General features: G+C 37.8%; 2 protein-coding genes across 2 annotated transcripts; both read right to left on the reverse strand.

Moving 5' to 3' along the window:
• Positions 1-245: 245 nt before the first annotated feature.
• LOC149179775 (serine carboxypeptidase-like 27) lies at positions 246-70067 on the reverse strand. The gene is made up of 10 exons (XM_089415809.1): positions 69696-70067; positions 69440-69547; positions 68555-68650; positions 68367-68459; positions 2635-2720; positions 2198-2461; positions 1394-1527; positions 1182-1277; positions 933-1038; positions 246-712 (listed from the first exon to the last, which is right to left on the reverse strand). The coding sequence occupies exons 1-10, from the start codon at positions 69985-69987 to the stop codon at positions 548-550; spliced, it is 1440 nt and encodes a 479-aa protein (XP_089271935.1). The 5' UTR covers positions 69988-70067; the 3' UTR covers positions 246-547.
• Positions 70068-103603: 33536 nt separating this feature from the next.
• On the reverse strand, positions 103604-109312 carry LOC149179776 (serine carboxypeptidase-like 27). The gene is made up of 10 exons (XM_089415808.1): positions 108806-109312; positions 108556-108663; positions 108316-108411; positions 108122-108214; positions 105716-105801; positions 105268-105531; positions 104566-104699; positions 104353-104448; positions 104115-104220; positions 103604-103901 (listed from the first exon to the last, which is right to left on the reverse strand). Exons 1-10 carry the CDS (start codon positions 109131-109133, stop codon positions 103737-103739), a joined length of 1476 nt encoding a protein of 491 aa, XP_089271934.1. The 5' UTR covers positions 109134-109312; the 3' UTR covers positions 103604-103736.
• Positions 109313-144179: the final 34867 nt, after the last annotated feature.

Consider the following 144179-nt stretch of genomic DNA (forward strand, 5'->3'; position numbering starts at 1 on the left):
GGATTGCAAGTTTTGATAATATTCTAGAATTTGATGGACCAGAGTAAGATTAAATAATTGACTTCGCTCCTGTTCATCAAATTCTGAAATATTCTCTGAAAGTTCACCACTTAATCATAAATAGTTATACTTCAGCTAGATCAACTATATCATATAATATTTCTTTTCAACTAGCCCTTAGATTACAGAAATGAAAAAACTTAGTCATCAAGACTATGTTATGTCATTGAATGTATTAAGCCCTTGTAGTACATATGAAGTTTACAAATGTATGATCTTGCTTGCACTGAATGTTCCATATAATATCAGTAATTCCTTTATGTCAATCTCAAAACGGTAAGTAATAATTAAAAAAGATACGAAAGCATTCCTGGACTTCTTCATTATGCACACTCCATGATTGCATGATATAATCACTGTTGAATTGTTGTTGTTGTACAACCAGCTTGAATTTAGAACTCTCTTCTAGTAATAAATGAAGAAGCTTAATTTTAGAGATTATAAGTAGATGAGTTAGCACTAGGATCTTCTCTGGCTTTAACAATGGCTACAAAGTATCTACAAGCTCTGTGGATACCGGCATCGGTTTTCCTTCTAAGAATGACTTGAAGAGTATGAAGGCCTTTCTAGGTTCATGCCGTGGAACCTCGTGACCTGCTCCTCTGATTGTTACAAATGTCAGCCCTTCGTATACTTGAGTCCATCCTCCCACCTGACAATCATAGGCAACTATGAACATTCATACTTATACTAGCACAGGTCCTGTTGAAAATTCGGGACTCATCTCTGCCACCATTGCACAACGGCAATTTTGTTTCTCTATCCTATGAGAAATAGAACAAAGGTAGGCATCATAACAAATGTATTGAAATTTGATCTACAGCTACCCATGGCATTTTCATGCTTTTATAAACAAGAGAAAGATGACTCGCCTGCTCATTGTCATACCAAGGATGCCAGTGAGTAACCGTGGGAAGTTTAAGAGCATTTATAGAATTTCTGGTCGATGTTACTGGAATCACAGCATCTGTATCTCCACTGCATGTCAACGAACATCAATATCAGTTTTTCTACAGAGGACTTATGATAAAAGACAAAAGCAAAAGACCAACAAGAAATATTGTATCTGTTTCCTATGCGATCTTCTGACTAAAGAAATGACGTGCGTGGTGAGTTGTGACCTGAACATCCAAATGCGTAGTCCAGCTCTTATGAGCTCTCGGTAAATTGACAGCATCGATCTGGGAGAGTCTCCCCAGTGATCACCAACTGCTTCACTGTAGATAGGAATGCAAATAGCCAAATTAGTGAATGAACGTTGTTTTACAGATAATGGAAAAGCAGCAGCACAAGGTCGAAAACATGTTACCATTTTAATAATAAGACCACAAACCTGCAAGTCGTCCACCTATAAGGAATTCCTGTAACATTGGCGTGAAGAGCCTTTTGTACCTCAGGTAGATTGAAGTAAATCTCGGAATATCTTTGAGTGCAAGGATCATACTCCCCAAACAAATGCCTCCATGGCTGCCAACAAATGACTGTGAGAGAGAGTATTTGACCTTCTAGTAGTTGTGGGTGTTTGTCAACCAGAGATTACGAGTTAAAATACAACTCACTTTAAATCACAATGCAACAAATTGTGTTGGGGTAGTTTGGTTAAATTTGATTGGGTTATAGAATCAATTTACCATTGGCGGTTTTTGGGGTTCCCATTTTAATAACCCATATTTTTTGCTCATGGTATTCTTACGTAATATAATTTATTTAAAGGCATAAAGACTCCATTTTAATGGGCCTAAGTTGAGCAGAGGGTTCAATTGGCTGGGCCGGGACATTGGCCAGCTTGGCTGCTTTTAAGTGAAGGCGGTTGGTTTTAAGCCATTAGAGAATAATAGATTTATTGTTGGCTGGTTTTTCACCACCATGTGCCCAAAATCACCATTGTGAACCTAATAACTTTGACTCGTTCACCAAGTTTACCCTAACATTGTGGACCTCAATGCCAGGGAAAAGAAAAGATGTTTAATTTGAAGAATCAAGGCATCAATCATTGAGTCCAATCTTATTTTTACTGTGTCAAATGAGAAAAATACTAACAAATGGTCAAACGGTAAAAATACAGGGTTGGACTTTCCGCATGCCCGTAAGCTAATCTGCTAGAACATAAAATGCTTAATATATCTAATATACTTACTTTCCCTTTTCTTTGTTCGTTTCCATATGTTCCATTATCGTTTGAGCAAGGAGGGGTATAGATGCTATATGGATCGATTTTCCCCATTTCCGCATTAGCATAATCTAATGCCATATCACATAAAGCTGACGGATGCAAAAGAGATGAAAAATCACACAGAATATTGAGCAGTCGGTAGGTGTTGTCAGATATCAAACCATGAGACCACAGATATTCAAAAATCCCTACAGAATCATGGAAATCATCTGCAACTGCATTGCCCACCTGCAAGAACCATGTTTTTCCTTTTGTTAATAACAAGATAAGAATATAACAAACCCTTTTCCTCCTTTTTGACCCTACTTAAGACCAAATGAATTATGGTTTTCCATTTGTCCTCCAATTTATTTTGACATTAACATGGACATTTTATCCATAATCACAACAGAGGATCTTACCATATATCCCTTCAGATTAATGACTGGATTTGCAAGGCTCTTGTTGCGTTTATAGATGACTTGAGCTAACTGAGGAACATAATGCCCTGGGAGAAAACCATATTGAAAAGAACCGATTCTAGTTAATTTAGCTCTGTGTTATGACATAGATCCACAATTATGCTGGTGACAAAGAAAATCCCTCTAAACTCTAAACTCAAGATCATGATACCTTTCAGATGAGGAAAAGCTTGATATCCTTAAGTCAATAGTTTCTTTATCAAAAACTGAAGACCTAGTAACTGATAAAACTTGCAACATTTGAAGTCAAAGTCCATTGTATTAGTAGGCAGGTAGAACCTCAATATATAGTGTAACTATTTCCGTCCAGCACTATCGAGCAAGATATCTTGGCTAAAACTTTGATGCAAGATAATACCCTTCATTCTTAGTGAATAAATGTGCTATTTTGTGAAAAGTTGAAAATCATTATTAAACACTTGATTTTTATCAAGTAGATATTGATAAGAAGTTAATATTAGAAAATCTAGTTTCCACTTAGAGACAAAAATCTTTGCTTCAATGCACTAGTAGATTGATATAGAGCAGAGTTATTTACCTGGTGGTTTGGACTTTTCGTTGCAGCAAACATAGACAAAGTGGGAGAAAGAAACTAATAAAGAGGAATATTGTAAATGTTGTTTGTGTGCATCGTGGACAATTTTTTTGAAGTTTGCATTAAGTGGTATCGATGATCATGTCTTGGGCTTGAGAGACTTTCTTATGGCTTGGAGAGAAGAAATTTGAATTTTTACAAGGAATTTCTCCACGGTGCAACAAGATGCCACTGAAGATTACAAAACGGAAATTGTCTGGGCCCATCAGAAACTGGAGGAAGTACTCCAAGTAGTAAAGGAAGAACTTCATCCATCTTAAATCCATCATCTAGAGGAATTGGGAATATGTTAAAACATAGGAAGGATGTACACAGATATGATGGTAACCTTGAGGCTGAAACTAAGGCCCTACATAGCGAAACTTAAGCTGTAGAGAAGTTATCTAATATTTCTGATTTCATTAATCAAGAGAATATGCAGTTTCTTATCATAAAGTTTGAAGTCAAAGCAGTCATGTGATGGAAGAGTTACAATACTGTATGAAGAGAATAAGGCATTAATCATCCTACAACAGAGGGATCTTTTCTAAAGGTAATGAAGGAGGAACATTGGCTTCAAGACGATGAGCAACCTTTGTTCAAATAATTTAAAACCATAAGAAAGATGCCAAATAGTAGTTTACACTGGAGCGAAATTATCCAAGGGACTTCATATATTAGCTAGCAATTTGCAAACAGTTTTGAGATCCCCTATCCAGACAGAAAATAAGATGAGGCTTATGACCTGTCACATATGGAGGAAGTTCTTAAGATGGAACAAAAAGCTGAACTTCCAAAGTGTTATAAGATAAGAGACAACTGAAACAAGTAAAAGGATGAGTTTGCTTCAACTTCAACCGAAGTTAGGAGGGAAGGAATTTAAACAAGTTCACCAAACTAATTATGAAGAAAAAATGAATGGTTATTGTTACCGCTCAAAGTAGCAGGGGATCCCTAAAGGGAAAATGCTAGACCAGGGGCAACAAATGGAGACTTAGCCCACTGTCACTTCAGCTAAGGCTCCCTACTCTTTACAGACTTTCACCGATGGGAGGAGACCCGGTATATTATGGAGTCACCAATGAAGGATAAATCAATAAGTGGATGTGGAGTGACCCAAATAATTCCTCTCTAGAAGAGTTTGAAGGATAGAGCTCGCTTGCTTTCTAAGCAAGGTACAATGTCTTCTAGGAGAGGAATGGGAGGATTTGAGAGTTAGGTTTAGGGGGTATGACTTGCAAAAGAGTTTCCCAATCCCTAAAATCCTTATTGAAATTGGTATCCTGGATGGTTCTTGAAGAATTGTCTTTTCAAAGGAACGGGACCACACGGGACCAAGTGGACCCAGCCTAGGTTAGGAGGTAAGAGTTTAGCAACCAATGATGTTCTTAACCCAGACAAGGAGGGGGAAATGATCAAAGAAAGGATTTCCCTTAAAGGTGTTGATTTGATCCTATGAGGCACTAGCCTTGGGGATACTAGGGCAAAGTTTGATCTCGGAGCTAGGGCTTGGCTTTTCTCACAACTCCACCATCGGAATCACTTCAAAATTGGAAGAGGCCTTGAGGAGACATCGGTGTAGGGGGGCTAGGAGATCGAACTTTTTGGAGAGCTATTTTTTGGGGAAAATGATGCCCTAGGTGACCCAACCTGGCTAGACCTAGGAAAATGTGAAAAAGGATTGATTTTCGGTGACCAACTCTTAGTAGATCAGTGCCTTAGTCTTGGGAGAATGGATTCTATGATAAATATGAATGAGGACCTTTGGTTCTTAGTCAAAGAGGCCCCAGACCAGTTCACTAGCCTTCTAGGTCAAAGAGAAGCAATCTCACAACTTTTATACTTCGATGTGCAAAAGATGATGGCTTATCAAGGTGAATTCATTGATAGAATTACCCCTAGGATATTTCATTCAAATTACATGGCCCATTCATGAGAGATGTTATATAGAGACAAAATTCCACAATTTAGGCACTAAATGCATGCAACAATTAACCCTAAAATAGAGAAAATCCTAGTACAATGTATATGACAAAGTAAAACAAGAATAGCATTAAAATCATGTACTTACATGTAATAGAGTATATCCAACCATCCACAATTTGACAATAGAGAAGCTCCAAGATAACATAAACCAAATCCAGACATCAAAATTCATACACAAAACTCCAATTCATCCTCTAAGAAAAAGTGTGAAATTCTCAAGAGAGAGAAGAGATCCAATCCAAAGTGATGATGAGCAAATGAACTCATCTCACTTGTATTTATACACTAATGAGGAGTTCGAATTAGTCTTGTTGGCCTACATAAGCCCCAAAAATAAAATAATGTGCTAATAATCTAACTCTTGGTGACAAGCCCACCAAACTAGTTCACAAATGAAAGAATAAGCCTCTTAAGAGGTCAGATGATGAATAATACATGTCGTAGGGCCCTCCAAGAGGCTTGATGAGGTCCATAAGTGCCATAGTGAAGAATAGGACCTTCAAAAGTGATGGACAAAGTGTTGACCCCTTGTTTTCCAAATAATAAACCTGTGGTGCTCCCAGTAGGTGGGGGGCACAATAATAAACCCATGGGTCTCCAAATGCGTCAAAGATGTGTGTAGATCATCTACAAGGTCTCTGATGATGGTGTAGGTGATTCCACATCATCCTACAAGTCCTGGGTCAGTTTCCAAGTGTATGGTACATCTGTGGGGCCAGTTGGGCAAAGGTGAACCAAGTGTATCTTCCTCGTCCAATAGGTGAATCTTGAGAAATCTCTGAACATCCTCAAGGATCCATGGAGTAATGTCTACTGTTGTGGAGGCCCATGGCTCTCAACACACACCTTAAATGTCCCAACATAGCTCTCTAAAGGATTAGGACCCCATATAGGGAGACCAAACCCAAGATGGAAACCATCTGCAATCTTGCATAAAATCCAATGTGTCCCCTAGCCTTCCAATACAACTAGTCATTAGAGAAATTGAGTAAATGAGTTTACCAACGATGGACCATACGTGGGGACTTCATAATGGCCTGCCCTTCCATAATGGGCTTCAGGATGTGCCAAGGTCTCCTAAACTCCAAATGGGGTTAACCAAGTATCATATTAGGTGGTTTCTACATCTAAAAGGGATAATATGTTCAAGGTACATCATTCAAAAAGTGGTGGCATGTGACAGATAGGTGAATGAAGTAGAGGATGAGAAGGGGCATCCCTGGGCCACATGCTGGGGTGCAAGGGTAGCTAATAAAAGGAAAGCCCACATTTGGGTTTATAATGTATTGGAGAGAGAAATCGTGGTACATGAGGTGCCCCAGCCTTCATTTTTCCACCCTTCTTATATGCCTTTTGCCTTTTTATGATTTTTCTTAAATTAACTGCTCGGGGCTCAAGTGGTAAGAGCATGATGCATAAGATATAGCAGTGAATACCCCCTTTTAAGGTAGGCCAATTCATTGCCCACTATGGGTTGGGACAATCATGGCTTCTTATATGATGAAGGAGGCTCATAGGACCTATAGGAACTAGGGTGATGGCCATGATGATGGAATAGAGCTTATGTATTGGCTTTTGCCCACATGCTAAATGTGTTTGTCTCGGACATCTTTTGCATTTTGAGGTACATTTTCCTATTGACTATGGCCAAATATGCTTTTATCTTTCTTTTTAGTTACATCAACTTCCAGGGCATCATTCCAGGCCTAACCCAAGGTGTGGGCAAGGGGAAGGGGTGAGCTAACCCTATGTGGATCTAGTGGAGGAATGTGGACCCAAGTGGGAGAAATAATGAATGGGGTAATATATGTGGATAAGGGAGTAGGACCACGCAACAAAAATCAGGGTTTCCCGTGAAATACCATCCCTAAAGCCAAATGCTCAGTAAAAGAGATCCCAAGGGACTAGAATCCAAGGTTAATATTCCAAAAGGAGTCTAGAGGACAAGAGCACAGACCTATCCCATTCTTTCTGCCAAATCCCCCAATTAATCCATGCCCAAATGTGTCCATGATAAGCAAATTGTAATACTCAATTACCAAATGGCAAGGCTTACCTTTAGGTTCAGGAGGCCCACCTTCAAACATACGATCATGGCAAATGGGTGAGGGACCACATGGCTGGCTCAGGTGGCAAAGAAATGGCACATTGAGCTCGCTGGTGGTTGCAAGGGGCTATTGGCTGCTGGCTGAGGACCATCTTGGAGAAAAAAAAAATCTCCTAGGGATATCACCCACAAAATGGTGGGTAATAGTTATCAAAACTAGAAACATCAAAAGAAGAATGGTTGAATATGGCAAGAGGGAGTTCCAATCAGTAGTCATGAATGTAGAGTTGATGATGGTCATAAATTTGTCATCAAAACTAGAAACATCAGAAGAGAAATAATTGAACATGACAGGATGTAGTTCCAATCAGAAGTCATGATTGTGGAGTTGATGATGGTCATAAATGTGTTGTGTACCTAGATAATTTAAGGACCAATAGAAGACTAGAGGGAGCAAGAGAAAATACATACTAGTGGGACATTAGGAATAAAACTAAACAAAAGGAAGAGGATTCTCCACCTATATATGCAGAAATTTTGATATATTGATCAGTCTATTGCATTGAAAAAGAGAAGGAACCAGAACCACAGTTGTCAAAGAGCACCCTTCATACAAACTGCAAGGTAGAAAATTGGATGTATTAGATTAGTCTATTGCATTGAAGAAGGAAAGGAACTAGAACCACAAATGCAAAAAAAATGCCTCTCGTATCAACTGTAATGTACAAGATAAAGTATGTGACTTTGTCATATAATTCAGTACCAATGAATATTTTGGAAGATTCTATGCAATTTTTTGTTTAAATATGTCGAAGAAGTTGTTACCACTCAAACTAGAAGGGGTCCTAAAAGGGGATCCTTGAAGGGCTACTACTAGGCTAAGGGAAAAAAATGGAGCAATAGCCCATTGTCACCTCAGCTAAGGCTCCCTACTCTTTACGAACTTTCACCGATGGGAGGAGACCCATTATGATGAGGATCACTAAATGGATAGACCAATGATAGGGTGAGGGGTGATCCTAGAAGCCTATTCACAAGAGAGGCTCAAATATGTGGCTTGCTTGCTTTGGAGGCAAGGTTTAAAGCTCTCAAGGAAGGGCTTAAGGGGAATTTCAAGGTTTAGGTTTAGGGTATGTATCTTATAATGGAGGTTCCTAGGCCTTGAAATTCTTGTGAAAGCTTGGATTCCTAGTGATCCTTGAAGAATTACCCTTAATAGTGTATGGGACCACACGGGACCAAGTGGACCCGGGGGTAGGTCAAGGGGGTAGGGTTTAGCAACCAATGATATGCTTGACCTATTTCGAAGGGGGAAAGGGACCAAAGAAAGAATTTTTAATGCAAGACAATGTGAGGGTCCCAATGAGGCTTCTAGCCTAAGGAAACCAAGGGCAAGATTCAATCTCGAGGCTAGGGCTTGAGATATCTCAAAATCCCATCGTCGGAATTTCTTCAAAATTGGAGGGCACCTAGGAGACACACCAGCGCAGTAGGGGCCAAGAGATCGAACCTTTTTGATGGGTGGTTTGCAAGATAAATGATGCCCTAGGAGACCTAATGGGATAGGCCTAGAAAAGGAGAGGGAGTTGGATGAGAAAGGTTTAAGATGATCACCTTTGGGTGGACCAATGCCTAATCCTTTGGGGAGAAATGGAGTCAGGTAGAATTATGACTATGGACCTTCGAATTTTCTAGGTCAAGGAGGCCTCAAAGACAACTTTGCTTGGCACTAGGGCAACAACAAAAGCAGCTTCAAAGACTTTATACTTCGTTTTGCAAGATAAATGACTTATCAAGATGAATTTCAATAATGAAACATCCCTAGGGACATTCATTCATTATACATGAAGCATTCACTATCCAGAAATAAAATTTCCACAACTTCGCACAAGAGATGCAACAAATAAGCCCAAGTATAGCGAAATCCCAGCAACAATGTACGTGACAAAATTAGAAAGAAATAATAACATTAAAACATACTTACATGTATAAGAATATATCCAACCATCCAAAAATTTTCCATCAAGAAGCTCCAAGACATGAAAATTATCCAAACATCAAAATTCATTCCATTCTCCAAAAATTCATCCACCAAGAAGGAATAGCGAAAATATCTAAAGAGATACAAGTCTAAACCAAGTGATCATCACTTCTATTCATACACTTCTAGTGAGTTCGATTTAGCTACTTGGGCCTACATTAGCACCTAAAATAAAATAATGTGCAAAACAACTAACTTTTAGTGACAAGCCCACCAAACTAGCTCATAAACAAAAGAATAAGCCTCTCAAGAGGTTGAATGATCAATAATACATGTCGTTGGGCCTATGAAGAACCCTGATGAAGTCCATAAGTGCCACAATGATGAATAAGACTCCCAAAAGTAGTGGACAAAGTATTGGCCCCTTGTTCTCCAAATAATAAACTTGTGGTGTCCCAATGGGTGTGAGGGCGCACAAGTAACCTCATGGGCCTCCAAGTAGGTCGAAGATTCCTATAGACCATTTGTAAGGGCTCAAATGATGGTGTATGTGATGCCACATCAGCATACAAGTCCTGGGTCATCTACCAAGTGTATGGTACAACATAAGTCACTAGGTTCGTGTTTGTGTTCGAGTTCGGCGACCTTGAAATTCGAATAAAGTTCAGCATCTAAAATTTTGCCGATAAAGTTCGACATAAAATTCGACATAGAAATTTGAAAGTCAAATTCAAATTCCATAATGTAAATTGCAAACACATAAGATTATTGCTCAAACATTTAAATCATTTCCACATAATTTTATAAACCATGAAAGCGAGTGCCAATAAAGAACCAACTTCCATACATGTAACATAGTAAACAAGGTGAGAAATTCATCATAGACATTCGCACCCATATCAAATTCAACAAAACCATGGGCCATATCAGATTTCATATATTGAAAAACAATCTGATAAAAAAGTATTCAAAATATATAAACTCGAAAGTTTAAAGTAGCTTGGCAGTTTTAGAAAATTGTTCATGCAAAAAGTAAACTAGAAATCTAAAACAGGAACACAAGTTTTATTCTTGATGTTCATGTGGCCCACTTGTTATATCAAAAAGTTCTATATCATTAAGAGCAGTGGGACTTGTGAATCCGCTAGATGCTTCAGCATCAGATTCATCACTCAATTCCCTGTTAATGTCACTATCAATGTACAAATCAGCTTCATCCATTGATGCATTTGGAACATGATCAGTCCACAGAGTAGAGGAATTGGATGACTCTTTAGCCACATTTTTCAAAGCCAACTGCAAATTACTACGAACATAAACAAGATCTTCTAATCTTCCAGATAACAATATATTTCTTTTCTTGGAATGAATGTGGTCAAAGAAACTCCAATTCCCTTCACATGCTGATGCACTTGATCCCTGGCTTAAGATACGAATTGGAAAATTTTTGCAATTCTAGTGCCCTTGAACCATAAAATTCCCACCATACTACTAGATCACTTCTGCTCCTATCATACTTTTTTTATTGTGTTCCAAATAACCCTTCTTCTAACCTGTATGCCCTCAACTGACTTCTAACCAAACCTGCAGTTTCTGGATTTGGATTTAGCTTCTCCAGTGTTGCGGGGGAGTGCCACCCCCCCCCCCCCCGATCCCACTCCCAATCCGCGCTCTAGGAGGGAGCAACTCGAGAGCGGGTCGGGAGTGCACTCCCGAAAAGAGAGCGATTTCGGGAGCACGCTCCCTAAAAAAATTTCGCTCCCTACCTTTTCGGGAGTGTTTTCAGGAGCATTTAGCCTTTTTTGCAAAAAAGAATTTGCAGTAATGTTCGAAATGCAATTTTTTTTCAAAGAAACAAATAAGTTTTGAGTGGGGTAGCTTAATGATCAAGCCTATGGCCCTTAATCAAGCCTATGGATCCTTAATCTTCATTTTCATCCTTTTACTTAAATTTTTAACATTACCATGAAATGACTCAAGATGTTTGAGAGTGGTTCCGACTTCATTGGATTTCATATGGAGAAAGTAGAATTTTAGATTTCATTCAAAATCCAGCAAACTTATCAATTTTTCAGGATTTCAGGATTGGGGGATTGCAATGTTTCCATTGAACTTTGTCATGTATTAGGGTATGGAAGTCGTATTTAATCAAGAGCACCAATCCCTCTATGTACCTTGATGTTAGTGACATTGGTTGTCGAACTCCTCTATCACAACCCTCCTAAAAATGTACGCATCACTCAAACAAAATCTTGACTTGGCATGCTATGCTTTTTCTATCTTATGTTAATGCTTAGAGGGTGATATTAATGGCAAAGATCCCGATTTTCCAACAAGACTACAAAATTAGACATTTCTCGTGGTGGCAAGAGGCCCAAGCATAAGAAATAGATAATAGATTTACTTGTCTTTTCTAGTTTCTAGTAGTTTTTATATCTATTGACTCACTCTTATTTATTATGATATTTTTTTAAACAATATATGACAATTTAAGTTTGAAGTTGGCAATTATAACTCATTAGTAATGAATTATGAATATGATGCTTCATGAAAGTTGAAAGTTGTTTCATTTCATTTCATTTCATGTTAGATATTATTTGTTGTAATGGTTACACTTCGCTTACAAGTACAACTTTGGTGATCAATGATGATAAATGTTATATATTGAATTTTGAAAGCTTGAAACTTTAAGATTGATGAATCATGAGAGTCAATATGTTGTATGTTACTATGTTACTAACTTGTGGACGTGGTTGATGAAGATTATAACTTCTAGATGATTGTTGTTATATGGTTCAATCTATGTTTTTTTTTTTTATGTTTTTTATATCTAATTCATCATTCTACATGTTTTTGTTTATATGTATCAAAATAAAAATAAAAAAATAATATATATTATATATTATATATAAAAAACACTATGGGATTCGCTCCCAAACAGGGAGCTTCCGAAAATGTCGCTCCCGCACCAGTTTTCGCTCCTGCTCCCAAGTAACATTGAGCTTCTCAATCGCCTAGATAGTCCATTCATGAATGGTTAGCAACACACAAGGCAACAACACTTAACATAGCAACAACATCAACAACAACAGAGTTGCGCGAGACAAAGGCAAGAGGAAGATTGTCGACAGCGCAGAGGCGGAGCAAAGCTACAAGTTCAAGGAAGATCCACTTGTATAAAGAGCAGCTTTGGAGATTGAAGCAAAGAGGCGACAACACAACAAAAGGATTGCACAAAGATAGAGAGAGAAGCAGAGACTAGAGGGGGCAGAGAAGAAGTTGCAAGAGGTTGAGCAACAACTAAGGGAAGAACGAGAGTTGTGTATAATGGAGAAGGAAGCACAATAGGAACACGAACAGCAGGAAGCACAGTATTCACACATTGAGGAAACTACACAGATACAGGTTAATGAATCAGAACAACTGGCAGATAGCAAACAGGGTGAGCAGTTGTAGGAGCAGGACTTTGCTCAGGAGATTGAACAGATATTGGAACAAATGGAAACAGATGTGGTTCAACTGGAGCAGGATCAGGATACAGACCTCATGCCCAAGGAACCAGAGGTCACTCCATAGGTTTCACCAGATCCAGGAGCAGAGCAAGTCCCAAGTGATCAAGGAGATACTGAAATCCTTGAGGACAATCTGGAAGCAGATGCGCACAACATATCCTTTGATGAGTCACAACACAGAGTTGTGCAATTGTGTAGAGTGCCCACTCCGGATGTCCATGCATCTCCTGCGCATTTTCAAGAATGAGTGATCGTGTCTGATGTGCGCAGACATCCAGCTGCATTGGCCGATGCTACAAAGGCATATGTCGAAGCCACCAGCTCAAGTGTGAGATTCTTGATAGTTGAGAATGAGCGCATGGCTAAGGAATTGCAAGCGACCAAGTAGAGAGAAGAGCAAGCTACAGCATCCGCTAGAGTAGAGTGGAAGAAAGCAATACTCGATGAAGTATCGTCTCTCGAGATAGTCATGCAGAAGTTGTACTTCAGGTTCATCATCGTGCATAAGTCAGTTGTCCATCTTAATGGTTGACAGCAATGATGTGCTAGGAGAGCACACATCTTGACAGACATACAAACTGTTGTCGATTAGATGCAGATATGGACAATGAGGTACAAGGGAGCCTTGTTGTACTTGCCAAAGATGATGAAGCCAAAGTTAGTGGAGTTGAAAGCACGCATCCGAAGTCAGATCCGGAACTATGAGGAACTCCTTCTGCTTTCCATTTTGTGATGTCTTTCAGCTCGCGTGTTCCCTTTCAGGCTACGTACTATTAGAGGCTTCTAAGGGACACACTCCTCTTCCCTTTTGTGTGTTAGAGCCTCTTCATGCATCTCCCTTGACTTGCTACAAGGCCACACCCTTGCTTCCAACAAAGACATCTTGCTTACCTCTGCGCGTGATCGTAGTCAAGGCGATACCGTACTACCCACTACTGGGACTCCTACTCTAAAAAGTCTAAGGTCTAGTTGGGATTTCTTACAAGGGAGATCCCCTAACATGTTGGCGGGTTCAACACCATCAACAACTAGGTATGGTGCTTAGAGGGATATAGATTTTAAAAGTTTGCTAGTAGGGGAGAAGAAAGATCCATTGGGCATGGAGTCATGTTAAGTTGATGATTTTCTAGTGAGAAGATGAAGAGATGAGGGATCTTTCTACAGGGGCAAGGTAGGCAGTTCTTCTGGTGTTTTTGTTTAAATTCGTTGTAGAAGGGTGAGCAGAAGAATGATGAAAAATGACATATAAAGCATCTAACTGGAAGGATGAATTTTAAATGTCATTAAAGAGGAAAAACATTGATTGTTTAGCAAACTATAACAGAGCACTTTGACAATGTATTCTGAGATAAATCCTTGCTTGGATAAACAAGAAGACATACATTCAAAGCATGATAATAACAAAGAGAAAACTTACAATACAAAGAAGCACATCACCATTAGTAGCTGACACAAGAATCCCTGTAAATCAGACCTTTGTCTTTTCATTCATTGGAAAAATATATCAGAAAAATGCAGCACATGGTGCCTTTTCTTCTAAAACCTGACCAACCCTTGCTTCATCAAGATTACATCAAAAATAGATCAAAGAGGATCAGTTCCCACCTCTAGGAACCAAATTCCCTAAAAGGAGTTATGTTTCTACCTAATGTAGCGAATATAGAATTGCTTTTCTAAAATCTAGGAATTGTTTGACCAAGGCCTTTTCAAGCAAATTTACATTAAATACGGAGTCTGAATTGAGTTTCAAGGCCCTTAAACACCTCAAAACATTAACCATGACCATAAAAACAAATTACATAAATTTTAGACATGAACTCTACAATCAAAAGGCTCACTGTGTGGAAACGTAGCACAAAAGCGCAACAAATTGATGGTTCATATAGCTCTGGTCACTTTCTAAACTGCTCAATGACTGATGCACATGTGAAATAGCCTAGACATCATCAACTTCCCCTTGAGAAACCTCATTTCATTCTACAGAGCTTCCATTTCTCAAAAACTCCACCTACAGTAAAAGCACAGCGCCTGAGCACAACAACTAAAATTTTTCAAATATCTCCTAAACAATGAACCGAATTGAGCTGATTTTTTGTCAGCGGGCTAATATAATTATAATGCTTCTCCACAAAAAATTGAGCTAAATCTAAGTCACGAATTTCGAGAAAATCCAAAAATGGTTGTAAATGACAGTGGCTCATTTCTCAAAAACCATGAAGCATTTTGACTTAAAATTAAGTGAGTTTACTCATCTCATCTGATGCATCTCCTGTACAAATTTTATGGCAAACGCGTATAGTGTTTAAGAGATATGGTGAAAATACGTTTGCAGTGTTAGCGCAACGCATGAGGGAAAAGGCTTCTTGATACTCTAAGGCAGCAGCAACAAGGTTTGTGAAACTCCAGACCATTTATAAGGAATTGTCAAACTCCAAGATATAAGTTGCAAGCAAAGTTTAAACGTTTTACACAAGCCAAAAGAGAAAATGCAGTCGCTGTCTCTAAGCACAACGCCTCCCCTATAGACTTTGCGTAGCGAACCCCAAGCGATGTCTAGCAAGCTTTCGATGGAAGAATGAATGGCTCTCTGGTATTTTTGGATGTTAAACAAGCCTTTGAACTCCCATGGTGACAAAACTCGACTTTCAAGGGCAATGATTGTGATTTTGAACCTTAATCATGAAAGCGCAGTATCTGTCAGAAGTGCAACACATGTCTCGTAACCGTTGTACTAGTGATGATGTCATGGCACAATATAATTTGACACCCTAACTGACCATACTGACCCTACAAATCTGTGCCAATGATGAGAAGACAAGACACACTATGACCTCACTCATGATTTTTTATGAGACATAACCCTAGAATCACTTAATTCAACCTTTAGGCAATCATAAACTATCTTTACATCAATCTTTCACACACTGACATATTTACATCATAAATAAAATCTTTCATTCTTTACTCAGACCAATAGCTTGATCTCTAACAGATCATAGCCCAACCTTTACACATTTGCCAAAATAAATTTAAAAGACAAAACTTGTTTTTTGACTACTATAATATAGGACACTAAGATAACATAGGAATCAGCTCGACGAGAAGAGTCTAGTGATAATGATATTGAGATCAATTCCCCTGCTCTTCATCTTCAAAAACCACGAAGAATGTGGGGCTACTAGGGTTTCCATCCATCCGTCGATTGGAGCTTCCAACTGATTCAATCCAGACAAATATTAAGAGCGTTCATTAATGGATGTTGACATCAATGACAACTCCATTCAACAGAGACTTCCTTTTGCGTTCAATTCGGCCTTAAGCTCTATCCTGCGTTTAGACTACTCGTGGCAGTGTTTCAACTTTTTAATGGCATCATTTAATGTCTAAGGCTTATGGATATCAATTCAATCTCTGAAGGATAGAGGCAACCCACTAATGAACCTTTGAACTTTTTCCTTCTCATCTTTAAGATATGGCACATATCTCAGCAATTCTAGAAACTTAGTGGTGTATTCTTCATCCGACATTGGTCCCATTCTGAGCTCATAAAATTCTTTTTCCTTGTTGTCATAATAGTTGTTTGATAAATATTTTTCTCTAAAGAGCCTTTCAAATTCATTCCAATTCAAGCCCTCTTCAGTTATGCCCTTGACATTCTTCAAATCTTCCCACCATATGTTTGTTTTTCCCTTCAAACTATAGGTGGCTACCTTTGCTTTCATGTTCTCAGAATAGTTATGGATTCTAAAGAAATTATTCATTCCAAACAACCAAGCTTCTGCATCTTCAGATTTCTTCATCTCTCCATCAAATGTGGGTGGTTTGGCATTCTTAAATTCCTCTAGCATATGATCCCTTTCTCTCCCTCTCTGATGGTTATGATGCCTCCTTATAGTAGAACTAGAATTTCTACCAGAGTGATGCCCATAAGTGCTAGATCTTCTCTCTAGGATACTCAATGGTGCATTCCCTCTCACAGTGTCTTCACTTTCCCATCTATGCCTTTTCCTAGACATGTTACCATCTTCCCCATTTCTTCTCTCTTCTTGCTCTAAGGGACTCTTCCTGTCCCTACGACTAGCTCCCAATTCGTGTTGTCTTTGCCTTTGTAAGTCTGTAAGACTCTATAATAGGACTACATTCACCTCTGCTTGCCTCTCTTGGGATTTAACAAATCTCTCATTGCAGCTTTATAGCTTCTTATTTTTTCCTTTAGGCTTCTCAGTGTGTCCATCCAATCAGGAGCTTTTCCATTCTTCGTTGATAAACTGATCTTTCCTCCTCATCCATTCTTGCTTCTTCATATCCATGTTGTGATTGGTCAGAGCTATATTGCGCCATTCTTGTCTTCATCACTTTAATCCTTAGTGTCTTCGTCTCTTATGTGTTGTCACACACACACACACACATAACTATTAGATTTAACAAAATTCAAATACATAATAGTTGTCATCACCTTGACTGGTTCTCGAAATTTTGTTGGTGCAAAGCTAGTTGAACAATAGATCACAAGTTAGCACATCCATAACAATAAAATCATTTCAATCGTTAGTGCCATGATACATAATTAATCACAAGGTAAGCATGTCAACCCTGCATGCAATCAATCAAATATAGACTGAATTTTAACACCTAAACCTTAGTTTAGTTCATTTTCTAAAAATCATTATGAGACCCCCTTTGCAGGACTTTGTTGTTACTTGCCCATGATAGATCCCATCTAGTCCAAGTGTTGAACCTGGATGCTCTAACATATCATACCACTTTGTAACACACCCCCTCCTAATCTCAAGCCCAAAACATAGGTTAGAAGGTGGTTACTACGATGACCCACGATCTAAGGTAGCGTTATGCAAACGAGGCTAATTTTTTTATATCTTTTTCAGCTTCCTCAAAACTTCAACTGGATGACACTGTTGTGTTCGTCTCGTCGAGACGATTTCGACGATACAAATTTTGTCCAATTTGGACTCCAAAATTTCAAATTATGATGCTTTGAAGCTTCATTAGTTTAAATGAGTCACCTTTCTCTTTCTGCCACGTGGTGCCTACGTGGCATGTCACGTGTGGTCATGTTGTCCATATATATATATATATATATATATATATGGCACACACACATTAAACATTTCACATATAAATATTTATACATATTTATGGTCATCGCCATCCAATGGCCCACGATGAACCAAATGATCCAACTGTTAGTGGAACCACTTCTTTCCCTTGCTAGCGTCGTGAGGGGAAAACCCCACCTCCATCCTGTTTGTTCATTCTCCACGACCCTATCGAAGGTGGTGATTAAAACAGGTGTTCCCCATCCCCTTGCTGATGACACCAAGGAGAGGCCCCGCTAACGTATTGGTCGTCAATCTCACAATTAGATCTCAATCATCCATTTGAACCTACACAAGGTCTAACAAGTAAACAGGTGTGGGCCCATTGAAGCCATGTCATCTTGGAGGTATACGTCTCAGAAGAAACTCCAACCTCGGAGGAAACTATTTTTGGCGAGAACACCATCTCAGAGAAAATCTCAACCTTGAAGAAGACTAAACCTCAGAGGAAAATTCCAATGTTCCACCAAGACTCCGGTGCGGGGAGATGCGGGTGCGGGGAGACGCATAGGGGGGACGTGTGGGAGTACCCTCAAATTTTAGGGAAATTTCGGGGGTGCGGGGAGTCGTCGAGGTGTGTGTATATATATATATATAGATATAGATATAGATATAGATATAGATATAGATATAGATATAGATATAGATATATATATATATATATATATATATATATATATATATATATAGATATAGATATAGATATATATATATAATTCAAGTTCATATTCATTGTTCACTGTTCAATAATGAAAGCATAAAAATATTAAATAGACAATTGAAATTTGAATCATTGATCCATCCTCATCATTCATTTTGATACATACATCATTCATATGACATACTCAAGTGACAAGTCTCATTATTGAATTAATTATTATTCATACATACCATGAGATTCGAAAAACAAAAATAAAAATCAATAATAAAATATTCAAATAATGCTCATGTTGTAATCAACGATTTTACACTTGTAGGCTTGCAGCTTGTTGTGTCACTGTTTTAATTTATTTTGCAATTTTTTTATTTTTTTTGCCCTGCAGGAAGAGTTTAAACAAAAAAAATTCATCATATAAATTAAAATTTACAGTGCAAATATAGTAGAATTAAATTTAAATTATTAAAATTTAAAAACAAAAAGATAAACAAAAACTAAAAATTAAATTCAAGTGACTGTGTTTTGAAGCATTTTGAAGTTTTCATTAAAATTTATATTTAAAAACTATTAAAATTTAAAACATTATAATTATAGTTTAAATAAATGATATCGAATTTAAAAAAATAAAAATATATATATTTAAAAATTATAGCAGGGCTGCAGGTTGTATGTTCACTGTTACAACATTTTTTTTTAAACTACAACATTAAAACAATTCAGATTTCAAGCTTTAATGTCTACCTGGAGGTGGAGCCGCACAACGTCAAGGACAGAGGGTTGACGACAAAGGACTCAAGAGGTCCGAGGATGCTAGGCTGTAGCTGAAACTTGAAAGTCGTGGTCAAAATTTTAAACAGCAGCAGCTAGAGCAACTGCCAACAGCAAGCCTGCAAGGGGACGCAGCACGGTGTCTCGGCTCAGCGTCTCTCAATGGCAATGACTCGGCTCACCGTCTCTCAATGGCAATGACTCGGCTCACCGTCCCTCAGCTTAGACTTTTAAGTTTTAGTTATTTAGTTTTAATTTTAGCTTAAAAAAAAAATTAATGGTTTTGATTTTTGAATTTTTGATTTTTAATTTTTAAGTCTTATTAGACAAATTTAAACGGGGACGCCCAGGCGCACCCTTTTTGGGGAGTCTAGACTCCCACACTGAAGGGGGATGCCTAGAAGCACCCTTTTTGGGGAGTCTTGGGGAGTCTAGACTCCCACACTAGGGAAACACACCCCCAAGAGACTCCCCATCCCAGGTGCGTGGGGTGCGAGGGGTGCGCGCACCTGACCCTGGGGGACGCGTCCCCGTGGAACACTGGAAAATTCTTCTCGGGAGAAAACCCTTCTTGGAGATAACCGATCTCGGAAGTTACTCTGACCTCAGAGGTGTTGATTTCTGGTAGCATCAGATGTGCTCTAAGCCTCAAAATTTGCAGGGAGGCTTGGACACATGTATTCCACAATACCCAGAAATCGTTTTGGGAAATTCCACCCGAAATCAGTTTTATTAAAATAATTAATTATTTTTAATGGGTGCCTAAGTCTAAACTTAGGAAATTAAAATAATTAAAGGGTATTAATCTAACTATGGGTGAAACTTCTAGAAGAAGACGAGGATCAAGCCAAAATGATCTGAGCCATTGATTAGGATCTAATCTGGGTCGTTGGTTCTCAACAGAAGGATTATAAGAGGAGGCTTGATGGGCATTTGGAAGACACATTGAGTGGAGATCAAAAGATTGAATTTCTGAAGCATAGTAGTTGCTAGAAGAGGAATTCGAAGTGATATTTTGCAGTGAGGGGCAGGGATAGTATCCGGAGGGAAGTTTTCCTGGGCCGGAGAGTACAAGGCAGAGAGGGCAGAACGACATCCAGAGAGGTTGACGTTGGGCCACGCAGAGCTATGCTATGGCAACGCAAAGCCTGAGAGGGAGATCGAATTCTTACTGAGGAAATCGAGTTTCAGAAGCCAAGAGACGGGGTGTGATACCGGGATGCTGAGATCTGAAATTTCCAGCTAGCAGAGGATTAGGAGGGGCAACGCAGTTCCAACAGAGGTGACGTAGAGACTATGTGGGGTTGACGCAGTTCTGTGTAGAGGCTGACGCAAAAGGGACGCAGAGGCTCATTTCCAGCTAGACCAGAGCTGGTTCTTCCAGTGACAGGGTGAGATCATCTCACTAGTTGTTTTGCCTAGTTTCTCTCTGTATCGGATAGCTAGTTGGGCATCCAACGAATTGTACTCAAAATTACTACTACTTAGTAATAAAAACCCTCAATTGTTGCACCGATTTTCCCACATTGGGTTTTTCGAGGACATTTGTCCAAAAATAACGCTGTAATGTGTTGTGTATTTCTTTCTTGCTCAATTTCTTGTTTCCATTTATGATTTAATTGGTGAAGACTACATTGTATTAGTTTCAGTGTTTACCATAGGAAACAATAAATAATTTGTTCAGTAATTAACAAATAGAAGGAACTTAATCAATTTCTACAGTGGTGATTCAGGGTTTCTCGAATTTTCACATGGTATCAGAGCACAGATCATGAGTAGAAGAGCTCAGAAGCAGAAAGGAAGAGGAGTTTGAAATTACTGCAGAGGCAGCGATTCGAAACCCCAAAGGCAGCGCAGTTCGTAGGCCAAGGAGGTCAAAGTTTTGAGGAGAATTTGATTTCTCTAAGTGAGTCGACAGAGAAATTCAATCTCCAAATCGAAGCTTTCCAGAGGTAGAAGGGAGTAGTGTATTTTTCCTTGCAGAGCAGATCTTCAGCTAGGATGCAAACATTTTGCAACAGTTGCTGGTAGAATAACGTTAGTGGGAGAGAGAGAGACACTTGAGGGAATTTCTTCCTCAGAGAATTCCTAGCCAGGGAATTCGAATTCTCATTTGCTGAGTAGCAGCAAGGGGCAACAGATCTATTGACTCCACCAGGGAGTGCATAAGCTAGCCTAGCAGTAGCACTGAGGAGATTGGAGGTCATTCGAATTTTTCGATTGGCAGAGATGGCAACTAGTGGATTGCGAGATCAGGATCGGTTGGATGGTGCATCCAACTATGTGATCTAGAAGGCAAGGATGTCATGCCTTCTGGATGAACATTTTCTCAAGATCTACGTCGACAGTGTGGTAGTTGAGCCTGCGGATCCAGATCCACTCAAGAAGTACAAGGGAGAGATGGCAAATTCCAAGCGGATGATCCTCGATGGAGTAAAGGATCATGTAGTATGTCACATCTCAGGCAAAGGGATTGCCAAGGAGATGTGGGATGCCTTGTCCACGCTATATCAGGGATCTTTCGAGTAGCGGAAGATGTACTTGGAGTAGAAGATGAGATCCATGCAGATGCAGAAGGGGGAACGCATTGATATGTTCCTTGCAAAGCTTCAGGAGACCCAAGACGAGTTGGCAGTTGTGGGGTCAACACCTTAGCCTACCGAGATGGTGAGGCTGGCTCTAAATTCAGTCTCAGAAGAATGGCAAGTATTTTTCCAGAGCATCTTGGGCAGAGAGAGTTGCCAGATTGGGAAGGGATGTGGGCCACTCTTCAGCAAGAAGAGATGAGGAGAGACTTAGTCAAGTGCAAACTTGATAGTAGCTACAGCAGTAGTCAGACGAATCCCAAGGAGGAGGATGAGAATGCAATCCTTACATCTAAGGGACAACAGGAGCAGTGGAAGCGGAAGGACGTTTCGAAGATCAAGTGCTTCCGGTGTGGTGAACTTGGTCACTACGCTACATAATGTCCTCTCAAGAAGAAGGACAAAGATGAGAAGCATGATCCAAACCCTGCATCCGCATAGATCGAGGAGGAGGAGTTTGCCATGATCACCCAAAGGTGGGGTGATATAGAACTGTAGTTCGAAATATCTGCAGATAGGCAGGATCCTTGAGGAGTCCACCTCTTGGATCAATACCTTGCTACGGGTGCCCAGTGGAGAAGTAGCAGGATTGAGCAGTGTCAATTGGTGCAGAGGAATGTCGGAGTGACAGTTGTAGTGGCTAAGAGCACCAAAGATTAAGCAATGTAAAGCTAGAGTTGGCAGCAGTGCACTTGGCACAGAGTAGAGTTAGTAGCAGTGCAAAGGCTTCAAAGTGTCAGCGCAGAGACTAGAAATAGTTAGAACTCCAGCAACATATGCATCATGTTGAACACCTGTTCAGAAATTTTGGATGCTTTTCCGTTGCTAATGCAGTAGCAACAACAGTTGGAGAAGGTTGCAGTACAAATGCAATGTTGGCAGTGGTGGTGTCAGCAGCAGTACAGATGCAGCATTTGCACAGTAGTTGGTGGGAAGCAATGTCAGACATCAGTAGCGCAGAGGGAGATGTTATAGAAAAGGGTCATGCTTCAGTAGGTTGCACTACTAGAGCACATTCCTCGCTAAGAGGGAGTGTTGATTTCTGGTAGCATCGGATGTGCTCTAAGCCTCAAAATTTGCAGAGAGGCTTAGACACATGTATTCCACAATACCCAGAATCGTTTTGGGAAATTCCACCCGGAATCAGTTTTATTAAAATAATTAATTATTTTTAATGGGTGCCTAAGTGTAAACTTAGGAAATTAAAATAATTAAAGGGTATTAATTAGGAAATTAAAATAATTAAAGGGTATTAATCTCACCATGGGTGAAACTTCTAGAAGAAGATGAGGATCAAACCAAAATGATCTGAGCCATTGATTAGGATCTAATATAGGTTGTTGGTTCTCAATAGAAGAATTACAAAAGGAGGTTTGATGGGCATTTGGAAGACACATAGAGTGGAGATCAGAAGATCGAATTTCTAAAGCACAACAGTTGTCAAGAGGAATTTGAAGTGATCTTTTGCAGTGAGGGGCAAGGATAATATACGGAGGGAAGTTTTCCTGGACCAGAGAGTACAAGGCAGAGAGGGCAGAACGACGTCCAACGAGGTTGACGCTGGGCCACATAGAGCTACAATGTGGTAGTGCAGAGCTTGAGAGGGAGATCGAATTCTTGCTGAGGAAATCGAGTTTCAGAAGCTGGGAGTCGGGGTGTGATACCAGAAGGCTGAGAGCTGAAGTTTCCAACTAGTAGAGGATCAGAAGGAGGGGCAACGCAATCCTAGTAGAGGTGACGCAGAAACTGCGTGGGGTTGATGCAGTTCTGTGCAGAGGCTAATGCAGAAGTGACCCAGAGGCTCATTTCCAGCGAGATCAGAGTAGGTTCTTCCAGTGACAGGGTGAGATCATCTCACTATTTGTTTTGCCCAGTTTCTCTTTGTATCGGATAACCAGCTGGGCATCCAATGAATTGTACTTAGAATTACTACTACTTAACAATAAAAACCATTAACTACTGCACCGATTTTCCCGCATTGGGATTTTCCAAGGACATTTTTCCAAAAATAACAGTGTAATGTGTTGTGTTTTTCTTTCTTGCTCAATTTCCCGTTTCTGTTTATAATTTAATTGGTGAAGACTGCAGTGTATTAGTTTCGATGTTTACAGTAGGAAACAATAAACAATTTGTTCAATAATTAACAAATAGAAGGAACTTAATCAATTGTTGCAGTGGTGATTCGGGGTTTCTCAAATTTTCACAAGTGGGGCTTTTTCTCGGGAAGAACTCCTCCTCGAAAGAAATATGTGCTCACATTGCTCCCGCCATGTCATCTCGGAAGAAACTCCCTCGACAGAAACCCTCCTCAGAGGTAAGCCATTCTCGGCGATAAACTACCTTGGAGGAAACTCTGTCGCGAAAGAATACCAACTCGGGCCCACTCTACCACATCATCTCAAAAGAAACTCCCTCGAAAGAAAACTCTGAGAGATTAAGCACTAAACCGCCGAGACCAAGAAATTTGCTAGTGGTTGATGGAGAAGCATCAATTAAGAGACAAAAGATATTCACCATCATGAGGTTAGAAAATTGAGGTACCAGGACGGAATTTTAAGTACAGAAAATGAAGAAAACCCCTTTTCCCATCTCGGAATAGGACCTTGGAGAAAACAATCTCGGAAGATTGGAAAGGAGCAGCGCTGCAATAATTTGTGAGATCTAAGATCTCAAGATCTCAGTCACCAGTGAAAGGTCATATGGGTTGGAGGTTTAAGCATGTTGAGAGCTAAAAATAGAGGGACCGTGTGTGCATATATAATCGTCGATTTTATGAATACTTGAGCTAATCACGGCTATAATGGTTCTAAGAACATTTGAGCCTGCTACGAGACTCAACCCGTATCCCTTAAGGTAGTTAGAGGGCCCACATGGAGCTATCTCTTCTTATCTTTGCCCATCTTGGTCAGGCCCCTTGGCTTGCATCCCATGCACATATATTTATATATTTACATACTATTAGCTTCGCTAATTCTCTTGAGCTTAGTCTGCTATAAATCTCAATCTTGGTAGACATGCTTGTGATAGATTCATTCATAAGGCAGATTTGTACCCATTTCCAATTGCTCAGGCACTTAAACAACATTTCAAAGTCTCAGGAGAGTTGGGCAACTTTTCAGACCTCAGTCAATAATAGATTCATCTATATATATATATATATATACTTGGAGAAGTTGCATACATGCCATAGGACTCAAATCCCAAGCTCAGATTTACACAAAAAACATTTTAATGACAAGGACTTGCCCATACGTTTTACTCAATTATTAAGACTACTGTCAAGTCCATAACTAATCACAGGGAAACAAATCTTTCCTCAAGAAACTTTGCACAGAGTATTGGTATTCCTCGTTTATGATTGATGCCCCAATTCATATTACAGATACAACATTCAACCTGTACAAATCACACATCTAAATAAAAGGAAACACATCTTGATACTTATCTTATGCAACAAAACAATTTTCCAACTAAGAGTGGGACTTCAACTCTCCACCCAACCATAGACAAGTTGCAGCCAAGTCTTTCTTGCAGCTGTCACCCTTGAGCCAGATTCCAAAGCTTGAGGTAGAGTGTTTTCGGAGGAGTTTTAAACCAATAATACCAGTTGAAACGAGGTGTCTCAAGACTACCTCATCTCCACCCACTAGTTATCAAGTCAAATAAATACAATGAACCACATCATTGGCATACATCCATCTTCTACTCAGGGAATTAAATCAGTATCATCAACTGAAACATGGTGTCTCAAGGCCACACTACCTTCACCCACCAACTATTCAAAGATTTCACATCAGGCAAGGAACACTTTCCTTTAGTCAGAGGGACTTATAATACAACATCCCAACATCTCCAGGGATTTGGACATAGAGAGTCTCAATTCAAATGTGGATATATATATATATATATATATATATATATATATATATATATATATATATATATATATAACATGGAGGGTTTATCAGCTATGTTTCCTTTGAAGAAATAAGAGTGCACATTCCAGCAGATCAGTGGTATCTTCCACCTTTGTTTTCAGCCCAAATCCCATGGAACTATCATCAGGTGTTATCATCCCACTAGCTTGTGAGTCTCCACTCCTCAAGGTTACCAACCAACAAAGTTTCCAGTGGATTTATTAGCCCCATAAGACACAACCACTACTCTATGAGTGTCAGTTAGCAAACCTCATGGGTTTTCTCAATTGGTTATCATCAGAGTTATGCTTTGTGATTGTCAGTCAACAAGCCCATGGGTTTTTCAGCTAGCTATCATCAAAGTGTTGCTTCTCCCTGAACTACCTCAATCCTCATATCTTTCTCTTCCTTCTCAGTGATTTAGTTTTACCACTTAGGAGCCCCATATCCTCCATATCTTTTCCACTGTTCCTTTCCTCTTGTTGTTGCACAAAGTGTCTAGGCACGGTGACAATGCTCAGAGTAAGGGTTGTCACTCTTAAATCCTTACTCACTCCATTTAGACTCTCTCCTAGACAAGTCAAGGGGGGGTAGTCCATAGGTAAATGGATGAAATAAACCGTGAAAAACAGACTCTAGGAGATTTTAATGATGGACAACTTGATGAATGTAAACGAATCTTGATTAACTTAGATGAATAGATTGAGTGCTAATGTAACCAAGACACGACCACAAGATATAAATAATTATAGACCAGTGCCTTTAATATTTGAATTAACCATCAACTAAATAAAACAAGTTATCCAGAACAATCTTCAATATGTGACAAATAATGACAATCATAAATAATCAATATAAACGTCCAACACTGTAACATGCAAAAGATTCTAGAACTAAAATGATTTTCATTCACTGCCCAGATTTAGAGTCAATTAACTTTCTTCAACAACCAAATATGATTTAAAATGTTTATTGCACCTTGACCATAGAAAAATATACATTTAATAACACTAAGAAACTTCAAATTCAAATCGGTGATAACTAAAGAAGTAAAACAAATCAATCGGTTAAAAAATCGAAATTTTTAAGGACCATAGGTCACATTAAAAATTTTAATGTGTAAGCGAAAACCCCTTTATTTCGCTTTAAATCCTTAGTCTCAAATTTAAAATTTTTAGAATTTTTTTTAATGTTTTTTTTTTTAATTTTTAAGATTTTATAATTTTTTTAAAATTTTTTAGGATTTATTGATTCTTTTAAAATCATAAATAAAGGAAAGAAAAATAAAATGTGAAAGGTTAATTTTTCAAAAGTTTTTAGATTTTTTAAATGTTTTTCAAATCTTTTAGAATTTTTTTTAATCTTTAGAAAATTTAATTTTTTATGATTTTTAATGTTTAGAAATTTTTTAATGTTTTTAGATTTTTTAACTTTTAAGATTTTAATTTTTTTTTTTAATGTTATGGATTTTTAAATTTTTAGAAATTTTTTTATGGTTTTATTTTTTTTTTTAAGAAATCTTAAAAGATTTTTCAAAATTTTAAATAACAAAAATAAAACTTTTAAATCGAATGTCACAAAAAAAGAAAATAAAGAAAAACTTTTTTAATGTTTTTTAAATGTTTTAGATTTTAGATTTTTTTTTTTTAATTTTTAAATATTTTAGATTTTTAAGTTTTAAAACAAAATTCATACATTAAAAAAATGAAATGGGAACAAATAAAATCAAAATATAACAAAACAAAATCAAATTAAAAAAGGAGAACCAAAACAAAATCGAAACTAAAAAAGATTATACAAACTACTAATGCATACATAAAACTAACCCTAATTGAATTATACAAAGTTAAAGAAATGAAAAAAAGGGAAAACGTGTTTTGCTTTGCATCTGTAGGTTCACGGGAGGAGAAGTGACGGCGAAAGGATGAAGAGCTGTGGGGTTGCAAGCTTCGGATCGTTGAAATAGGAGGCTGGACAACAATGCTTAAGGAAATGGACGATGCGAGGAGCTGAAGGCTAAACGGTGGGAGGTGAGGGTTAGCAGGTTTGAAAAACGCAGGCCAACAAATGGATGAGGGAATGGAGCTACGCATTGGCAACGTATAGATGCAGAAAGTCGATGGCAGAAGGGAGGATGCAGGTTGGTGAGAGCAGCGAAGGAGGAGCTGTGGGTTTCTATGGCAGCTTTAGAGAAAGGTAGTTGAGCAACGAATAGAGAAGGGAAAACACAAGATAGAGAGAGAGCAAAAATGGCATGAGGAGATATAAAGGAAACACATGCAGAAAGTAGAGATTTGACAGCCAGACAAGAAAGGAGTTGTGTGAGGGTTTTTTGCAGGTATATGGCAGCGGCAGAGGATTTTGAAGGTCACTATTGGGAGGATAGACAGAAAAAAAATGCAGGAAGAAACCCAAGATTTTTCAGATCTCATAAGAATTTTCAGGTTTAAAACTCTTAAAATAAAAATAATTTCAAAATTTTTCAGAAAACAACAGTGAAGGTAAATTTGAAATTTTTTGCCTAGGAAATTGATGTAGGATCATGTGACTTAGAGGGAAGAAAAATCTTCAAACATATTCCAAAAATCTAAAAAATCTCCAGGCAAGGGAGTGGGGTCCTTTAGCCAGCGATTTCCATGCTTTTCTAGTTCAAGATAAAGATAGAATTAAAAATAAAACCATGTTGTAATAATCGCTTTATGATAAGTTGTAGTAGCTTTATGGCTTTAAATTAATCTATGTAAAAGCATGCTTTTGTAAAGAATAATAGCCGAGAAGGCTTTATTTATTATTTATAAATAAGAAACAATGGGACTCTCAGAGAGAGTAGAGCTCGAAAGCATTATCTTTTGGAAAAAATCTCTCTTTGTTCATCGGAATTAATGACTCTCTGTTAATTGGTATTTTATGCATGTATCAGTTCTGGTTCTGTTTTTTTCGCATTTATTAATGGTGATTCAATTGTTGTTTTCCAATTAACACTTAAGCATAGGCTTGTTGGGTAGTTTTCCTTCATATCGACGATCACAGGCTCCTTGAATCATTTTATAGAGTTCGCGGCCAAACTCTGTTTTACACAGAGAAATCGAAAAAATCACTTAGCCAGAGCATAGTTCCAGAACTGAAATTCTATTAGATTTGGTTCATACCCATATCGGGTCCGACCAATATCACATCGCAGAACCTCAAGTGGAGCGGAAGACCATTGAAAACGCCGAACTCTGATAGTGCGACACTACCGGAGCCAAAACATTATAGGGAGGCTTTAATAAGTTATCGAGTTCGTGATTGTTATCGCATTGCAAGGTCAGAGTAGGAAGAGCCAGGCTTTGGGGCAGTGGAGTCGCCGATTGCGATCTCCGATAACACCATGTGTTATCGCATCAGAGAAGGAGCGTTGAAAGGGGCCGATAGTGTATATTGCGTATAACGCAGGACTTTGAATATTAAAGCGCTGATAGTGTTATTTATGGTTAATGCGAAGTCTTGGAATTAAAGCACCAAAGGAATTACACCAGGACTATTTGAAGTCGTGACAGTGTTTTAATAAAAGTGTCGATAGTGTATTGCATGAACCCATACTAAAAAAAAGCCGCTGATAGTGTTTTTGTGTAAATCCTGTGGATTTACAGTTCCAATAAGAATAGACACTGGTTTGTTAATTGTGAACAATAACCAAGGTAGGGGTGATTGGGGAAAACCCATGTGGCTGTCAGTTTTACTGTTAGATGACTGATACGCAACCAGAAGCAGAAAGGGAGATTCAATCAGAATTAGAAGAATTTATATCCAGATTTGAGAGGTTGACCATATCGCCTGCAACCAGGCCACCATTAGTGGTATCAGAGCCCCCTTTTGATACTGAATTGAATCTCAAAAGCACGAGAAGGAAAGTTAATATGGCTTTCAGAGTTGGAAGAGGACGAGGACGTGGACGTGGTGGAAGAGGACGGCCTGTTGCAAACGCTGAAGTAATGGAAGTTGTGCAACAGATGCAAGCTAGATTGGATGCATTAATAACAGGTAGAAACATAGATGACAGAGATGTTAGTGAGCCTGAGGTTGAAGCTACAGAAGAGGAAGCTGTAGCAGTTACTCCTAAGATGAGGTTCTTTCAGTCAGTATTGAGATCCACAGCTAGGCCAAAGACCAAGGTTCCAATATATGAAGGAGGACTGAATCCAGAAGAATTAATAGACTGGATTAATGGCATGGAGAAATTCTTTGACTATGAAGAAACAGAAGATGAGAAGAAAGTGAAGTTTGCTGTCACCAAGCTAAAAGGCCATGCAGCGCTTTGGTGGGATGGTGTGCAAGCAGAAAGGAAGAGACTTGGCAAGCAACCAATCAAGAATTGGAGCAGGATGGTAGCAAAGCTAAGAGGTAAGTTTCTGCCAAGTAATTATCAGCAAACCTTGTTCAGACAGATGCAGAATCTTAGACAGAGGTCTATGACAGTGAAAGAATACATAGAGGAGTTCTACAAGGTAAGCATAAGAGTTGGAGAAGCCCAGGATACAGATGAGAAGGTGGCTAGATATATGAATGGTCTCAGGATGGACATTCAAGATGAGATAAGTCTATTGTCTCCTAAAATAGTAGAGGAAGCTTATCAGATAGCACTGAAAGCTAAAGAAAAACTCATGAGGAAGCAGTCTACCAGAGGGAGAGGTACTTTATGAGGAAAGGGAAGTCAAGGTGGTAGAGGGAGATCTACAACACCTAAAGATGGAGCTAATAGCAGCTCAACCTAGCATGCACCCACAGGAGGTGATGCAAGAGGCAAAGGGAGTTTTTCTAGAGGAAGAGGAGGCAGAGGAAGAGGCAGAGAATTAAGTTGATATAGATGTAACAAACTGGGACAAGCTTTTGAGTGCCCAGAGAATGCAGAAACAAATCAGAGGAACGCAATTGTTGCTCCAGTTGAGGGAGAAGCACCAGCACCAGCAGTGACAGAAGAAGAAAATATACCAGAGAAGGGAGAATCCTTGGTAATTAATAAAGTTTTGCTCAAGCCAGCAAAGGAGGTAATTGAACCATCACAAAGAAAGACTTTATTTAGGACAATGTGTAAAGTCTAAGGGAAATGTTGTCAAACGATCATTGATAGTGGCAACACTAATAATTTGGTCTCTACAAAAGTGGTGGATAAATTGAAGCTGAAAACAATGAAACATCCAACACCTTACAAGGTATCATGGTTGCAAAAGGGACATCAACTATTAGTAAATGAACAGTGTGAAGTGGAATTTCAGGTGCGCAAATACAAAGATAAAATTGTTTGTGATGTGATTCCAACGGATGTGTGTGACATATTTCATGGAAGACCTTGGCAATATGACAGAGGAGCCATGCATGATGGAAAAAGAAACACCTACAAGTTTGGAAATGATGGTGTCAATCATACGTTGCTACCTCTACAAGAAGAAGATATACCAGGAAAGAAGACTGATCCAAAAACTCTGTTATTAGGAGGAAAGGAATACTTGAAGCAGATTGAAGAGAATGAGGTAAATTTTGTTGTGATTTGCAAGCCCAAGGTAATAATAACTTCTACTAAAATTTATGATTTACCCATTGAAATTCAAGAAATGTTGGAGAAGTATTGTGATATTATTGTTGATGATTTTCCAAATGAACAATCAACCATCATATAGATTTGATACCTGGAGCAAGTCTACCTAACAAAGCAGCTTATAGAATGATTCCTACAGAAAATGAAGAAGTTCGGAAGCAGGTATAAGAATTGCTTGACAAAGGGCTGATCACAGAGAGCTTGAGTCCTTGCACAGTACCAACAGTGCTGAGTCCAAATAAAGATGGAGGGTGGAGAATGTGTACAGATTCAAGGGCCATCAATAAAATCACAATTAGGTATAGATTTCCTTTGCCTAGAATTGAAGATTTAACGGATTGCTTGAGTGGAGCAAAGTATTTTTCGAAACCAGACCTTAAAAGTGGGTATCATAAGATGAGAATAAAAGAAGGAGATGAGTGGAAAACCGCTTTTAAGACAAATGAGGGGTTGTATGAGTGGAGAGTAATGCCTTTTGGGTTGTCAAATGCACCAAGTACATTTATGAGACTCATGAATGAAGTTTTTAAAGATTTCATTAGTAAATTTGTAATAGTATATCTGGATGATATATTAGTTTACAATAGGTCTAAGGAGGAGCATATGAGGATTTGAATTATGTCTTACAAACACTGCAACAAGAGAAATTATTGCTGAATTTGAAGAAGTGTTCATTCATGAAAGAAGAGCTAGTGTACTTGGGTTTTGTTATTTCTGCTGAAGGGCTGAAGATGGATCCAGAGAAAATCAAGGCAATCGTGGAGTGGCCTTCACCCAAGAGTGTTTTTGAGGTAAGAAGTTTTCATGGTCTTGCTAGTTTTTATAGAAAATTCATTAAGAATTTTAGTAAGATTAATGCACCCATTATTGAGACCATAAAGAAGGACAAACAACCATTTAGATGGACTGCTGAAGCAGAAAAGAATTTTTCGATGTTAAAGAAAAAAATCACTGAAAAGCCTATTTTAGTTTTGCCTGATTTTAACAAACCTTTTCAAGTGAAGTGTGATGCCAGTGGAGAAGCAATTGGAGGTGTTTTAAGTCAAAAAGACCGACCAATAGCTTATTTTAGTGAAAAGCTAAATGATTCTAAAAAGAAGCATTCCTCTTATGATAAAGAGTTCTGCGCAGTTGTGCAGTTGTTGAAGAAATGGAGGCATTATCTAATGTCGAAGGAATTCATCCTTTATTCAGATAACCATGCACTACAGTTTATAATGCAGCAACCAAATCTTAGCTAGAAACATGCTAAATGGGTAGAATATCTTCAAGATTTCCATTTTGTTTTGAAACATATAAATGGCCAATCAAATAAAGTTGCAGATGCCTTGAGTAGGATAAATGTATTGCTTCAAGAGAGTCAAATCCAAGTGTTGGGTTTTGATTTTCTTAAGGAATTATATGAGACCGATTCAGATTTTAAAGAGGCATTTGAGGCTTGTAAAAATCTTGTTTTGATGGATAGAAGTAGATGGTTGGATTACTTCTTACAAGATGGGTTGTTATTTAAGAAAAATCAGTTGTGCATACCAAACTGTTCTATGAGGGAGAATTTAATCAAAGAAAAACATAGTGGAGGACTTGCAGGACATTTTGGCATAGAGAAGACTTATGAGTAGCTAAACAAATTTTATTTCTGGCCGAAAATGAAATCTGAAGTGGAGAAGTATGTCAGAACTTGCAAAGTCTATCAACATGCAAAGGGAAGAAGCCAAAACACAGGTTTGTATATTCCATTACCAATTCCAGATAAGTCTTGGGATATGGTAAATATGGATTTTGTTTTGGGTTTACCAAAGATTCAAATAAATAATGATTCAATTTTTGTTGTAGTGGACAGATTTTCAAAAATGGCACACTTTATTCCATGTTATAAAACTAGTGATGCTTCTCACATTGCTAATTTGTTTTTTAAGGAGATTGTAAGATTGCATGGGTTGCCCAAAAGTATTGTCTCAAACAAGGATTCCAAATTTGTTGGACATTTCTGGAAGACACTATGGAAGAAACTGGGAACTAAATTAAGTTCCAGTTCTGCCTATCATCCACAAACGGATGGACAGACTAAAGTGGTGAATAGGAGTTTAGGCAATATTTTAAGGAGCCTTACTACAGAACATCCAAAGCAGTGGGATCAAATATTGGCACAAGCTGAATATGCATATAATGACTCACCTAACAGGAGTACATGACAGAGTCCATTCCATATTGTTTATGGAATGCATCCAAGAGGAGTAGCTGAGTTAAGAAACTTGGGAAAAGAAGAGATGAGAAGTGCAGAGGGTGAAGATTTTGCTTCAGAAATGCAGGCAATACATGAACAAGTGAAGCAGCAGCTGCAGGATAGCAACATCAAATATAAAACCAGAGCAGACATGAGAAGAAGAGAGATGAAATTTGAAGTTGGAGATCTGGTTTTAGCACATCTCAGAAAGGAGAGGTTTCCAAAGAGGGAGTATAACAAACTGAAGTTCAAAAAAATTGGACTGTGCAGAGTGTTCAGGAAATTTTCTGCAAATGCCTATGAGATTGAGTTACCCCCTGATGTTGGAATATCACCAATTTTTAATGTTGCAGACCTGTACAAGTATGAAGGTGAAAATGCAGATGATACAGCACAAGATCAAGAGAACCAAGAGATTGATTGGGTAAAATAGTTACCCACAACAAAGAATTTGCAGCCAAAAAGAATTCTAGACAAGAAGGTGTTTAAGAAAACAAGGGGACAAGAGTACTTCTAGTATTTGGTAAAGTGGAAGGATCAGCCGACCGCTGAAGCTACTTGGGTTACAGAAGACATGCTACAAAAACTGGGCAGTTCTGTAAATGAACTCATGGACAGGAGCCCATGAAAAATTTTGTCCTCAGGAGTCTGATGCAGGAGCATGTGACTTAGAGGAAAAAAAATCTTCAAACATATTCCAAAAATCTAAAAAAATCTACAAGCAAGGGAGTTGGGTCCTTTAGCTAGCTATTTCCATGCTTTTCTAGTTCAAGATAAAGATAGAATTAAGAATAAAACCATGCTGTAATAATCGCTTTATGATAAGTTGTAGTAGCTTTATGGCTTTAAATTACTCTATGTAAAAGCATGCTTTTGTAAAGGATAATGGCCGAGAAGGCTTTATCTATTATTTATAAATAAGAAACAACGGGACTCTCAGAGGGTAGAGCCTGGAAGCATTATCATTTGGAAAAAAATCTCTCTATTCATCGGAATTAATGACTCTTTGTTAATTGGTATTTTATGCATGTATCAGTTCTGGTTCTGTTTTTTTCGCATTTATTAATGGTGATTCAATTGTTGTTTTCCAATTAACACTTAAGCGTAGGCCTGTTGGGTAGTTTTCCTTCATATCGGCAATCGCAGGCTCCTTGAATCATTTTATAGAGTTCGCGGCCAAACTCTGTTTTACACAGAGAAATCGAAAAAATCACTTAGCCAGAGCATAGTTCCAGAACTGAAATTCTATTAGATTTGGTTCATACCCATATCGGGTCCGAACCAATATTGCATCGCAAAACCTCAAGTGGAGCGGAAGACCATTGAAAACGCCGAACTCCGATAGTGCGACACTATCGGAGCCAAAACATTATAGGGAGGCTTTAATAAGTTATCGGGTCCGCGATTGTTATCGCATTGCAAGGTCGGAGAAGGAAGAGCCAGGCTTTGGGGATAGTGGAGTCGCCAATTGCGATCTCCGATAACACCACGTGTTATCGCATCGGAGAAGGAGCATTGAAAGGGGCCGATAGTGTATATTGCGTATAACGCAGGACTTTGAATATTAAAGTGTCGATAGTGTTATTTATGGTTAATGCGAAGTCTTGGAATTAAAGCGCCGATAGTGTAATTCCTTTGGAATTACACCAAGACTATTTGAAGTCGTGACAGTGTTTTAATAAAAGCGTCGATAGTGTATTGCATGAACTCCATACTAAAAAAAAAAACCGCCAATAGTTTTTTTGTGTAAATCCTGTGGATTTACAGTTCCGATAGGAACAGAGGCCAGTTTGTTAATTGTGAACAATAACCAAGGTAGGGGTGATTGGGGAAAACCCATGTGGCTGTCAGTTTACTATTAGATAACTGATATGCAACCAGAAGCAGAAAGGGAGATTCAGTCAGAATTAGAAGAATTTATATCCAGGTTTGAGAGGTTGACCATATCGCCTGCAACCAGGCCACCAGAAACCCCAGGCAATCCTTCTGCTTCAGATTTCTTAATGAAACCCTCACGAAATTTCCAGATTTGAAAATAAATAAATTTAAACCCTTCGACTGCGAAATTTGGATATGATCCCTGCCAAAATGATGTTGATGGACCCTAGAGATCCAGATCTTACCCTCCAGGGCCTAGATTTGGACTCTGCACAGCTTTCAGCTTCAAATCTGCAGCGGCAGGACAACAAGAAACACCCAAACGATATATACAATGACCCAAAAAACTAAAACCAGTGTTCCATGGGGACTTGCCCCCCCCCCTAGGGGTCTAGTTTCCTCGCTCCCCTGCGCTCCGGGGACTTGGGGACGAGTAGGGGACGTTTCCCCACGCTCCCAAAATGGAGGAAACTTAGGGGGACGTGCCAAGGAAACGTTTCCCTTCCCTGAGGGAACGTTTCCCCACGCTCCAAAAAAATGGCCTTGCTTATAGTTTATGATTTAATAGACCTAAAGTGGTACAAAGCTACTCATGTTCTGTATGGGGATAATGTCTTGTGCTGTCTTTTGGTTTCAACAAGCGTTATTTTAGAGGGTCAGTATCATGGAAATTTGCTGGAGCATATAGCACGTACATGAATTTTCCCTTTTAAAACTTTTCCTTTTTTTCTCAAGTGATGGCTGGATTACAGTGGGGAGATAACTGGAGTGACAGGCAAAGAATATGAGACATTCAGTTTGTGTTTTTAATTTGCTTGACATTTGACATACAAACTATGGAAGCAACACCTATGTCATGTGAGAAATAATTGGGTGGACTATAGACTAACATGCGTTTACTGCAAGCATGACAAAATACTATGGGTAGCAAGAAATCTCAGGAACTGTCGTTATATATGAATTTATACAGTTACAAAATTTACACAAAGCATAGTTTCTCAGCTTGAATTCCCAGGTCTGAAAATTATTTTCACCCCTGAAATACACTGCTAGTTTGAAGTTTGAACTGCATGGCATTGCTCTAATAAGGTAGACAAATTATCCATGCCATCGTTGGTCACCCAAGTTGGTTCGCAGATGGTCATCCTGCAGTCATTGTCATTTGATAGTAAACTGTCAGAAACTCTTTCATGTGATCTTCTCATCTCTCCTGGAACTAAAACTCTTCTTTCAGCATATGGTGTACTGTCTATATTATATATAATATAACAAACTTTCTAGCTGTTGGATCCAATATAGCTGGACAACCCATTGTAGTTGCCCCTTCTACTGCCAATGCAGTGTTCCTGATCTGTTCATTTACCTTTTCACAGAATTCAGTGGCTACCTTATCAAGCTGAAGCTCTCCCTCTGTCTGACCAAAATCTAAATTAGAATTTGACCAAGCTGAATCAGAATTTTAAATTTATTATTTTATATGATATTATAAATTTGGATAATGTCAAATGATATTCATATCAATGATCATGCTTTGCAGCTTTTCAATTCAAACCAAATTGTCATAGTGGACTCAATTAATAAATTATATTTTATATTTATAAATTTTTAAGACCCTGACGCTCCCCCGCGTTTCCTAAAAAATGGTAGGGAGCTTTTGCATAGGCCGCTCCCTCGCCCCCCCGTCCCGGAACCTTGGTGGAACATTGACTAAAACCCAGAAAACCCAAGTTAGAAAACTGAAAATTATTATAGATCTATGTACATGAATGGCAGATTTATCAGATCTAGGGAGTGCAAGTCCAAATCCGCTCCCAAATTTGATAATCTGATGCTTTCAAAAGCCAGATCTATCGATTTAGCACAGAAAAAATAAGTTTTTTGAATTTTAGAGGAGGTACTGAGCTCAAAACCCTTCATGCATCACCCATAAAAAATATCTTATGATAAGCCCATGATCAAATTAAGCTGGGCTCTTTAGAAAACACGGACTGGGAGTTGGTTGGTTCAACCGAGAACTTCCCGAAACATCCGATGATCTAATAATCAAGAATTTCCTACAAAACTCAATTTAACCATCAACAGAGTGAAAAAACGATGATAAAATTTAGATAAATAGAGATACCTGCTATTATATTCAAAACTTAAATTATCATTCAAACACCAATGACTGAGTAAGATACCTGTACTCAAATCACTCTTCAGAAAGCTATCATCAATGGCTAAAAAGAAATCTACGCATGAAAATGACACATCTTACAGTATTTCCATGAAGAGTAACACTAGCAAAATTTCAACCCCAAAGTCTTTCTTTATTGCTCATAAAAAGATTACAAGAGAGCTTTTCGCTTAGTACATGATCAAAAGATCAAATCCTCTCAATTGACAAATGAACTCCTATTTAAAGATAAATCTTCCAATGGTTAGCTCAAGTGATCCTCATCAAAGCAATCTCGACTGTTGATGAGGATCAAAATTTCTTTTAATCTCATCCGTCGAAATTTTAAATTATTGAGGAAATTTCGATTTTTTTCAATTAATTTTTGAATTAATTTCCCCAAAATTTTGACTTTGACTTAACCCCAGCGACCAAAGGCTTAAAATTTAGCAAAATAATCAATTAACCTTAGTCCCTAGACCTCTTTAAAATTTAATTTTCAAAGGACCCACAAATTTTACCTTTGGAAAATTTAAATTTACCTAGGACCTATAATTAATAAAATTTTTGGCTTAGGATTTTAATTAATTTTGGCTAGAAAATTTAATTAATTAACCTATGAGGGGATAAATTATTTTTCTAACCCTCAAGACACTTTACATCATGATTTTTACATTTTTTAAATCTCAAGGGGGGAAACCCATTTGAAATAGACCTTCACAGACTACCCATTTTTGCTACACAAATATAATCTAGCAGACTAAGCAATTTGTAATAAAATAACTTAACCAAATAGTTAGGATTATTCCCAAATCACTTTTACACAGACTCAATCTATAACATTAGGACTCCCTTAAGATCCCAGTGACAAAATCCACTCTAGCTTTGGGATAAGACTGAAGGAAAACTCTGTCGACCATCTGAGAATGGATCGGTGAGACAAAAAACCTCCCGGAATGTAGATCGTCACCAGAAAATTAATTTTACCTGGGCAATTACATACACAACACGGATCTGTTGAGATTATTTACAATTTACACATGCAAAAAGGGTTTACAATATAACATGATGATCAGGCTGATGATGATAGGTTAACGGCACGAACACGTCGATCAGGGGCTATCCCTTTTGCAGAAAAATGGGGTGTACTGCTATGGGTCGTTGACACGTAGTGGTCAACATCTGACTCTACTTGGGGACACGTTGCTACAACAGAGGAATGTGAGAATCCAGAATCTGCATCCACACAACACACAATATAACATAAGTAGCGTCCATCCAAGAAATCATCATATAACATTAAGCACAGGAAATATATAAGCTCTTCATCTATTAACTAATCTAATAACATGAAAAACACAAATCTAACTACAAAATGAAACACTGAGATAACAGGGCATAACGTTAGAAATATAATACAAAGATGCCCCACGGCATCAGATGCGTTCAATATAATGCATACTGAACATTTGCCTGCTTTCAAGCAAATCTGTCCCCTGTTTCTTGGATGTGTCATGTCCAATTATACATATGGTAGGACTTTTTCCTATCCGAAAATCAAGCTATTTGCGACCATCTAATGCATCAAATCAATTTCTCTTTCTCTTTCTCTTGCGCATTTTCTTTGTGGCAGGTTGTATCACTGATGACCTGGAAAATTCTGCTTTAAAACTCTCAGATGAAGTATGTAAGATATGAATGCCATGTCTTTCTTCATTCTACATCTGCTCTGTCAAGGATGATGGATCAATCGCACAGGTATCATGAGTTATAACTTGACCCTTTTTTATTTCTTCTTCGATCATGTCATTCTTAGTTAAATCTTTGTTAATGGAGTTAGCCTCTTTCTTGAGATGTTCACAACAAGACGGGACCTGTGATTTCCTCTCTTCCAGCCTTTTATGTAATGAACCCATTTATCTGGGATGTCTTATTATTAACTTTGCTTGATTGAGTTCAGTTTTCACGAATCTTTCTTGCAATGTGACATGATTAGCTTACATAGCCTTTATTTGATTCTGAATAATGGACATCTGATTAGAATGATTAACTTCCATTATTTTGAATCTGTTCTCGATGATATGTATTTCATCTGTATTTACAACACATGGTACCTGTTTTTCTTCTATGGCCGACAATCTATTCTGAAGAGATATTTGACGAACTTCCATGTCCTTTACAATTTTATTATTTTTTTCTTTCATGCCCTTGAAACAGTTTTGCATATAGTTTATCTCTTTTTTCTGATTTCCCTACTGATTATTATAATCGAATCTCATGATGGTCATTTCTCCATCTATAGTTGACAACTTGTTTTGAATCGCACTTATTTCTTCCTGATAACTTGCTTCCATGACAGTCACTTGATTTGAATGATTGAATTCCATGATCATCGTATTTTCCTCTAGGGCTAATAACTTGTTTTGCATAGAATTAATTTCCCTGTCATGATTAGCTTTCATGGTTTCCATTTCCTTAGCATGCTGGCTTTGCATGTTGTTACGTGATTAGAGTGTTTAATTTTCATGATTTCCGTCTCCTTATCACATTTTTCCAAGTGGGTGTATAAAGTTCTCATATCCTTGACATAATCAGTTACAAATTTTACTTGGTTAAGCTCCATATTTTTTACCAGATGCATTAGTTTTCTATAATTTGCTTATCATTTTCCCTTTCATTGTCTACACTGATTTGACAACTTGTCCCTATTTTGCCACTGTCATGGATTTGATCTGCAATGGAACAAGTGGATGGCACATTCTAATATGGAGAATTGTCTTGAAATCTTTCATCGACAGCTAGATCCTTCACAAGATCACTTTCATTTTGTTGCATAATTTTAGGGGCACAAGGCGAGCTACCTTGATAAACATATCTATCTTTAAAAGCACTGACGATGTCTTGTAAAGAAGCGAAAGAATCTTCAGGACAATTATTAAACCAATTCAAAGCATCGCCCTCTAAAGAAAATGCAAATAGACGTTGCTAGGTTCCTATACCAATAGGAGTCATAATTTTTGAATGACTGAGATTAAACCTGTAATATGTACATACCTTTGCTCAATGCAAATGTTTTCCATATTCAAAAAATTAAAAAATGTAAAGAGGGTATGTCCTAAAAAAAATCAAAGGACAAAGAGAATAAAAAGGTAAAAAAAGATGAAAATATGAACCCCAAATAAACAAAAGACCATGAAAATGTGCAAGTCAAATGTCACTACTATTTACTTTTATGCATAATAATGATTGTGTGCAGTTTGTTATTCATGCCACAATCCATGGTAATGAAACTATGTAATCTTGATTATGTCATGCTTTAAATTTCATGTTGATAGTTAGAGAATAAAATTTGACCAAATTGTTTAATCTTGGCAGATGAGTAGATTAGGTAGAGTAAATAAAAAGGAGCTCAACTGTTTAATCTGAGCCCTTGGATGTAATAAGGTTAGACTTAATTAGATTACTATTGTAAAAGAAAAGGAAAATGTTTTGACAAGGGTTTGCCAGCTTAAGTGCACCCTAATAAAGAGAAGTAAAAATGGTAGGATGAATAGATGGGTAAGTAGTAGAAAGGTTGTAGAATTGTGATGACCGTTAGACAAAAGCATATTTATCACCCTCATCATGAAAGTTCTAAGTATGAATGAGCAATTGGACATGCATCAAGTCTACAAAGGCAATTAATTAACTTCCCCATTCATTTCACCTTTAATTTTACTAATTTCCCATAAGCAAAGTCTTAAGTACCCAAAATTTTAAGTCAAAGGGGCTCAGAGCATTTTTCTGACCTCTAAAGGGATCGGACCCTTGGCCCAATGACTTATAGGTCCTAAGTACTAAAATTCCCCCCACAAACATTACCCCCCTTCACTCTCCTTCATTTTCCCAAACAAATCCATTTTCCTAAGGTAAAACACCATTTTCCTAAGAAAAAACCATTACCCCCAAGTAAATCCATTTTCCTAAGAAAACCCACAAAAATAACACTAAGTCTAAGTTATAATGTGTTTATACAAAGCCAATGAATTATAAATGTACATTGTACTTAGCGCTAAATCCATTTACCACTTTCATTCATACTAACTTTTAATTTTATTTATATATTAAATCCCAAAAATACCCCTTTCCTGTATATTTTATTAAACCCCCTTAATATTAATACCCCTATCCCAAAGTTTGTAATATAAACTTTATAAATAAAACCCCGACAAACGACGTAAATTAATCGATTTGCGATTAATTAAAAATTCAAACCCATTAACCGATCAAATCACGCCCAATGCATTAACCTCGCCTTAATCCATCATTTAATTAAAACCATCGCGCTTAAACATTAACCAAACCCTCCATTACCCTATGCACAACTCCCAAGCCCGATCACCGTGCAATCGCCTCCCCTTTGATCCAACGGTTATTAACCATATCGGGTGGGCCCGACGTCCGAACATTACCCGCTCGATATGAGTGGTTTTAGGCCGAGCCCCCATGTTACGTGGCGCTCGATGGGTAGAACCGGGTGGTCTCCCCCAAAAACCACCCAGCGCTCACAAGCGGTGCGAAAAAACCCGCTTACCGCCATCCGCTAAACACCAAACTATCACATCACCCCGCTAAATGCCAAAATTCAAACAAATCAAACGTTTACCCGTTTAAACACAAAAACCTCAATGTTGCTCGTTTTCGCCTGTTTGTACAGTAAAACCCTGTGTAACCCTTATGCTCCACCTAAAGCCTCTGCTAACCAATTCTTGCATAGTTTACCTCCCGAAATCATTTTGGATTCACTCCATAGACCTATAAATCTCGATAAAGCCATTAATGACCCTCCCTGTCAACCCAACGTTTTCCTGATAGTTTGTTTTGTTTTACAGGCGATCAAAAGACCGCAGCCTTGGATAAACAGTCTTAATACTAGTCATAAGACCTGTTTACTCCGAGATTGTTATCAAATCTATTCAAACAGAGATGGAAAATAAAACATACAGTTAAAAGACAAGCAGAGGAAACATGAAATTAAATGATTTACTATTGAAATAGACAGTAAAAACCTAAAATATACAGTGAAGGTAAAAGGACACAGTAAAGAATAGTCAAAGTGTATCAGGGTTAAAGAGTATCAGATTGAAGACCAAGTCAAGTAAAACAGCTAGCATGAAGACAAACAGCAGGGAAGACAACTACAAAGCATACAGATTCATGTCAAAGTGAAGACAGATGAAAAAACAAAACAGTAAAAGTAAACATGGAGGAAGTAAGGGTTAAACAAAGATGAAAACACTTTCACCAGCAAAAATGAATTTTATCCAAAGTAAAAGTGAAAAATAGTTAAAAGAAATTTAAGGTTAAAAGATGAAATCAGAGCAGAAATGGTACATTCTTCATAAATTTCTTGTTTAAGTCATAGTTTTGCAAAAACTATTGTGGAAAATCCAAGATGAATTTTGAGAAACTGAAGGAGGTTTGTGTTCCTGAAAGACTAATCTACAAAAACATATCTCACTTTTTACACATGTATTACCAAAAGTGAGATAAGTACATGTCTTCACAGCCTATTTTTCGGACTGTGTAAAGTCCTGTTTTTGACATATTTTTGTAGAGAATATTGTGAACAGCTGGAGCTAAATTTTAGGAAACTGAGAGATATTTATCTCAAAAACATACTTATCTACAATAACCTCTTTCACTTTTTACATATCTATCACGGATGGAGATATACAAAGGTATCAATGGACCCTAATCTTGCAGAATGCACAAAGAAAGGATGCAATTAGTGACTGGGATGCCTCATCATCAATTAAGAGTTGCTATCAAATTCGACTTTCTCTTCTTTGTCACCATAAATCCATAAAAATAGTGCCAAATAGATTTATTAGTTTTGAATGTCCTTTATTTAAGTTCTATTAGTGTAAAACAGTTTGAGATATTTGTAAACCAATCTTGGTATTTTTTTCAAGATATTTCAGTTTAGAAATTGTATAAATACTTCTTCATTTGAAGTATTTTGGGTGGATTCAAAAACATTTCTATAGACATTTTCTTATCAAGTTAAGGAGCTCTTGTAATCAAGATTGGATTGGCTTGCTAGACCAAGGAAGAAAGTTAAAGACATTTCACAGGATTCTTGTGTAAAGCAGAAACCAAATAAGTATTATCTCTCATGTTTATTACTGTTTTCTCTTCATGTCTATGAATAATCATATGTGTCTCTATGAAATCTGAATGGTAAACTAGGAATGATATTTCAGAATTAGCTTCAATGCTCTTTGTCTTGATTGTTTACATTCTCAATGTTTTCTGCTAAACTATCTTAGTCTGGGAATTTTTATTTGCTCCCTTACTTCTGTAGTTTCCCCCCTAGGTCCATGGTAAAAGATTCTTAGTTGACCTTTGCTCCTGATCTCCTCCTACTCTTCATCTTGATCCCGGTCTAAAGATTCTTAATTGCCCTTTCACCCTGGTTAGGACTATTTCATCCATTTGAACCTGTAGATTTGTCTTTTGCTTTGCTAGCCTGCCCCGTGAACTCTTTCTTTAGTGATTGATCTGATCCAGTTAAGCCATCCTTTGATTGACTCCATAGCCCAATGGCTTGAAGGCCTTGTTCTATCCATTTGTTTCCAGAATTCCACCACCCAACTAAAATCAAAACCTTATGAACACTGAGAACTAGCCTAAAATCCCATCCAAAACAAATTTAAATTATAAAGAGAGAGCTCTCTCTAGACTTAGGTTGGCTAGAACCTGAGTCTAAAAGATTGGTTTGTGGTTACCCCGGTGAACTCCTTCTTTAACCTTGGGAAATCACTGGGTGATAACATAGTGGCGACCATACTAGGGACAACTAGCATTTTATTCATAATCATTTTACAAGTTTAGATCTGATCTATGATGGTGGACAGTGATCAGACACACAAAGGTTAAAATCATCCACCTGGCGACTCCAAATCAATTCCACAATCAAGACTCCATTGGAGGAATGAACGTGAAAGAACTATGTGAAAAGATCAGGCTTTTAACTTGGATTGTTATCCAAGACAATATGTTCTTTCTCATTGATAAAATTTTTCAATGTATATTGTAATTTAGAAAAGATTTTAGATTAAATTTTTATCATTTTCCTTTGAAAATTGTAGATATAAAGTCTCCTTACACATTTGAGCAGCATTCTTCTAACTCTTATGAAGATCATTTTCCAATTGAAGAGCATCAAAAAATTAAGACTAATCATACAATCCCTGTACATATTCCAATATCTCATAAAGTTCCTGATAGATATAAGGCACTCATCTTACCTTCTACACTCCATGCTTTCCCTAAAGATTATTACAAGTATCTCCCTAGGGTTGATGGAGAGAATGGTGTCATTGCTCAAAAACATATTCAAGGTTTTGAGAATTATCTAGACTTATTTGAAATTGATGAAGATGATGTTATTATCAGGCTTTTTGCTCTTTCTTTGCAAAGTAGAATAAAGAGTTGGTTCAAGAATTTACCAATTGCAAGCATCTCAAATTTCCAATAGTTTGTCAAAATTTTCCTTTATAGATGGATAATCAAAGTCAATCTTCTTGTGATCATAGAATAATATAATCAGTTAAAAAGACAGTGAAATGAAACAATACAACAATTTTCAGACAGATTTAATCAAGCCTATTATTCAATGCCATCAAATATAAGACCTCCCCCTGATTCAGCTCTTTTGCATTACCCAAGAGCATTTGATCCAGAGATAGAATTTCAACTAAGAGAAAGAAACCCCTCAACACTGGAACAGATGCAGAACATTGCAGTAGATGTAGAAGTTAATCTGCAAATTAGAAGAGAAAAGTTGAACGCAGAAAAAGAGGAAAAACTCGACATTTTGATGAAGAAAACAAAGGAAATGATGCAGAAGATCACCATGAAAGATGAATTTTTTGCTCAAAATCACCATGACACATTTATTTCACAAAAGGAAAAGGTTGATATTCATGAACAAATTCCTACTAACTCCAACTACCATAGATCAGAAGATAGATTCATAAAGCAATATGTGGAGGAGCAATCTCCTGATCTAATGTGTATGTTTGATGACATTACTTCTTTTGATGATTTGCCCAAATATGATCAGTATGATGATAATTATGTTCTTCAAATCCAAACTAACTTTACAGAGCAATCAGAAGCTAGTTTGGGGAATAAGGAAATTCAGTTTCAGTAGCTTGAAAACAGTGATCATTTTATCCATATCAGCTATGAAAGTGAAGAAGAAAGTGCAGAAAATTTGGAAATAAGTGAAGCTTCTTTGCCTCTTTGTTTTGAATCATTTCAGTTTTTAAAGGAAATGTGGTATAAAATTTCTAAAGAAAAGGAGGAGCAGCTTGTAGAAATCTATGAAGTTCCATTTGAACCTATATGCAATAAGTTGCAGCAATCCTTTCAAGTTCTTTATGATCCAATAGCTGATAGGTTGGATAATGAATGCAATCAGAATTTTTCTCCATTAACAGACTATGAGAGTCAAAATCAAGATGATAATAGTTTCACCAGATAGACATTTCAATCAGTAGAAGTATCATCACAAAGCTCATCTGAAAGTCTGCAGGGTGTTAAAGATAAAAGTGACATTTCAGTTTCATGGCATGGAAGCCATCCAGAACAAGTGTGCAGTTGCTTAAATCAGTTGAACAATAGTGTATATATTTTGGAAGATCCTTTTGTATAGTTTTTAGAGTCTACAAAGGAAAGCAAGTATTTCCTTATCTTCTCATTGGTTGACAAGGTTATATTTGGCTTTAGAATCTCAGTTTTAATCACAAACAAGCCCAAGCAGCAAAATCCATCAATGTATATGATGCTTGAATGGTTGCATTGGCTATTTCATTTTACCTAACCAGCAGTCAGAAAGCTGATTAGAGTAAGTAGGTAGGATTTCAGTTTGAATAAATTTAGTTTTCAGCAGCAAGTTTATGTTAGATCAGATTTCAGTTTGCAGAAAAGGGTGTATTTTCAGTTCAAAAGTTTTAGTCACAAAGATTATACAACAGAGCATACACGTGTGGGATTGGCCCAATGAATCAAGCTACTAGTCGACGGTGTTCTTGACATTTCACAAGGAAATGCCATCCCCAAGTGGAGCCACTGTTAGGTTCCTATACCAATAGGGGTCATAATTTTTGAATGACTGAGATTAAACTTGTAATATGTACATACCTTTGCTTAATGCAAATGTTTTCCATATTCAAAAAATTAAAAAATGTAAAGAGGGTATGTCCTAAAAGAAAAATCAAAGGACAAAAAGAATAAAAAGGTCAAAAAGGATAAAAATATGAACCCCAAAAAAACAAAAGACCATGAAAATGTGCAAGTCAAAATGCCACTACTGTTTACTTTTATGCATAATAATAATTGTGTGCGGTTTGTTATTTATGCCACAATCCATGGTAATAAAACTATTTAATCTTGATTATGTCATGCTTTAAATTTCATGTTGATAGTTAGAGAATAAAATTTGACCAAACTGTTTAATCTTGGCAGATGAGTAGATTAGGTAGAGTAAATAAAAATGAGCTCAACTATTTAATCTGAGCCCTTGAATGTAATAAGGTTAGAGTTAGATTGCTATTGTAAAAGAAAAGAAAAATGTTTTGATAAGGGTTTGCCACCTTAAGTGCACCCTACTAAAGAGAAGTAAAAATAGTAGGATGAGTAGATGGGTAAGTAGAAGAAAGGTTGCAGAATTATGATGATTTTTAGACAAAAGCATATTTATCACCCTCATCATGAAATTTCTAAGTATGAATGAGCAATTGGACATGCATCAAGTCTACAAAGGCAATTAATTAACTTCTCCATTCATCTCACCCTTAATTTTATTAATTTCCCATAAGCAAAGTCTTAAGTACCCAAAATCTTAAGTCAAAGGGGCTCAGAGCATTTCTCTGACTTCTGAAGGGACCGGACCCTCGGCCCAATGATTTATAGGTCCTAAGTACTAAAATTCCCCCCACAAACATTACCCCCCTTCACTCTCCCTCATTTTCCCAAACAAATCCCTTTTCCTAAGGTAAAACACCATTTTTCCTAAGGAAAAGCCATTACCCCCAAGTAAACCCCTTTTCCTAAGAAAACCCACAAAAAGAACACTGAGGCTAAGTTATAATGTGTTTATACAAAGCCAATGAATTATAAATGTACATTGTACTTAGCGCTAAATCCATTTACCGCTTTCATTCATATTAACTTTTAATTTTATTTATATATTAAATCCCAAAAATACCCCTTTCCCGTATATTTTATTAAACCCCCTTAATATTAATACCCCTATCCCGAAGTTTGTAATATAAACTTTATAAATAAAACCCCAACAAACGACGTAAATTAATTGATTTGCGATTAATTAAAAAGTCAAACCCATTAACCAATCAAATCATGCCCGATGCATTAACCCCACCTTAATCCATCATTTAATTAAAACCACCACACTTAAACATTAGCCGGGCCCCTCCATTACCCTCCGCACAACTCCCAAGCCCGATCACCGTGCAATCGCCTCCCCTTTGATCCAACGGTTATTAACCATATCGGTCGGGCCCGACGTTTGAACGTTACCCGCCCGATATGAGTGGTTTTAAGCCGAGCCCCCATGCTACGTGGCGCCCTATGAGTGGAATCGGGCGGCCTCCCCCCAAAACCATCCAGCGCTCACAAGCGGTGCGAAAAAACCCACTTACCGTTGTCCGCTAAACGCCAAACTATCACATCACCCTGCTAACTGCCAAAATTCAAACAAATCAAATGTTTACCTGTTTAAACACAAAAACCTCAGTGTTGCTCGTTTTCGCCTGTTTGTGCAGTAAAACCCTATGTAACCCTTATGCGCCACCTGAAGCCTCTACTAACCAATTCATGCATAGTTTACCTCCCGAAATCATTTTGGACTCACTCCATAGACCTATAAAGCTCGATAAAGCCATTAATGACCCTCCCTATGAACCCAACGTTTTCCTAATAGTTTATTTTTTTTTACAGGCGATCAAAAAACCACAGCATTGGATAAATAGTCTTAATACTAGTCATAAGACCTATTTACTCTGATATTGCTATCAGATTTATTCAAACAGAGATGGAAAATAAAACATACAGTTAAAAGACAAGCAGAGGAAACATGAAATTAAATGATTTACTGTTGAAATAGACAGTAAAACCCTAAAATATACAGTGAAGGTAAAAGGACACATTAAAGAATAATCAAAGTGTATCAGGGTTAAAGAGTATCAAATTGAAAACCAAGTCAAGTAAAACTGCTAGCATGAAGACAAACAGCAGGGAAGACAGCTACAAAGCATACAGATTCATGAAAGTGAAGACAGATGAAAAAATAGAGCGGTAAAAGTAAACATGGAGGCAGTAAGGGTTAAATAGAGATGAAAGCATTTTCACTAGCAACAATGAATTTTATCGAAAGTAAAAGTGAAAAATAGTTAAAAGAAATTTAAGGTTAAAAGATGAAATCAGAGCATAAATGGTACATTTTTCAGAAATTTCCTGTTTAAGTCATAGTTTTGCAGAAACTATTGTGGCCAATACAAGATGAATTTTGAGAAACTGAAGGAGATTTATATTCCTGAAAGACTAATCTACAAAAACCTGTCTCACTTTGTACACAAATATTACCAAAAGTGAGATAAGTACATGTCTTCATAGCCTATTTTTCGGACTGTGTAAAGTCCTGTTTTTGACATCTTTTTGCAGAGAATATCGTGAACAGCTAAAGCTGAATTTTGGGAAACAATAGACCCTAATCTTGTAGAACAACTGGAGCAGAATGCACAAAGAAAGGATGCAGTTAGTGACTGGGATGCCTCATCATCAATTAAGAGTTGCTATCAAATTCGACTTTCTCTCCTTTGTCACCATAAATCCATAAAAATAGTGCCGAATAGATTCATTAGTTTTGAATGTCCTTTGTTTAAGTTCTATTAGTGTAAAACAGTTTGAGATATTTTTAAACCAATTTTGATATTTTTTCAAGATATTTCAGTTTAAAAATTGTATAAATACTTCTTCATTTGAAGTATTTTGGGTGGATTCAAAAACATTTCTATAGACATTTTCTTATCAAGTTAAGGAGCTATTATAACCAAGATTGGATTGGCTTGTTGGATCAAGGAATAAAGTTAAAGACATTTCACAGGATTCTTGTGTAAAGCGGAAAGAAAATAAGTATTATTTCTCATGTTTATTACTATTTTTTCTTCATGTTTATGAATAATCATATGTGTCTCTATGAAATCTAAATGGTAAATTAGGAATGATATTTCAGAATTAGCTTCAATGCTCTCTGTCTTGACTGTTTACATTCTCAATGTTTTCTGCTAAACTATCTTAGTCTGAGAATTTTTAATTGCTCCCTTACTTCCGTAGTTTCCCCCCTAGGTCCATAGTAAAGGATTCTTAGCTGCCCTTTGCTCCTGATCTCCTCCTGCTCTTCATCTTGATCCCGGTCTAAGGATTCTTAATTGCCCTTTCACCCTGGTTAGGACCACTTCATCCATTTGAACTTGTAGATTTGCCTTTTGCTTTGCTAGCTTGCCCTGTGAACTCTTCCTTTAGTAATTGATCTGATCCAGTTAAGCCATCCTTTGATTGACTCCATAGCCCAATGGCTTGAAGGCCTTGTTCTATCCATCTGTTTCCATAATTCCACCACCAAACCAAAATCAAAACCTTATGAACACTAATAACTAGCCTAAAATCCCAGCCAAAACAAATTTAAATTATAAAGAAAGAGACCTCTCTGTACTTAGGTTGGCTAGAACCTGAGTTTAAAAAATTGGTTTGTGGTTACCCCGATGAACTCTTTCTTTAACCTTGGGAAATCACTGGGTGATAACAGACGCATTGTGACATCTTCATGATCATATTGGGGAGAACTACAATATATGAGCATTGTATGAGTAAACCTGCATAGATGCTTTCTAACAGCGACTGAATCGCCACTCGAGAACAAAGACAATTTATGAATGGCCACTTCCGGAATATCTTGGAGAACAGCAGTAAAATGACATGGGGTAAACGAATCATCCATGAGAAATTGCCTAAAGGAATAATGAGGGACCAAATGGATGATATAGAGAGACCCCTGTTCACGAAAATCAAGAGATCCACAAGAAGCGATCTTCTAGTAGAAATTCTTGTAAGAAATGAAAGAAGTGGAGTCACCACTTGAACATGAATCTAACTCTAGGATTCAAAAGGCAACAAACAATCGAATATAAGGGAGGGCTTCTTATCTGAGAAATAATAAATGGAAGAAGTGGAGTCGCCACCCAAACAAGAAACGAACCAAAATGTCCAGGTGCTAAAGGTTAAGATGAAACAATTAACGAGATGACGAAAGATAGGGCAATGAAAAGATCAAATGACTCCAGGAAATGTTGTGCCCCTTGACAGGCTAATGAATGGTGGAAAAGATGAGATGATTAAAATGATGTCGAAGAAACCAAGGACATAAAAAACTCTGTCCCCGGTGGAAATGCCAAGGAGTGATGACTTTGTCGGCTCGAATGAGAGATGAGAAAGATGAAAGATGAAAGTCAAAGAGCCAAGGCCCAATAAATCGGTCCCCAACAATGGCGCCAAAAAATGTTGTAGCACAAAGTGTCTAGGCACCGCAACAACGCTCAGAGTAAGGGCTGTCACTCTTAAATCCTTACTCACTCCATTTAGACTTTCTCCTAGAGAAGTCAAGGGGGGTGGTCCCTAGGTAAATGGATGAAATAAACTATGAAAAACAGACTCTAGGAGATTTTAGTGATGGACAACTTGATGAATGTAAATGAATCTTGATTAACTTAGATGAATAGATTAAGCGGTAATGTAACCAAGACACGACCACAAGATATAAATAATTATAGACCAGTGCCTTTAATATTTGAATTAACCATCAAATAAATAAAACAAGTTATCTAGAGCAATCTTCAATATGTGACAAATAATGACAATCATAAATAATCAATATAAATGCCCAACACTGTAACATGCAAAAGATTCCATATCTAAAATGATTTTCATTAACTGCCCAGATTTAGATTCAATTAACTTTCTTCAACAGCCAAATATGATTTAAAACGTTTATTGCACCTTGACCATAGAAAAATATACATTTAATAACACTAAGGAACTTCAAATTCAAATCTTAATTATTCCTTAGGCGATAACTAAAGAAGTAAAACAAATCAATGGGTTAAAAAAATGAAAGGGCCATAGGCCACATTAAAATTTTTGATGTTTAAGCGAAAACCCCTTTATTTCATTTTAAATCCTTAGTCACAAATTTAAAATTTTTAGAATTTTTTAATGTTTTTTAATTTTTAGGATTTTTTAAAATTCTTTTTAAATTTTTAGGATTTATTGAATTTTTTAAATCAGAAATAAAAGAAAGAAAAATAAAATGTGAAAAGGTTAATTTTTTAAAAGTTTTTAGATTTTTTAAATGTTTTAGATTTTTTTTTAATTTTTAGAAAATTTTAATTTTTTTATGATTTTTAATGTTTAGAAATTTTTTAATGTTTTTAGATTTTTTAACTTTTAGGATTTTTTTTTTTTTTTTTTTAAGTGTTATGAATTTTTAAATTTTTAGAAATTTTTAATGATTTTTATGTTAAAATATATATATATATATATATATATATATATATATATATATAATTTAAAATACCAAAAATAAAAATTTTAAATCAAATATCACAAAGAAAGAAAAACTTTTTTTAATGTTTTAGATTTTAGATTTTTTTTTAAATATTTTAGATTTTTAAGTTTTAAAACAAAATTCATACATTAAAAAAAAAAAAATGAAATGAGAACAAATAAAATCAAAATATAACAAAACAAAATTAAATTAAAAAATGAGAACCAAAACAAAATCGAAACTAAAAAAAATTATACAAACTACTAACGCATACATAAAACTAACCTTAATTTAATTATACAAAGTTAAAGAAATGAAAAAAAAAGAAGGGAAAAACATGTTTTGCTTTGAAGCTGTAGGTTCACGAGAGGAGAAGTGATGACAAAGGGATGAAGAGCTACAGGGTTGCAAGCTTTGGATCGCTGAGAGAGGAGGCTAGACAACAACGCTTAAGGAAATGGATGATGCAAGGAGCTGAAGACTGAACAGTGGGAGGTGATGGTTAGCAGGTTTGGAAAACCCAGACCAACAGATGGATGAGGGAATGGAGCTATGCACTGGCAGCGTATGGATGCAGAAAATCGATGGCAGAAGGGAGGATGCAGGTTGGTGAGAGTAGCGAAGGAGGAGCTGTGGGTTTCTATGGCAGGTTTAGAGAAAGGTAGTGGAGCAACAAATAGAGAAGGGAAAACGCAACATAGAGAGGGAGCAAAAATGGCGTGAGGAGATATAAAGAAAATGCAGGCAAAAAGCAGAGATCTGACAGTTGAGACGAGAAAGGAGTTGCGTGAGGGTTTTTTGCAGGTATATGGCAGTGACAAAGGGTTTTGAAGGTCACTATTGGGAGGATAGACAGAAGAAAAATGCAGGAAGAAACCCAAGATTTTCCAGATCTCATAAAAATTTTCATGTTTAAAACTCTTAAAATAAAAATAATTTCAAAATTTTCCAGAAAACAACAATGAAGACAAATGTGAAATTTTCTGCGTAGGAAACCCCATGCAACAAAGGAATAGTAGCCATAAACTTAAGAAAAATTCCAGCAATCTTAATTTAAAATTTTAAATCCTTCTGCTTCAGATTTCTTAATGAAACCCTCACAAAATTTCCAGATCTGAAAATAAATAAATTTAAACCCTTGGACTATGAAATCTGGATATGATCTTTGCCAAAATGATGTTGATGGACCCCAAAGATCCAAATCTTACTCTCTAGGGCCTAGATCTAGACTCTGCACAGCTTTCAGCTTCAGATCTGTAGCGACAGGACAACAAAAAACATCCAAACGATATATACAATGACCCAAAAAGCTAAAACCCAGAAAATCCAAGTTAGAAAACTGAAAATAATTACAGATCTATGTACATGAATGGCAGATCTATCAGATCTAGGGAGTCTGAGTCCAACTCCACTCCTAGATCTGATAATTTAAGGCTCTCAACAGCCAGATCTATCGATTTAGCATAGAAAATTTAAATTTTTTGAATTTTAGAGGAGGTACTAAGCTCAAAACCTATCATCAATGGCTAAAAAGAAATCTAAGCATGAAAATGACACATTTTACAGTATTTCCACGAAGAGTAACACCAGTAGAATTTCAACCCCAAAGTCTTTCTTTATTGCGCATAAAAAGATTATAAGAGAGCTTTTCGCTTAGTACACGATCAAAAGATCGGATCCTCTCAACTGACAAATGACCTCCTATTTAAAGATAAATCTTCCAACGGCTAGTTCGAGTGATCCTCGTCAAAGCAATCTCGACCGTTGATGAGGATCAAAATTTCTTTTAATCTCATCCGTCGAAATTTTAAATTATTGAGGAAATTTTGATTTTTTCAATTAAATGCATTTTAGTTAATTCAAAAAATAAATTTTTGAATTAATTTCCTCAAAATTTTGACTTTGACTTAACCCCAGGGACCAAAGGCTTAAAATTTAGCAAAATAATCAATTAACCTTAGTCCCTGGACCTCTTTAAAATTTAATTTTTAAAGGACCCACGAATTTTGCCTTTGGAAAATTTAAATTTACCTAGGACCTATAATTAATTAAATTTCTGGCTTAGGATTTTAATTAATTTTGGCCAGAAAATTTAATTAATTAACCTATGAGGGGATAAATTATTTTTCTAACTCTCAAAACAATTTACACCATGATTTTTACATTTTTTACATCTCAAGCGGGAAAACCCATTTGAAATAAACCCTCACAGACTACCCATTTCTGCGACACAAATATAATCCAACAGACTAAGCAATTTGTAATAAAATAACCTAACCAAATAGTTAGGATTCTTCCCAAATCACTTTTACAGAGACTCAATTTATAACACTAGGACTCCCCTAATATCCTAGTGACAAAATCCACTCCAGCTTTGGGGTAAGGCTAAAAGAAAACTCTGTCGACCATCCGAGAATGGATTGGTGAGACAAAAACCTCTCGGAATGTAGATTGTCACCAGAATATTAGGTTTACTTAGGCAATTAGACACACCACTGCTGAGATTATTTACAATTTACACATGCAGAAAGGGTTTACAATATAACATGATGATCAAGCTGATGATGATAGTTGAACGGCACAGACACGTCGATCAAGCACTATCCCTTTTGCGAAAAAAGGGGGTGTACTACTATGGGTCGTTGACACGTAGTGGTCAACACCTCTACCTGTGCATATGAGTCATGGTTGCTTTTCCACAAACCTTTGGGCCTCTTCTGCTCTTTACCACGAGAGTCTCTTAGCCTTCCTTCTTCTTGTTTCAACAGGAGTTTCTCGACCTCCTCTTTTCCTCAGTGTGTATTCCCTTGCCTCTTGCAATGCGTGAGAGAGCATGTGATTAGAGGGAATGCCCCCTTTTTCTTCCTGTGGTCATTCTCCTTCTAATTGAATGGAGTACCTCCACCTCCGCCTCTCAACCACGACGTTTTGCCCCTTTCTAAGTGGCCTGCGCGGTCTAACTGTCTTAGGTAGCATGGCCCTTCTTCCTCATTAATTGTTGTCCATTTCTTGCTTATAGCCTTTGCTCAGGAGGGACATGGGTCTGTCCTTATCTGTCCAACTGATTTTTAATACACAGTCCACTCCATTAAACCACTCAGTCATCCCATGACTGATATTTAAAACAATCAACTACCTTAAGCAATCTCCCTCCTCAAGCTTTGGAATTTGTGTCCCTTTCTTAGCCATTTTTAATTCTTGTAATTACATAATTACAAGGGAATTATTTACAATGTTTAAAAGGGAAATTAACTCACAAGGGATGTCACAACAATGGCCCAAGATGGAAGTGCAAGGCATGAGAGGGGTTATGAATCCACTAGTGGAGAAGAGAAAAGGGGACCTATGGAAAAGTAAATCCTTTAATGCCAAGTGTTAGCCTTAAATATCATCTTTTTTATACCATGTACCTTAAATGAAGCAATCCATTTGCTTTGACTTATAAAACCAATCACTGAATGCATGCAAAAGTTTGGTGGAGATATCTTCTCAGATTTATGAAAGTGTGTGTTGAGGACAATCACCATAGGTAAGTGTAAGCATCCTATATTCCTCTTGTTAGAGGTAACATTAGCCATAATCCTCTCAAATCTCTTCATGTCTTTCACTCCATTCACTCTAGCTTGCAAGCTACTATTCTCACGTCCATGCTCTACATTGCTCATGCATTACTCTCCATTGCTAACCATGAACCAATCTGAGAATTGACCAAATGAGCATTGTGAAGAGGAAATTATAGACCATGGATGAAATATGTATGGTCATAGATAAGTGTAGAGGCTAGGAAAGTTAGGAATCATTCACTTACTATGTATTTATTGCTCTTTGGGTGCCTGAGAGCTAAGTATTATTACTACAAGCAATTCCCAAAAACCATACAATAGATTTGTCCATTTCTTCCCACACTAAAGAGCAATGAAGAGAAGGATGTGCCTAAGGGCATGTTGAGCAAAGAAAAGGAATATCTTCCTAGTGTTGTTTGGAGAAGTGGAAGAGAGTTCCATGGTCGTTTGATGGTTGGATGAGATGTCTGAAATGCTTTGCAATGAGGATGTTGGCCAAGCATTGAATTAAATGGGTTGGGTGGAGTGAGCTATAAGTCTATTTCTTGTTTCCTTCACCTTGGTGACCCCACAATATGGCCTGGGGTGGTACCTAAACTAAGTCAACCTAGTAAACTATATAAAAACTATAATAAAGAGGGTGTCTATGCTTATGCTAAACCCTGACAATGAACTTAAAATCCTTGTGATGTTCACTATTACTCTTAGTAGATGAATCTCCAACAAGATTAGAGAAGGATCATTATGCTCAATCCTGATCGAACCTAAAATGGCGAATGTTTGTCAAACTATGAACAACTTGAATATAGCCATGTTGGATGTATGGAAAACATTCATCTCCAGCCTTGATGTGTCTCTAATAGTACCCTCACAACTAATGCACCAAAGTTAAATTTATGACTTTGGTCTCTCCATCTGATGGAGTATGAATTATGGTGCTTCTTCTCAACATAGTATCCATCATCTCCCACAAAGTTGTCCAAAACTCGATCAGGGGATCAATTTTTAGGTCAAAAATGAAAGTGCCCAGAAAGTCTTGAAATTGGTGTCAAGTTGAAGTGCTCGTCGTTCTGAATCCAACGATGTTCATTTCATTTCATTTCGACATTGTATGATCCAGATATTGCGTTCTAATCATTTTCCCAAACATGTAAAATTTGAGTAGGTCTATTGACTGGGTTGATCATACTGCTGAGTCAGCAGGGTGACTGTGCAGGGTATGACCCAATGAAAGGCTGACAGTTGGCATCCTCTGGTTCGTTGGTAGTTGGGCGATTTTGATTGGTTTGTACAGGTTGAAGTGGACCAATGAAGTGGTGCCACATGGCCCAATCATGGGCTACCACGTGGAACCCCAACAGAGGCCAAAATTTTGGTAATGGGTCAAACAAACCTCCGAGGATTCAAACACAGGACCTCCCATCCAACAATAGAACGACTTACCAATGGGCCCACGAGTGGTTCTTATAACCATATGGGTAGAACCTTTATTTAAGGTTTATGTTGCACCCATTTGGGGGAAGGGGTCGGGGCTAAGCCCCTGGCCCTTGGTCACCATACACCCACGAGACTGCAAGTGGAGGAGCTGAGTGCTTAGGGCTTAGCCCCAACCCAAGGTCGCAACTCAAATCATATAATCAACAGCGCGGAGAAGGGTGCCGAGGATAGGAGGAGCTTGCGGCAGGGGGCCAGCCCCAGGTCTTTTGGACCCCGATATGACCGGAGCATAGGGTAACAAGACCCAACAGGAAGGGCAGGTGGTTAGCCTGGCCCATGGTCCCGTGGCACCCATACAACCTCATGCCCAAGTTTTAAGGGCCAGGCCAGTGGGAGTGGATGTTAAGGCCCAACCCTTGGCCCCATGTGGCCCATATGGCGATAATTTTCGGAGTTAAGGGGACATTGGGCAATTTAATGATCCTACAAAATGCACCAACAGAGGATGAATTTGTCGCTCAATTAGCGGAATTCGGGGCAGAATTGTAGGACCGTTAGACAGATGGTCCGATTTGTAGGATGATTAACTGTAAAACTCATATGGAGCTTTGGAGAGCCATATATTTTGGAGTTTTTGGCCAAATTGAGCTCAAAAAGAGTGCACTTAGGGGTTTTTGGATGTTCTAAATCCATTGGTGACCTCTAATTTCTGATTTGAGCACATCTAAGTAGTCTTTTTGCAGGTTTGAGACCAAAGGTGTATGGATCAATCAGGATTTGGAAGCAGTTCTGGAAGGTGTTTGGGCATGGAGAAGGCCTTGTAGGGGTATTCTCACCTTTAGAAGTCTACTGCAGCAGTTGTAACTTGTAGGGTTCAGCTCAGGTTCACTTTTCTCATTATGTTATGTTGAGGGAAGTTTTGTTTATGTGCTTCAATGTGGAATTGAAGTGCTCACATGCTCATTTTAGCTCATTTTAGTTGGAGTATGACATCTTTGTAGGAGATGCTTTGTGTTGTTGTTGTTTGTGAGAGTTCTTTGCAGGAGAACATTACCTTGTAGGGGTAATAGCCACATATTTACCATCAACTAACTATTTATGTACTCCATTTTTCTACTGAATATATGAGTGGTCTAGCTATGTTGGCAGGCCCGGAGATGTAGCCCAGGAGGGGTGAACTCCATCAAAAAATATTTTGTTATCTCTTCATTATGCCTACATGAGTTATGTGTTGTTATGTTTCTTATGTTAAGTTACATGTGAAGACTAATTCATGACTTGAAGAGACATTGGAAAAACCTGTTTGTTTCAAGACCCATTTTATCTTGCAAAGCATCAACACGGTCTTATTTTTGTTTTTATTTGATTTTGGAAAAGAGGAAGAAATCACCTACTCCAATTTTAGATCATTTTGGTTTCAGAGCACCAAGTTGACCAAGTTGCAAGAATGGGCAGGAAAAAGAGTCTCCAAGAGCTAGAGGAGAAGAAATTGGCTCTTCGTATCGAGAACATTGAGTTGAGAAGGAAGCTAGAGATGGCTGAAGAAGAGAAGAGGCACATGTGACTTTAGTTGCAGCATGTGTTTGAAGAACAAGTTGATGAAAGTTCTACTCCTGTACCAGCAAGAGAAACCTCCAGAATGAAGCCAGTATGTGGTCATGGTTCAAATAGTGGTTTTGGACCATATGTGGAAGATGATGCATGTGCATTTTGCAAAAATCTTCAAGAAGCACACCATATGCCAGTGGATAAGAGTGGATGGCTAGAGTCATCTGCAATATCATTGTTGTCATCATCAGAAGCTGAAAAGATGAATGACAAGTTTAAGGAGGTAATTAGCATTTCAAGTACCATTCCTTTCGTTTATGTGCATAACACTTCTTTTGCAGCGTTTGAGCAACATACCAAAGGCATAGGTATGAAGTTGCTTTCCAAGATGGGTTATGAAGGTGGAGGCCTCGACATAAATGGCCAAGGTATTACCAATCCAATTATGGTTGAGGAGAGACCGAAGTATCAGGGATTGGGATATGGTCGAAGGGAGTTTGGAGAATGCTCCAAACGGCTTGAGGCACATCAACCATCTGAGGATGAGATGTCACCACCTTGTGACAATGTTCATTCATCTCCCAAGCGAGATGAATACTTGTGGAATAAGTACCCTTGTACTTTTTGTGATGCATTTGACCATTGTGTGGTTGTATGTGAGCAACGTATGATAATGGTTAAAAGAATGAATCAAATTCTAGGCATCAAGCATAATGACTCTCCTTTGCATGAAAGAACTTCTATGTCAGCAAACAAGAGAAAGTTCTTCTGTACTCATTGCAAGATGCATGGGCATGACACTGAACGATGTTGGAAGTTACATCCAGATCTTTGTTCAAAGAAGGGAAAAAAGATTGTGCAACATAATGCAAGGGAAACAAAAGGTGGCAAAGAGGACTCGCAGCAATCCTAAGCAACCTTCAAGGCAAATATGATGCAAGAAGAGAACCCATAAGCCTAGGAGAGGCAAAGTTTGGGTAGACTTATTGTAAAGTTGCTTTGTAAATTTTGTAATTACTTGTTGTTTACCTATTTAGGTATTTTTGTAAAGTGAACAATCATTGTCACTATGTTCAACAAGTAGATGTTTTTCATTGATGTATGTATTGGCTTATTTATAGTCCACATGTTCAAGGACTTTTGTGAATGTACAAGATTGTCATTCAAAGTTGTCTACAAGTTTGTCATGTATTCACTGATACAAGTATTCGATATGAAACTTGTGTGAATAGAATCTTTGTTTTCAAGATTGTACAAGATGACTATGTTTTGTAGGCAAGGCCAATTATATCATGGAAAATTTTGCAGCAATGTACTTTTGATGTACAAGCTCAGCTTGAAGACGTTAAAGCAAGTTTATGTTGTTTCTGAATTCCAAGATGGAATCAAGTTTGTCTTCAACAGTTTAACTTCAAGATGAAGTGTTTTTGAGCCGTGTAAAGATGAGATTAAAGAGAATGTTCAGATTCCACTCATCAGTATTTTGTTCTTGCATCAACAATAAGAATGTTGGCTCAATTCTTAATAGGACAGTAGGTCTTCACAAAGAAGATAGGTGAAGTGCCTTGATTGGGGCTTGAAGGGCACCAATTGAAAAGTATGCATTTTGGATTGAGTTTTTGGGTGTTTTTGAGTTCCAGCCTCTTTATATTGACTAGGGAAGTAAACTTTTGGAGTCCAAAAGTTCCTAGTGGGGAGGTGTGATCAGGTGATCAATTTTTAGCTCAAAAATGAAAGTGCCCAGAAAGTCTTGAAATCGGCATCAAGTCGAAGTGCTCGTCGTTCTGAATCCAACGATGTTCATTTCACCTCAATCTAACACCGTATGCTCCAGATATCGCGTTCTAATGGTTTTCCCAAAAGGTAAAATTTGATCAGGTTTGTTGACAAGGCAGTTCACTGGGTTGACCGCATTGTTAAGTTAGCAAGGTGACTGTGTAGGGTACGACCCAATGATAGGTTGACACTTGGCATCCTCCGGTTCATTGGTAGTTGGGTGATTTTGATTGATTTGTACAAGTTGAAGTGGACCAATGAAGTGGTGCCACATGGCCCAGTCATGGGCTGCCAAGTGACACCCCAATAGAGGCCAAATGAGTCGAACAGACCTCTAGAGGTTCAAACACGGAACTTCCCATCCAACAACAGAACGGCTTACCAATAACCCGCGGGTGGTTCTTATAACTGTATAGGCAGAACCTTTATTCAAGGTTTATGTCGTGCCCCTTTGGGGGAAGGGGTTGGGGCTAAGCCCCTGGCCCTCGGTCACCATACACCTACGAGACCACAAGCGGAGGAGCCGAGGGCTTGGGGCTTAGCCCCATCCCAAGGTCACGGCTCCAATGATATAACCGACAGCGCGGAGAAGGGTGCCAACAACAAAAGGAGCTTGCCGCGGGGAGCCAGTCCCAAGTCTTTTGGACCCCAATATGACCAAGTAGAGGGTAACGGGGCCCGATGGGAAGGGAAGGTGGTTAGCCCAGCCCGTGGTTCCGTGGTGCCCATACAACCTCACGCCCGAGTTTTAAGGGCCAGGCCGGGGGATAGGGATTGAGGCCCAACCCTCGGCTCCATGTGGCCATATGGCCATAATTTTCGCAGTTAAGGGGTCATTGCAAAATTGAGCTCAGAAAGAGTGCACTTAGGGGTTTTTGGATGTTCTGAATCCATTGGTGACCTCTAATTTCTGATTAGAGCACATCTAAGTAGTCCTTTGGCATATTTGAAACCAAAGGTGTATGGATCAATCAGGATTTGGAAGTAGTTCTTGAAGGTGTTTGGGCATGGAGAAGGTCGTGTAGGGGTATTCTCACCTTTAGAAGTCTACTGCAGCAGCTGTAACTTGTAGGGTTCAGATTAGGTTCACTTTTATCATTATGTTATGTTGAGGGAAGTTTTGTTTATGTGCTTCAATGTGGAGTTGAAGTGCTCACATGCTCATTTTAGCTCATTTCAGTTGGAGTATGACATCTTTGTAGGAGATGCTTTGTGTTGTTGTTTGTGAGAGTTCTTTGCAGGAGAACATTACCTTGTAGGGGTAATAGCCACATGTTTACCATCAGCTAATTGTTTATGTACTCCATTTTTCTACTGAATATATGAGTGGTCTAGCTATGTTGGCAGGCCTGAAGATGTAGCCCAAGGGGTGAATCAACAAATCTTTTGTGATCGTTTCATTATGCCTACACGAGTTATGTGTTGTTATGTTACTTATGTTAAGTTACATGTGAAGAATAATTCATGACTTGACGAGACATTGGAAAACCCTATTTGTTTCAAGACCCATTTTATCTTGCAAAGCGTCAACACAGTCCTAATTTTGTTTTTATTTGATTTTGGAAATGAGGAAGACATCACCTACTCCAATTTCAGATAAAAAATGTCTCAAAATTCTCATATCATTCTCAAATATGACTAATATCAATAACCCAAAATGTACTCATACTTGCTTGAATACCAAACTTGTTACTTCTTTTCTTAATAATTTTTTTGCATGGTACCAAATTCACCATCTTATTAAAGTAGTTGAATATTACCAACAAATTGTCATGTCCCTATTGGGTTTTGGGTAACTAGCCAAGGAAGTTAATTGACACACTTTCCCATTGTTTATTTGATATTTATAGTGGGGAGTATCCCTATTCTGGTTAGTAGGTATACTAGTGTAGTAGATTGTACAACCTCATACAAAGCAAGCTATATTTCCTTGCAACTTTGACCAAAATACATAAATAACATTGTAAGTTTAACATTGTCTCATTAATGCCAAACTCTCCTTCTACCTTAAAAGTATGTTCCTCTCTCATCAACTACACTATTATTTCTCTTAGTAAAATGCACAACTTGTCCTCCCAATATAAATTTCCATCCTTAAGGTAATAGTCATGGTTTCACTATCCTTGATTCAATGTTGTATATGCTATCTTATCCTCACCATCTTCTTCATCATTTATGATTCATTCCATCAAGAGGAAAGGGTTGTAGCTATAGGACCACTCCTAATGCATTAACCCTGGGAGGTCTCAATAGCATGTTAGCCAACTTGCTTGTCACTCCTTCCTTATACTTGATGATCAAGTGGAACTATTGCAGAGAGAACATCCCATTTGATATTTTAGGAATGCTGCAAATTTAAGAGAGCCTACAAAAATTAAAGAGGATGATGATCAATATGCACAACTATCCCCTTACCCAAGAGATAGTTTCTATGATTCTTCACTTCTTGATGTAAAGTGGACAAGTCCTTGTCATAAGACAAATAGTTTCATACTACTTTGGAGAATGCTCAGAAAAGTATGCAATTGGTTTGCCTTACTTCATCAAAATTGATCTCAGTGCATAACTAGACACATATTCTTCAATTTTGAATGTTTGTTCATGTTGGTTGGGCCTAGCACAAGGGTTGAACAAATCTTCTATTTCAATACATCAAATTTTGTCTCCTACGCCTCTATCCATTGGAATTTCACTCCTCCTTTGGTTAAGGCATGCAAAGGCCTTGCCACAAATGATAAGTATTAAATTTCCTTAAATATTGGGAAACTCCCACAAATATTTGCACTTCAATGCAATTGGTTAGTCTTTCCCATTTCATAATAACTTGGATAATTTGGCTAGGTCAAACCGTCAACTCTTAGCTGATTTTCTCTTATTACGAATTCCAAGTACACCATTAGCCTTCAGGAAAATTCACACTTATTCATGTTCAACTATAGCCAATGTTACCTTAGATCCCCCAACATTTTCTCCAAATTTTGAAGGTGTTCATCTTAGATCTTGTTGAACACTTGAATGTTTTCTAAATAGAGAATGAAAAAATAGTCAACTCAAAATGGTATGAGGACCTCATTCATTAACCTCATAAAAGTGGTTGGAGCACTACACAATCCAAATATCATTACTAATTATTCAAAGAACCCTTTCTTAAACTTGAAGCTGGTCTCCCAATGGTATGTTCCTCCCTAGTTTGTATAGAATGATAAGTAGATTTGATGTCTAGTTTTGAAAAAGTTTTGGCTCCTTATTATTCGTCAGTTAATTAATTCTTGGAAGTGGGTATATGATCTTCATAAAGATCTTATTCAATCCCAGAAATTTACACACAATTTCCATTAATTGTCCTTCTTGTTGAGAAACCAAGTGTAGTAAGATTAGGCTTGATTTCTTTGTCTTGATAATTACTTGTGAATGTTAAATCTCTTCTTATTACTTCTTATGTGTTCTTCATCAAGCAATTATACAAATGTTTAGTCTTTCAAGAAAAACAAGGAGACAAGAGACACCAAAATTATGCTCTAAGCCAGCGTAAAACCCCAAAAGGGGAAAACCCAACAATATTTCTCTTATAGAATCAGATCAAAATGAGATTTCCAAGACCAAGGCCAAGTCTTCCACCAAAATGCCAAATCCAGCCCTCCTCCAAGTCACCTCCAAGAGTCAAAGTCAACGTAGGTCAAACCTGGTCCAATTATGGTCAACATCTTAAAATTTCAGGCTTGCAATAGCACAAAAAATTTCAGACTATTCACAAAATTATATCCTCACACGTGTGAGTCGTCAGCATTAGAAATCCGGTCAACAAAAAGGAATATTATTCTCGTCTTTAGCTTGACTTTCTCTTTCCTTTGATTCGTCCTTCTCTTCTTCTTTGCTAAGTTCAGATATGCTATTTGTTTGTGTGATTGGATAATCTCTCAATGATCTAGGTGGATATTGGTGACCACCCACGTATTCCACTTGGCCCCACAACATTGTTTTTTTCAGAATATTCCTTTCAGTTTCCTTAATTGTAGCACAATTTACTATTTTTGGCAATTTTTCAGGTCCTAAAATCCCGGAGCCGTTTTGAGGGCCTAAATGACTTTTTTTTGGGAAAATGGAGGGACCGGAAAAGTGTAAGATTGATTTACTGGTATTTTTTCGGCCTCCTCTTGGAGACCTTCAAAACGAGGTATTATGACAACCAAAGGGAGATCATATGCCTAAGTTACGACCCCAGGAAGTTGACGTTTCAACTAACCCCAATGGGGCCTACAAGCTTTTGGCGCTTCATCTCCTAGGGTTAGGTTTTTGGATGCTTAGGGTTTCCCATTGTTTCTCAATGATAAAAAGGCCTCTGAGCCTCATTGTAACACAGTTGATAAGGCATGTGGCCACCACATCTCTTCTCAGAGATAAACTACCATCGCCTAAGTTAATTCATTTCCATTATGCATGTAAACATTTTCAGTACTTTGTTATTAATGAATTGAAGTTTTGTCTTCATTGCATCCCTGTGTTTCTGTTTATATTTGTATTTCATTTCATTCCTGCATAATTTCGGATCACTCAAGTGAGTCAAACTGCCTCTTATATATAGTTGTCTAGGAGCGTCGAATAGGTGTCACTTTGGAGGGCCAGGTTGACTTGTTCCAAGGAGGGCCGACTTGACATTTTGTGGACTAATGACTCAACATAAAAATCATTTCTTTTTCTTTTTCTTACAATTGTCCAAATGGGACATGACTCAAATACATTTTCTTTTGACTCAATAAATTCTTTTTGACTCTTTGAGCATGAGAACATGCTTTGACCAAAATAAAATAATATAATAAATACATCAATAATAAATTTATATTACATTATGAAGACCGACTCTAGTTACAACTTCAACACTTCTTAGGAACTAGCACAATTGGCAATCCACAACATGACACACTAGGCTTAATGGCTCCCTCATCCAAAGGCTCTTGAATTTTCTTCCTTCTTCACCCTTTGGCAAAGAAGCTTGATACAAAACTATGTTTGGTAACATTGAGTCCAGTAGTATTTGAATCTCATGTTCAATTGGTCTCTTAAGAGGTAAACATTTCAATTCCAAGAAACCTTCTTGATACATGAACAAGAGGGTGTCAATATGTTTCTTAAAAATTTGCTCTTGATGGTTGTTAGATTTGGGCTTCATGAGTAACAACAAAAATTGCTTACTCGTCTAGTTAGCAAATAAAAAGAGATCCTCTCCCTGCATTTACCAATTTTGACTAGGTACCATTTCAGTTACAACGACATTCTTTGAAATGGATGGAGCGGAAATGGATTAGTTGGTTGCTCAACACAGGTCCACCTCTTCGACTTACTATGCCTGGTACTTCATCTACCCTGATTGACTGCAATATTTTCAAGTTTAACTCCTGGGTGGTATTAGCTGAAGAAGGGTATCCATAGCTTACCACAATAGTAAATTTAGAGAAGCAAGGAAGAGCTATCGCACTTATAACCAGGAACTAGAGGCAGTTATACAATAATTACAATACTAAAGGCATTATATGACGCCTGAAGAGTTCATTACATAACTGTTAAGCTCTGAACAACGTACAAATACAAAAGACAAGTCAAATGCTTATCATGACAAGTGGTTAGATTATTTGCAGAGCTTCACTTTTGTGACCAAGTACATGGCAGGAAGGCATTCATGATAACAATGACAAATGAGCTAGCTGGACTTGAGCACCTTGAGGATGTTTATGAGAATGATCCAAACTTCACAGTAATTTATGTCGCCAGCAAAGAAGCAGCTATTGGGAGAGTAAAGTATCTGCTCAAACTGTATGATGCATGAAGGTTTTATTTCACGGGAAGCAATTATGCTTTCCCAAAGGCAACGTGAGAGCAACACTCACAAATGACAAATAACATACGTGCTGATGATTTGGAGAATATTTTGTGAGGAATAAAACATAAAATCCTCAATTTTTTTTTGGGAGGAGCATTATTATGGACCAGCTATGGAGAAATAACTGATTTTGGAGAAGCATTATTGTGGACCAGCTATGGGTAAATAGCTGACTAAATATATCTGAAATTTTTATATTTGTAATAGTTGCCCAGAGAATAAACAGAGCCAGTGAATATCAACCCTTCTCTCCCACTGACAGATAGATTCCAAGGCGTAAACATGGGTTTCGTACTAGGGTTACTAAGCCCTCAAAGAGTCAATGACAATATACTTGTTAATCTATCTTCTATGATACTGCATTTCATAGCCTGCAACAAATATGGAATTGAATTTTGTATTGTAAAACTCTTTGTCAAAGATGGTATTTAACTCCCTAGGTTGCCTCTCCCTATCATCTCTAAAAGAGATACTAAATTCTTAAACGAATTTTGGCAAATGATGTGGAGTCTGGACATGTCTTCAATTCAACATCGTTTATCAGTGTCAAATTGTTCAGTGAAAATAATTGATTAATAAGTTTAGGATTTTTTTTGCAATGTCTCGTCAAATATCAACCAAACAATGGGATTTGATACTTCCTTGGGCCTATACTTCACCATAGTTCTAGTGATGAAGGGAGGGTGATGAGTTTCCTGGACAATTGGAGAGACCCCAAATTTCAGGGAATGAGCTAGGGAACAACATTAGGGAGTCCAGCATGTGCTCTGTTTTTTTTGCTTCCATGATTTGAGAGATCTGGGAAGGGTGGGATCTTTTAATGGGAAAAGGACGGCTTCACTAAAAAGATGCTTAAATTGAAGAGCAGCTTTTGGTGACATCGCAATGTTTTTTTGGCTTTCATGATTTGAGAGATCTGGGGAGGATGGTATCTTTTAATGGGAAAGAACGGCTTCACTAAAAAAATGCTTAAATTGGAGAGCAGCCTTTGGTGACAACACAATGTTTCTATTTGGCCGGGGCAAGTCCCTGTTATAGGTAAGGGATGGACAATCATATGTTTTTATTTGGCATGGGCAACTCTCTGTTATAGGCAAGGGATAGAGAACCATTTATCAAGACTTGCCCATGTCAAATCCAACTAGATTTATCCCAAACTACATAGAATTATTACTCAACTGTTGAGTACAAAGTGTATAATGTTTGCCTTATCATTGAGGGCATACACATGGAACTCCTTGCCACCCATGAGAGATAACAGCGATGACCCCACTGTGTTCTTTGTTTCTTTGCTTTCAGGGAACTGGGAGGAGTGAGATGTTTTAGTCAGGTACGTGGGCTTCACTAAAAGACGAGCTGAAAATCGGAAGCATTTTTCGGTAAAGCCACAATGTCCCCAGTTGGCAAGGAAAAGTACAGGGGACGTCTCCTATGATACAAGGCATACTCGTGGAACCCCTTTGCTAATGTCGGAGAGCATGTACAACCTCACCCTGTTTCGCTGTACCCAGTATACAAGTGCCCAGTGCCAACTTACAGGCTTGAGAAGAGTTCTGTTGGCTCTAGACTCCGGTGGATGGGTTCAATTGATTTCATTAGGCAGACAAAGAGAATCTGAACGAGCAATTAATTAATATATCATTGACAGCTCTGTCACTTGTGTGTGTTAGAGTGCAATTTCGGATTTTGTTTCTGACCATAAAATCCTTAGAAGTTTTTAAAGTAGAATTGTAGACCCCATATGGGTTTTAAACCCATGACTGAGTACTGAATACATGATCGAATTGAGACTTTATATAGTGGCTTATTAAGGAATTTAACGTACCTCCATAGCTTTCTCCTGCAATGTAAAACTCTCTGTTTTTATATCCAGGGAATCTTTCCAACCAGTTGAGCAAGAATACGTATGAATCTTCAGCTGTAATTGCAAGGTTACAATTATTTTAACCCTTTTATTTTGAAAGTATTGATGTAAAATACTAAGGAAAAATGTATTAGCAGCACACATCATACCAGTTCGTCCATCTCCAGACTGGGATATATCTGAAGAAGTGTTAGTGTAAGAAAAACCAACACCGGCAGGGGCATCCAAGAACAGTATATTGGCCACTGCATGCATGCAAATAAAAAAGAATTCATGCCAAACCTGACTTGGCTTGTTAGTGAAGGTTTCTGGATATTACTATTAGATTTAAATTTTCTAGCATTTCTAATTGACGCTTCACTTCAGTCATAGTCACAGGAGAAGTAAATTCACTCTTAATGAAAAGAACAATACGGCCAATGTGAATTATATATTATCCACTTGTCGAGTAAGTGTTACAATGAACACTCCTTGGGTCCAGCCTAACTTTCAGGCTAAGTCAGTGTCCTTTACTTAATCAGTATAAAAATGTACAGGGGAGTCAGCTTCCAGTTTGATGAAATGGAAACTATTTCATTTATATGGAATTATTTCAATCCTAGGTTGGTGTTTAATATTTTTTTATGATATAGTAGATTTTGGGAATATTTTGTTTGGTGTAATAGATTTTGGAAATATTTTGAAATTTGAAAGATGAGAAAGACTTCAAAAAAAAATTGCAAATAAATGAAATTATATGTCCAACATATATATGTCTACCATTTTTTTTTATAGTATAATAGATTTTGAAAATATTTTATTTGGTTTAGTAGATTCTGGAAATATTTTGAAATTTTATGGAAAAAAAAATTATACACTAAAAACTATGACCAAATAATATATAAAAAAAACTTAAATGCAATCTCCTTTTTATTCACTGGTAAGTAAATGGGTCCAGTTCAAAATGGAGAACAGATTTATTCCTTTAAAATGGATGTGGTGGAATTTGTGGAAAATAAAGAAAATCCCAAGCTCATAGAAACTAAAAGACATACATTTATTCCACGAATAAGAATTCAGGTGCAGAGTTTTCCCATCAGAGTTAATGTGAAAAGGGCCAAGCTCTTCTGCTTCCCCATATGCCACAGATGAGCATCCTGGACCTACAATCGAATCAAATCAAAATAAACTTTTGAGAGAGGACAACCATTGCAGAGACAGTTATTCATGTCAACCACCTGGTTTTTTATTAAAAAAAAAATGATAACAAGTAGTATAGTAATGATAATAAGGAGTGATGGTCATGGATACCTCCATTCAACCATAGGACTAGAGGCTTAGAAGATGGGCTTTCTGTAGCTTCAACGAGCCAGTAAAAAAGAGCTCTACCGGCATTGTTGTCTACAGTTATATAGCCAGAATATTGAGCAAAGTGCACATTTGAAGGCTGACCAGGAAGGTGAGTGATTCTGTCATTGGCTTGATCATTTCTCCGATCAATTTCATTATTCTCGTTCCATGTAGCTGTGGTTTGCAACGTTACAAGCAGCAGAAGCACAACTGTCACATAAACTTCCACCAACATTGAGTCTCTGCACGTCATATTTTGCTGTTTCTACTTCTGCCAACACTCCAACATCATTATCTAACACTAATTCTATACACCTGCGGCAAACCAACAGGTGTAATGTGACATAAGTGTGACTGAAGATAGTAAAGTGGAAGGAAGACCGATATGGATATGATAGCGGCTACAAATCATCATGAAGGGCATCAGGGATCGCCAAAACGTTGAAGTTGGATGGGCGTCACTCTGCAAAATTTGTCTGCTCATTCTTATTTAGATTAAAATAATATCAATTTTTTCCTTGGTGGAGGCCTTAAAAACAAGAAAATGGTCCTACCTTCCCTGTGTTTAAATGTTTTTCATCGAATTGTGTGAAGCAGATGTGGGCAACTTTTGCTTAAAAAACTGTTGTTCCTGGGTATTGATTTTATTAAATGTTTTTCCTTGAATTGTGAAGCAGATGTGGGAAACTTTTGCTTAAAAAACTGTTGCTTCTGGGTGTTGCTTTTTGTTAAATGTTTTTCCTTGAAATGCGAAGGAGATGTGGGCAACTTTTGCTTAAAAAGTTGCTGCTTCTCGGTATTTTGCTCTTAATGAGAAGTTTTTCTTTTAAATTAAAGTGATGGATTATGAGTAAATTTAGTGGTTTGTTAATAAATTAATAAACGAATAAGATAGAAGGTAGATAGTTTTTATTAATTAATAAAGTGAATAAGTATTAAATTAAAAATAATGTTTTAAAGTGAATAAAATTCTGTTGTTGATACTGCAAACACTTTTTAAAATTTGCTTACACTTCAATTTTGGAGCTTATTGTAGATCTTGCAATCGGTCGTTCTGTAGTTATTTCTTGGTCAATGATGCTTTTGGGTTCTCGTTTTGGATTGGAAGTGTCGAAGTTACTTGCTCACACATGCTCGGTCCACAACAAGTGCATGAGCACATTATTTTATGTAAGTTTGAACGAGTATAGCACTATCCATCAAAATTGTGCCTATGCGATGTCCAATCCATGTCAATAGTCAGTCCGCACTGACATCAACAATTTCTCACTTCTAGCTGCGTTTGTACTTCTACTTCGATGAGTTTTGTAAAATGTCGCTTCCACGCACCTTTGTTTTCGCGAGTGTCGTTTTCATTTTTTTTGGTTGTCACTTTCGCTTGCTTTTACTCTAGTTAGTGTCGTTTTCATGTTATTTTTTCTCTCACATGTGTTACTTTCACTATTGTTCACATATCACAAGTGTCGTTTGCATTGTAGCAATTGTCATCTTTTCACATGTTAAGTGTCACACGATGTATAAAAGCTTGTTTTGGTGTTTTCAAGAGGTTATCTTTGTGCAAATGAGTTGATCTTACCATGTAGACATTCGTCGCACTCATTTCCAAAGTTTTAAGCATTGTCGCAAAGTGTATCTTTAGTGTCACACTTGTCGTAAGTTGTCGCAAAGGTTGTTACACTAAGGGAATTATGTGTTCATGTGTTCTGGATGATCTATGATGAGTCGTCAAATGTCTAAGTGTGTGATCATAGTTAAGTCCTATCATTGTTCACATTAGTTTCATTAATCCCACACTTAGCCAAATTTCTGCAAATTCCCAACAACTTAGCCTCATCCGGCCTTCTTGAACTGCACATTGCGCAGTCCCAGCCCTCAAGTTGCAACCTTGCCTCTTGACATTGTGCAATATGTAGTTCCTGCCTCCCAGGACTGTGCACTACGCAATTTCAGTGCTCAAGCCCGAGCCTTGGCCTCCAAAATTATGCAATTCAACCCTCCAGCCTGGCCCCAACTACGCATTGTGCAATCTCTGAGATCAAGCTCAAACCCTAGGCTCTTGAACTGTGCAATTGCACAATCACCAAGCTTTCTTTTCCTCCCAGAAATGCACAGTTGGCTGAAACAGTACAAAATCCCTTCAACATGGCTCACTAACTCCCAAAATTGCACAATTTCTCTCTCCTACCCAGTCAGTACTGCGCATTGCGCAGTCTCAAGACTCAAGACTCAGCCCTAAGCTCTTGAACTACACAATTGTGTAATCACTTGGGCTCCTCTGTCCTCCAGAAATACACAATAAGTTGATCCAGTGCCCATCCCCTCAGCGTGTCACACTGAGTTTCCAGATTGCATAGTTTTCTTCCTCAGTCTAGCTTGAACTGCCCATTGTGCAGTCTCAAGGCTCAAGCTTCACCCTTGACTACCTGAGTTGCGCAATTGCACAGTTGCTGAGCCTCTTTCCTAGCCTATCACCTGGTTTCGGCTCAGCGAATGTATCAATATCCACCATAGTAGACTAGGGGTTTATCAGACTGATGTCATCTTGTCATGAGTGAATTGCAGATGCAGGTACTTTATCATGTTATGACAAGATGATAGAGAAGGAGATGGAGAAGGAGCACACGCTAAAGGGCACATATGGAGCTGAAGAGATAAGATTATCACTAAGCAAGAAGACAAAGGAACACTAGACTATAATAGAAGATAAAATATCAGGATCACATGGAAGACTCCTCATCTTCAAGTCATAAGGAGGAGGAAGAACTTTGTAACACTTACAACCAAACACTCACCAGGCACACTTACTTGCTTTTCGAAGGCACATCTGCATTCCTCTTTCTTGCTGACAATTAGAGCCAAGGCAAATCTTCAAGAACATATGGTAGATGGGCTGATATCCCGGATGGGGCTCCTATTTCAAATGGTGTGAGGCATAATTGAAACTTCAAATCAGAGAGGCCCCCTTGGTTGACAGATTTCCAAAACCGTCAACAAATTATGATATTAGTTTATATATTTGTCTTTAAGAAAATAAAAATATATCAATTTTATTAAAACAAAAATATTATTTAGAAAATAATAATATTTTTTATTAAAACTTAATACTAATATGTAAAAGTTGTTGGGTGACACTTTGAATAATTTTGAATTTAATTATTAATGTTTTAAAGATAAAGTTTCACTTTTAAAGGTTTGTGTTTTATCGATATAAATTTTTACAATCAGCCTAGATTCATCTTAACCCTAGATTTATTAAGCGTCGAGACAAGTCTAATCTTTTGAGTTGCAAACCTCTTTTTTTGAGTGCAAAACTTGAGGAAATATTTGCACTCAAAAAAAAGGTTTGCACCTTGAGATATTTGATCCCTCTCAGCGCTTGATAAATTTGGGGTTAAGATGGATCTAGGTTGGTTTCTGTTGTGTGCAACCATGAGAAACTTGTTGAACATCCAATTATTCTGATCATTTTAAATAGGTTAAATATGTCTAAGATTAATATGGTCATTTTAATTTAAAATTTGCTAAATTACCTCAATTTGTTGAGATGATAGTGACTATTAATAACTTGAATGAAAAAATGATGAAATAAAATTTGTGAATGCAAAGAGACATTGTAACAGTGTTGAATGATAAAAAATGTGAATAATAAGAATGTGGTCAATTACAAATAGTCTTCATTGTGATCAATCTCAAACTATTTTCGTATATTGTTCTTATTGTAACACCTATTAGTTTTTCATCTTTTCATATCAATCATACGAAAAGGGTGGTTGAAATTGTAGACCATTCAAATATTTAACTATATCTATTGTAGTAAACGTCATACCTTGTCTCTCTTGCTCTCCAATATTAATAGTAGCTTTCTCCAATGTCAATAATTGTGACTTATGGAGAGTTAAATCCCAAGTAAGTGTCAATTGTTTTCTATTACTTCATTTGAATGCAAAGTGATTAACATTGTTGAATGATGGAAAATGGGAATAATAAGAATATAGTCAGTTGCAATTTTTTTACAACTTCAAGAAGCAAACATTTTAGGTAAGTGAACAGCTTATTTAAGATGAAAATTCAACCATTTTATTTATGGTTGAATTATTGTAACACATAAATCAATGCACGCTGTCAATAAATTTTTTGTGCTTACACTAAAATCAATGAACACTATCAATCTAATTTCTTTGAAATTAATGTACATCATACATCTCATTACATTAAATCAAAAATCAACATTTACACTGAAATCAATGCATCTAGTGCAAGCAATCAAATAGGATTAGAAATCAACATCTGCACTGAAATGAATGCAACTAGTGCAAAAAATCAAATAGGATTCAAAATCAACATCTACATTGAAATCAATGCATCTATTTCATTGAAAAACCAAAATATTTTTTGCCTTCTAAATCGAATTCCTTTTACGTTTTTTAAAAGCCTCACTTCCTCTTCCTCTATGGTTAATAATGTTCAATATGATATAATATTGTATAGTGTCTGTATTTTTCTTTGTGCATCTCTTTCTTCTTCTTCTTCTTCTCTCGCTCTCCCCTCCACCTTTGTGTCTATCTCCCCCACCCTCTCCTTCTCTCTCCCTCCCTCCCTCTCTCCCCCGTCTCTCTCTCTCTCTCCACCATCTATATTGATATATCACTCCATTTCTCTTTCTTTGTCTGTCTATCTCACCACCCCAAACACACACATTCACTCTTCATATCTATCTCTCTCCCTCCCTCCCTCTCTCCCCCCTCCATCTATGTTTCTATCTCCCTTTGTCTCTCCTTTTTTTGTATCTTTATATCACCCCCAAACATACACACTCTCTCTCCATATCTATCTATCTTTCTCTCCCTCCCTCTTCCTCTCCCTCTCTCTCTTCCCCTTCTCTCCTTCTCTCTCTCTTCCTTCCCACTCTCCTCTCTCGCCCACTCTCTCTTCATCTCACCCTTGGAATTCCCCCTCCCTCTCCACCTTTCTCTCTATGTGTTTCTTCTCCCCTCCCTATTTCTCCCCCTCTAACTCCATCTCTCTCTCCCTCCCTCTCTCCTTCTCGCTCTCAAGTCCTCTCCCTTTTCCTGCCTCTCTCCCTTTCTCTCTCACCTCCCACTGTCTCTCCCCCTATCACTCTCACACACACTCTCTCTCTACCCTCCAACTCTGTCACTATCTCCCTCCTTCTCTCCATCTCTCCACCATCCATATTTGTGTCTCTCTCTCTTTCTTTTCCCCTTCTCTCTCTCTCTCTCTCTCCATATGATCGAAAATTGTCACTGTGTGTAATCAATAATATATGTAATGTTTAGTATAATAATACATATAATGGAGAAGCTCGAAGGGATAGCCCAATTGGTTGAGTTTTTGTTGCTAAGTACCTTGCTAATTGCAAGGTCATAGAGTCAAATCTCCTTGACACCCTTGGGGTTAGGCCCGACTAGATAAGTCAGTGGGTAGATCCCTTTAGGTGGATTTGCCTAGATTACTACCCGTGGATGTAGTGACCACTGAGTGACTGTGAACCACAGTTGGAAAAAAAATACATATAATGGAGATGATTATTATTAGAATATATTGAAATAACAATAATCAATATTATTGATTATTATACAATAATAATATATAAAAAAAAAAAAAATAACCTATTAAAAAAAGAATAGTATGCCGACTTTATCTTAAAGAGAGATCAATTTCTTATGATCAAATTGATAGCTCTTTGTTTTACATTTTACATTATATTTTACGTTTTAATTTCTGATTGTGTAATGAGTTATGGTTTTTGGGCATGTGGTATTGATAAGTCATAGTATTGGTCAATGGTATTGTAACAAAAGTTATTTACAAGTTAATAATATCTATGGTAAAGTGGGAGTGAATATTCATAGTTAAGAATATTGTTATATTGTAAGTATTAATTTTTTATTAATTAGATTTTAAATATGGTTACATAATCATTATTAGTCCTGTTAATGTAGGACTCTCGCAGTTGACCTTTGCATAGTATAATGCCATGTGAATAATTTTCTTATGTAATTTATGCCATAATTTATTGATATGGTTGCAATATTCATGTGTGATTTTATATTCTTAAGTTTTGCATCAAAACCATCAAAAAAATAAATCTTTGAAAATAGTTCATACCTAGGTAAAGGACATATTTACTATCAATTACTTCGCACCATAATTTAAGCAAGTCTTTCCATAAAAAATGGATGGGAATAATATGTAAATAGATATACTTACCAGGAGTTAGTTCCCTCCATTGTTTATGTTTACCTTGACACTTATGTAGGAGTAAAACTATGAATTTGTAGACTTACTATTGGTTACTACCCACCAAAATTTATGCAAGTTCTTTTGCCTAAGTAAACAGTTTACTTATCCACTTCACTTCTCATTTCCTCGACCACTATTAATTTAGCATTGACCAATGTAAGTTATAATTATTTATTCAATTGTTCCCATAGCAAAATTTCTAACTTGAGTTGAAGAGACTAAGCTACTCTACAAAACAAAATTACCATATAACAAATTCAATTTTATTAATTTTATTATTATTACTACTTATTTTTATTACTTTTTATTCTTAATTGAGTTAACATTTAAATGTGTACAAATATTTACGCCTCCACATCATCTCCCCCTATATTGGTTTTTAGAGCACCTCTCGGTGGGTTCTAGAGCACCTCTCAGTGCAATAAAAAATGAGATGAATGATTTATTTTTATTTTTATTTCTAATTTCAAGTTTTTTTGTATCCTAGGGGAACCCAACAACCTACTTGACACGTAACCACTAGTAAGCTTATGGGGGTCTACGTCTTGTTGATCTAGGTGGATAATGGTGGCCACCTGCCTTTTCCACTTGGACCCCCACACTGTTTTCTTAAATTTCCCCAATTCTAGCAAAACTTTCTATTTTTTCTAGTTTTTCAGGCCCTAAACTTCTAGAGTCATTTTGAGGTCCTAAAAGACGTTTTCTTGGAAAATGGATAAAATGGAAAAATGCTAGAATATGCCACAAAGATTCTTTTTTGCCTTCTTATAGGATCTGAAACAAGGTATTATGATAGCCAAACAAAGGCCATATGCCAAATTTACAACCCTGAGAAGTTGGTAGTCCAACTTACCCCAACAAGGCCCAAAATCTTTGGTGCTTCATCCCCTAGGGTTAGGGTTTCACACTTCTTCTTTATGATAAAAAGACTTATGAGCCTCATTTTAACATAGTTCAGAAGACATGTAGCCATCACATATCTTCTTAGAGATAAGCTACCATCGCCCGAGCTAGCTTGTTCCATTCTGCATGTAAATAGTTTTCAATACTTGTTATTAATTAATTGAAGTTTTGTTCTTTCATTGTATGTAGAAATTCTCAGTGTAGAATAACCTGATCATGCAATATAACAAAAGCAAAATACTTAATCTACTTCTACAATCAAACTTGCGGAAGCTGAATCAATTTGAGCAAGATCAAGCAGAGCACATATAACACAAAAGAAGAATCAATACACATGAAACACAGAAGAATACTCTAGGGAAAACCTCAGCTAAAAAACACGCTATCTGTATTATCATACAAGTGGAAATATCTCAGGATTACACACAGCTTTATCTCTCACATCTATCCAACTCTTAGTACAATCCATTACACTGCTCATAGACATAATAGACTGCTCATATGCCTTCTCCTATGTCCTCCAAGCCTCCTATTTCCTTGCGTTGTTTTCCCTGGGTGTTCCAGCTGTAACCTTGTGTGACACTGATCTCACACACTGCTCCAACACACTATAAAACTGCGTAATTCTCAAGGAATGAATTCCTTCTACATGCAAGAGATTTTCTTATAGGAAAATTGTTGCAAATGATAGTACACTATCCTGCCTTTAATCTCAACTGGGTCTTTGTCTGAACTGACATGCATGAGTTATTTATGAGAGAATATTCAGTTATCTGGAGTACACTAGTTTCATGCATGCATGCATTAACTAACTGAACTCGCAATTAGTTCCTTAAACTATTTGGAACTAATTTAATTGGACTTAACTCAGTTAACTAAGCTAACCAATTACAACTCAAATAAAACTCATCCTTATCTCCTTAATTAAGGGATAACTTCCTTAATTAAAGGGATAACTATTGCATGACTTCACAAAGCCTTCTAGCTTGAATTTCTCCAACTAATTAACTCAAGATTAATTAATTAATTATTTTCCAAGCAGCTGGTGAGACTAAATTCGAATTTTAATTCTCAATTTTAATTCAAGGAAAATTAAAATTGGAATATTCTTGTTGCCACATTTCAACACTCCCTCTCAACAAGAAAGGGATTATCTACCACCCCGATTCTGTCTCTATGGAACTCGAATTTACACTTTGACAATGCCTTAGTCAAAATGTCAGCATCTTGCTCCTCAGTCGAAATGTACTGCAACAACATGATCCTCCTTGCCACACAGTCTCTGAGATGATGATATCGAATGTTGATGTGCTTGGACCTATCATGCAATACTAGATTCTCAGAGAGTTTGATACAACTCTGATTATCACAATAGATCACAGTTGGGTCCATCCTCTGATCAGACAAACCAACTAGAATTTTACGCATCCAAATGGACTCACATGCTACCTGACTTGCAGCCCTGTATTCAGCCTCTGTTGAGCTGAGTGCAACCAACCTCTATTTCCTTTTGTACCAAGAAATTGCAGCTGACCCAAGGTTGAAAATTCCTCCAGATGTGCTCTTCCGATCTGATGGACTCCCTGCCCAATCTACATCCGTGAAGCCCTGTAGCTTCACTCCATCTGTCCGTCTGTACCATAATCCATACTGAGATGTGCCTATGAGGTATCTCAAAACATGCTTAGCTTCCTTCCAAAACATCGTGGTAGGCTGAACCATAGCTTGACTTAGCTTGTTCACCGCATAGCAAAAATCTGGTCGTGTGTTCACTAAATACATCAGTGAAACCACAAGCTACCAATACACAATAGCCTCTACTACTTCTCCTGAGGTAGCATCCTCCTTCTTCCAGTTACCTGCTAGAGGAGTCTGCATGGGCTTGCACTTCTCCATGTGGAATCTCCTAAGTATCTCATTGGCATACTTGCCCTGAGACACAGACAACTCCCCATCCTTCTGCCACACTTCCATGCCAAGGAAGTAGTGCATGAGACCCATGTCTTTCATCTCGAATTCTATTGCAAGGTCCTCCTTGCAAGACATGATCAACTGATCATCACCTATCAATATGAGATCATCAACATAAAGAACAATGATCGACTACTTACCTTTTACCATGATGTGGTACAGGTTCGGATCCACTTCACTCTTTGTGAAACTCAACCCAGTGAAATAGTTGTCGATCCTGGTGTCCCAAGCACGAGGTACTTGCTTCAGCCCGTACAAAGGTCTCTTGAGTTAGCACACATGTGACTCACGATAAAAGGTATCAAAACCTTCTGGCTGCTCTATGTACACCTCTTCTTCAATCTTGCCATTCAGGAAAGCAGTCTTCACATCCATCTGATGGATCTTCCAACCCATATATACTGATAGTGCCAACATTGATCTGATAGATGAGTACCTTGCTACCGGAGCAAAAGTCTCATCATAGTCGATCCCCTCGAACTGTGAGAAACTGCGGGCAACAAATCTTGCCTTATGTTTCTCCACACTACCAACAACAGCTTACTTTACCTTGTAAAGCCAACACTGACTTGTTCTCTGGTCTTGGAACCACATCCCAAACACTGTTCCGAACTATGGAGTCATACTCCTCCACCATAGCATCAACCCAAATCGGCTGTTGCACTGCTTCCTCAAAGGAAGATGGCTCGGTCCCAACACATTCCCCAGCAAGGGCCATGTAACTAGTGTACCTCTCAGGTGACCTCCTCTGTCTGCGCTGAGAAGATGGTTCTCCCACACACTCTCTCGCATTCGACAACAATCTGTCAGCTTCTCTTGTGCGCTTTCATCCCTCTCTGGAAGACTCTGCTTGAGCGGATGTCTCCACTGTTGGAATCTCTACATGTGGCTGCTCCGCATCATTATGAAGCTCCTCCTCCATAGGAACCAAACGTTCCTCCATAGCCTGTAGTTGGAGCTCCCTCTCAAGGGAAACTCGCATGGCCTTCGGCTCATCAAACTTGAGATCTCTGTGAACCACTGTCCTCCGACTGGTAGGTAAGTACACCCGATAGTTGTGGGGTGTATCGGTGTACCCCACAAGTATCCCCAACTCAGTTGTCGGCTCAAGTTTCTTCCAGGCATCCTTGGTCACATGGCAATATACCGATGAGCCAAAGATCTTGAAGTGACCCACATCTAGTCTCTTCCCGGAGAAAGCTTCCTCTGGTGTCTTCATCCCAAGTATGTGATGCGGGCTTCTATTTTGCAAATAGACCGTTGTGTTGCATGCCTCAGCCCACAAATGAAGTGGTAGGCCTTGGTCATGAAACATCACCCGAGCTGCCCCCACAACCATTTTGTTCTTCCTCTCAGCCACCCCATTCTGCTATGGGTTATGAGGTGCCATCAACTCCCGTTTATTTCCTTCCACTGCACAGAATTCCTTAAACTCTTGAGAGACATAATCTCCACCATTGTCGCTTCTCAAGGCCTTGATCTTCTTCCCTGACTCTTTCTCAACCAAAGCTTTGAATTCACAAAACTTTGAGAAGGTTTGGTCCTTCTTCTGCATGAAATAAATCCAGCATTTATGAGAAAAATCATCAATGAAAATCACATAATACCTTTGTTTCGCCATGGATGCTGTCAAGAATGGTCCACACACATCAGTATGAACTCACTCTAAGATTGCTTCAGCTCGACTGTCTCGATCATGAAAGGAAGACTTGGCATACTTTCCCAAGGTACAACCTTTGCATGTGTCCACTTGCTCAAGTTTACCTTTGGGAAGTCTGGTAGAGATCTGCTGCATTATCTTCAAGGCCCCATGATGTAAGTGGCCCAACCGCCTATGCCATAACTCACTAATGTCTTGGCTTTGCACCAATTCTGCTTTCGAACTCAATGCAGCACAGTCATCTACCTCTAGTTTATAGAGATTCTTCACTCGAATCCCAATCCTCTTGGTCTGACCTGTGGCTATGTGTCTTAGGAATGCCTTTCCTTTACTGAAGACAACATCGTAGCCTTTGTCCTCCAACATCGCGATCGATACCAAGTTCTTCTTCAGTCCAGACACATACTTTACATCAGTCAAGGTGAGAGAAGCTCCATGCTCCCTCTGAAAAGCAATCGTGCCTTCTCCTGAAACATTGTACTTCATGTCGTCACGCATCTCTATGTGCATCTTGAGGTCTTTGTCCTCCAAGGTACTGAATAAACTTTTATCGTCGATCATGTGGAATGAGGCTCCATTATCAAGATACCAAACACAACCCACCATCGATGAAACCATGCATGCGATGAGGGTAAAATCCAATTCGAATTAAGAGGCTAATGCTTTACCTTCTGATCCTTTCGAGGATCCCTTCTTATATTTATTCAATGGAAAATTAGTTTCATAATGGCCCACCTCATGACAATTAAAGCATCTCACTTTAGATTTGTCAATCTTCTTCCCTCCATGAGAAGAATTAGATTTGGAATGGGAAGCCTTCCCTTTCCCTTTCCTTGCCTTACATGCTAAGGCTAGATTTTCTTCATCATCATGCTTAGATGAAGAACCATCTCTTGTGCTCCTCCTGATCTCCTCCTGCATCAAATTTGACCACGTTCATTCCCAATCCGGTAGTTTCTCTCTTCCATTCACAGAGTCCTGGTAGATATTCCGGCTCTTTGGAAGACTGAGGAGAGCAAGGTTCAACATATCATCATCAACTGTCATTATTCCCACACTACCAAGCTCATCTTTGTAGGTGGTGAGCTTGTTCAGATATGTATAAATAGAATCGCCCTTCTCCATCTTGATTTTCTGAAGCTTATCTTTGAGCGCTAGTTTCCTCTGGTCGCTACTGTTCTGATATAGGTCCTTCAATGTCTTCCACATTGAAAATGGAGTCTCCTTCCCATGGAGACTCGAGGCAATATGGTCTCGAACTCCCTCCAGAAGAATCCTTCTTGCCTTTGCCACACACTTCTTCCATTCAACCAATTCTTGTGCATTAGCTGCAGCTGGCTTGGGGATTTCTTTATCAATGAAATCCTTCAAAACATTGTCTTCTAATACTGCTTCCATGTGATCCTTCCATGTGATCCTTCCATGCTATGTAATTTGAGCTGCCATGCAGAGCATACTTGAGTCTCAAGCCAGTGAACTCCATTGGTGAACTTTGAGGTGTGATAAGAATTCGATTTTGCACCTGCAACCAAGAACTTCAAACTTCGAATTTCCCTTCTCAGTATACTATTCACAACTCTGATCACCTTTTCTCTGATACCATGTAGAAATTCTCACTATAGATTAACCTGATTATGCAATATAACTAAAGCAAAATACTTAATCTACGTCTACAATCAAACTTGCGGAAGCTGTATTAGTTTGAGCAAGATCAAGTAGCACACATATAACAGAGAAGAAGAATCAATACACATGAAACACAGAAGAATACTATGGGTAAAGCCTCAGCTAAAGCCTCATTGATGAGGAGGTAGCAAGGGGTTTGATGTCGAATACATCATCGATCATCACGAGTGAGGTGGGGATGAATTTCTAGGTTTGCAGATAGGTAAGGATGTCACCATACCAAGGACCATTTAAGGTAATGGCGAACAAGTGTTCGTCTGGAAGATCGCCATTTACCAGCGGATCAAGTGCATTGGTGGGAAATTCAAAAATGAGTTCAGCAAGGGCTAAAACTTTCTTACTCTTGGGTGTGACAAATTCAAGATCAAATTCTTGAAGAATAATGATCCAATGGGTGTAGTTCCTGCTAATGATCCATCAACTCAACAAGAAAACCATAGGGTTGAATGGTCACAAATTCGGTGGTACACATAAGGATATAATGACGCAGATTTTGAATAGAGAACACAGCATCCAGCGCTAACTTTTATTCATGCGAATAGGACATAAGGGGACCGTTAAGTTTCTTACTAACATAGTATATGAGATGGTCAATTCCTATAGAATATTCTTTTATAAGGACCCCAGTGATTGAATGGGTGGCCACATAGATGCACAAGATGAAATCCCTCTCAAAGTTAGGTGGAGTAATCAAGGGAGGGTAAGTGAGAAAGTTTGAGGGCATCGAAAGGCTGCTGAGCTTGGCCATCCCAAACAAATGGAATGTTAGATCGAAGGAGTTTAAGGAACCCATGAGCCATGGTGACATAGTCAGGAACAAACCGATGAAGAAAGTTAGCTTTGCCTTGGAGGCTTTTTAATTGGCGAAGAGTACGAGGAGGAGGAAGTTCAAGAATGGATTGAACTTTGAGCAGGTTAAGAGTGATACCATCTTTGGACACAATGAAGCCAAAAAGTCGACCGACAGGAACACAAAAGACACACTTAAGGGGATTGAGGTGAATGTTATACTTGCGACATCATAGAAACACGGTATGCAAATCATGAAGGTGTTGCGACTGAAGTTTGGAACAGGTGGTGAGATCGTCGAGATATGCAAGGATAATATGAACCAAGTCGTGAAAATAGTAGGACATGGCATGTTGAAAAGTGGCCCCAACATTCTTTAAACCAAAAGGCATGACCTTGTAAGCGAAAGTTCCCCACAAACTAGTGAAAGCGGTTTTAAGCTGATCGAACTAACGTATACGTATCCTGTTATATCCGGAGAATCCATCCATAAAGGATAGAACTTCATGCCCCATACACTCATCAATGACCCGGTCTATGAAGGGTGTGGGAAAGTTGTCTTTGGGACAAGCTTTGCTTAGATCACAGAAGTCAGTGCAGACACGGATGGTGCCTTGTTTCTTGAGAACAGGAACAAGATTGGATACCCATGTGGTGTATTCAATGGGATATATGAAATCAACCTGCTTGAGCTTATTTATTTCTACTTTGATAACTTCATTTTTGGAAGCATGGATAGGCCATTTCTTTTCTTGGATAGGTATGGCATTGGGCCAAGTCTTGATGTGATGTTCAACAATGGCGGGAGAAAGTCCAAGAACTCCATAATAAGACCAGGCGAAAACATCATGGAATTCTTGAATAACTTGGTGTAAGCATCAATTTCTTCTGGGGTGCATTGTGCCCCCAAGACAATATTCTCTTCGACCCCTGGTTTATTAGAAATGTTTATTTTGATGGTAGGGGAAATGTTAGCCATATTTCCTTCTTCGAAAGCATCTGGTGCAGGAATGGGATTTTTAAACCAATTGACCTCACCATGAATGAAGTCTTTAGACTCCACAACATATTGATCATGGGTTTGCTGTGGAAGGAAGTATGCATGTTGGCGCATATCATCCCAAGGATAATCAGGGGTGGTTGTAGCTTCCATGATATCTTCATCCGAATGGAATATGGGCGGACTAGAGGAAGAGGGACCACATGATGGAGAAGAGCTACCTGAATCATCTTCATGAGAGATAAGGTTCACATATGCATCTTCAAGGTTGGGAGACATATAACTAGTAGATTGAACATCTACCGATGTTGATACCAGAGTGTTCATCGAAGAAGGTTCAAGAGAATCACAATAGGAGACATCAAGGGAGTTCCATTTGAAATTAGCATCTTTGACTAAGGCACAAGTCAAAGAATCCCTTTCTAGCTACAATTTCAACACAAAGGGACCATTCGCAAAGCCTTGATTTTCTTACTAAGACCTTGTAGCCTCTCCTTGTTCATATATAACCATACTCTATCTTCCACCTTAAATGACCTCTTTGTTTTTTGTTGAACATGCATGGCCTTGTATATTTCTTGTGACTTCTACATTGTATCCTATACCTACAAATGGATATGCATGATCTTCTTGTGAATAGGACATAAGGGGACCGTTAAGTTTCTTACTAAAATAGTATATGAGATGGTCAATTCCTGTAGAATATTCTTGTATAAGGACCCCAGTGATTGAATAGGTGGCCACATAGATGTACAAGATGAAATCCCTCTCAAAGTTAGGTGGAGTAATCAAGGGAGCGTAAGTGAGCAAGTTTGAGGGCATCGAAAGGCTGTTGAGCTTGGTCATCCCAAACAAATGGAATGTTAGATCGAAGGAGTCTAAGAAACCCATGAGCCATGGTGGCATAGTCAGGAACAAACCGATGAAGAAAGTTAGCTTTGCCTTGGAGGCTTTTTAATTGGCGAAGGGTACGAGGAGGAGGAAGTTCAAGAATGGATTGAACTTTGAGCAGGTTAAGAGTGATACCATCTTTGGACACAATGAAGCCAAAAAGTCGGCCGACAGGAACACAAAATACACACTTAAGGGGATTGAGGTGAATGTTATACTTGCAACATCACAGAAACACGGTACGCAAATCATGAAGGTGTTGCGACTGAAGTTTGGAACAAGCGGTGAGATCATCGAGATATGCAAGGATAATATGAGCCAAGTCGTGAAAATAGTAGGACATGGCATGTTGAAAAGTGGCCCCAACATTCTTTAAACCAAAAGGCATGACCTTGTAAGTGAAAGTTCCCCACAAACTAGTGAAAGCGGTTTTAAGCTGATCGACATAACATATACGTATCTGGTTATATCCGGAGAATCCATCCATAAAGGATAGAACCTCATGCCCCACACACTCATCAATGACCTGGTCTATGAAGGGTGTGGGAAAGTTGTCTTTGGGACAAGCTTTTTTTAGATTGCAGAAGTCAGTGCAGACACGGATGGTGCCTTGTTTCTTGAGAACAGGAACAAGATTGGACACCCATGTGGTGTATTCAATGGGATATATGAAACCAACCTGCTTGAGCTTATTTATTTCTACTTTGATAACTTCATTTTTGGAAGCATGGATAGGCCATTTATTTTTTTGGATAGGTATGGCATCGGGCTAAGTGTTGATGTGATGTTAAACAATGGCGAGAGAAAGTCCAAGAATTCCATAATAAGACCAGGCGAAAACATCATGGAATTCTTGAATAACTTGGTGTAAGCATCAATTTCTTCTGGGGTGCATTGTGCCCCCAAGATGATATTCTCTTCGACCCCTGGTTTATTAGAAATGTTTATTTTGATGGTAGGGGAAATGTTAGCCATATTTCCTTCTTCGAAAGCATCTGGTGCAGGAATGGGATTTTTAAACCAATCGACTTCACCATGAATGAAGTCTTTAGACTCCACAACATATTGATCATGGGTTTGCTATGGAAGGAAGTATGCATGATGGTGCATATCATCCCAAGGATAATTAGGGGTGGTCATAGCTTCCATGATATCTTCATCCGAATGGAATATGGGCGGACTAGAGGAAGAGGGACCACATGATGGAGAAGAGCTACCTGAAGCATCTTCATGAGAGATAAGGTTCACATACGCATCTTCAAGGTTGGGAAACATATGAATAGTAGATAGAACATCTACCAATGTTGATACCAGAGTGTTCATCGAAGAAGGTTCAAGAGAATCACAATAGGAGACATCAAGGGAGTTCCATTTCAAATTAGCATCTTTGACTAAGGCACAAGTCAAAGAATCCCTTTCTAGCTACAATTTCAACACAAAGGGACCATTTGCAAAGCCTTGATTTTCTTACTAAGACCTTGTAGACTCTCCTTGTTCATATATAACCATACTCTATCTTCCACCTTAAATGACCTCTTTGTTTTTTGTTGAACATGCATGGCCTTGTATATTTCTTGTGACTTCTACATTGTATCCTATACCTACAAATGGATATGCATGAACTTCTAAACAATTTTTTCTACCCTTAAGGTATCTCTTGCAAGAACCTCCCTCACTCCTCCTTGTTTCCCACATGCAATATCCAAAGGTGAAGATGGAAAATATCCAAAACAAATTTCAAATAGGGACTTACCAATAAAAGTGTGGATTGCTATATTATAGGAGTACTATATATATACCATATTTTCATCCCAAGACTTTAGATGCTTCTGATTGTATCCCCTCCAAAGCTACACCAAAGTCCTATTGACTACTTATTTTTTCCCATATGTTTGTGGATGGAATATTGTATACCTTTTCAAATTTGTGTCCATCTTCTCCCACAATGTAGTCCAAATTGCACTGAGAAATCTTGTGTACATGTCTAAAACAATGCTCCTTGGTATTCCAAAGTGCCCCTAGGCCCGTCCAAAGAAAAATTTCATTGATTCTTGTCTGCTCATGGTCTTTTTACAGGGCATCAAAATGCACATCTTGTTGAACGTGTCAACAACCATGAACAAGTAGTGATGTCCCTTATTGGTTGTTGGTAAACCTCCTACAAAGTCCATGGAAATTCTTTCCCAAGGATGAGTGGGTACATGTAAGGGATGATATACAACTTGTTTCTTGTTACTAGGCTTGTTGATATAACAAAGCATACATCATGTTACGAACCTAGCTACCTATTCTTGCATCTTGGGCTAATACACATACCTCTGCAAGTTGGCCATTGTCTTCCTTGTTGAAGAATGTAACTAGTGTCAGTCTTCATAATTGTATTTGAGTCATGATGTAATATATTTGTCAAAAGAAAGATAAATAATTTTTTATTGACTTATTAAAGCATGGGTTTCATGCTTGGGTCAATGGTCAATAGGTCAAAAGCACCCATTGTGTGCTCTAGGTTTTGTGTCTTGTGTCAAAAGTCAATATCATGTATAAAGAACCTTCTTGGGCTCAATGTATTTAAGAAAGAAACTTATTCTTTTCATGTTAACCCATCAAGTCGGACTCAAATAAAACAACTCGGCTATCCAACTAGTCATGTTGACCTATTGAGGGAGTTTCCAACGACTATATATAGAGTTGTGAGTTCAACCTATTAAAGCAAGCGAATTTGATGGAGTTTGATCTGCAATCTTATAGGTGGAAGATAGTGCGAAGAAGAGTCTACATAAGAAAAGAAGACCATGTGAAGTAAATTTGAAATCGAATGATCTGCCATTCATGTAAAGTATGTAATTCAATAGGATCAAAGATATAGGGCCATCGAGATGGGCTGAAAATTGCAAGAGTAAAAGAAAGAAAGCCGAAATTCTAAAATGTTCTCCTTGATATAACTTTGAAAGGTTTGATTTGTCTTCATAAAGGTTGGCTTGATGGATGTAGGGGAAAATTCGTTGTCAAAGGTCTTGGTCATCTCAATCTGATTTACTAGTGGAAGAGTTTGACTGGGTTTTCCCCTTCATAGGGGTTTTAGCCTTGGATGAGTGCCTACATTTCATGTTCTCTTGTTGTCTTTGAAGTTTTGGAAATTATCTTGATGATGATGAAAATATAGTGAAGAAGAAGAACTAATAATTAATCACAAGGAATTGCTAGGTAAAAGAGAAATCTAATAAATAAGAAACCCTTATGCTACGTCCCTCATGGATTTCTCAACATGGTTTCAAAGCTTGGTTCGTTTGTATTAGGGCATGAAGGAGGTCACTGTAGGCTTCAAGATATCAAAAGGAATTGGCATTTCTAGGACCAAGTTCCTAGAAGAAAAATAATCCAAGATCTGGGAAAAATTACAAGCCCTAGTCATAGTGATAAGGCCGTAGGCTTATACAAAAGGAAATGAAGGATTTTAAGACTTTGTTACAAGAGTCCAAAAGGAAAAATTAATAGCCCTGACTAGATTTTTTTTTTGGACCCTATATTAGGTGGGCAGACCTACCAATGGTTTTGTGCATGGATTTGGTGCATGGTTTTGGGCATGATGGTTTTCTGTCCATGGTATTTTGTAGATCCGGTCAAGGGAACTAAGGTTATGTTCTAATCTAGGGTTAGTGGATAGGGGTTTATGGATTCTTTGACATGTATATATATGTATTGTAACATTGAAAGGAATATAATGAATAATCAATATGGTGGTCTCGGTTTTGGGATCTAGGGGAAATTTTTTGTGTATATCTATTTTATGTTTTATGCTCTCACCATTGTTTATTTTTTGTTTTTTTAGAATTCATATGCAGGTAATTTTTGTACGAGGTTAAAACCTACAAAAATAAATAAACAAAGTCCTGTGATAAATGCTAAGGTTCAAAAATTCAGAGTTTTGTGTATCATTGCAGGAATATAAAAGTGCCAATGCTGAGTTATTTGAACGCATTGAAGCCACAATAAGGGACCAAGAGTCCCATTAAGAAAGGATCGATACATGTCTGTATTTGTATACATAAAAAGACCCCATACAAAATTTTGGTAGGCTTGTTATAGACATCTATGTGGAGTCCAGTGGTGAATAAGACACAATTCTAAAGTAGGTTGAGATTCCTCAGTGACAAAGGAGCTGAGTAGCATTTTTAAGGATCAAAAGCACTAGATTACTAGCCTAGTCAAGGTCGAGATTCCTGGAAAAAAGAACACAATTCTATGCATAAATTATAGTGTCTGAAATCATATAAAAAAAATCCTAACTCCAATCTTAGAATTCGAAAACTAATATGTGCCATACAAATTATAAGGAGGTGACCAAATCTCTAGAGTGGAGCAACCAACGGAAAGATTACTTGATGAAGACATTAAAAGTTGCGCATCTCTAATGAAGTTGAGCATTCAGCATCTCCATCTCAAAGGGAGGAAGTAGTTTACAATAGTGAATTTGTCTTAGCTCGTGGAAGAAATTTTGAAGATTAGATCCTTAAGCACAAGTTGAAACGTAAGGAGATGTACGATGAAGATGCTGACATAATTCAAAGGGAGCCTTTTAGTAAGGAAACCTCACTAGGTCTATAAAAATAGTAACTCAAGGTATGTATAAATATTTATAGTAAATATTCTTCATATTAAAAGGTATAGTCATTTTGATATTTGTTACCAACTCTTTCATGTCTAGGATTTTGAATCATAAGGATTCTTGTTTGGGTGATTAATCCTTAGATTGAATCTACCCTTATCACACTATCTCTTGTTGTTTCGGTGAAACCCTAAACTTTAGGGTTCACTATAAAACCCTAGCCTTTCGATGCTTAGGGAACGATAATAAAGAAACCCTAATCTACTTAGGGTTCGTTAATAAATTCTAGAACACATAATGATATCCTACTCTCTTGATGTTTAGGACTTTGGTAATGATATAAAGAAACCATAGCCTTTGAGGGTTTGTCAATGATTTCTAGGATATATGATGAAACCCTAGATATTTAGGGTTTGGTGAGTTAGGGTTTATGACAAAACCCTTGCAATAAGTCAATATAAATTCCTAGGAATGAAACCCTAGCTTGGTCAAGTTGTTGTATAACTATTGTTAAAGCTTTGATCTAGGGTTTACAATAAAACCCTAGTATAGATTGATATGAAATGCCAGTACGCTAACTTGATTGTTGATATCCTTTCATTGATGAAATCTAGGGTTTGTGACAAAACCCAAGTAAAGCTTGAAATGAAATTATAGGACATAATATTGAAAATGTAAAGTGCTATGATTGGATTGCTAACTTGATATCTAAGGATTTAAGTCTCAATGATGGAATATGATAAAAACCCTAGCAAGTTGTTAAAATTCCAAAATATAAAAGATGTAACCCTTGTTGACTATGAACCTAACTAGGTTTAGATATTTGATGTCTAAATATTGATTATTTTGATGCTTCCAATTTGATAAAGTTGAATTCATGCTTTTGCTTATTTGTACCTGGTTGCACTTGCTCTTAAAAATTTGCATGTATATAATCTTCAAGATGTTGAAAATGTTCATAATTAAAGATGACTTGATAATAATAAAGAGCATGATGGAAAGAGAGTTTTTTTTCCCCTTGGAAAATCGTAATTTTCATTATGTGAAAGAAAATTACATGTTGTATATGCATAATGCATATGCTCTATCAGAGGCAGAGTGCCTGTCAAATATAGGAATTATCCAATGTAACAAAAATGGGCACTTTATATCCACGCAGGGAGGCATTGTTCTCTGATAAGTTCAGCAAAAATTAAACAAAATTACTCTACATAGAGAGTGTATGTCTGTTATATATACATCTGATAATTTAAAAGCACGTGTGAATATGATGGAAAGAGAGAATTGTAAGAAATATGATGGCATTAAAAATGAAGTAGATGATCTTGTTGCCATAGAAAGGATGATGCTTTTGAAAGAATGAAGCTTTGAAATATTGAAGTTCTCTGATGGAATGATGGTGCAAAAGAAAAAGTGTGTGTGACTGAAATAATAAAAATTGTTGATAGACTTACTCCCTAGTTGAGAGGGAGCTTGGTTGAAAAGTTAATCTCTTTTAGTTGATAACTTGATATAAATATAATAAGGATGATTGAGATCGAAGAATAGCTAAAGCACTATAGACAGGTTGTTCATGATTGATGAAGTTGCAAACAAAATCTTGGCTACATTGAAAAGTACTGAGGTTGAGTTTGGTGTTGCTAGAAAATTGAAGAAGGAAGCTTCTAACAAGATATGTTTGGATAATATGATGATGATTTAAGAAACGTTAGAATAAAAAAAGACCTCGAAGGTTTATGCTAAACATATATGTATATATTGAAAGTTTATTATGGATTGGGGTTGTGATTGTGCAAGATCTTTCCATGAGAAGGTTGAACATTTTGAAGCATGCTTGGATTGGTGGATATATCTGGTTTAGTTGATAAGGAGAGATGAAGCATCTTGGGGAAACAAGATGCTTGGGAGGACATTTGGCTGGTCTGCGATGATTTCTAGATCCAAAAGTAGGGATCAAGTGATGTTGGTCTTGGAGCTCCGAATACACACCTAAATCCATGGGTTGGTGTTAGAGCTAAAGCCTGATGGTACCTAGAGTGGCTAAAGCTTGGAACACACCTTAGTCCCACCTGATTAGATACCTTGGTCAAGTATCTAATTTGTAACACTGAGTGTGTTGTGACTCTTCATAGAACATACATTTTGAAGTCTTCCATCTACCTATATATATATGTACTTATGAATACCTCCCTAGTTAAGAGGGAGTGTTGAAGAATGTAACTAGTGTCGGTCTTCATAATTGTATTTGAGTCATGATGTAATATATTTGTCAAAAGAAAAAAGAAATATTGACTTATTAAAGCATGGGTTTCATGATTGGATCAATGGTCAATAGGTCAAAAGCACCCATTGTGGGTTTATGCCTTGTGTCAAAAGTCAATGTCATGTATAAAGCCCCTTCTTAGGCTCATTGTATTTAAGAAAGAGATTTATTCTTGTCATGTTAACCCATCCACCATCAAGTTGGCTAACTAGTCATGTCGGCCTATTGAGGGAGCTTCCAACGACTATATATATAGCTGTGAGTTCAACCTATTAAAGCAAGCGAAATTGATGGAGTTCGACCTCCAATGATAGAAGTGGAAGATAGTGTGAAGAAAAGTATACATAAGAAAAGAAGACTGTGTGAAGGAAATTGGGTATCGAATGATCTTCCATTCATGTAAAGTCTGTAATTCAACAAGATCAAAGATACAAGGCTATGGAGATGGGCCAAAAATTACAAGAGTAAAAGAAAGAAAGCCGAAATTCTCAAATGTCCTCCTTGATATATAACTTTGAAAGTTTTGATTTTTCTTCATAAAGGTTAGCTTGATGGATGGAGGGGAAAATTCATTGTCAAAGGTCTTGGTCATCTCAATCTGATTTACTAGTCGAAAAGTTTGAATAGGTTTTCCACATAGGAGTTTCAGCTCTAGTTGTGATCCAGGTGGATATTGGTGGACACCCACCTATTCCACCATGACCCCCCAGTAAGTTTCATCTATTTCCTTGATTGTAGCACAATTTACTACTTTTGGCATTTTTCCAGGTCCTGAACTTCTAGAGCCCTTTTGAGACCCTAAACGATGTTTTTTTTTAGCAAAATTGTTCAATGATTGCTATGGAAATCACATTGGTAGTCGTAATCCTTAGAGAAATATTTCCAATGAGGTATCATACACGTCAAACAGAGATAATATGACGAAGTTACGACCCCGGGAAGTTGGTTGCCCAAATAACCCCAACGAGGCCCATAAACTCTTGTTGTTACATCTCCTCAGGTTAGGGTTTTGGTTGTTTAGGGTTTTCTCTTATTGTTCAGTAATAAAAAGGCCCTTGAACCTCATTGTAACTTAGTTCAGAGGCATGTAGCCACCACATCTCTTCTTAGAGATAAGCTACCATCGCCCGAGCTAGTCTTATTTCCATTTTGTTTGTAAGCATAATTCAATGTTGGATATTAATGAAATGAAGTGTTATTTCTGCTGCATCTTTGTATTTATGGTTATATCTGTAATTTTTTGCGTTCTTGTTTAAATCTGGATCAGTGGTATCAGAGCGATCTGCTCTTTCTGTGTTTTTCTTTGCATGTCCCCAACGAGCTTGGGATATAAGGAGTTAGGGCTTGAACTAGTCGAACCTTTGCAAGACCAACCTCACAAATCTCGATGACCTCCCATGGCAGATGAAAATAAAGATGAGGGGGCAGGAGATCCTATCAAAATCTTGCTCGAAGAAGCTCTCGAGTGACAAAGGAACACGAGGATTGACAACTTTGCCCAGATCCTTCAACGGCTACCCAGGGGTGACGCATCTACTTCCAACATCCACTCTAAAAGTGCCACACCCTAATAGGTACAAGTTAACTTTGAAATTCCCATATTTGAGGGTGAGATAGATGTGGATGCCGCAGATAAATGGTTAAATATGCTAGAAGGATATTTTTTTGTTCATGATTTTTCCAGCCAGGAAAAGATCACTTTTGCATTTCTCAAAGCCACCCCCCACGTCAAGGACTAGTGGGAAACCTACTGTGAGCAGAAGGATGAAAGTACGACCTTACTATTTTCAGTCGCACCCACTTGGAATTCATTCTAGGATGCCATCAAGGAGTAGTACTACATTTTTGGAAGCTATGAGGATAAATACATAAAGTGGACCACGCTGCATTAGGGAAGGGACCAAGACATGCTGAAGTTTACCGATATTTTTCATACCCTTCACACGAAGTTGGGTATCAAGGATTCTGAGTGGCATTTAGTACTCAGATACCGCGGCTGCCTACACAGGCACATCCAAGTGGAATTCCTAGACATCTCTGCTCTTGGCACGACGTACTAATACATTGTCAAGATTGAGTAGAAGTTTAAACAAAAGAAGTAAGACTTTGGATCTGTGAATCCAAAGAACAAAGGACAAAGCCAGGGGGGTGACCCAAGACAACCCATCAAAGCTGCAAGAAAAGAACACCACCACGAAGTTAAAGAAGGACACAGGAAAGTGGTGTGAGTTCCATAAGAGCTCCACTCACAACACAAGTGAGTGTCAGACCAAGCAGTTTCTAGTGGCCGAGTTGAAGGCTTCAGAATCAGATGCATGTTCTGACCCTGAGTCAGAACCCGACAAGAGGAATGACAAAGGGAAGCAGATTATTGATGTGGAGCCCAACGCCAATGTTTCCACCACCAAGATCTAGAAGAATGAGCTCGAAGATCCATAGGATGGGGAGCATCTTTTCCTCTCACAAATGTGGGTGAAGGGTTCATCACTATAATTCATTATCGACAGTGGCAGCCAAAAGAACCTCATTTCAGAAGAGGTTGTGAAGCAGCTGAGCTTACTGACCATACCACACCCGTAGTCATACAACATCAGGTGGCTTCACCAAGGACAAGATCCTCGAGTCAGCCAACAGTGTCACCTTCCCTACAACATAAAGGCCTTCACAGATGAGGTATTGTGTGATGTTTCTCCTCTTGACGTTTGCGATGTATTATTAGGACAACCATACTTATGGAAGCGACATGCTGCATATGAGTCTAGACCTCACTCTATGATTATTTCTTTGGGTAATACGTTATACAGGATACTAGAGGTAGCCCCACCTACTGCCACCTCTTTGATTTTTGCTATGAAATGTAGTAAGATCATATCCCAGACTAGGAAGTTTATTTTCTTTCTGGTTCTCTCTCAAAGTTAGGGGAAGATCGTAGCCACATCCATGGCCCCCGGGAAGGGTTCCTCCACACATCATAAGCAGGTGGATAGGGTCATGAAACAATACATGGACATCTTCTCCTCACCCATAGGAGTACTATTGCACTATCAGGTCAAGGATTCGTTCGATCTGACTCTTGGAGCACCTCTACCCAACGAGTCAATATCTCGCCACTCCATTGTGGAAAATTCCAAGTACAAGTAGTGACATGATCAACATCGGGTGCCACACAAGTTTCAGGTGGGCGACAAAGTCTGGTTGGTCTCTGATATGGTCCTTACACCATTACCAAGGCTGTGGGAAACAATGCTTTGGAGCACAACATTCCCCCATTCCTTGGCTTGCACCGATTTTTCAATGTGGACCGCCCTCAACCATGCTTCCCACCATTACTGGACACGTCAGAGATTGCAGAACATCTCACTAGGGACGAGGTTCAATAGAAATTTCCTCACCTCATGGAGGCTCTGCACACAATGAGGACCATTGATTCCTAAGGGGGGAGGAATGATCCAAGTGTATATTGGTGGCCACCCACCTATTCCACCATGACCCCCCAATCAATTTCATCTGTTTCCTTAATTGTATCACAATTTACTATTTTTTGCAATTTTTCGAGTCCTCAACTTCTGGAGCCATTTTGAGGTCCTAAACAACTTTTTTTGGAAACATTTCTCGGCGTGTCAAAAATTGTAGTCTTCAGAGAGATCTTTCCAATGAGAGTCCTCAGAGAGATATTTCCAACGAAGTGTCATACGTGTCAAACAAAGATAATATGACCAAGTTACGACCACAGGAAGTTGACTGCCCAACTAACCCCAACGAGGCCCATAAACTCTTGGTGTTACATCTCCTCAAGTTAGGGTTTTGGTTGTTTAGGGTTTTCTCTTATTGTTCAATAATTAAAGGGCCCTTGAGCCTCATTATAACCAGTCAATTTAGAGGCATGTAGTTGCCACATCTCTTCTCAGAGATAAGCTACCATCGCCCGAGCTAGCCTTATTTCCATTCTGTTTGTAAGCATAATTTAGTGTTGGACATGAATGAAATGAAGTGTTATTTCTGCTGCATCTTTGTATTTATGGTTATATCTATAATTTTTTGTGTTCTTGTTTAAATCCAGATCAAGGTGAGTGCCTACATTTTGTGTTCTCTTGTTGTCTTTGAAGTTTTGGCAATTATCTTGATGATGATGAAAATATAAAGAAGAAGAAGAACTAATAACTAATCACAAGGAATTGTCAAGTAAAAGAGAAATCTAATAAATAAGAAACCCTTAAAAGAGAAAACTAATAAATAAGAAACCCTTACACTGCCCTCATGGATTTCTCAACATTCCCTACAAAAAAGTGCCATGCAACCTTAGAAGAGTGAGATTCTATAATTAGCTGCAATCACTCACCTTTAGGAACACATAACTTATCTAATTTGTACAATAACTTGTCTTGGGCTCAGCAATCATTTCCAATATGAAGGGCACTTGAATGTTGTGTTGGGCAAATCAGATCAAATCACAAAATATGATTCCACATAAGTAAACAACTATATCAAAACTACCCATGACATTGGTGAACATCAAGAATTCAATGTGATGCTACCCATGACATGGTGAACATCAAGAGTTCAATATGATGCACAAATGTGCTTGGGTCCATTAATCATTTCCAATATGCCATAATTTGATATAAGGGAACTTGAATTGTTGTTTTGGGCAAAAGGATTCAATTCATAAAAATTGATTTATTAAAACTATTCGTGACCTTGGTGAATATCAACACCAAATATGTCAAGAGAGCATTATCCACCCCTTTGAAAAATATATTATTGATATACAACTTGCCTATAACCATGATGGGTAAGGAAAGAATAATGAACTTGTTTGTACAAGCATTCCATACAATCCATTTCCCAATTCCGCTCTACTTATTAAGGTTTTGGGTGGGCTATACACACTAATCATAATATAGTTGTCAAATTTATTTACCTCCAACATTGATCCAAGTGGATATTGGTGGCCACCTGCCAAGTCCACCTGGACCCCCACCATTGTTTCTCTCAGCATTTTCAGTTTCCTTAATTGTAGCACAACTTACTATTTTTAGCAGTTTTTCGGGTCTTGAACTTCCGGAGCCGTTTTGAGGCCCTAAACGATGTTTTTTGGGAAATCTGGGGCAACATGGGTCCATGGACTCCCAAAGTGGTAGTGCTCGGATGGATCTTTCTAACGACTATTGTATGTGTCAAACAGAGATCGTATGCCAAAGTTACGACCCTGGGAAGTTGGTGTACCAATTTACCCAAACGGGGCCCACAGTTTGGCATTTCATCTTCTAGGGTTAGGTTTTGGAATGTTAAGGGTTTTCCATTGTTTCTCAACAATAAATAGGCCTTCGAGCCTCATTGTAACACAGTTCAGAGGCATGTAGCCACCACATCTCTTCTCAGAGATAAGCTACCATCGCCCTAGCTAGTTTATTTCCATTACTGTTTGTAAGCATATTTCAGTATTTTACATTAATGAAATGAAGTATTATTTCCGCTGCATATCTATGTTTATGGTTATCTCTATAATTTGTTGCGTTCCTGTTTAAGTCTGGATCAGTGGTATCAGAGCGGTCTGCTTTTTCTCTGTTTTTCTTTGCATGTCCCCAACAAGATTGGGATATAAGGATTTAGGGCTTGAACTGGTCGAACCTTTGCAAGACCAGCCTCGCAAATCCCGACGGCCTCCCATGGCAGATGAGAAGAAAGACGAGGGGGCAGGAGATCCTATCAAAATCTTACTCGAAGAAGCCCTCGAGCGACAATGGAACGCGATGATGGACAGCTTTGCCTAGATCCTTCAGCGGCTACCCAGAAGCGACGCATCAGCTTCCAGCAGCTACTCTGGAAACGCAACGCCCTTTAAGGTACAAGTTAATTTTGAAATCCCCATATTCGAGGGTCAGATAAACGCAGATGCCGTAGATAAATGTTAAATCTGCTAGAGGGTTATTTTTCTGTTCATGAATTTTCGAGTCGGGAAAAGATTGTTTTCGCTCTTCTCAAAGCAGCCCCCCACGTCAAGGATTGGTGGGAAACCTACTGTGAGCAGAAGGATGGAAGTACTGGCTCACTATTTTCAGCCGCACCCACCTGGAATTCATTCCGGGATTCCATCAAGGAGCAGTACTACCCTATCGGAAGCTATGAGGATGAATACATAAAGTGGATACGCTGCGGCAGGGAAGGGACCAAGACGTGCTGGAGTTCACCAATCTTTTCCATACCCTTCGCACAAAGTTGGGTATCAAGGATTCAGAGCAGCATTTGATACTCAAATACCGCGGCTGCCTGCACAAGTACATCCAGGAAGAAATACAATTCCTGAACATCTCCTCGCTCGGCACAACATACCGATATGCCGTCAAGGTTGAGCAGAAGTTTAAACAAAAGAAGCGAGACTTTGGATCTGCGAATCCAAAGCAGGGGAAAGGTGCCCCTAAACCACAGAACAAAGGACAAAGCCAAGGCGAGGCAGCCCAAGACAACCCGCCGAAGCTGCAAGCAAAGAACAGCGCTGCGAAGCTGAAAAAGGACACGGGAAAATGGTGTGAGTTCCATAAGAGCTCCACTCACAACACAAGTGAGTGTTGGGCCAAGCAGTCACTGGTGGCTGAGCTAAAGGTTTCAGAATCAGATGCATGTTCCGACTCCGAGTCAGAACCCGATAAGGGGAATGATAAAGGGAAGCAGATCATTGATGCGGATCCCAACGCCATTGTTGCTACTGCCAAGATCCAAAAAAATGAACCCGAAGATCCAGAGGAGGAGGAGCGTCTCTTCCACTCCCAGATGTGGGTAAAGGGCTCCCCGATACGGTTCATTGTTGATAGCGGGAGCCAAAAGAACCTCATTTCGGTAGAGGTCGTGAAGCGGTTGGGCTTACTGACCACAGCACATCCACAACCGTACACCATTGGGTGGCTTCACCAAGGACGAGATCTTCGCATGAGCCAGCGGTGTCGCCTTCCATACAACATCAAGCCCTTCACGGATGAGGTATTGTGTGACATTGCTCCCCTTGAAGTTTGTGATGTATTATTAGGACAACCATACTTGTGGAAGCAACATGCTGTGTATGAATCAAGGCCCCGTGCTGTTATTATTACATTGGGAAATAAGTTGTACAGGATACCAGAGGTAGCACCACCTACTGACATCTCTTTGATTACTGCAAAACAATGCAGTAAGCTCATTTCCAAAACCAGTAAATTTGTTTTCCTGATGATACGCCCTCAAGGAAAGAAGAATACGGTGGCCGCGGCCTCCAGACAGGGCCCCTCCGCATGACAACTACAGATGGACAAGGTCATGGAGGAGTACGAGGACATCTTCACCTCCCCTGCCGGGGTTCCTCTGCACTGTCAGGTCAAGCACTCCATTGATCTGACCCTAGGTGCGCCGCTACCCAATGGACCAATTTATCGGCGCTTCGTTCTAGAGAACGATGAAATCAAGAGGCAGATTCAGGAGCTCCTGCAGAAAGGTCACATCCGTCCGAGTTCATCGCCTTGTGGGAGCCCAATCGTGTTGGTACAGAAGAAGGATGGGACGTGGAGACTCTGTATTGACTATCGGGCGCTGAACAAGATCACTGTCCGTAATAGGTACCCGATCCCGCGGATTGATGACCTCCTGGACCAACTAAAGGGGGCGAAATATTTCAGCAAGATCGATCTGAAGTCAGGATATCACTAGGTACCTATCGAACCCTCTGATGTGTGGAAGACTGCCTTCAAATCTAAGGAGGGCCTTTTCAAATGGTTGGTTATGCCTTTCGGATTGACGAATGCTCCTGCAACCTTCATGAGGCTAATGGATGACATCTTGCGGCCATTCACCAACTCATTTGTAGTAGTATATTTGGATGACATTTTGATCTTCAGCAAGAGTTGGGAAGAGAACCTCCACCACATCCGACAGGTTCTCCAAACACTGCGGCAACACAAGCTATGTGCCAATTTGGAGAAATGTACTTTTGGCATGACCTAGGTTCAGTATCTGGGATACATCATTGATGAACAGGGGGTGCATGTGGATCCAGCCAAGATCCAAGTCATTCGGGATTGGCCATCTCCAACCACTCTAACAGAGCTCCGCAGCTTTCTAGGTCTTGCCAAATTCTACTGCAGGTTCGTGTTGGGGTTTTCTCATATTACTTGGCCCTTGAGTCAAGTCACCAAGGGAGGGGCGAAATCAAAATTCTTTTGGTCTGAATCTCAACAGAAGGCATTCATAGAGTTGAAGGATCGCCTCTGCACGACACTAGTGCTCGCGTTACCAGATTTACAACAACCATTTGAGGTCGAGACAGATGCCTCTGACTATGCTATTGGAGCAGTCCTTACTCAACATGGACATCCAGTGGCATATCACAGTGAAACACTTTCAGACACAGTCTGGAAGTACCCCACTTATGATAAAGAGATGTATTCCATTGTGCAGGCCTGCTGACAATGGAAGCATTACATTTTGGGGAAGGAAACGGTCATCCACACAGACCACCGACCCCTGTAGTTCATACAGACCCAAAGGAAATTGCAGAATGATCGCCATCAGAAGTGGTCTACATACCTGCAACAGTTCCACTTGAATATCAAGTATAAGAAGGGCAACACCAATAATGTTGCAGATTTCCTCAGTCGACCACCAATCATGGCGTTAACCACCGTGCTCAACTCTTGTGGGCACGAGACTTCTGATTGGCCACTTCTCTACAAAAGCGACCCAGAATTCAGCCACACATACCAGACACTCTTGGAGGGTCGGCATGTTCCAGATTTTCACCTCCAGGATGCCCTGTTATGCCACCTGGGTCACCTTTGTGTTCCTTCAAGCGAGCGTGCCAAGATGATTTGGGAAGCACACTACAGTCGGGCTGCTGGGAATTTCGGGGTCGAGAAAACAGTGGCAGTACTGCAAAATTATTTCTATTGGCCGAATCTTCAACAGGATGTTGGGAAGTACATCAGATCATGTACTGCCTGTGCCATTGCCAAACCGACCATCAAGAAGCACGGCCTCTATACCCCGTTGCCTACCCCTAGTCAACCTTGGGAATCCATCTCCATGGACTACATGTCAGGCCTTCCTTCCACTAAGCATGGAAATCACTGTGTTTTTGTGGTCGTTGATAGGTTCTCGAGGATGGCCATTATGGCGGCCTGTAAGAAGAATATCACAGCAGAAGCCACTGCTAAACTCTTCTGAACGAGTGTGGGTGCACTTTGGGATCCCACAGTCTATCATCTCAGATCGGGACAGTCGGTTCCTCAGCACATTTTGGTCCAGTCTCTGGTCAATGCTGGACACCAAACTCACGAAGTCCACAGCCTTCCATCCTCAAACTAATGGCCAGACAGAGGTTGTCAATAGGATGATTGTGCACATTCTGCGCATGTATAACTCAAAGAATCCACGCACATGGGACGAGAGCCTCCCCTATGTTCAGCATAGCTACAACCGAGCTCTTCACGGCTCCACTGGCCATAGCCCTTTTCAGGTGGGATTGAGATTCCAGCCACTATGCCCCATTGATGTGGCCATGCCACTTGCAGCTACTCACATAAATTCAGCTCATGTTCAGTCCGAAACAGATAAGGCCACCAGCTTCATTGAGCGCATCCAACATATTCGCCAGCAGGTCCATGAAATTCTGGAGAAATCAAATGCCAAGTACAAGCAGCGACATGATCAACATCGGGTGCCACACAAGTTTCAGGTGGGCGACAAAGTCTGGTTGCATTTGCAAAAGGAACGCCTTACTGGAGCCTATCGAAAATTGAGACCACTCCGATATGGTCCTTACACCATTACTAAGGCTATGGGAGACAATGCATTTGAGCTCAGCATTCCCCCATTCCTTGGCCTGCACCCAGTGTTCAATGTAGACCGCCTTCAGCCATACTTTCCACCATTGCTAGACACATCCGACATTGCAGAACAGCTCACACCCACAAAATTAAATCCAGATTGCATGGAACAAGCTGCAACTGATCGGATCATGGACACATAGATCAAGAACACTCACCAACAGAATATCCAACTGTATCGAGTTGTCAAAGTAGGCCAACTCCTTCACCAGGGCAAGTGGCTCACCAGGGAAGAAGTTCAACAAAAGTTTCCTCATCTCATGGAGGAACTCAACGCAATGGGGACCATTGCTTCCTAAGGGGGGAGGAATGATCCAGGTGGATATTGGTGGCCACTTGCCAAGTCCACTTGGACCCCCACCATTGTTTCTCTCAGCATTTTCAGTGTCCTTAATTGTAGCACAACTTACTATTTTTAGCAGTTTTTCGGGTCTAAAACTTCCGGAGCCGTCTTGAGGCCCTAAACGACGTTTTTTGGAAAATCTTTGCCTCCCAAAGTAGTAGTGCTCGGATAGATCTTTCTAACGAGCTATTGTACGCGTCAAACAGAGATCGTATGCCAAAGTTACGACCCCGGGAAGTTGGTGTACCAATTTACCCAAACGGGGCCCACAATTTGGTGTTTCATCTTCTAGGGTTAGGTTTTGGAATGTTAAGGGTTTTCCATTGTTTCTCAACAATAAATAGGCCTTCGAGCCTCATTGTAACACAATTCAGAGGCATGTAGCCACCACATCTCTTCTCAGAGATAAGCTACCATCGCCCTAGCTAGTTTATTTCCATTACTGTTTGTAAGCATATTTTAGTATTTTACATTAATGAAATGAAGTATTATTTCCGTTGCATATCTGTGTTTATGGTTATCTCTGTAATTTGTTGCATTCCTTTTGTAAGTCTGGATCAAACATACCTTAGATAGATCACAATCAAGGTAGATACCAATATGGTGTATGAGACTCACTTGTTTGTAGCACAAAGAATCCACCTACTAAGGTTTTGGGGGGGGGCTATACACACTAATCATAATATAGTTGTCAAAATTATTTACCTCCAACATACCTTAGATAGATCACAATCAAGCTAGACACCAATATAATGTATAAGACTCACTTGTTTGTAGCACAAAAAATCTACCACCATATGACACTTTAATTGCTATAAAGTCTATGAAAAATTCAATATATAACAATTAAAATATTATATATATAAAAGAAACACATAAAAAAAAAAATTATATTTTTTCCTTCACAATTATACATAAAGATTATGTACATTTGATGGCTATGCATAATGTTTGGAAAGGTTACACTTGGTTCAGAGTGTGAAATGAATAGTGTGGTGATAACAATGTTTTGAAGATCTACAGTGAAACAACTTTTCTCAAAGATTGATGCCATTTCGCAAGGTTCCCATACTGCAACAAATGGCCCACCCATTTATTGTTTACTTTAATTAAAAAAATCTAAAACATACTTTCTATCCAAACATAGAAGGTCAAAAACGTGCACATTCCAATTGCATCTTCTATAATCCAGCGCAGGAATAGAATCTATTGCTCAGCAACACCATGGATACAGTGCAGCTAAGCCGTAGAAGATAGATATGACAAAAAAATATTAATTCTTGCTTTACAAAGGTTGATGCTTTTCAGTTAAAATCAGTTTCTGCATAAATGGTTTTACTTCAGCGAGATCAGCTTTATGTAAAATATTTATTTTCAGCTGGCCCTTAGGATTCAGAAATGAAAGCACTTAGTCATCAAGACTGTCATGCCATTCAATGTCCTGAGCATTGGTAGTCTATATGCTGTTTACACATGTATGGTGTTCCTTGCAGTGAATATTTACATGTGATATCAGTATTCCCTTGTGACAATTTCAATAGCCTAAGTAATAATAACAAAGATACCAAAAGCATTCCTGGACTTCAACGTCATGGAAAATTCATAATTGGATCATATATTCAATGCTGAATTGTTGTTTTTCTACAAGCACCTTCATTTCAGAACTCCTCTGAATGAAATGAATTTAGCAATTTATAAGTAGTTCAATTGTTGCTAGGATCTCCTCTGGCAAGTAGTTCAATTGGTGCTAGGATCTCCTCTGGCTTTCACAATCACTATAAAGTATCTACAAGCTCTGTGGAGACTGGCATCGGTTTTCCTTCTAAGAAGGACTGGAAGAGTATGAAGGCCTTTTCAGGTTCATGCAATGGAACCTCATGGCCTGCTCCTCTGATTGTTACAAATGTCAGCCCTTCGTATACTTGAGTCCATCCTCCCACCTGAGCACCACAGACAACTATCAACATTCATACTTATACTAGCACAGATTCTGTTGAAATTCGAGAGTTATGTGTACCATCATTGCACATTACCAATTTCTATTTCTCATTCCTATTAGAAATAGAACCATGGTGAGCACCATAACGAATGCATTGCCCTACAGGCAGCCATTGCATTTTCATGCTTTTAGAGATAAGAAAAAGATGACTCACCTGCCCATTGTCATACCAAGGATGCCAGTGAGTAACCGTGCGAAGCTTAAGCGCATTTATAGAATTTCTGGTCGATGTTACAGGAATCACTGCATCTGTATCTCCACTGCACGCCAACAAACAACAAGATCAACTTTTCTACAGCAGACTTATGATAGAACACAAAAGAAAAATACGGACAAGAAGTTTCCTGGGTCATGTTCTGATTAAAGAAATGACATGCATAATGAGTTGGGACCTGAACATCCAAATGCGTAGTCCAGCTTTTATGAGCTCTCGGTAAATTGACAGCACAGATCTAGGAGAGTCTCCCCAATTTTCACCAACTGCATCACTGTATATAGGAAAGCAAACAGACCAGATCGGTGAATGAATGCTGTTTTACAGATACTGGAAAAGCAGCAGCACAATATCAGAAACACATCACCGATTTAATCATAAGACTACAAACCTGCAAGTCGTCCACTCATAAGGAATTCCTGTAACATTGGCGTGAAGAGCCTTTTGTACCTCAGGTAGATTGAAGTAAATTTTAGAATATTTTTCAGTGCAAGGGTCATATCCCCCAAACAGATGCCTCCATGACTGCCAAGAAAGAATGGCTCTGTGAGATCGAGGATATAATCTTATAGTAGCTCTGAGACTGTTTGCCAGACAGAGGTAAGGGATAAATTACCATAGATTCATCTTAACCGGGATTCAAAAGGATAAAAGCACATTACCATGAGCTTCAAAGATCCAAGTTTAAGATGGATTTTGTTATTTTTTTTTTGATGTATTATTTTTAAGTTGTGATTTTAGATTTGTCTTTAACATTAGAAATGGGATGGCAATTGTTTTCCATTTTATTTTACGAGTGTGACTCCACCCACTGACAAAGATCCCTTTCTCCTTGAATGGTAAAAGCACCTAGCATCCTTCAATGCAACAACCAGCCATTTTTATTCATCATGCAGCAAATTTGGACCTTAATGTTATGCTAAAATATGCTTAATTTGAAGAACCAGAGCCTCAATCATCTAGTCCACTCTTAATTTTGATGTGTTAATCAGGGAAAAAGGCTACCAAATGGAAAAAAATACAGTATCGGAATTTAAGCATGCCCTAATACTGATTTAATAGCATATACAATGCTTGCATCCAATATACTTACTTTCCCTTTCTTTAATTGTTTTCCATATGTTCCACTACTGTTCAAGCAAGGAGGGGTGTAGATGCTGTATGGATCGATTTGCCCCATTTCCACGTCGGCATGCTCTAATGCCAATCTACATAGAAGTGATGGGTGCATAGTAGAGGAAAAATCACAGAAAATGTTGAGCATTCGGAAGGTGTTGTCGGATATCAGACCATGAGACCACATAAATTCAAAAATGCCTATACGGTCATGGAAATCATCTGTAACTCCATTTCCCACCTGCAAGAACCATGTTATTCTCCATATTAATCACACTATAAGAGTATAACTGCCCCACTTTCTCCTATGTCATACTACTTAGACCAAATGATTTTTGGATATTTATCATCCATTTCAGGAGTCCCTCATTTTATTTTGATGATACCATGCACATTTAATTCGTGATAACTGCACGGGATCTTACCATATATCCCTTCAGATTAATGACTGGATTTTCAATGTCCTTGTTTTGTCTGTAGATGACTTGAGCTAACTGAGGAACGTAATGCCCTAGAAAAAAACAATATTAAAAAATAAGATATTCAGTTTAATTTTAACTCTGATATTATATTTATTCACACCTATGTTGATAATGAAGGAGAATGCCTCTCAACCCTGTACATGAAATGAGGAAAAGCTTGACATCCCTAATGCAATAGTTTCTTTATCAAAAATTCAAAAAATACTAACCAACAAAACTTGCATCATTCAAGGTTAAAGTCCTTTTTTCTGATATGTAGATAGAACTTCAATACTCCTTCCATCACTCACTATCTCAGGGCTGAAAGTTTGATGCAAGAGCATACCCTCCAATTTTGGTGATAGCATAAAAATGAGTGTTCTTTTTGTGGTAAGTAGAAAGCCAATATTAGACACTTAATCTTTAGGTAATTATTAGTAGACAGTTATTTTTTAAAATACTACTATTTTGTTGTTTCCTCATAAATCAGAATCGTCGTTTCTTCCAAAATCAGTTGTTTCCTCATAAATCAGAATCTTTGCCTCAGTGCAAAAGAAGATAGCAATTCAACAGAGTTATCTATTAAGGAGCTTGGACCATTTTCTTTAATGGAAAAAGAGAGAGTGCGAGAAAGCAACTAATAAGAAATGATATTGTGAGTGTTCTTTGCCTTTGTATTTTTTTTTAATACGGTATTGTATCAAGTGGTATCAAAGCTCATGTTTCGCATTTGAAAGAATTTTCTCAGGGCTGAAATTCTACAAGCAGTTTCTTTATGGTGTTGCAAGATGCCACCACAGAAAAGAAAAGAAGCAGCAAAAAAAGGTCGATGCATTAAACATAAGGTTGATTCCGTGTATACCAATCTCATAAACATGAACATGGGTTTTACTGAGCTCTCAAAGAGTTAATGACACGATACTCGTTAATTGATCTTCTAAGATATTCAACTCATAGCCTGCAACAAACATGGAGTTGTATTTCCTAATGTAAATTTCTTCTTCAATGAAGTTATTTGACTCTATCGATTGCGCCAACTATGTCATCTCTAAAAACAGTCACCAAATGCTCGAGCCAATTTTTGCAATGTCGTGGAAAATGTTGGGTACTTATCTCCAATTCAACATCGCTCATCATCATCAAATTGCCAGGGAAAAAGAATGGGTGAATAAGTCAAGAGCATCTTCCTTGCATTGTCTGGTCAAACATCAACCCAACAATGGGACTTGATGCTTCCTCAGCCCCATATTTCACCAAAGGCCAATAGGGAACTCCAGCGAGCGCTCTTATATTTTTTTCCCCATGAATTGAAAGTTTTTCTGAGAGGAGTAGAATGTTTTGGTGAGATAGCTGGGCTTCACTAAATGGATGAGCTTGATATAAAAACAACTTTTGGTGAAATCCCAATGTCCCCGTATGTCAAGTCAAGGGCAACAACCTGGGTTAGGGGACGTCCCCGGTCATAGGGCCATATATGTGGAACCCCCTTCCAACGACAGATAACAAGGATGACCTCGCCCTGTTTCCCAGTCCTCAGTACATAAAAGAAGTATCACGGTGATACACACAAGCTTCAGCAGAGGTCTGTTAGCTCTAGACTCCCGTTACAGAATTGTTTTCATAAGGGTAGGCAGAGAGAACGTGAAAGAAAGCTACCAATCAATAAATCACGATCATTGAGAGCTCTGACACCGTGTTTGCTGTGAAAAGAGGTGCTTTCTACGGCACAGTATGGTCTCAATATGGACCTGTTAGCTCTAGACTCCAGTTACTCCATTGTGTTCATAACGGTAGGCAGAGAGAAAGTGAGAGAAAGTTACCAATCAATGAATCACTGATCATTGAGAACTCTTACACTGTTTGCTGTGGCAAGAGGTGCTTTCTACGGCACAGTATGGCCCATAACCTTTTAGTAGGTGAAAAATGAAATGCAGTATCCAATCAAAAGAAAAAGGAACAAAAAAATCTAAAGTATTTTAGATTAGAATTTAAGAAAGTAGGGTATATCCATCTTAATTTAGAATGGAATATTTCAGCTTTTTCACTCTTGAAAAAATAAGCATATTATAGAGATTTGATATCTCTACCTACTTCATAAATTTGGAGTTATAAAACAATTATGCTGATTTGGAGCTTGTTTTTACCTCTTCTAGTGTTTGTTTGGAATTTTAGACCCTACACGCGTCTTCTTATTGAATTCAAAAATACATATAGTTATAGATGTATATGATGCAATAAATTGGACTACTTTTAACACTGGTATACTCTTACCTGGGATATTATTGTGGTTTCATGCCTGCATACACATAATGACAGAGAGACATGGCTACTTCGACAATACATGACTGAATACAGGAGAAATTTTTGTACCTCCATAGCTCTCTCCCGCAATGTAAAACTCTCTATTTTTATATTGAGGGAATCTTTCCAACCAGTTGAGCAAGAAGGTGAGTGAATCTTCAGCTGCAATTCAAGGGTTAAAAACATTTCAATCTTTCTATATTGGGAGTATCAAATGCAAAAAGCTAAATGGTAAACTCTGCGGTAAGCACCATACATCATACCAGTTCGTTTGTCTCCTGACTTGGATATATCTGAAGAAGTGTTGGTGTAGGAAAAACCAACCCCAGCAGGGGAATCCAAGAACATTATATTCGCCACTGCATGCATGCAAATAAAAAAGAGTTGATACCAAACATGACTTTTAGATAAATGGGTCAATTCAAAACAACAAACAACTATATTTTTCCTTCTCCATGAATTCAGGGAGAAGAATGAAAATAACCAAGTTCATAAATGCATACGTCTATTCCATGAATATGGGTTAAGGTGGAGAGTTTTCCCATCAGAATTAATGTAAAAAGGCCCAAGCTCTTCTGCTTCCCCATATCCCACAGAAGAACACCCAGGACCTACAATCCAACGAAATCGTTGCAGAATAAGTCTTCATTGCAATTATTTGATATTGGGTAGACAAAGAACAACTTTGCAGAAGATATTCTATAATGATACTATTATTGGTACAGTATTTCATTTTCTAGTAATCATAGATACCTCCATTCAACCACAAGACCAAAGGTTTAGAAGATGGGTTTTCTGTGGCTTCAATGAGCCAGTAGAAAAGGGCTCTGCCTGCGGTTTTGTCTACAGTTATGTATCCAGAATATTGGGCAAAGTTCGCATCTGAGGGCTGACCAGGGAGTGCAGTGATTCTGTCCTTGGCCTGCTCATTTCTCCATTCAATTTCGTTATTCTTCTCCCATGTGGCTGTGGATTGCAACGTCAAAAGCAGAACCAGAACAAATCCCAAATAAACTTCGCATGTGCTCATCGTCAATTTGCTGCCAATGTTACTCCAAAACGATTGTAACGATAATATCATACACAGAGTCCCAACGAATAGGCAGTTTTATAACCTGGCAGAGTCGGAAGGTAGCAACTTCTAAAACCGTTTTAACTGTTTTTCGCGTGCATAGTGTATAAGAATAGGTAAAAAAATTCATATAGTAAGGGAAAAAATTCATGCTGTAGAATTAGGGAAAAAGAAAATCCTTCAAATTTGGGAAACAACCTAGAGATTGAAAAGCAGGGCAATATAGATCCTTCAAATTTGGGAAACAACCTAGAGATTGAAAAGCAGGGCAATATATATTAAGGAGGAGACAAAAATATCAAGTTCTTTCACCGCTTTGCAAACTATAGGAGAAAACAAAATTCACTCTGGCAGATTAAGGATGGTGAAAGAAACAGCCATAACAAGCAATCGAATATTACAGACCTTGCAGTTTCATATTTTAAAGATGCATATAATAGAGTAGAGGTGGAGGATATGGACGCTCAGCTGTGGGCAATTGAATAATATTCTCAAATGTTTAATGAAGAGGACAATGAGGAGTTGTTTAAGGAGATTGAGGAGGAGGAACTGGTCCAAGCAATAAAATCAATGAAAGGAGATAAGAGTCTGGGTTCAGACGGATGGATTGTTGAATTTTTTGCTCATGTCATATACATATTTCAGGAGGACTTGAAACTGGTGGAGGAATCTAAGACAAAAGGCTTCATTCATCTGCATCTAAATTCCACATATATCTCCCTTATCCCAAAGAAATAAGAGATTGAAACCTTTGCGGACTATCGTCCAATATCATTATGTAATATAACATATAAAATTATCTCCAAGATCATAGCCAATAGACTGAAGGCTACTCTATCTAAATTTATCTCCACTGAGCAATATGGTTTCTTAAATAATAAAATAATACATGACGCAGTGGCGGTCGCACAGGAATGCATGCACAACATTAAGTCAAAAAAGATGAATGCAGCAGTGATGAAGGTTGAGTTAAAAAAAGGTTATGATTGCTTAGATTGGGGATACCTAAGAATGGTTCTATTAAAATTGGCTTAAATCCAAATATGATTGAATGGATCATGGGATGTGTGTCTTCAGTTCGTTATGCAGTTATTATCAATAGAATCCCATCCAAGTTTGTTGCTGCATGAAGAGGACTGAGACAAAGGATGTGCATTATCCCCTCTTCTTTTTATCTTGGCAATGGATGGATTAAGTTTAAAAATTTAAAAAGTTGTGTCCATTGGAGATTTTGAAGCACTGAAAATCAACAGTCATGTCATAGTTTCTCATAGTTTTTTTGTTGATAATATTCTATTGATGGGAATGATATATAGGATTAAATGGCTTTGTCTTTCCCAAATCATAAAATAGTTTGGGACAACAACGAGACTGTTTCAAAATAAACAGAAGTCCATTATTCTATATGGCTCTTGTAACCAGGTCGATATCACATATATTAAGAACTGCTTTGGAATAAATGCAGAAACCATAGACAAGGGCATGAAGTATTTGGGGTATCGACTAAAACCAGGAAGCTATTAAAATGCAGATTGGATGTGGCTGGTGGAAAGATTTTATAAGAAGATAAAGGGATGGGAACACAAATGTTTATTTGTGGGAGGACACATCATCCTCACTTAGTCAGTTCTTACTCAGCTGGGGATTTACAGGGCACACTTGTTTCGCATTCCTCAAATGATCATAAATCTTCTGAATAGAGTAATGGCAAGCTATATATGGTCTCGAGCAAATGGGAAATGAAAATATCATCTTGTGAAGTTGGAAAAGATCACAAGACCCAAAATTCTGGGAGGTTGGGGTGTTCTAAATTTGAAGATTTTTGGATGGGCTCTTATTTTAAAGTCATTATGGAGAGGCATCAATAGTAAAGGCATATGGGGGAAGCTGATTCGATCTAAATACATGTTGAATAAGGATTTTTCCTTTTGGTTAAGACAAGGAGCGATAGGGAAAAAAGGTGGCTCACAGATTTGGAACAGTTTCATAAGGGTCAAGAAGATGCTATTTCAAAATACCTCATGGTTCTTTGGATTGGGCAACAACATTTTGTTGGGAAAAAATTGCATTATTGGAGCAGGCGAGAGGCCACCAAGGACAGTGAAATTGATTCAACACCTGAACAAAAGAGGCTTTTTTGTTCTCAGTCAGTTGATCAGTGCATGGAATGGCAGCGTTCCAATTTGGCTTGAACCCTCGCAACTGAATTTTGTTGATCAATATAAACATGATTGGTTACAGTTTATTAAAACTCTAAAGGAGGCAGGGATATGTTATGATAGAAAAGGGGACTATATTGTATGGGCTGGAAAAAAGAAAAGTTCAGGAGAAATAGAGGTGGCAAACTGTTATCTCAAAATATGCCGAAAGGAAGTTCAGAGTTCAATTTTTTTTTGGTTTTATAGCTTCTGGCAAATTAATGTCCCAATAAAAATTATAATTTTCCTATGGCTAACGTGGAGAAACAAGAATCTCACTTGGACAAATTTACAAAAGAAGAACCACCATGGTTCAGGGATATGCTATCTGTGCAAGCAAAATTCAGAGGTTAATGATCATCTTTTTTTACATTGTCACAAATTTGTTAATATCTGGAAACATTTCACTAGTAAGCTACAAATTCCTTTTATTCAGTTTAACACAATAGAGAAGTTCCTAAAATGGTGGAGCAATCAGAGTAAATGCAGGAGGTTGCTCACTTTGGTTATATTCTGGGAAATTTGGAAAAGTAGGAACCAACTGATTTTTGGTTCATTTAGAGAAGGGGAAAACATAATATATGATCTCATAGAAGCAATGGGTAGCCGCAAATCAGAACGTAGAGAGCAAGGAAAAACAAAAGAAAGAGAAGGGGAATTTTCAGATCAACAATTACCCAATGGGATTTTTTGACGGGGCAGCTCAAAGAGGAAGGTGTGGGAGCGGTTTCTGCTTAAAGATGCCATAAGAACAAGAGTTTTGGGTACATTGGTATGGGGGAGAAGGAACAAGCATGAAGGCAGAAGTTGTTGCTCTTTGGGGCTTATTATGGTTTATTAAGCTTTCGGATATCCCTCGAGTACAAATTTTTGGGGATTCCAAGTACATAATAGATCATGTAATTGGAAAGAACAATATCCAACAGGTCTCCCTACAACGCTGGATGAGACGAATAAAAAACATATGGAACTCCTTTCAGAACCCATCCATTCAGCACATTAACAGGATACATAACAAAACAACAGATGATTTATCAAAGAAGGGACTAATAGCCACAGAAGAAGAAATGTATATCTTGATCAAAATGGGAGAAGACAAGATAGAAGTAGAAAGTCTAAAGCTGCCAGGATAGGACATTGAAGGCTATAAAAAAGAAGAAGGTAGAATTCAAGTACAGATAAGTTCATAAAAAACCCTGCTTCTTTCTGCGTTTGTTTAAAATTTTGTACAAGTTTTGATTCAGCTACTGTAAAGAAAACACATAAGGAATGCCAATTGTATGGTACAAAACTACAGAATATGTAAATGTCTTGTGACATATCTAGAGCCTAGCATCTCTTTGATAATTCTATGATATATTTGTAGTTATGGCAGAGAATTATAGTTCCACAATTGTCACAAATTGTAATTTACAGTTCAGTTGTATGTATGTAGAATATTTTCTACCTCAAGTAGTCATGTTGTGGATTCCACTGGGCTTATGAGGACGATTTGTCCTTCATAATTATGTACTGTTTTAAACATAATATAAACCAAACAATTTTTTTCTTGCTAAAAAAAAAGAAAAGAATAGGTAATTTTTTTCTTGCTAAAAAAAAAGAAAAGAATAGGTATTGATATCTACGTGTCTCATATGTTGTTTCTCTCTTCCATGTAATTATTTCAGTGAATTTTGGCCAAAATCCCAAAGAGAAATTTTCTAATCTTAAATTTTTTATTGTATTTTTGCAGAAATGCAGTGTTGAGGAATTGTTTAGCGAATTTTCCTAATTAAATTTATTTATATATTTTAAACAATTTAATTTTAAAATTTTATTAAAAATTATATTACCAATATTAAAAAAAAGGGTCAAAAACTTGTTTATTTTTTTTAGAATATATATATATATATATATATATATATATATATATATATATATAAACCATAAGTAATGTAACACAATGAAGTGAATTGAGATTTTTTTATTGGTATATATAAGATTTTCATATCTATATATATATACACTTATATATTTTTTTTGGTTTGAGTATGTTAAAATATTTATTGGTAAACCACATTTAATTAAAAATTATTATATGTTCAATTTTATATTAGTAATAAAATAAATTATATATTTCATTTTAAAAATATATTGAAATATTTTATTTATGACAATAATTTTTTTTGTTAATAATATATTTTTTATTTAAATATTACATATCAACTAAATATAAATTGAATTACACATTATTAATATCAATAATATTATTTTACATACAATTTCTCAAATTCTATATTAAGTAATTCTTTATTAAGTAGTGAAAGAATTACATATCTCACTTAAACTAAAAAGTAAATTATTTTTTTATTATTAATTACTTTATTTATTTAAATAAAATTGATGTAAAATTAAAGTGAAAATTGAAATATTTTCTTATGATTTTATTTATTTGTTATTTTTAAATGACTTAAAAAATTTAATAATTAAAATTTTGAAAATATAATTGGATATTAAAACTTATATATATATATATATATAAAATTGTTATCACTCTTTCATATATAATGTGATTATATAAATGTGTTATGAGAATGTAGCTTTTTTTAATTCATGATTTATAAAAAAAACATCCACACAAGTCATATACTTAGTAGGTTTATTATCAGGACTAACTAAAATAATTTAATCTAAGAAACCAATAAATACATTAGAGATGCAATAGTAAAACTATAACAAAAATAAAATAAAAATTATAAATAAATAAATAAAAATGAAAAAATGAAAAAAAAACAAAAACAAAATTTCAAAATAGAAATTAATGGAAAAACTATATTATTAAAAATAACAAATATATGATTATATATATATATATATAAAATGAAAACACATATAAGTAATTATAAAAAATAAATAAATGAAAGTATCAAAACTAATACATACTAAGAGTGTTTATTTATAATAACAAAGAAATTCAATGAATAAATATGAATTTGAAAGTATTAATAAAAATATGATATATGAAAATAAAAAAATAATATATATAATAAAAAAAAGAATAGTAAAGAAATTGAATGAATCAATATGAATTTGAAAGTATTAATAAAAATATCATATATAAAAATAAATAAATAAATAATATATATAAATATTATGAAAGAGAAAGGAAATCAATTAATAATAATGAAAATGTGTAATAGTTATGGTTAAAAATTTATGTAAAAATATATGAGACCATGATCATAGGACACGTATTCCAAGTTGAATGGTGAGTAAAATATCCTAGTGAGCGTTAATTTCGGTTATTATGGCTAAAAGAAATTCACAAAGGCAATGGCTAAAGCTTTGGAAAGACATGAGACATTTTTGGCATATTTATTTACAAAAATAATGAAAAATAGGAGAAAAGGGAGGTGAAAGGTCACAAGTTGCATGTGAGGAGGAAAATGAATGAAAATAATGGAAATTGAAGAAAATAGAGGCCTTATTGATAAAAAGGTTTTTCAGGATAAGTGGGCAAGACTTTGGTCAATTCAGTAGTCAAGATCTCTTATTTTCTCTCTCTCTCTCTCTCATACTCTTGGACACTTAGAGTTTTTTTGTAGCTCTCTTGGAGGGTGTGGCATACTTGGAGTTTTGGAGCAAGAAGGCAAAGGAAGAGCATGAAAGTGCAAGAGGACATCAAGAACAACAACTACATCGGGTTTTACTTGTAAGGACCGAGTTGCATGTATGTTTTCCTCACTAGTTTTGGCATGCATGGCATATGCATGTGGCTTATTGGTCATGATCTGTCACTGACATAGAGGATTGCCTAGATTGACAGTGGATTTGCCTAGCCTTGCCGTTTCTTCGATAGCCATGGTGATTATGGAGTTATTTCCTTGTTTTGTTTTGGTTGGTTCTCATGTTTCCTTTAACTTGGGTTGAGTTACTAGTTCCTAAAACCCCTTGTTGGACAAACGCTATGGAAGCCGTATAACAGCTTGGGTTGAGTTACTAGTCCTGGAAGACTTGGTTAGACAAACACTCTGGAGGCCCTAGGTCGGTAGGAGTTACTAGTCCTGGAAGCCCTGGTTGGACAAACACGTTGGAAGCTCGAAATAAGTTATGGGTTGAGTTACTAGTCCTGGAAGCCTTGGTTGGAACAAACACATTAGAGCCATGGAATGCTTGGGTAGAAACCAATATGATGATGGTTTTGTGATGTCCGGCCATGAGGTGGAATCATTGTTTGATGGGTTGAGGTGGATGGCCTTTGGAAGCCCTAAATGGTTTTGGATTGATCTGTTCGATGAGATCTCACATTCATGCTTGGAATATGGCACGAGGGTGAATGGCTGAAGAGAGATTTGACTTAGCCATTCTACTGTCAGGTGGAACGTGGTAGTCCCATCCCGGGTTTGGATTTTGCATCATCAATATGAGGTTATTTGTCCTTGTATTTCTATGAGTATTATACTGGTTTATATGTGGACTATATGGCTATGATTTCCTTGGTATTTTTGTTGCTATTATGTTGGTTATGTATATGTTTTATGATAGTAGTTATGTATGGCTCTCATCATGTTTTTACTTGTAAATGAATGAACAATGTATCTATGACCTAATGGATGAAATGGCAGCCAATGTGTTGATGCATCAATGCTCTTAGCGATTCTCAGATGAGTATGATACCCCTATGATTAGATATATTATTTACACATGTAGATTACATATTCATGATATGTTTGATGAAATCCTTGTCATGGCTAATTGATTAGGAGCTCAAAATTAGGCTTAAAAATCAAAGTGTCAAAATCTTGATAAACATAGCTTTAGATCGAAGAGCTCGTCATTATGATTTCAATGGTGTGAACGACACTCAAATCCAAGCTCATATGCAGAAGTTAGAGAAAGTCAAAGTTCATGTTTGACTTGGACACATGGTAGGATTGGATGATGTGGCAAGGCCTTTCAGTGAATGGGGAGGCACCAAGTGGCAGGCTTCCATTGGCCCCTGCATATCACAAATTGCATGTTGTAGGTGTGTCAGCATTAAAAATCGGACCCAAAATAACCAAGGTGAGATGCGATAAGGCAGGCGGGAAGGCATTAAAGAATCGGCCCCGAGCACGGAAGGGTTGTGATGCGATGGATTGCAGATCACAATTGCAGTTTGCAGAAAAATAGAAGTCCCGCATATATGGACCGCCGATACTATGCCGAATTGTGATTTGCGAAAGGATCCCGAACGTGATATGTTTTTCGGTTGCAGTTAATACTTTTGTCGGGTCCGCCACATTGTAATCGCATATCGATTGTCGCGTTCACAAACTATAAAGCCCGCCGGTTTCATTGCCGATTGTGATTTGTGATAAACAGTCAGCCGACAGATTATGGCCTGTCGTGCGGTGAAATTTTCACCTAGTTAGCGCGTTTTTGGGGCTAATTTGTAGGATCAGGCCGGAAATGGGGCAATTTGTGGAGCAAATATTGGGAGAATTAGGAGAAGTCATAACTTCTTCATTTGTCCACCAAATTGGATGCAAAAAGAGGATAGATAGCCATTTTTTAGTATTCTGGACTGATTGGAGTAGGTTTTAGAAGCATTTGAGCATTGTAAACATATATTTTTACATTTTTGAGCATAATAGAGAGGCCCAAGCCATTGGAAGCTGGACTAAGGAGACATAGCCCAGGAGGGGTGAAATCCTTTATCATGTGCTTGTTGCAATGTGTTTTGTTGATGTTTTGTACATGTTTATGCTGTTGTTCAGTTTCTTATTTATGTTAAATTTCTCATAAAATTAACATAAAAAAAATCTTCATTTCACTTGCAAAACAATTCATGAATCCCTAAGCACAATGGAAGCATTTTGTTTATAATCTGAGGAGGATCTTACCACTTCAATCTAATATTCTAAATTAGATCAATTTGGTATCAGATAACTAGGTTTGCTTTGTGAAAGAAGGATTTAGTTGTTTGCAAGTTTATGTCATGCTTACAAGGTTAAAACTCAAAAGAGGTGAAGTAAAGCTGGTTGGAAGCCTTGAAGTTGGGTCAAGGGGAAGGAGAGCAAGTTTGCCACAATCTCCAACACCAGTTCAGCCTCAAGTTGCAGTTGAGACTCCAGAGATCATGTATCATGAAGGAGAACCTACAAACATGACAGAAGATGAGAAGACCTTCAGAAATGACTTCTTTGATATGACAAAGATGGTGAAGGTCCTCTATGAAGAGAGGAATACCAGGTTGCAAGGGGAAAGTTCCAAACCTCCCAAAGGAGAAGGCTCTTTAGGAGGAGGTAATGGAAATGGAGACAAACATCCACCCTCTCCACAATATTATTCATTTTCTTCTTCAAAAGCATCTTCACCCTCTTCCACTAACACAACCCTTACTCATACTCATCATCATTCTTCAAAAGGAACTGGTAAATCACCTTTTTTAAAACTTGATGTTAAATTCAAGTTACCCATGTATAATGGTGAAATGAATGCAGAGAAGCTTGATAATTGGATTTGTCAGTTGGAGGTCTATTGCAGGATTCAAAACCTTCAAGAGGATGACATAAATATTTAGTTAGCTTCCTTGAGAATGGAGGGTGCAACACTAGTATGGTGGGAATCAAAGACCTAAGAGGAGATTAAAAAACACGGTAAGATCTCAACTTCTTGGATTGATTTCATTGCTGCAATCAAAAGGGAATTCTACCCTCTAGCTTATATGTAGAAAGCCATCATGAATTGGCAGAACTTTAGACAACTTAAAGGTCAAAATATGCAAGATTACACCCAAGAATTCAGAAAAAGGTCTTTGATGTTAGGTGTAGATTTGCAATCACATGACACATTACTGAAGTACATAGGGGGTTTACATAATTACCTTAAGCATACTATCTTAATGTTCAATCCCAATAATCTAGATGATGTGTGTGCAAGCCACTCATCTTGAGGCGAGAGGGAAAAACACTCCAGAAGAAGTTAGTAAAAATCCATTTAAGAGTAAAGGAAAGGAAAAAGATTTCAAAGGGAAGGAAAAGAAAAATGCATCTATCAAAAAAGAAGGAGAGAAAGTTACATGCAAACATTGTTCCAGAGAGGGTCACGATGAAGCTCATTGTTGGAAGCTTCATCCTGAAATGAGACCAAAGAAAAACAACAAGGGAAAACAAAATCAACTGCAACCACTCAACAGGATTTGGGATCTGATTCGAGAGATGAAACTAAAATCACAACCATGGGGTTAAAAGGAAAAGAATCCATTGCCAATACTAGTTCTTTAGACTTGCAAAATGAAAACCTAAACGAAAAGAGGAGAATAGGAGTTTTTCACATAAGGGTGATATCAAAACACAACAATATTGATACGTTGTTCGATAACGGCTCTCAAGCCAATCTTATCTCTAAAAAAATTGTCAAAAGTTTAAATTTGGAAACCGTTCCACATCATAAACCGTATCCACTTGGATGGGTGTGTGACAATGCGCAATTGCAGGTAACGAGAAAGTGTAAACTAAAATTTTCCATTACTGCAAAATTCATAGATGAAGTGGAGCTTGACGTTGTGTCGTTAGATATCTGTGGCATAGTTCTGGGCAGCCTGTACCTTTATGACAGAAAAGCTATCTTCCATAGACATGAAAACAAATATCAGTTATTCAAAAGTGGAGTAGAATATATTGTGAGAGCTCACAACAAGAAAACAAATCTTTCGTTTGTTAATGCAAGGCAGATGAAAAGACTAGTGAATTCGAGCAAGAATTTTGTGCTTCTCATGATCAAACCCAGGAATGATGTTGATAATGAAGCTTTTAAAGGTTGTGATTTGAATTTGAAATCTGAATTGGTTGACGTAGTTAATCAATATGATGAGATGTTTCAAGAACCAAAGGTATTACCTTCCAAGAGAGGAATCCAACATGAGATACAGTTGCAGCAAGATTGTCCTCTTCCTAACATTGGCATGTACAGGATGTCAGTGATGGAAAGCGCAGAAATTAAGAAGCAAATTCAAGATTTTTTGAACAAAGGGATCATCAGACCATCTTCCTTGCCATGTGGTTCACCTATTGTCTTGGTGCCAAAGAAGGATGGAACATGGTGCATGTGCGTGGAATTCCGTGCATTGAACAAAATTATAGTAAAGAACCGTTACCCACTGCCCATAATAGATTATTTACTTGATCAATTGAAAGATGCAAAGTATTTTACTAAGTTGGACTTAAGAAGTGGCTACCATCAAATTAGAATAGTTGAAGGAGACATTTGGAAGACAACATTCAAAACAAACAAGGTTTGTTTGAATGGCTAGTTATGTCGTTTGGTTTATGTAATGCTCCCATTACATTCATGCTTGTGATAAATGATGTATTTAGGCCATTTCTTGATGAGTTTTTCATAGTCTACTTAAATGACATCTTAATTTTTAGTAAATCTCATAATGAACATGTCATACATGTAAGAAAAGTACTTGATGTCTTGAAAAAATAATAGTTGTATCTTAAGATGTCAAAGTGCGAATTTGGAAAAACTTATTTAGTTTACTTGGGTCATATTGTTGGAGGAGGTGAGTTGAAAATAGATCCCTCCAAGGTTGACGTCATTGTGAATTGGCCAAGGCCCAAGACAATTACAGGGGTAAGAAATTTTTTGGGAGCAACTCAATATTGGAGGAAATTCATTGCTAATTTCTCTCTTATAGAAGCCCCTTTACATGCGTTGACAAGTGTGAAAAAGGTTTTTCAGTGGGGAGGCAAATAACAAAAGGCCTTTGATGCATTGAAGGAAAAGATCAGTACAACTCTAGTACTTGCACTTCCAAACTTGAGAAGGTCATTTGAGATTCAGACTGATGCTAGTCACTACGTTATGGGTGCAGTCCTCATGCAACATGGTAAGCCTATCTATTTTCATTCGGAAAATTTTAATGGCGCAGTGATTGACTATCCTACATATGACAAGGAATTGTATGCATTGGTGGAAAGTGTGAAAAAATGGAAACACTATTTGATGGGTAAGGAAATAGTCATTCACACTGATCATCAACCATTGTAATACCTACAATCAAAATCAAAGTTGCAGCAATCAAGGCACTTCTGATGGATGGGTTTTCTTCAACAATTCCACTTGGTAATTAGGTATAAGAAAGGTATCTACAATAAAGTTGTTGATATGCTTTCTAGGCCTATTGTTAGTGCAACTACTTTACTCAAGCATAATTATGTTTTACATGAAATTTATATTGAGCAATATGCATCAGATAATGACTTTCAAGATGTTTATGCAAGCTTGAATCAAGGTAACCAAGTAGAGGAATTGGATTATCATTTTCATGATAACTTGTTGTACCATCTTGGTAAGCTTTGTATTCCACAGGGAGAAAGAGTTAACATCATAAGAGAGGCACATACTTCTCTTATTGTTGGTCATTTCGGTGTAAGTAAGATGGTGGCACATCTACAAAGGTATTTTTATTGGCCTTGTATGTTTGAAAAGTGTCTTGTTTTATTAAAGGATGTTCATTATGTGCAATTAATAAGCCTAGTAATAGGAAGTTAGGATTGTACACACCACTTCCAGTTCCTTCACGACCGTGGGAGAGTGTTTCTATGGATTTTGTAGGAGGTCTTCCATTGTCAAAAAGAGGTCATGATTATTTGTATGTAGTTGTGGATAGGTTCAACAAAATGTGTATTTTGATGCCATGTAAAAAGCAGGTTACAATTGAACAAACTACTCAGTTATTCTTTCAAAATGTTTGGGTATATTTTGGATTACCCACATCCATTGTTAGTCATTGAGATTCTCACTTTGTTAGGAATGTTTGGTCAAGCTTGTGGGGATTCATGGACACCAAATTGAAAAAGAGTACATCCTTTCATCCACAAACAGATGGTCAAACAGAAGTGGTGAATAGAACAATGATACATCTTCTTCGTGGGTATTGCAACAAGCATCCTAAGTTGTGGGATGAACATTTTCACTATATCAAGCATGCTTACAATCGAGATAAGCACTCTTCCACTCAAACTTCGCCATTTAAGGCATGCATGGGATACTTTCCTAATTCTCCTTTGGATTTTATTTTTGGAAAAGATGTTGCTATTGAAGGTCATTGCGACATAGATAAAGCAATAAAGTTTATCCAACAAATCCAATTAGTGCACCAAAAGGTTCAAGAACAACTTGAGAAAAGCCAAGGTAAGAACAAAGCAAGGCACGACAAGCATCGTTAAGATCACAAGTTCCAAGTTGGTGATGAAGTTTGGCTTCACATTAACAAAGAGAGGCTCCAAGGAGAAGGTAAAATGCTAAAACCAATTAGATATGGTCCATTCATAATTTTGGAAAGGATTGGTAAGAATGCCTTCAGGTTGGATTTGCTTTCATATATGCAAATTTATGTTGTTGCTAATGTTGAGAATTTAAGGTTGTATGAGCTTCCTTTGATTGAAGATCAAGGAGAGAATAGCCAAATTCCATCTATTGAAGACTTTTCTCTAGAATTCCTTGATGAGCTTCAGCAAGCCACTATACTTGACAGAAGAACAAGGACATAAAAAAGGGGAAGTATCGATTATCTTCAAGTGGGTTTAAGGGTACAAATCCTTTAAAAGCCAAATCGATAGAGGTTGAAAAGGTGAGGGAATTGTACCCTCTTCTGCTGAACAATTGAGAGTGATCCTTTTGGGGTCAAAAAGGCTTACAGTGGGGAGGAGTGATCAGGTGCTCAAAATTAGGCTCAAAAATCAAAGTGTCAAAATCATGATAAACTTAGCTTCAGATCAAAGAGCTCGTCATTATGATTCCAATGGTGTGAACACCACTCAAATATGAGCTCATATGCAGAAGTTAGAGAAAGTCAAAGTTCAGGTTTGACTTGGACACATGGCAGGATTGGATGACGTGGTAAGGCCCTTCAGCTAATGGGGAGGCACCAAGTGGTAGGCCACCATTGGCCCCCGTATATCACAAATTTCATGTCATAAGCAGGTCGGCATTAAAAATAAGCCCTAGAACAGCCAAGGTGCGATGTGATAAGGCAGGCAGGAAGGCACTAAAGAATCAACCTCGAGCAAGAAAGGGTTGTGATGCGATGGATCCCAGATCGCAATCTCATTTCGTAGAAAAACAAAAGTCCCACATATATGGACTATCGATACTCGACCAAATTGGTATTTGCGAAAGTATGCCAGACGCGATATGTTTTTCGATTGCAGTTAATACTTTCGTTGGGTCTGCCACATCGCAATTGCACATCACCCGTCGTGTTCACGGACTATAAAGCCCGCTGGTTTCCTTGCCAATTTTGATTTGAGATAAATGGTCAACCAACATATTATAGCCCGTCATGTGGAAAAATTTTCGCCTTATTAGCGCGTTTCTGGGGCTAATTTGTAGGATCACGATGGAAATGGGGCAATTTGTGGAGTGAATATTGGGAGAACTAGGAGAAGTCATAACTTCTTCAGTTTTCCACCAAATTGGATGCAAAAAGAGGCTAGATAACCATTTTTGAGTATTATGGACTGATTGGAGCAGGTTTTAGAAGCATTTGAGGATTGTAAACACAAATTTTTACATTTTTGAGCATAATAGAGAGGCCCAAGCCATTGCAAGCTGGACCAAGGAGACGTAGCCCAATAGGGGTGAACTCATTTATCATGTGCTTGTTGTAATGTGTTTTTGATGATGTTCTGTACATGTTTATGCTACTGTTCAATTTATTATTTATGTTAAATTTCTCATAAAATTAACATAAAAAAATCTTCATTTCACTTGCAAAAAAAATCATGAATTCTTAAGCACAATGAAAGAATTTTGTTTATAATTTGAGGAGGTTATTAGCACTGCAATCTAATATTCTAAATCATATCACTAGTAGGGGTCTCGTTAAGGGCTTGTTCAAGTATTTTCATTTTCCCCATTGTTTCCTTGTTATCTTTTTGTTCTGAAGGTGTCATTCAATTTTGGGCAGTGACTTGGGCTCTGGACCTGAAAAAGTGGCTCAAATATTGATGGCGCTGACACAACACTGAGCAAAATAGTCCTTGGATGCTGGCATGCCTTGTCATGAGAGTGTCCAGAGCCTCCTGGACGCTGTCAGGCCCATAACATGGGAGCACCAAGAGGTCTAAAACATCAGTGGGACCTAAGGGTTGGTTACTAGAAGCATTGGGATGGTTCTTAGGGGTCTTGTAGTTGATGTTGAAGGTCTGTATGATGTGTTTCCATTGATTCCATTTCCTTAAAGTCACCTAGGAGGTTGAATCCAATCATATTAGCCTCTCATCACATGTTTACCCCAGTTGGCCGGTTACTTGGGTAGATGTGGGAGGAGGGTGTTACAGAGTAGTATTAGAGCATGGTTCACCCCTCAGACTAGATGAGCGGTGTGTTGGTCATGCATTCATGTCGGTTTAATATGTGTTGCTTATGCTTGTAGTCTATGTGCTTGTTGCATTGCATGGTGTTGATCATGGTTATAGTGATATCGCCATGTGAAGGTTGATGATGTTGTTGTGGAATGTGTCATCATGAGTGTATGGTTGTATATGCATTTGTTATGCATGTTAGTTTCTATATGTTGTTATGCATGGATTGTCATGGTGAAGGTTGTTTCTCATGAGGTCATTGTATGCAATTAGGTCATCATGATGATATTGGTATGTTATGATGCTAATTGTTGGTTGAGATAGAGCAGGAGATGCAGATCATTAAATTGAAGTTGCAGCATTGAACCTCGAGGCAAGAACATGTCGTCATACAAGTTTGTATGTTGGGTATGAAGGTATGCAGGTTAAATATTGTTATATGAATTATGGTTATGTTTATATCTTTCATTCTATTGATGTTATGGTTACATACATGATATATGCTAGTTGATTAGTGTAGTCATATGCACATGTGTTGGAGAGTCATGAATGATAGTAACCTGTGGTGGTATGCATTGCTATTGTTGTTTTATGTCGGATAACTTGATGAGTCTGTTATATGTTGTTGATGAGTATGTTATAGGTTAAATTTTTGTTGTTGTATGATAGTTAGCTTGATCATTAGGTTATATGTTGTTAATGAGAATGATATATAACGTATTGTTTATGAGATTATCAGATAACAAATGTTTATGAGATTGTGATGTGAACATGTTAGTTAGTTACTGTTATGGATATCATTATCTTATTTGTGTTTGAGATGATGTGTTGTGAAGTTATATCGTGCTAACTAGATTGATTTTGCAGATAAGATAGCCTCCCCTGAGATATGTTGAGGTATGAGCTTGCTTATGTTGTCTACCTTGTGCTTGAATGTTTGATTATGTCATCTATTTGGTTTTTGAGTATTGGTGTCTATTATGTCATCTACATTAGGGGAATTTTGAGGTCTAAAATGGGCCTCCTAAAAGAATGTACAAACAAAATAAAATTTATAAGAACCAATAGGATTCAAGATGATTATGTCAGCCATGGGGGATGATTCACCATTTTTAGACTAAAAAAGTAAAAAGATTAAAAAACAAAAAATAATAAATTATTTTTTAAACTCGTATTTTCAACTTATCTCCATAAGGTTTCACTCAAATTTCAAGCAGGAGTACTCGTTGGATGCAAAATTTAATTCTTCATCCAAGGAATACCCATGTTGCATACTTTCGATGGACCCTACTACACGAAAAATGAGAAATACATTAAAAAATGTGATTGCAATCATATTTTTCATGTATTTCTCATTTTTCGTGTAGAAGGGTCCATCGAACGTATGCAACATGGGTACTCCTTGGATGAGGAATTATATGTTGCATCCAACGAGTACTCCCGATCGAAATTTGAGTAAAACCTTAGGGAGATAAGTTGAAAATATGAGTTGAAAAAATAGTTTTTTCTTTTTTCCCTGTAAATTTTGATGATATAATCTAATTTTATTTTATTATTTCCACTATTATTTTATAATTTCCTTAGGAGGCCCATTTTAGACCTCAAAATTCCCCTAATGTTTGTGGTTGAATGTTTGATTAATCACATAATATTAGTATGTGTTCAAATGATTTTGTTTTAAGATGATTATACTAACACATATGTGTTGAGACAATTGATATGTACTTGAGTGTAAGTAGGTGACAATTGTAGCATTATGTCTAATGACTATGAGTTGACTATGGATTATGGCATCATTGCTGGTCTTAGTAAAGGCTAATTTCAAATTGATAGATATGATTGCCTTGATATTTGGAACATGTGGTTGACATTTGTTAGCAGTTGCTGGGTAACGTGCTTGGTATTAGCGTGACAAGGTAATAAATAATTTGTTTATATAACCAACAGTTGGATGATGTGATAGTGCATAATAAGACTCATTTTCAACAAGGTAAATGGTAAAAGAAAGGAATTGGGTAATAATTCCTTTGGCTATGTTTGCAAACCCTAATTCCAAACGAATGATTTCTTTGCGTATAGGCAGTCTTCTTAACCCTAATCTCGTCTAAAATTATATGGGTATGTGTTACATTCATGGACATGTATTTGAAAGGTATACCAGTTTTCTTTCAATTATAGATGGATTCAACAAGAAATTGGAGTTCCTTGAGAAGAGTACATGTTTAGTTACAAGGAAGCATGCTTGGAACAACAAGGTAATGTTGGAAATAATATTGAGAGGGGGGTGAATCAGTATTATCAAGTCAATTATTTTTCAATTCAACCACAGATTTGTATACGCTACTTTAGCTAGAGACACTAGCTTATATACGCAACTTCAGTTAAGGAAAACAACGTATAACTCACAAACTTGAAATTTAATTATTCTTCAAGTGTTAATCTTAAATCAGTGTGTCAGAACCATATAGACATCAACCAGGAACAGAAAAATAGTGCAGACAGTCACACACAATAACACAAGATATAAGGTGGAAACCTAATGTGGGTGAAAACCACTTGCTGCAATATGTCTCTATCTTCTTTCAATTAGAAACTTATTTTTACAATGATTATGTACTGGTGCAATCCTTTACCAGTACGCAGGCTACAACCTGCAGAGGGCTACAACCCTTTCTCGTTCTCCAGTTTCTCCTGGAAGGGAGCTACAACCCCCTTTAGCTCTTGTACTAGCAGTGGTACTAGTATGCAGGCTGCTACCTGCAGAAGGCTTCAACCTTCTCTTTCTTCCAGGGACCACGTTTCATCAATTTTCAGACTGGATCCATGAATAACATCAATCAATTATATCTGCAACAATCAATCTCCTTTGTACAACCCAATATATAATCAATCAAACACTTCTCAGAATGTTGTAACCAGAAAATAGTAACAGTAACCAGACACCAATTCTAAACCCAGAACACTGCAGCAATAAACAAAAGCAGCTAAAGCATATTTCATGAAACATACACTACTTCGCTATGCTGAAACCTGCATACATACGCATCTATATCACTGCCAACCGGCGTATACGCTTCTGTGACTTACTGAACCTGCGTATATACACGCCTTCGCTACGCCAAACCTGCGTACAGATCTATGAAAGACAGATTTCCCTTTTCAAGTATTCAAGCATTAATTATACCCAGATTTTCAAATTCATAGATCAATTCATGCATCAAATACAATAGATCACAATCACACAAAGATACTACTATTCAAGCTTTGAGATTTGACCCATCAATAGAACTTATCCATCTTGTAGTGTTCAGGTTCCTCCTTGATTCAGATCCAGCAATGCACCATAACCAATCACCAGTGTTCCAGATCTTGCTCTTCTTAAGATATTCAATTCTTAAATCGATACCTTTTCCAAATGATCTCCTTGCCATTTTATAGACTAGGCCTTACTCAAACCATGGTCCAAAACCACTAAGAACCAATACCATGGACCCAATACCTGGGTTCAACACCTTGGATGCAATACCACGGACCAAAACCATAGGTTCAAATATTTTGAACTAAATACCATGGACCAAACATACCTTTTTCCACATGTACGTGCTTTTCTTTGCATAAAAGTGTGTACATACACATACGCGCCTTTGGATTGGTGATACCACGTGTATACGCGACTTTGCTGAGAGGAACCTGCGTATACCTTATTTTCTTCCATTCTGATTGCCTGAACTGTGATCTGCCACCTGAGAACGTTGCCATCAAGGACAACACCTGTGCCATAGTGCCAAACTTGTGTCATAATGCCAACAATCTCCCCCTTTGGACTTGATGGCAACCTTCCAACTTCAAAGTCATTCTCCCCCTTTGACATCAAGGGCAAAGGGTTATGCTCCCCCTGAGTTCTTGTTCTGCTGTGCTGTCCAAACTCCCCCTGACTGTAGGCAAGGTCTGCAAGAAGATGTTCTACAAAAGAAACATGACTTTATACATCATAAATGACCTTCCTACCACCAAAGACTCATACATACATCCATTTCCCAACCAAGTGGGGATTGACTCATCTACCCAACCAAGTGGGGATACACCAAGATAAAACAAGAACATTACATCATTCATCCCAGGCATAGTGGGGAAACCAAGAAAGGCCGTTACATGACCTTGATAAGAAAAGAAATACATGACATAGAGACGAAATATCTACAACAAGATTATGATAACAACTATCATCAGCAGCATCTGTCAATCACCATTCAGACCAACAACCATGCTCTCCCTTTGCACCTGTTCCTCTTGAAACCAAAACAACTGTGAATTTGAACCAAGATCTTCTAAGATAATGCCAACAATGCATTATTAGAAGAATATATATGCTCCCCCTGAACCTGTGCCAGATGGTCTCTATCAGACCCATATCAGACTCTTTTCATCGTGAGTCTGGCCCCCACTGCTTTTCTGCAAACCAGCATATACGCGACTGTACCGATAGAAACCGACGTATGTACGCGGATTATCCACCTGCAACTCGTGTACAACCATTAATCTCTGCAAAACAGACAAGATTCAATAGCAAGATGATGCATCAACTACCCCCAGCTTCTGTCTGAGGTATTCAAATGTCTCCCTGGGCAGTGGTTTGGTGAGTATATCAGCAACTTGTTCCTTAGATGGAACATATTCCAACTTGACCTTTTGTTCAAGCACTTGTTCCCGGAGAAAATGATACTTGATAGGTATGTGCTTAGTCTTTGAATGCATGACTGGATTCTTTGAAATGCTGATTGCACTTGTATTATCACAAAAAATGGAAATAGGTGGTGTACAAGTGATTTGAAGATCTTGCAATGTTTGCATCATCCAAAGGAGTTGTGTGCAGCAAGATGCAACAGCTACATATTCTACTTCAGCTGTAGATAATGCAATGGAACTTTGTTTCTTGCTGAACCAAGATACCAATCTAGGACCCATGAAGAATGCACCACCACTAGTGCTTTTCCTGTCATCCACGCTACCTGCCCAATCTGCATCTGTATATGCATGAAGTGTGATATCTGTATCTCTAGGATACCATAAACCATAGTTTTGAGTCCCTTGAAGGTATTTGAAAATTCTCTTGACTGCCTGAAGATGAGTTTCCTTTGGATTTGCCTGAAACCTTCCAACTATCCCTACTGCATGCATAATGTCTGGTCGGGTACCTGTTAGATAGAGTAGACTACCAACCATGGATCTATAGGTAGGTTGATGTACAACTGCTGATTCATCATTTGTGCTGAGGCTGCAACCTATTACCATAGGAGTACATACTGGTTTTGAGTCCTCCATCCCATATTTCTTCAAGATCTGCTTAAGATACTTGGTTTGTGATAGAAAGATACCGTCTTTGTTTTGTTGAACTTGTAAACCAAGAAAATATGTGAGCTCACTAAGCATAGACATTTCAAACTCTTTCTGCATTACTAAGGAAAATTTTTGACTCATATCTTCTTCATTGCTACCAAAGATGATATCATCAACATATGCAACAAGTATTAGCAACTTATCATTGTCAATTTATATATATAGATTGTTGTCCTTTGATCCTTTTGCAAAACCTTGTTGATGAAGGTACTCATCCAACCGAAAATACCAAGCCCTTGGAGCTTGTTTAAGACCATAGAGAACCTTTTTGAGTCTGCATACAAAATTTGGATCATTTCCAAGGATGAACCCATCTGGTTGCTCAATGTACACTTCTTCATTCAAGTCTCCATTCAGAAAGGCAGATTTTACGTCCATCTGAAATACTTTGAACTTCTGAAAGCTAGAGAGAGCAAGGAACATTCTTATAGCCTCAAGTCTAGCAACTGGTGCAAAGGTTTCTTCAAAGTCTATGCCTTCTTGTTGCGCATATCCTTTACAAACAAGTCTTGCCTTGTTTCTAACCACATCTCCATTTTCATTCAGCTTATTTTTTAAAATCCACTTTGTCCCTATGACATTCTTATCTTTTGGTCTAGGAACCAACTCCCAAGTGTTATTCCTTTCAATCTGTTCAAGTTCTTCCTTCATGGCCTTGACCCAGCATTCATCTTTGCATGCCTCTTTTACATTTTGTGGTTCGGTGGAGGAGAGCAATGCTAGATAGCTTGAAGCTTCTGAAATGGTTCTCCTTGTTTGTACACCTACCTCTTTCTGCCCCAAAATTTGAGATTCTGGATGATTCTTCTAAACGTATCTGGATGGAGTCTTTTCTTCTATTCTTATTTGTTCTTCTGGTGCCTCATGGGTTTCTTCTTCATCATGAATCTGATTTGACGTTGGGGGATAGTCCTCATCATCTTCGAAGACTTCAGATCTTTCCTGTCTAGGGGTATTTTCTTCTTCATCAATTACTACATCAATACTTTCAATAATTTTTCCAAGTCTTTTATTGTAACATTTATATGCTTTGCTGTGGGGAGAGTAACCAAGGAGAATGCCTTCATCTGCTCTAGGTTCAAATTTGCTAAGATTTTCATAAGTCCTTTTAATGTAGCATTTGCTTCCAAAAATTTTGAAGTATTTTACCGTGGGAGTATTACCACACCAAAGTTCATGAGGAGTCTAAGTGCTGTTTACCCGGACATTTGTCTTGTTAAAAATAGTTATTGTAGCAAATGCAGCTTCACCCCAGAAGGTTGCGGGAGTTCCAGATTCATCGAGCATAGCACGAGCCATTTGTTGAACCATTCTATTCATCCTTCCCACTACTCCATTTTGTTGAGGTGTCCTTGCAGTAGAAAATTCCCTTCTTATGCCATGTTCTTCACAAAAATTGAAAAATTCATCTGAGGTAAATTCTCCTCCTTGATCAGATCTGAGGCATTTGATTCTACGATCTGATTCGTTTTCAACAAATGCTTTGAATGATTTGAACTTTTCGAAAGCTTCATCTTTATACTTCATGAGTCCTATCCAACACATCCTTGAAAAGTCGTCAATGGACAATATGAAGTACTCTTCACCTCAAGGTGACCTCTTCCTAGTTGGACCACATATATCAGTATGGACAAGTTCAAGTGGCCTGCTAGCTGATCCTTCCTTTTCAGGGAAATTAGTTCTTGTTTGCTTACCAAACTGACATGATTTGCATATTGTATTATCTGGAATTCTGATATCAGGAAGATCACAAACTGCCTGATATTTGCACGCTTTCCTTATATGAGAGAAGCTAATATTCCCCAATCTTTCGTGCCATAGCCAATGTTCATCATTCTTGCTTAGATAGCATGGATGTTGTCCTTCTTTGAATATTTATAAATTATTTGGAGTTCTTATGCCTTTGATCACTGTTTTTCCTGTATCAAGATCACGAACACTACATCCATTTGATCGAAATATTACCTCAGTTCCTTGATCACACATCTGACTGACACTCAATAGATTATGTTTTAAGCCATCAACATACATAACATTTCCAACTTTGACCTTCTCTTTCAACTGAACAGAACCTTTACCTTTTATGAATGCAAGGGTGTCATTTCCAAATGAGACCTTCTTTTCCTTTTCTAAGGCACTATATGATTGAAGTTTTTCTTTATCACCTGTCATATGTTTTGAACATCCACTGTCGATGTACCATTGATTTTCCTGTCCTTCTGCATATAAGGCTATCCCACATCTTTCTGGTTGTGGTTCTTTCATTCTCCATGTTTTGGCATTTGAGGCTTGTTCCTTCTGAGTTGTCTGTCGAAACCTGCTCCTGCATTCAGAATCTTCATGACCGAAGTTGTTACAAATAGAACATTCTATTTCATTTTCAAGAGCAGAAAAGTTATTGTAGGTCCTTTTCATGATCCCAGTCATACTTATTTGTTTTTGAGCTTCTCTAGTCATGATTGTCTTATAGGCAACACATTGAGCTGCTTTGTGACCAAAGTTATGACAAGAGAAACATTGGCCATTGAAGAAACTCCTACGATTATCAAATTTACCATCCAAAAGATTGTAGTTTCTATTGACATCCATTCTTAAGGCAAATTGAGAAGGTTTTACCTGTGGCTGGTTGTAGCTTATGTTCATCCTTAAAGTAGATTTCCCCCGATTTACTTGGTAGTCTTTGTTCATTCTTGAGGTAAATTGTCCCTGATTTACCTGGTGATCTCCATTGGGCCTTTGCTCATTTCTCCTTGCTGCATCAAGATAACTTTTGGAGGTGGATGGTTTTTGCACTTAAGATGCTTCTTCATTATATCCCAGACCTGTCTTGATTTGTGGAGAACGCTGCACTTTGATAATCTCATCTAAATTTTCAGATCCTTTAACAAATCTAAGATTAAGAGCTTTTGTTTTCTCAATCTCTTTTCTAAGTCCCACAATTTCACATTCTAACTTTTCATGATGTTTTTCCCTTTCAGCCAGTTGGAATTGCAGAGTATCAATAATCATATTTTTCTCTTCTAAACAAATTTTGAGTTTAGAAATCTCTTCATAAAGGCCTTCTTCATCTATAGCATCCAAAAAATCATCATCTTCAAAAGCCATTAAAAGTCTATTATCATTACCTTTCTCATCTTCATCACTATTTGATAATCCATCACTGTCTTCATGCGTGTAATAGCTCTTCTTATTTACATTCTATTTTCTGTTCCATCTAACAGGTTCCTTACCTTTGTCTATTTTATCTTTATGAGGACATTTTGCAGCATAATGACCGACTCTTCCACAAGCAAAGCATTTGAAAGGTAGCTTACCTCTGAATCTTCCAGTTCCCCGTTGAAGGTTCTTGACAAAATTTGATTCTTCCTCTTCTTTTGACATATGTCCTGACTCATAGTAATCTCCTTTGCCTGAAGCCTTGAATGCAGCTTCTCTCCTGTCTGATGGTCCTCCTTTCCTCATTTCGTAAGCAGTTAGAATTCCATGCAGTTGTGACATGGTAAGGCTCTGTAGATTCTGTTTTTCTTCTATTGCAGAAACTTTTGATTCAAACTTAGAAGACAAAGATCTTAGAACCTTTTCAACCAAAACAACCTCTTTTATTTCTTCACCCAAGTTTTTCATACAATTAACAATCTCATATATACGTAGGAAATAGTTAGCCACACTTTCATCATTGTGCATTCTGAGATTTTCATACTGAATTCTGAGAGTTTGAAGTTTTTCTCGTTTTACCTGTTCATCTCCTTCATAGCTCAGAATGATCTTGTCCCATATTTCTTTTGTGGTTTTGAGTTGCATAACCTTGAAAAATTTTGTTTGAGCTAGACTCCCTAATAGAGTATTGACAACCTTTGCATTTGTTTCATACTGCTTCTTCCCAGCCGGATCTGTAGGAGTTGCTGATGGAAATGTGTACCCTGTATCTATGATATCCCAGACTTCTGTACCAAGAGATTGAAGATAGGCTGGAATTCTTACCTTCCAATAGACGAAGTTGGTCCCATAAAAAATTGGGGGCTTGATCGATGCTTCTCTCTCATAGTTGCTCATGATGATAGATATTCCTTCAAGAGATCAAGCTTCTTCAGAAGGACCTACTCCGATACCAATTGTTGGAAATGATACTAAGAGGGGGGGGGGTGAATCAGTATTATCAAGTCAATTATTTTTCAATTCAACCACAGATTTGTATACGCTACTTTAGTTAGAGACACCAGTGTATATCCGCAACTTCAGTTAAGGAAAATAGCGTATAACTCACAAACTTCAAATTTAATTATTCTTCAAGTGTTAATCTTAAATCAGTGTGTCAGAACCATATAGACATCAACCAGGAACAGAAAAATAGTGCAGACAGTCACACACAATAACACAAGATATAAGGTGGAAACCCAATGTGGGTGAAAACCACCTGCTGCAATATGTCTCTATCTTCTTTCAATTAGAAACTTCTTTTTACAATGATTCTATACTGGTGCAGTCCTTTACCAGTACGCAGGCTACAACCTGCAGAGGGCTACAACCCTCTCTCGTTCTCCAGTTTCTCCTGGAAGGGAGCTACAACCCCCTTTAGCTCTTGTACTAGTAGTGGTACTAGTACGCAGGCTGCTACCTGCAGAAGGCTTCAAACTTCTCTTTCTTCCATGGACCACATTTCATCAATTTTAAGACTGGATCCTTGAATAACATCAATCAATTATATCTGCAACAATCAATCTCCTTTGTACAACCCAATATATAATCAATCAAACACTTCTCAGAATGCTGTAACCAGAAAACAGTAACAGTAACCAGACACCAATTCTGAACCCAGAACACTGCAGCAATAAACAAAAGCAGCTAAAGCATATTTCATGAAACATACGCTACTTCACTATGCTGAAACCTGCGTACATACTTATCTGTATCACTTCCAACTAGCGTATACGCTTCTGTGACTTACTAAACCTACGTATATACGCACCTTCGCTGCGCCGAACCTGCATACAGATCTATGAAAGACAGATTTCCCTTTTCAAGTATTCAAGCATTAATTATACCCAGATTTTCAAATTCATAGATCAATTCATGCGTCAAATACAATAGATCACAATCACACAAAGATACTACTATTCAAGCTTTGAGATTTGACCCATCAATAGAACTTATCCATCTTGCAGTGTTCAGGTTCCTCCTTGATTCAGATCCAGCAATGCACCATAACCAATCACCAGTGTTCCAGATCTTGCTCTTCTTAAGATATTCAATTCTTAAATCGATACCTTTGCCAAATGATCTCCTTGCCATTTTATAGACTAGGCCTTACTCAAACCATGGTCCAAAACCACTAAGAACCAATACCATGGACCCAATACCTGGGTTCAACACCTTGGATGCAATACCACGGACCAAAACCATAGGTTCAAATATGTCGGACTAAATACCATGGACCAAACATACCTTTTTCCACATGTACGTGCTTTTCTTTGCATGAAAGTGCATGCATATGCATACGCGCCTTTGGATTGGTGATACCGCATGTATACCCGACTTTGCTGAGAGGAACCTGCGTATACCTTATTTTCTTCCATTATGATTGCCTGAACTGTGATCTGCCACCTGAGAACGTTGCCATCAAGGACAACACCTGTGCCATAGTGCCAAATTTGTGTCATAATTCCAACAGGTAAGGTAACCAATGTACTATTATCTTTATTTATGCACTGAAAGTTATGTGTTTATGGTGGGGTGATGCAGTGAGTTGCATGGTAAGAGAGCTTGTCATGGAATCTTGAAGAAGGTTCAGGTCGAGCTTTCCCTCGGAAGCGTTGGGAACCATGGGGATTGAGTCATGGTGTTTGTTGCTAGTATTATGATTTTGGTCTTTGTGATTTTTTGTGCTTGATTGCAATTTTGTTTGCATCTAGTGCATGATCATGCCACTTTGTTTTTGGTGTCGTATTGTTGTTAGTTTTCCATGGCTTTCTTCTTGCTTGCTTCTTGATATTGCCTTTTATTATTTTGAGAGTCTTGGGAATTGGTTGGGTAAGGAGGAAGTTAATGGAGCTTGGGGTGAGATGTGTGGTACCCGATAGGTAAGATAAGACCTAGATGAAGCTTGGTGCATGTATAAGGGTAGTTGAAGGTGAGAGTGTGACAACCAGTTGGATTGGTTGGGTCCATTGGTGTAAATGGACGATGACAAGACAATCATGGGAAAGGTAATCAAGAAAGGTAAGGTGAATGGATTTGAGGCGTCATATGCCTTGGCTATGTTGGGAACTTTTGTTCTCGATGTCGTGCATGTGTTGGACACATAAAATGAGTTCTCTTAACCTTGACCTTAACATATCTAGTAATTATGTTGTGATCATGATTTTGTTGATGTCTATATGTGTATACATGTACGTATGTAGATATGTCATGTCTGACAAGGTCATCATGGGTCATGATTATTAATGCTAATATTTATATGTATATATATGTATGTACTTATGTATGTCGTTGTCTGACATATTGTTTAATGCTAATATTTATATGTATATATATATATGTATGTATGTATATTGTAGTCTTCTAGAGTCGTTAGGAATCATTATTGTGGAGGAATCATTTCTTATGCACGTGAATGACACGAAGAGATTCCTGGTTTATGATGAATCAAGGGGAAGAGTAGTCATGACAAATATACGAGGTTAGTATCATATGGTTATGTGTTGATATTATGTCTATGTTATGGACAGGCTATACCAAGGGACACATCAACGAAATGAAAGCAGTGTGGTCTGCAACATGCTGGGACAATCATGGATAAGACACTGGAAGCAAGGTTGCTTGGTAGAGACAGTGTGGTTTTGGATGTGTGGTACTATTGTTGTGCATATATTTTATATGTTGTCATGTTGCATCTATGATGTTGTGCGCATGCGGTATTGTGTATATATAGTGTGTGTACATGTTTATGCAATGTTATTTACAAGGTGATACAGATAACGTTGTGCGAATATTGCATATCTAGTGTTGGGTATAGATGGTGTTATGTACATGTTGGATATGCAATGTTGTGTACATATTGTATTGAGGGCACGATGGATATGCGGTGTTGTGTGCATGTTGGATATGTAGTGTTGCATACATAGGGTGCTATCTACATGTTGTATAGGAATTTTCATGTACATATGGTGTTGTGTGCATGTTGTACATATGGTGCTATGTATATATGGTGTTGTGTTCATGATTGTACAAGTGGTGATGTGAGCATGTGGTGCCATGTACATGTTGTACATATGGTGTTGTGTGCAGATGGTGTTGTGTACATGTCATGTATATGGTGTTGTGTAATGTGGTGTCGTGTACATGTCATGCATGGGGTGTTGTGTACACGTTGTACAGGTGGTGCGATGTACATGTGGCATTGTGTACACGTTGTGTAGGTGGTGTCGTGTACATGTGATGTTGTGCACATGTTGTACAGGTGGTGCTTTGTATAGGTGGTATTGTGTACATGTTGTACATATGGTACTTGTATACATGTGGTATTCTGTGCATGTCATACATGTTGCGTTGCGGGCATGTGATACTATGTATGTGCATTGTGTAGTTGTGTTATCGTGACATGTGTATTCGTTGTGTGGTACTTTGCGTATGTACATGTATTGTATGGTGTTGTACATTGGGTATAAATGTATGGTGTTGTGTCGTACACAGGGTGTAGGTGTATGTATGTGTTGTGTTGTACACGGGGTGTAGATGTATGATTTGTATGTCAGATGTAGGTGCATGTATTGCATGGTCTTGTATGTCGTGTGTGGTTGTATTTGTGTGATGCACATTATGTATATGTACACATGGTTGAGGAGAAGGTGCTGGGTTTTTGTCGAGTGTGGCAACCTTTCCAAAGTGCGTATGGAATAAAAACAAAGGTAGAAGCTAAGGATCGATTAAATGATAAGTATCAATATTTTACTTCAGTTTTATTATGCATGTGATTTATGATTCTAGTATATGATGATTACATGTGATCTATGATTCTAGTTTGTGATTGTTACATGTGATTTTGATTTTGATCTATGATGGTTGTGTTTTGAGCTAACTTGATGTGATATGTTTATAAATGATGATTTGGTCAAAGATGCTAGTCTGACTTGTTGTGACAGGAAGTAAACAAAATTTCAAGTATACCGTATTGACGGGCCACCAATGAGGTATGATTTGAAGTTATTCATTTTATTTTGAATCTAATAGAAATATTGTGCTTGGTATAGGAAAACATGAAATACGTGGTTGGGTGGTTGAAACTGACTACAAACATTAGCAGCAATAGTGAAAGAAATTGGAACATGCAACAGTATGCTGGTAAATCACTTCAGGAGAAGGGCCATTGTGGGACACTGGTACCCAATAATGTCCATTGATTTCCATGAGCATGTTATGACCAATATGATGGTTTTAGGGCAGGGACATGCCTTGGTTTTTGTATCTTTCGATGTGAGGAACCCTTGCCAAGGGATGGACTGCTTGAGACGGGAGTGCCAGTGGAACTTGGAAGGTGTGTGACTGCATGGAAGGGGGTGACTGGATTACTCAAGGGATTGTGTAGCATAGAAGGTAAGGCTGAGGATGGATTTGTTTTTGGTCATTAACATTGCTAGATGGAATTAGATGCACATCAAGAGTGCGCCCTGGAACAATGGGCTGGTAATTGTTCACTGAGAGGACAAGTAGCGCTGGACATTGAATGCATATTTGACTTTGACAGTGGATTCTGGACTTCCTAGGAAGGAGGTGAATCCTGGTATTACTTTGAGGGTGGAGGTGTGAGCCTTTGAATTCCCTTGTTGCAGATGTAGGCATCGTATCCTTTTATTTGATGGCTGAGAAAATGTGCATATGTGTGTATTATTGTAAATACTATATCGAGATGGATTTATAAAGCTCCATAGGAAATATGATTATTTGTTGGGTGAAGCAAATGTGCATGAGTATATATGGTTATTATTTTAAATATTGTAATGAGCTGTGTTGTAAAGCTCCGGTAAATGGTATGTTTGTCATGTTTTAGTAGATGGTCATTGTAAATACTACAACGAGCTATGTTATAAAGCTCCATGGGTAGCACATTTTGTTTTCAACGATCTTGTTGGTTATAGGTGTCACTGAGAACTGAGGATGGTGTTCTCCTAAGGGGGAGGGCTTTGTAACAACCCTCGTTAAAAATCCATGTAAAAATGTATAAGACCACTGTCATGGGACATGTTTCCAAGTTTAATGGTGGGTAAGACATCCTAGTGGGTGTTCATTTCGGTTATTATGGCTAAAGGAAATTGGCAAAGGCAGTGGCTAAGGCTTAGGAAAGGCATGAGGCATTTTGACACATTTATTTATGAAAATAATGAAAATTACGAGAAAATGGAGGTGAAAGGCCACAGGTTGCTTGTGAGGAGGAAAATGAAGGAAAATAATGGAATTCGAAGAAAATAGAGGCCTCATTGATAAAAAGCATTCTTCGGATCAGTGGGCAAGACTTTGGTCAGTTCAGTAGTGAAGTTCTCTTCTATTCTATCTCTCTCATACTCTTGGACACTTAGAATTTTCTTGGAGCACTCTTGGAGGGTGTGGCATACTTGGAGTTTTGGAGCAAGAAGGCAAAGGAAGAGAAGGAAAGTGAAAGAGGACATTAGGATCAACAACTGCAATGAGTTTTGCTTGCAGGTGTCAAGTTGCATGTATGTTTTTCTCACTAGTTTTGGCATGCATGGCATATGCATGTGGTTTATTGGTCATGCTTTGTGACTGGCATGGAGGATTGTCTCGATTGACAATGGATTTTCCTACCCTTTCCATTTCCTAAATAACCATGGTGATTGTGGAGTTATTTCCTTGTTTTATTTTGGTTGGTTCTCATGTTTCCTTTAGCTTGGGTTGAGTTACTAGTTCCTAGAAGCCTTGGTTGGACAAACACTTTGGAAGCCTTGTAACAACTTGGGTTGAGTTACTAGTCCTGGAAGCCTTGGTTGGAACAAACACTCTAGAGCTCTGGAAAGCTTGGGCAGAGATCAATCTGATGATGGTTTTATGATGTCCGACCATGAGGTGGAATCATTGTTTGATGGGTTGAGGTGGATGGCCTCTGGAAGCCCTGGATGGTTTTGAATTGATGTGTTCTATGCGATCCCACATTCATGCTTAGAATATGGCACAAGGGTGAATGATCGAAGAGAGATTTGGCTCAACTATTCTACGGTAGGGTGGAAAGTGGTAGTCCCATCCCAAGTTTGGATTTTGCATCATCAATATGAGGTTATTTCTCCTTGTATTTCTATGAGTATTATATTGGTTTGTATGTGGATTATATGGTTGTGATTTCCTTGGTAGTTTTGTTGCTATTATGCTGGTTATGTATATGTTTTATGATAATAGATATGTACAACTCTCATCATGTTTTTACTTGTAAATGAATGAACAATGTATCTATGACCTAATGGATGAAATGGCAGCCAATGCGTTGAGGCATCAATGCTCTTAGCGATTCTCAGATGAGTATGATACCCATATTCTTAGATTGTTATTTACACCTATAGATTACATATTCGTGATATGTTTGACGAAATGTCTATTATGGCTAGTAGCAGTCCAGTCAAAGGCTTGTTCAAGTAGTTGCATTTGCCTCATTGTTTCCTTGTTATCTTTATGTTCTGAAGGTGTCAATCAATTTTGGGCAGTGGCTTGAGCTCTAGGCCTAAAAAAGTGGTTCAAATCTTGGGGACGTTGGTATAACACTGAAAAAAATAATCCTTGGATGCTGACATGCCTTGTCATGAGAGCATCCAGAGCATCCTGGATGCTGTTAGGCCCATAACATGGGAGTGTCCAAAGGTCAAGAGGTATAAAATATTAGTGGGATCCAAGGGTTGGTTACTTGAAAAGTTGGGATGGTTCTCAAGGGTCTTGTAGCTGATGTGGAAGGTTTGTATGATGTGTTTCCGTTGATTCCATTTCCTTAAGGTCACCTAGGAGGTTGAATCCAATCATAGTAGCCTCTCGTCACATGTTTACCCAGTTGATCGGTTACTTGGGTAGATGTGGGAGGAGGGTGTTACAAAAGGAATCTAGGTTATTTTTTTATCTAATAAAATATAAAAGAGTAAAAATAATAAGTATTATTTAAAAAGAAAAGGAATCAAACAAAATTACTCTAAAAATAAAGAGTAAGACTAATAAAATAAGAAAAGGTTGAGTGAAAATGATCAAAAGAAAAGGAAAAAGAATAAAGAAAGAAGGATAAAAATAAGAAACAAAAAATATATATAATAATAAATTATATTTATCTATGAAAACACAAATAAGTAATTCATAAAAAAAAAGAATTAAAACTAATAAATATATAAAGAGTGATTATTTATAATAATAAATAAATAATTAAAGAGATATTCAACAATAAATTTAAAATATATATATATATATATATATATATATATATATATAGAATCAACATCTCCAAAAATATAGGGAAAAAAAACCAATTATAATGATAAAGAATAGAGGGAAAATCTACCTAATAATATAAAAAGGAGTAAAAAAGGCAATATACCCAAAAAATAAAGGAATCAATAAAAACTAATCTAAATAACAAGAATAAGAAAAGGGAAAATTGAAAAGATAAAAATAAAGAGGGAAATGAGTAAAACAAGAAATAACACCTAAGAATAAAGGGAGGGGATCCAAAAATTGCTAATCTTCCACTCATCGCCCCTATTTAGCATATTAGATCTTTTATCAATTTCGATGGCCTCCCGCAACTTTCGGTGATGAAAATGATCAATATTGACAATGACCTAGGACACCTCTATACAAATGTGGTGCCTTGTCTTCTGAGCATATTTGGCCAAAGTTGAGGAGCGAGTCCTACAATGTTTTATGTTAGTTCCATGCTCTCGAATCCTTTGATTTATGGATCGTCCTGTTTCCCCAATGTACGGGGTCCTGCAGGTCCAACAAGAGACTATATAAACACCTTTCTTGTCTTTAGGGTCCACCATATCTTTGAAGGTTCTTAGGGAGATACAAATTGTGTTCAGAGGTATAAAGGTGGAAGAAACATTGTGCTTCTTAAGAATTCGAGCAATCTTGTGAGTAGTCCCTTGGATAAAGGGAAGTTGAACATTGGAAACCAATTCACCAGGCTCTTTTCTTACCTTTGAACATTTACTCGCCTCTAAAAAAGCCTTGATACCATAGTGTCTATTATAGCCATTCTTTTCAAACACATGAGGGAGATGGGTTTTCTCACTCTCTAGGTGACTCTCATCAGAAACCATTAAAGCATGAGTTGCCAATGAGTTGAGAACACCCTTATTTTGGGTTGGATAATGATGGGAATTAGCATGAAGATATTTTTTGTGTGAGTTTTCTTACGAAAGACCATGTGAGAGAAGGAACCATCATCTGTATTAAAGACAAGAACGTCAAGGAAGGGAAGGATACCATTGACCTCAATCTATATTGTAAACTTTATTAATCTTGATTGATTGTTAAGATGTAGAGAAAAATAGATCCAACTTTTCATGACCATGAAGCCACAAGATGAAGGTATCATCCACAAACCTCTTCCAAAGCTTTGGTCAGAATTGCGCTGAATCTAAAGCCTTATATTCAAGGTCCTCCATGAATAGTTTTGCTACAACCAGAGAGAGCAGAGAACCCATGGTGACATTGCAAGATTGTTCATAGAATTCACCTTTGAAGCTGAAAAAAGTAGAGGTAAGGCATATCTCAACCAACTTTGTTGTACTCGGATTAATAATGCGATTGATTACCTCTACAACCTCATTAATAAGTATATTGGTGTGAATAGAAACCACATCAAAACTAACCATAATATCATTAGGTTCAAAAATTTCATCCATTAACTCATTAACAAAAGAATAGGAGTCCTTAACAAATGAATTTGCAAGGCCAACAAGGGGCTTGAGTTTCCGAGCTAAATATTTAGCTAGAAGATAAGTAGGCCCACCTATTGTATTAACAATAGGTATAAGGGGGCATCCTCCTTATGAAACTTGAGAATCCCATAGATCCTTGGAGTGAGGGGGTTTTTGTCAATAAGTTTATGGCTAATGGAGCTGACGGTGCTATCAGACTTAATAGTTGAAGCAATATCTTTTGAGACCTTTTTAAGGGGTTATTTTTAAGCTTCATGTAGCTACCACTGTTACATAAGTGATCGGTCATTTTTCTTCAGTAGTCATCACTATCCATGATAATAGTTTTCCCACCTTTATCATCTTTGAGAATGACAATATCAGGGTTATTGTTCAAAGCATTAAGGGATTCGAATTCCAACTTGCTAATGTTACTCTTAGGAGGTTTAGCCTTCCTAAGAACAACCACACAATCTTGTCTAATGACATATTTAATGAGATCATATAAGCCCTTAATTCCATATTGAATAGTGCATATAATCTCCTCTAATGGGATCTTTCTAGGTGTTGAAAATGTTACTAGTTTCAGTCTTCATAATTATTGTACTCATTTCAATATGTATTCAATGTAACAAACAAGAAAAGAAGAAAGAAAGTTATTATTATTAAAACATGGGTTTCATGCTTGTTACCACTCAAACTAGCAGGGGTCCTAAGAGGGGATCCTTGAAGGGAAATTACTAGGTCAGGGTCCAAAATGGAGCGATAACCCACTGTCACCTTAGTTGAGGCTCCTTACTCTTTACATGATTTCACCAATGGGAGGAGACCCAGTATAATAAGGATCATGATAATGAGTGTATCAGTAATAGGATGAAAGGTGATCCTAATGGCCTATTCACAATAGAGGCTCAAATATATGGCTTACTTTCTTAAGAAGAAAGGTGATAAGCTCTATAGGAAGGGCGAAGAGGACACTTAAGCCTAGGTTTAGAGGATATGCCTTGACAAGGGGCTTACTAGACTTAAAGATCCTTATGGAGAAATGACTTAGATGTAATCCTTGGAGAATATGAGTTGCAAAGTTGTGGGACCACAAAGAAGCCAAGCAAACCCAAACTAGGTCAAGGGTATGGAGTTGATCACTCAAAGAGGGGCTTGACCTAATTGGGGAGGGGAAAGGGATCAGGGAATGAATTTTTAATGAAAGGAAATGCAAGGATCCCAATGAGGTTTCTAGCCTAAGGGAAACCAAGGGAAAGAATTAGTCTTAGAGCTAGGGCTTGCGATATCTCAAGGTCCCACCATCAAAATCTCATGAAATTTAGAGAGCTTCTTGAGGACACACCAACGCAGTTGTGGACCAAAAATCGAAGTATTTGGATGGCTAGATTGTGAGATAATTGATGCCCTAGGTGACCGAGAGGACTTAACCTAGAGAAGAGGAAAGGGGTGAAGGAGAATAGGTTTAAGGTGATCACCTTTGGGTGGAACAATACCTAATCCATTGGGGATATTGGAGTTAGATAGAATTATGACTATGGGCCTTTAAATTTTCTAGGTCAAGGAGGCCTCAAAGACAACTTTGCTTGCCACTAGGGAAACGACAAAAGCAACTTCAAATACGTTATACTTTGTTTTGCAAGGTAAATGGCTTTTCAATATGAATTTCAGTAATGAAACATCCCTAGAAACATTAATTCATACATGGCCCATACATGAAGTATTCACTATCTAGAAACAAAGTTTCCACAACTTCGCATAAGAGATGTTGTAAATAATCCCTAGTATAGCGAAATCCCAACAACAATGTATGTGACAAAATTATAAAGAAAGAATAACATTAAAATGTACTTACATGTATACGAATATATCCAACCATCCAAAAAAAACTTGCCATTAAGAAGCTCCAAGACATTAAAATGATTTGAACATCAAAATTCATTCCATGCTCGAAAAATTCATCCTCCAAGAAGGATAGCGAAAATCTCTAAAGAGATACTAGTTCCAAATCCAAGCAATGATGAGAAATGAACTCTCATAGTTTGTCTTTATACACTCGTAATGAGTTTGATTTATCTATTTGAGCCTACATTAGCCCCTCAAATAAAAATAGTGTGCAAATAACTAACTTTTGGTAACAAAAGCACCGAACTAGCTCAAAAACAAAATAACAAGCCTCTCAAGAGGTCGAATGATCAATAATACATGTCGTTGGGT

The sequence above is a fragment of the Pinus tabuliformis genome, chromosome 3_2 (assembly GCF_031772625.1).
Source record: "Pinus tabuliformis cultivar Carrire ecotype Pingquan chromosome 3_2, CPIR1, whole genome shotgun sequence".
NCBI classification, from domain to species: Eukaryota; Viridiplantae; Streptophyta; class Pinopsida; order Pinales; family Pinaceae; genus Pinus; species Pinus tabuliformis.

Coding starts and splice junctions, on each gene's coding strand:
- LOC149179775 (XM_089415809.1), bottom strand. CDS start 69,987: ATGACGTGCAGAGACTCAATGTTGGTGGAAGTTTATGTGACAGTTGTG. Junction 68,460..68,554: donor GTCTGGAGATGGACGAACTG/GTATGATGTGTG, acceptor TTGCAATTACAG/CTGAAGATTCATACGTATTC. Junction 1,278..1,393: donor TATAGGTGGACGACTTGCAG/GTTTGTGGTCTT, acceptor TCCTATCTACAG/TGAAGCAGTTGGTGATCACT.
- LOC149179776 (XM_089415808.1), bottom strand. CDS start 109,133: ATGATATTATCGTTACAATCGTTTTGGAGTAACATTGGCAGCAAATTG. Junction 108,215..108,315: donor GTCAGGAGACAAACGAACTG/GTATGATGTATG, acceptor CTTGAATTGCAG/CTGAAGATTCACTCACCTTC. Junction 105,532..105,715: donor TTAATCTGAAGGGATATATG/GTAAGATCCCGT, acceptor TGGTTCTTGCAG/GTGGGAAATGGAGTTACAGA.